General features: G+C 46.6%; 1 protein-coding gene and 1 non-coding gene across 2 annotated transcripts; both read right to left on the bottom strand.

The window, feature by feature from the left end:
* Positions 1 to 18,686: 18,686 nt before the first annotated feature.
* MBOAT7 (membrane bound O-acyltransferase domain containing 7) lies at positions 18,687 to 112,843 on the bottom strand. Its single transcript, XM_063942871.1, has 8 exons — positions 112,691 to 112,843; positions 107,947 to 108,032; positions 95,280 to 95,409; positions 92,570 to 92,696; positions 57,130 to 57,286; positions 24,926 to 25,286; positions 22,952 to 23,134; positions 18,687 to 22,747 (listed from the first exon to the last, which is right to left on the bottom strand). Exons 2-8 carry the CDS (start codon positions 108,020 to 108,022, stop codon positions 22,390 to 22,392), a joined length of 1,392 nt encoding a protein of 463 aa, XP_063798941.1. The 5' UTR covers positions 108,023 to 108,032; positions 112,691 to 112,843; the 3' UTR covers positions 18,687 to 22,389.
* LOC134967950 (U5 spliceosomal RNA) lies at positions 102,674 to 102,793 on the bottom strand. The gene has a single exon (XR_010189276.1). It is a non-coding gene; the product is annotated as a U5 spliceosomal RNA (small nuclear RNA).
* Positions 112,844 to 144,179: the final 31,336 nt, after the last annotated feature.

Consider the following 144,179-nt stretch of genomic DNA (forward strand, 5'->3'; position numbering starts at 1 on the left):
TATTATTATTTCACCGCTCTCAAACTCCAAACTTCATTATTATTTCATCGCTCTCAAGTTCGTTTATTATTTAACTGGTTCCAGCCAGTATCCACTCCGTGCTAACAACAGTCTGGTTCCAGCCAGTATCCACAGCAGCCGTTTTACCTTCAGCAGCCCAGCCTTTCCTGGAACATCAGCTGGTACGATCCTGGGTTCTCTCCATTGCTACAGTCAGGCCTGGTAAGGACTTTCCAACTAGAAGATTATAAGAACTGTCTCACACTACCAGTGCCTGTGGCCCTTGCCACCCTGTAGTACCCAGGAATTGTATTTATCCTCTGTTGACTTTTATGTTTCCTTTTACTGCTGCTGTGCTACCGAGTTTGTCATAATAAACATCATTGACTTTTATCCTGGTTGTCGTGGTCACGCCTTCGGGCAGTTATTCTACATGTTACTTACATGTCTAGGGGTCTGATACAACCTCCCAGGTTCCGTTACATCTCAGCCCCTACAACTGAGGCTGCCTCCCGTCAGCTCAGGCCCTCAGTTGTGACACTTACCTTCCGGTACCGGATTCCACCCCAGCACTCCTACAGCGTAGCGTAACAGACGCTTATCTAGTCAGCACCACTGTATCCCTCACCACCAATACGGATACGAAGGGATACTGCGTTCCCGCCCTTTGCTGACAGATAAAGTCTGTTCACCAGTGTGGATATGTGGAGGACGGACTTGGCCCCAATTGATAAAGCTGATTATTTACCGTAGAACACAAGCTATTTACTAATATCGTGAAGCCGTAATGGCCGCTGTCCCTCGTGCACGTGCTACGCACTTCGTACGCTATTTGCGTACAAAGACCTCGCACGGGGTACGCAAGTTACGTACACACGCTGCGCTGTGAGTACGGAATACACACAGCGAGTGTACACACAGATAATAACCTTTTAAACCTTACACAGAGTATGCTTATACTGTAAATCTTAGTGTTGAGATACTGCAATGATATAACACTGTTTAACCTTGGTCTGTAAGCTAGCTGTTTGAGCGATTGAGATGCTCAGCAACCCTTAATAACAAATGGTGAAACACACTCCTTGCTAAGGTTCCAACACCTTTACTAACAATATTTAGCTAAGTAAAAGGGAAAAAACAGTTAACAGTTCATACACTACAGGCTAACATTAATAACTAACAGAATAACTAAACAGATACATACACAATAGCGAACGATCGCAAACACAAATACATAGACTAAGAATGAATGGCTAACATTAAAACGGGTAACAAAGTGGCCACAGAGAAACATACCATACGGGGAACACTCGCTAGCGCAACCGGATCCAGTCCTCCAATTATCAGAGATAAATGTTGATGAGAGAAAGTACTGGCCGGTCTGGGGACAGTGACCCTTATATACACAACATACAGTGTACTACAAAGGGCCCTACAATCTTATTGTTCATTGGACACAGGAATGTCTCTCCGCATTATAACAAAAGGTCATAGGTTAGTTTGAACAGGTGGGCTGTGACTATATCAAACTGCTCAGGTGGGAGGGAATCTCAGAATTCCCGCCGCATGGATAATGAACCGCAAATATAGTAAATGTCCAGAAACTGCTAATAGGCATAACTATACGCAGGAGCGATTAATCTTTATCTAACCAGCACCGGATTGTTCCTAATAAAATGTTCTTTAGTTAGGTACCAAACACCACTGCTCAAACCCTGCCTGACCCTTCGTATCATGCAAAGAGGAATTCCCCTGTCCAGCGACCAGTTACATTGAACAAACTTACAGTTATTATTAAGGGGAACATTATCTATAAAACATACTATTTGGTTTTATTATTTAACAATTGAGTCGCCCGCTAGACGCACACAAACTCTACCGTAAATGCACATACCACGCGCTCGAGCGCATGGCCGAGGAGGCGCCATCACGCAGCTGCGAGTATCCGCACGCACGGGAGAGAATGTGCACGTGCAGCGGGCAAGCGCATGAGGTGAATATATGGCAACGTGTAGCATGATATTTTTCCGACTTTGACACTGTTTATACAATAGGAGTGAATACCCGGGCGATATAGGATAGCAAATCCAGTGCATACAAATTTGTATGAATATCAACCCTCTGTTTTATTTCTTAGTTGAGAAAAGGAAAATAACAACTTCTTAACACATATGGGCTGTTGATGGTAGAGTGTGTGAGACATACAAAAGATTTATTACAAATACTCAGACTATAGAGGACATTGGGATTTGGAAGTTTTCAGTAGCCATCAATTGTGGGCTTGATTTATCCATATATACACATAACAGTTTCACTTGTAAATTTAGTAGTATTCCAAATAATATCTATTGGTAGTGTTTGCATTCATCGAAGTGGAGATAATTTTAAATCTCATCACTTTTCTATCTTAGAGCACTTCATTCTTTTTCTATACGTAATTTTAACCATATATTTTGCTATGCTGACCGATTCACGGCCTCTTAATGTGATAATAAAAGTTATATTTTAATTTATCCTGTGTGCACCTTACTAGTACAACCCCATTCTCTTTTTTCTATATCATGTGTCGCTAATTGGTTGTCTTAGGTAGCACCCCCAAGCTTTATGTACATTAAACCTTAAAGTATGTATTGGGGTTATCATAAGTGATTTATTTCACTTTACTATTGCGTAATTTGAGAGTGCAGATCTTTTTCCCAGTTCTTGTTGTCGGAAGCCACCATCCTAGCCACATGCGAGTCTACTGGAGGAGGCGTTTCCCAATTTTCAGACAGCTCTGGCGCGAGGGGATAGCGAGCCAGCATCTTCTTCTGAGGCACAAACTTCTTTCCCGGGTTTCCCCAGGTTTCCAGACGTATATCCACTAGGTGGTCAGAGTGAGGTAAAACTTGTTTAACCACCTTCTGACGCTTGAACCTATCTGGTTTCTTAGGAGGGACGGACGGCTCGGGATCATCCGTAATCTGTAGAATCAACTTAATAGCCTCCAAAAGATCAGGAACATCCACATGTGAACTACCATCCCCCATCAGCAGTATCTGTGTCAGAATCTGTGGGGTCAGTGTAAGCGCCATCTTCATCAGACGAGGTGTCAGTGACAGCAGTGGATTGTGAGGAGGTAAGAGCTCGCTTAGAGGACCCCTTGGTCTTAGGCGAGCGAGGGTCAGACTTTTTAGTAGTCAGGGACTGGTTCAATTTCTTCAATTGAGCAGACAAGTTATCTGCCCACGGCGGGTTAGCTGCAGGGACCACATATGGTTGAACCGGCATAGGAGGTCCCATAGTGTCAGTTTAGTAACTAGCGTATTTAGAAGCGTAGAGAAAGTAGACCACGGTGGGTCATTATGGACCCCGTTGCCACAGTCCCACTGGGGGGGCAAGGAGCCCCCAGAACCAGAGCCCACAGCTGCTATAGTCTCCTCATAGGGATCTGTGGCTTCAGCAACACCGGCAGTGTGTTCAGCCCCAGAACCGTTACCCTTAGAAGCAGACATGATATAACTTGCAGTATGAGGTAACACAGTACAATTATCAGCAGCACTATACCTCTAAACCCAAACCCCTGCGCAGTGTAGTCAGCACAAGCAGAGATACAGGAGAGATATGGTGACTAAAATCACAGAGAAAAATACGTATTAGAGTATATCTTGTGAATATCCTATATTATTATGAAACCTGATGCACCAAGCCCCCTCAGGTTATAGAATATAGGGATAGCAAGTTGAGTGAGAGACACGAAATGTAAATCACCCAGCAAGCTAATGCATACACAGATAGTCACAGCTATACAATGCAGAGGTTATTACCAACAATAATACTGCACTGGACCAGCTTATATCTATATAGCACTGTAATCAATAGATATAACACTGCACAGTAAGAACTGGATGTATATCACAGGGTACTTGTACCAGAGAACCCTGACTAAATGCACTCTTTCTTAACTAACACTGTCTAATTGACATGTAGAATACTTAAGTATCATGTAAAGTCACAGCGCTGACAACCAGGCGGCTTGACAAAGGAGGATTTGCCAAAGCAGTCCCAGGAACAGTGTAGCTGAGAGAAATGGCGCCCAAACACTGACAGGGAGTGAGGGAGAGACAGATATGCAGCTCCAGGGCGGGAACATTTGCTGGAAATGGCGCCCTGGGGCTGGGGGAGGGGCTCCAGCTCTAAGCCTTATCCCCTCTGCTGGCAAAACCACCTGGTACTGCGGGCTACACACAAAAAGGTTTTAAGAGAAAACCTGACCTGCACCCATGCCCTGGTGATCTAGTGGGATCGTCTGTACTGCCACAGTGTCCACCGCTGCGCCGGATCGTGATACAGCACGGTTCCCGCGAGCCGGACCCACTCACCACCTCCCGAAGCGCGGCCACGCGATCCCGGAGAGCCCTTGTCGTGTGTGCCTGACCAGAAGAAAACCGGAGCCTCCTGCTGTAGTTACCCGGCAACCAGGGCGCGGGAGTGTACAGCGCCACTGGGAAGAGATGGAGCTGCAGCAGTGAATGTCTCCAGACATGTACACACTGCTGCAGCCCTTGAAGTCTTCACTTTTCTTCTAAAAAAGCTCTTCTTAGGGTTGCCCAGAGCAGCCCCTCTGTTATGTGCCTGCTATCTGCGGCACCAACTACAAAACTGAGCTCCTGTGCAGGGAGGCGGGATTATAGAGGAGGCGGCGCTATGCATCTTGGGAACAGTCAAAGCTTTTGAGCCTGTTGGTGCCTCGGATCAAGATCCTACTCTACACCCCTATGTCTATCCTTGTGGAGCCCAGCGTACTCCGCAGCAAAAAAAGAGCAGGAAGACCGCATACCTTTGAAGGGGCGGGGCTTCACTATGGGCAGAACCAACAGCTCACCAGCACCATTTTCCCTCTGCAGTGGACACAGACGCTGACTGACAGGGACGCGCAGCTCCTCCGAAGAGACTCCAAATTACGTCAGCAGTACTAGGGGGTCAAAGCAGGGGGGTGGGGAGCGATTATTAGTGTACTAAGTCCCCAATCTGGGTACTTAGTCTGCGACCCGGCTAAGCTTGGCATTAGCGGTAAGGGTGCTGTGTGCTGGCTCCATACTATCTCTGTGTCTCCCTGGAAGGGCTCTTTGTGGGTTAATTGTGCATTTAGGGGCAAATTCAATATGAATCGCAAGTAGCGATTCGAACTGAATTTTTGCTGAGGGGCTGCGGGCTCATGCACAGCAGGCCCTACTGCGCATGCGCCCGCAATTTCTGCAGAAGGCCGCAGAAATTACGATCGCCTCTGCCTGTCAATCAGGCAGAGGCAGTCACGGGGCGGGAATGCTCCATTTTCTGGGTGGAAACAGAGCGTTGCGGGGGCATGCCAACCCAAACGGTGGACTGCGCCGGCAGGAGTCATCCTTAATTTCTGCTAACAAGCAGAAATTGCGTGCTGTTAGCAATTTCTGCTTGAAGCAGGGAATGAGGCGCCGGTCAGCATACTGGGCGGTCTTGCCCAGCTCTGGGCGGGCCCCAGCATGCATGCTAATGTTAACCTTGTAAACAGCTGCTAGGGTGGCCCATAGACCCACTATAGCATGTGGGTGGATTACTAAGGCCATCGTCAAATGGTCGGGTAACTTGAGGGGTTAGATACCTTGCTGCAGGGGGAGATTATTTTACTCCTGCAACATATACAGGACTCTGTGAACTTTATGGTGCAAGCCATAAAAGAGATTGGTTTGCTTAATGCACGCACCACCACTATGGCAGTGTCAGCACACAGGGGCTTGTGGCTACGCCAGTGGACTGCTAATGCAGACTCCACGAAAGGCGTGAAAGGCCTACCCTTCACAGGAGAGGCCTTATTTGGAGATGAACTAGACAAATGGATCTCCAAAGCTACTGTGGGTAAGTACACATATCTTTCTTCTGCAGCTCCCCCAGCCAGGAAGGCCTACTCAGGACCTAATCTCCAGTCCTTTCGGACTGCTAAGTTTAAGGGCAAAGCAAGATGATTTTCTACAGCCACCAGAGGCGCTAGAGGTAAACCACGTAAACCAGCAACTGCCAGTTCGCAAGAACAGAGCTCAAGCTCTGCTTCCTCAAAGCCTTCAGCATGATGGTGGACAGCAATGCTTGGAAGACTGGTGGGTGGGAGCCCGACTAAAATTTTTCAGTCACATCTGGACAGGTTCGTGCCAGGATCCCTGGGTCATAGATCTTATTTCCCAGGGCTACAGACTGGAGTTTCAGGAGCTAGACCGTTGTGTTGTTAGTCGCACAGGTAGGTTTATATCAAAGAGAGATGGAGGGTGCTACCGCAAGCAACAGTATATATTCAAATAGAAAGAAGGACAGAAGATTTTTGCTTTATAGTGGTGCACAAATCTACAAGTAATAAAATATAACCTTTAATTCATAATATATTAAAAGAGATATTAGTGAAATATAAAATTAATAAAGAGAGTGAATTCAGACAAGAAAAGTGATAAAAATTAGGAACTTCTGCGCATCAGTAGTCCACTGATCTCATACACTGTTTACAATAAAGTATATACATGCAATTGTGTCTTGTCGCTTGTGTCAGTGCATGCGTTGTGTGGCTTATGTGATATTTCATCTAGTCCCTCTAGACTACGGATAATTTAGATGTCCTGATTAATTTCTGTGGTTAGTATCAATCTTATATCGGCCACTGATATTATTTATCAAACCCTCTCGGGATTATAATATGCGGCGAAACGGAACAGTATATCCAGTGGGGTCACTGTCTCCCCACAGTTATTGCACTAACCAACTTGCTGTATCCATGTTAGTGCATCAGTATGTCCTCCTCACACTTGGCAGTGTCTATTCTATGCCAGTGAATTAAATATCGTGGCGCAGATGATTTCTATTCTGTGTCAATCCCTTATGTCGATATAGTTTATACCTATACAATATTTCATGTCACTCCCTCTCAGAGTATCAGTGTATTGTTATCAATGCTTTCAAACACATGGGTGATAGATTAGTTGTTGAACCTTTATCTATTGCAGTATCTGAGTACCACGAGTTTATTTATTCTTTTTTTTATCAATTATTCATGCAGATGCATATATCTACCTCCAGTGGCGTAAGTTCGTCCCAGTCGCCCGGAGGCATGATACATTTTGGTGCCCCCCTACACATACACACACATACCATATGTAGCTATCCCGCACCCAGGGTGAACAGTAGAAGGGTGCTCAGGTACCTTTCCCAATAGTAATATAGATACACATAGAAAGTGGACGCATTCCAAGTCAGTCATTACAATAAAACAGACACCAGCATACCATTATAGTACACCTACAGTGCTCCCTCACCCACCAGGTCTCCATGGAGATGCTTTGGCGCAGCGGTGTGCCAATATAATTAGTGTTCACTGTAGTATTTTTTTTTTTAGGGCAGGGTGCTGATCACGGGGAGGGCACATTTTTCATTCGTGAGGGTAAATTTTTAAGTTAAATGGGCAAACTTAGGTACATACTATAATGCTTGGTGCTCCCATTCCTATGGGCAAAACATGGACAGTGCGCACCGAAGGTGCGCAGCAAAAATCTAGGGGCGTTGTTTCGTGGGGAAGGGGCGTGGCCACATAATAGTGTCAATTCACATTACACCACACGGTAGTGCCCCTAATACACATTGCACCAGTTAGAACCTCCTATACACACTGCGCCAGGTAGAGGCTAGAGCACGTTATACATATTGCGCCAGATAGAGCACATTATACACATTGCGCTAGATAGAGCACATTATACACATTGCGTCAGGTAGGGAGCACTGAGGCACATTGCACCAGGTAGAGAGCACTGAGGCACACTGCACCAGGTAGAGAGCACTGAGGCACACTGCACCAGGTAGAGAGCACTGAGGCACACTGCACCAGGTAGAGAGCACTGAGGCACACTGCACCAGGTAGAGAGCACTGAGGCACACTGCACCAGGTAGAGAGCACTGAGGCACACTGCACCAGGTAGAGAGCACTGAGGCACACTGCACCAGGTAGAGAGCACTGAGGCACACTGCACCAGGTAGGGAGCACTGAGGCACACTGCACCAGGTAGGGAGCACTGAGGCACACTGCACCAGGTAGGGAGCACTCAGGCACACTGCACCAGGTAGGGAGCACTCAGGCACACTGCACCAGGTAGGGAGCACTAATGGCACACTGCACCAGGTAGGGAGCACTAATGGCACACTGCACCAGGTAGGGAGCACTGAGGCACACTGCACCAGGTAGAGCACTGAGGCACACTGCACCAGGTAGAGAGCACTGAGGCACACTGCACCAGGTAGAAAGCACTGAGATTAATGTTTACAGCTGCAAAATACTTACAAGGTTAATTTAGCCCAGGGGGACTCTCATGTACGTACCGGGTCCGGCGGCGCACGGCTGGATCCGGCGACGTGGCGGGGTCCGGCAGGCAGCAAACGGCGGGGCGGCAGGGCGCACAAAAACGGGCAGGGCGGGATTCAGCTGTCTAAAAAAGGGGCAGACACCTAGCGTGAACACTAGATATATATTAAAAAAAAGACAAACGCCTCATTCACTTAAACACACGTCTCACTTAAACACACACGCCTCTCACTTACATACACCTCTCACTTACACACACCTCTCACACACGTGCCTCTCACTTACACACACCTCTCACATACACATGCCTCTCACTTACATACACATGCCTCTCACTTATAGGCCCTACACACATAGCGATTTCACTGCACGATATGAACGATCTTGTTCATTAATGAACGAGATATCGTTCATATCGTGCAGTGTGGAGTCCCCAGCGATGAACGATGCGCGACCCCGCGCTCGTTCATCGCTGGGGCCATGTCGGCTGTGCATGCCGGCCAATATGGACGAGATCGTCCATATTTGCCTGCAAGTCTACGGAGCCGGGTGACGGGGGGAGTGAAGAAACTTCACTCCCCCCGTCACTGCCCCCCCGCCGCTGGGTCGCTCGTCGGCCGTCGGGCACCTCGGCGGCGCATCGCCGAGTGTGTAGGGCCCCTTACATACACATGCCTCTCACACACACACACACATGCCTCTCACTTACATACACATGCCTCCCACTTACATACACATGCCTCTCACACACACACACACACGCCTCTCACTTACATACACATGCCTCTCACACACACACACACACGCCTCTCACTTACATACACATGCCTCCCACTTACATACACATACATGCCTCTCACACACATGCCACTCTCACACACACACACATGCCTCTTTTACTTGAATGTACAACTTTCCTTAAAAACACACACACCTCACTTAAAAACAAGCACACACAAAACACAGTACTTCCCCCCAAATACACCTCTCCCCCACCCCCCACACAGTGCCTACCTTTGGCTATCATCCAGAGCATGGAGGAGCAGAGAGTTCTGAGCTTCCCTCGGCTGGCTTACTAAGGGCCCGGGAGGAGCTGTGCTCTGGAGCTCCCCCTAGCTGCAGCCAGTGCCATCTCTCTCTACAGGAGGCAGCTTCCGTGTCATTGACACAGCTCCTCCATCTGCAATAGCAGCGCAGTCCTCAGGCTGCGGGAGACAGTGGAGGAGATGCGCCCCCTTGTGGCCAGGAGCCCGGCGGCAGCCGACTCCACTGCCTCCCACAGTTCCGCCCCTGTCTACCTCACAATTTCAGGAGCTCCCACCTCACAGATTCTTCAAATCAGGCTTACCAGTTTCGCAAGAGGCAAGTACTATATAACCTTACAGGAAGCCATTCAAAAACTGGTACAGACTCAGGTCATTGTTCCAGACCAATTCCACCTCATCTGCAAAAATAAGATTTTACTCACCGGTAAATCTATTTCTCGTAGTCCGTAGTGGATGCTGGGAACTCCGTAAGGACCATGGGGAATAGACAGGCTCCGCAGGAGACTGGGCACTCTAAAAGAAAGATTAGGTACTATCTGGTGTGCACTGGCTCCTCCCTCTATGCCCCTCCTCCAGACCTCAGTTAGGATACTGTGCCCGGAAGAGCTGACACAATAAGGAAGGATTTTGAATCCCGGGTAAGACTCATACCAGCCACACCAATCACACCGTATAACTCGTGATACTATACCCAGTTAACAGTATGAAATATAACTGAGCCTCTCAACAGATGGCTCAACAATAACCCTTTAGTTAGGCAATAACTATATACAAGTATTGCAGACAATCCGCACTTGGGATGGGCGCCCAGCATCCACTACGGACTACGAGAAATAGATTTACTGGTGAGTAAAATCTTATTTTCTCTAACGTCCTAGTGGATGCTGGGAACTCCGTAAGGACCATGGGGATTATACCAAAGCTCCCAAACGGGCGGGAGAGTGCGGATGACTCTGCAGCACCGAATGAGAGAACTCAAGGTCCTCCTCAGCCAGGGTATCAAATTTGTAGAATTTAGCAAACGTGTTTACCCCTGACCAAGTTGCAGCTCGGCAAAGTTGTAAAGCCGAGACCCCTCGGGCAGCCGCCCAAGATGAGCCCACTTTCCTCGTGGAATGGGCTGTTACTGATTTAGGATGCGGCAATCCAGCCGCAGAATGCTCCAGCTGAATTGTGCTACAAATTCAGCGAGCAATAGTCTGCTTAGAAGCAGGAGCACCTATTTTGTTGGGTGCCTACAGGATAAAAAACGAGTCAGTTTTCCTGACTCCAGCCGTCCTGGAAATATAAATTTTTAAGGCCCTGACTACGTCCAGTAACTTGGAATCTTCCAAGTCCCTAGTAGCCGCAGGCACTACAATAGGTTGGTTCAAGTGAAAAGCTGATACCACCTTAGGGAGAAACTGGGGACGAGTCCTCAATTCTGCCCTATCCATATGGAAAATCAGATAAGGGCTTTTACATGACAAAGCCGCCAATTCTGACACACGCCTGGCCGAAGCCAAGGCCAATAACATGACCACTTTCCACGTGAGATGTTTCAAATCCACAGTTTTAAGTGGCTCAAACCAATGTGATTTTAAGAAACTCAACACCACGTTGAGATCCCAAGGTGCCACAGAAGGCACAAAAAAGGGACTGAATATGTAGCACTCCCTTTACAAATGTCTGAACTCCAGGCAGTGAAGCCAGTTCTTTCTGGAAGAAAATCGACAGAGCCGAAATCTGGACCTTAATGGAACCCAATTTTAGGCCCATAGTCACTCCTGACTGTAGGAAGCGCAGAAAACGACCCAGCTGAAATTCCTCTGTTGGGGCCTTCCTGGCCTCACACCACGCAACATATTTTCGCCAAATACTGTGATAATGGTTTGCGGTTACTTCTTTCCTGGCTTTTATCAGCGTAGGAATGACTTCCTCCGGAATGCCCTTTTGCTTTAGGATCCGGAATTCAACCGCCATGCCGTCCAACGCAGCCGCAGTAAGTCTTGGAACAGACAGGGCCCCTGCTGTAGCAGATCCTGTCTGAGCGGTAGAGGCCATGGGTCCTCTGATATTATTTCTTGAAGTTCTGGGTACCAAGCTCTGCTTGGCCCATCCGGAACAACGAGTATCGTTCTTACTCCTCGTTTTCTTATTATTCTCAGTACCTTTGGTATGAGAGGCAGAGGAGGGAATACATAAACCGACTGGTACACCCACGGTGTCACTAGAGCGTCCACAGCTATTGCCTGAGGGTCCCTTGACCTGGCGCAATATCTAGTTTTTTTGTTTAGGCGGGACGCCATCATGTCCACCTGTGGCCTTTCCCAACGGTTTACCAACAGTTGGAAGACTTCTGGATGAAGTCCCCACTCTCCCGGGTGTCGGTCGTGTCTGCTGAGGAAGTCTGCTTCCCAGTTGTCCACTCCCGGAATGAACACTGCTGACAGTGCTAAGACGTGATTTTCCGCCCATCGGAGAATCCTTGTGGCTTCTGCCATCGCCATCCTGCTTCTTGTGCCGCCCTGTCGGTTTACATGGGCGACTGCCGTGATGTTGTCTGATTGGATCAGTACCGGCTGGTTTTGAAGCAGAGGCCTTGCCAGACTTAGGGCATTGTAAATGGCCCTCAGTTCCAGAATATTTATGTGTAGGGACGACTCCTGACTTGACCAAAGTCCTTGGAAATTTCTTCCCTGTGTGACTGCCCCCCAGCCTCGAAGGCTGGCATCCGTGGTTACCAGGACCCAGTCCTGTATGCCGAATCTGCGGCCCTCTTGAAGATGAGCACTCTGCAGCCACCACAGTAGAGATACCCTGGTCCTTGGAGACAGGGTTATCAGCCGATGCATCTGAAGATGCGATTCCGACCACTTGTCCAAGAGGTCCCACTGAAAGGTTCTTGCATGGAACCTGCCGAATGGAATTTTGCTTCGTAAGAAGCTACCATTTTTCCCAGGACTCGTGTGCAGTGATGCACCGATACCTGTTTTGGTTTCAGGAGGTCTCTGACTAGAGATGACAGCTCCTTGGCTTTCTCCTGCGGGAGAAACACTTTTTTTCTGTTCTGTGTCCAGAACCATCCCCAGGAACAGCAGGCGTGTGGTAGGAACCAGCTGTGACTTTGGAATGTATAGAATCCATCCGTGCTGTTGTAGCACTTCCCGAGATAGTGCTACTCCGACCAACAACTGCTTCATGGACCTCGCCTTTATAAGGAGATCGTCCAAGTACGGGATAATTAAAAACTCCCTTTTTTCGAAGGAGTATCATCATTTCTGCCTATACCTTGGTAAAGACCCTCGGTGCCGTGGACAGTCCAAACGGCAGTGTTTGGAATTGGTAATGGCAATCCTGTACCACAAATCTGAGGTACTCCTGGTGAGGATGGTAAATGGGGACATGTAGGTAAGCATCCTTGATGTCCAGGGTTACCATGTAATCCCCCTCCTCCAGGCTTGCAATAACCGCCCTGAGCGATTCCATCTTGAACTTGAATTTTTTTATGTATGTGTTCAAGGACTTCAAATTTAAAATGGGTCTCACTGAACCGTCCGGTTTCGGTACCACAAACAGTGTGGAATAGTAACCCCGTCCTTGTTGAAGTAGGGGCACCTTGACTATCACCTGCTGGGAATACAGCTTGTGAATTGCCTCTAGCACAGCCTCCCTGCCTGAGGGAGTTGTCGGCAAGGCAGATTTGAGGAAACGGCGGGGGGGAGACGCCTCGAATTCCAGCCTGTACCCCTGAGATACTACTTGAAGGATCCAGGGATCCACCTGTGAGCGAGCCCACTGATCGCTGAAATTTTTGAGGCGGCCCCCCACCGTACCTGGCTACGCCTGTGGAGCCCCCGCGTCATGCGGTGGACTCAGAGGAAGCGGGGGAAGAATTTTGATTCTGGGAACTGGCTGACTGGTGCAGCTTTTTCCCTCTTCCCTCGTCTCTGTGCAGAAAGGAAGCGCCTTTGACCCGCTTGCTTTTCTGAAGCCGAAAGGACTGTACCTGATAATACAGTGCTTTCTTAGGCTGTGAGGAAACCTGAGGTAAAAAATTTTCTTCCCAGCTGTTGCTGTGGATACGAGGTCCCAGAGACCATCCCCAAACAATTCCTCACCCTTATAAGGCTCTATGTGCCTTTTAAAGTCAGCATCACCTGTCCAGTGTCGGGTCTCTAATACCCTCCTGACAGAATGGCCATTGCATTAATTCTGGATGCCAGCCGGCAAAATATCCCTCTGTGCATCCCTCATATATAAGACGACAACTTATGTTCGCAAAATAGTATCCCTGTTCGACAGGGTTACAGACCACGCTGCAGCAGCACTATCTGCAGGTCTCAGTCTAGTACCTGAGTGTGTAAATACAGACTTCAGGATAGCCTCCTGCTTTTTATCAGCAGGTACCTTCAAAGTGTCCGTATCCTAAGACGGCAGTGCCACCTTTTTTGACAAACGTGTGAGCGCCTTATCCACCCTAGGGGATATCTCCCAGCGTAACTTGTCCTCTGGCGGGAAAAGGTACGCCATCAGTAACTTTTTAGAAATTACCAGTTTCTTATCGGGGGAACCCACGCTTTTTCACACTACATTCACTCATTTGATGGGGGAACAAAACACTGCCTGCTTTTTCTCCCCAAACATAAAACCCTTTTTTTTTTTTTGTGGTACTTGGGTAATGTCAGAAATGTGTAACACATTTTTTATTGCCGGGATCATGTAACGGATGTTCCTAGTGGATTGTGTATATGTCTCAACCTCTTCGACACTGGAGTCAGACTCCGTGTCGACATCTGTGTCTGCCATCTGAGGGAGCGGGCGTTTTTGAGCCCCTGATGGCCTTTGAGACGCCTGGGCAGGCGCGGGCTGAGAAGCCGGCTGTCCCATAGCTGTTACGTCATCCAGCCTTTTATGTAAGGAGTTGACACTGTCGGTTAATACCTTCCACCTATCCATCCACTCTGGTGTCGGCCCACAGGGGGCGACATCCCATTTATCGGCATCTGCTCCGCCTCCACATAAGCCTCATCAAACATGTCGACACAGCCGTACCGACACACCGCACACACACAGGGAATGCTCTGACTGAGGACAGGACCCCACACAGCCCTTTGGGGAGACAGAGAGAGAGTATGCCAGCACACACCAGAGCGCTATATAATGTAGGGATAAACACTATCACTGAGTGAATTTTCCCCAATAGCTGCTTGTATAAACAATATTGCGCCTAAATTTAGTGCCCCCCCTCTCTTTTTAACCCTTTGAGCCTGAAAACTACAGGGGAGAGCCTGGGGAGCTGTCTTCCAGCTACACTGTGAAGAGAAAATGGCGCCAGTGTGCCGAGGGAGATAGCTCCGCCCCTTTTTCGCGGACTTTTCTCCCGTTTTTTTATGGATTCTGTCAGGGGTAATTATCACATATATAGCCTCTGAGGCTATATATTGTGATTATTTTGCCAGCCAAGGTGTTTTTATTGCTGCTCAGGGCGCCCCCCCCCCCAGCGCCCTGCACCCTCAGTGACCGGAGTGTGAAGTGTGTATGAGGAGCAATGGCGCACAGCTGCAGTGCTGTGCGCTACCTTGGTGAAGACTGAAGTCTTCTGCCGCCGATTTTCCGGACCATCTTCATGCTTCTGGCTCTGTAAGGGGGACGGCGGCGCGGCTCCGGGAACGAACACCAAGGACGGGTCCTGCGGTCGATCCCTCTGGAGCTAATGGTGTCCAGTAGCCTAAGAAGCCCAAGCTAGCTGCAAGCAGGTAGGTTCGCTTCTTCTCCCCTTAGTCCCTCGTTGCAGTGAGCCTGTTGCCAGCAGGTCTCACTGTAAAATAAAAAACCTAACATATACTTTCTTTCTAGGAGCTCAGGAGAGCCCCTAGTGTGCATCCAGCTCGGCCGGGCACAGAAATCTAACTGAGGTCTGGAGGAGGGGCATAGAGGGAGGAGCCAGTACACACCAGATAGTACCTAATCTTTCTTTTAGAGTGCCCAGTCTCCTGCGGAGCCCGTCTATTCCCCATGGTCCTTACGGAGTTCCCAGCATCCACTAGGACGTCAGAGAAACAAGGGGTATTATTCCAACTTGATTGTAGAACCGAAACCGGACGGAGTGTACTTAGGAGTGTTCAAATTCAAGATGGAGTTTCTGAGAGCGGTGATCTCAGGTCTGGAGGAGGGGGGACTCTTAGTGTCTCTGGATATCAAGGATGCGTACCTTCACATTCCGATCTGGCCGCCTCATCAGGCTTATCTACAGTTTGCATTGCAGGACTGCCACTACCAGTTCCAGGCACTGCCATTTGGTCTCTCCACGGCACCGAGAGTATTCACAAAAGTGGTGACAGATGTTTCTACTCCGCAAACAGGGAGTGAACATAATTCCGTACCTGGACGATCTCTGATAAAGGCACCGTCCAGGGAGCGGTTGTTGGACAGCATTGGCCGCTCAACCAGGATCACGGGTGGATTCTGAATTTAACAAAATCTCACCTGGAACCAACGTAGAGGCTTCCTTTTCTAGTAATGATACTGGACACAGAGTCTCAGAGAGTGTTCCTTCCCTTGGAGAAGGCTATGGTAATCCAGTTGATGCCTCGGACTGTCCTGAAGCCGACTCGGATCTTGGTGCATCTGTGCATTCGTCTTCTGGGGAAAATGGTGGCCTCTTACGAGGCGCTTCAGTACAGAACGTTTCATGCTAGGCCCTTCCAGCTGGATCTGTTGGACAAATGGTCCGGATCGCATCTTCACATGCACCAAAGGATCTGTCTGTTGCCAAGAGCCAGAATCTCCCTTCTGTGGGGGCTACAGACTTCTCACCTCGTTGAGGGTCAGAGGTTCGGGATTCAGAATTGGATTCTGCTAACCACAGACGCAAGCCTCAAAGGTTGGGGAGCAGTCAACTAGGGGGTGCAGTTTCAAGGAAGATGATAAAGTCGGGAAGACGTCATTCCAATAAACATCTTGGAACTCAGGGCAATCTACAACGCCCTTCTGCAGGCCTCATCTCTACTTGGAATTAGGCCATTCAGATCCAGTCGGACAATGTTACGGCGGTAACGTACATAAATAGACAGGGCGGAACGAAAAGCAGAGCAGCAATGTCAGAGGTGTCAAGAATTCTCCTCTGGGCGGAAAAGCACACCGTGGTGTTGTCGGCGGTCTTCATTCTGCGAGTAGACAACTGGGAAGCAGACTTCCTCAGCAGACATGACCTACACCCGGGGGAGTGGGGCCTCCACCCAGAAGGTGTTCTGGTGGTTGACACGTCGGTGAGGATATCCACAGATCAACGTGATGGCTTCTTGACTCAACAAGAAGCTCAGGCGGTGTTGTTCCAGGTTGAGAGACCCACAAGCAGTAGCAGTAGACGCTCTGACAACTCCGTGGATCTACCAGCTGGTGTACGTGTTTCCTCCACGTCCTCTCATCCCAAAAATTCTAAAGAGAATAAAAAGGGAAAAGGTTCAAGCAATCCTCATTGCTCCGGACTGGCCTCGAAGGGCCTGGTATGTGGATCTTCGAGATGTTAATCGAAGATCCATGGCCTCTACCACTTCGCGAGGATCTTCTGCAACAGGGCCTGTTTGTCTATCAAGACTTACCGCGGCTATTTTTAACGGCATGGAAGTTGAACGGATGATTCTATCCAGGAGAGGGATTCCTGACAGGGTCATCCAGACTATGATCCAAGCCAGAAATTAGGTAACGTCACAACATTACCACCGTATATGGAAGAAGTATGTCTCTTGGTGTGAGAGCAAACAATTTTCTGCGGTGGAATTTCATCTGGGACGTCTCCTGCTTCTTCTGCAGTCGGGAGTGGATGCTTAGGTTCGATTAAAGTCCAGATTTCAGCCTTGTCTATTTACTTTCAGAAAAATTTGGCTTCTCTACCTGAAGCTGACGTTCTTGAAAGGTGTTCTGCACATCCAGCCTCCCTTTGTGCCTCCCACGGCACCTTGGGATCTCTATTTGGTGCTGCAGTTCCTCCAATCAGACTGGTTTGAACAGTTACAGGAGGTTGACGTAAAGTACCTTACGTGGAAGACCGTCACACTGTTTGCCTTGGCTTCAGCAAGACGTGTGTCGGAGCTAGAGGCGTTGTCTCACAAGAGTCCCTACTTAAGTTTCCATGAGGACAGAGCTGAACTCCTCAGCAATTTCTTCCTAAAGTGGTATCCGCGTTTCACATCAACCAACCTATTGTGGTTCCGGACTGTTACGGACACCTCTGCTACTTCAAAGTCTTTGGATGTTGTGTGGTCTTTGAAGGTGTACGTAAAAAGAACAGCTCGTCACAGGAAATCGGACTCGCTGTTCATTCTCTATGAACCCAATAAGACTGGGTGTCCTGCTTCAAAGCAGTCTATTGCACACTGGATCAGGCTTACTATCCAGCATGCTTATTTCATGGCAGGATTGCCGATTCCAAAATCTGTACAGGCCCAGTCTACTAGGTCGGTGGGTTCTTCTCGGGCGGCTGCCCGGGGTGTCTCGGCTTTACAGAACTCTGCCGAGCAGCTACTTGGTCAGGTTTGAACATGTTTGCAAAGTTTTACAAGTTCGATACTTTGACCTCTGAAGTCCTTCAGTTTGGTCAATCAGTTCTGCAGGAACCTCAGCACTCTCCCACTCAGTTTGGGAGCTTTGGTACTTCCCCATGGTACTAAATGGATTCCCAATATCCCCAAGGACGTAAGAGAAAATAGGATTTTAATTACCTACCGGTAAATCCTTTTCTCGTAGTCCGTAAGGGATACTGGGCGCCCGACTGGTGCTTTCTCATCTTCCTGCACTGTTACTTGGTTAAGTATTCTGGTTGGTTCAGCTGTTGCTGTTCCTGGTTTCAAGTTTGGTTAGCATCGCTTTCCTCTTGTTTTGTGTTTTGTGTGTGCTGGTTCGTAATCTCACCACTTTCCTTATCTATCCTTCTCTCAAAGTATGTCCGTCTCCTCGGGCACAGTTTCCTAGACTGAGTCTGGTAGGAGGGGCATAGAGGAAGGAGCCAGCAGACACTATCAAATTCTTAAAGTGCCTAAGGCTCCTAGTGGGCCCGTCTATACCCCATGGTACTAAATGGATTCTCAGTATCCCCTACGGACTACGAGAAAAGGATTTATTATTAGGTAATTAAAATCCTATTTTAAATACTGATCAGATCACATGTAATGTTAAATTAATACAGGAAGATGCAGATAATTTTGAAGGAACTTTAGTTTTGATGGTTAAACAATTAATTTTTTTTTACTTATTCCAATGAGAAGAAATTTTAACTTATATGATCAATGTTGCAAAAATAAACACCTGCATTTGTCAGATTTCAAAATACATTGTTTATTGATTTATTTTTTATATAAAAATGATAAATGTGCAAAACAAAAGATTGTAATGCCTTAAACCCTCAACAAATTCCAAGTATTATTTGAAATGTCACACCAAATTATCCAGAGTTCATCCTTCTCTTTTCTTCTGACCATCCCTGCACAGGATGAAGGTACAGAGGCACAAACCAAACCTATACAGATAAATCCACTGGCACACATCTCAACAAGCATTAAAGAAAAACGCAAAACGGTTCATTCATCAGGAAAATGCACGAACATTGGCGTGCAAAGAATACCCTTTGCTTGCATACACTTGTCTTTGGTGGGAGCTGTAAAAATGGGGGTAAATACTGTATGAGTACTGTAATTGCTTTGGATAAACACTCAAAAAATGTTTATAATTTTTTTTTTATATATACAGGTTGAGTATCCCTTATCCAAAATGCTTGGGACCAGAAGTATTTTGGATATCGGATTATTCCGTATTTTGGAATAATTGCATACCATAATTAGAGATCATGGCGATGGGACCTAAATCTAAGCACAGAATGCATTTATGTTTCATATATACCTTATACTCACCGCGTGAAGGTTATTTTAGCCAATATTTTTTATAGCTTTGTGCATTAAACAAAGTGTGTGTACATTCACACAATTAATTTATGTTTCATATACACCTTATACACACAGCCTGAAGGTCATTTAATACAATATTTGTAATAACGTTGTGTATTGAGCAAAGTTTGTTTACACTGAGCCATCAGAAAACAAAGGTTTCACTATTTCACGCTCACTCAAAAAATTCCGTATTTCGGAATATTTGGATATGGGATACTCAACCTGTATGTATGTATGTATGTATGTATGTATGTATGTATGTATGTATGTATGTATGTATGTATATATATATATATATATATATATACACACACACACATACATATATACATGTGTGTGTGTGTTGTGTACTGAATACACTGCACCAACTCCTTCTAAAGAGTAACTGGTACTGCTGCGATAGAAAATCTATTTTAAAATATCATATCTCGTACTCTTTCCTGTATTAGTACTTAGGTGTGGTCAGTGAACTGAGAATCCCCACTATTTGCTCTATTGAGCAGAATCAAGATATGTACGATCAACAGGGACCTCTGCTGGTCAGATGCAGTAATAATACCTGTGAGAAATGTAAGGCTAATGAATGGATTTGTTGGGTCGACCCTATATAGGTTGGCACTCATTAGATTGACAGGCACTAGGTCGACACCTGGAAAAGGTCGACATAGTCGGCAGGTCGACATGGAAAAAGGTTGACATGCTTTTTTTTTTACGTTTTCTTCGTAAAGTGACCAAGAACCCCAATTAGTGCACCGTGTCCCTGCGCATGGCTCGTCATGCTTCGGGCAAGGTGCCTCGCTCTGCTCGCCACAGGTTACTATTCCCATTCGTTTTACACATGGATCGTAAAGTATGAAAAAAACTCAGAAAAATGAAAAAAAAATTGTGAAAAACTCATGTCGACCTTTCCATGTGTCGACCTAGTGCGAGTTGACCAATATTGGTCGACCTAATGACTGTCGACCTAAGTAAGGTCAACCTAAGGACCGTATATCAAGGCTAAAACCCCTCTTTCAATTAAGCAAGGCAAGCGACGGCCTATGGGTAGCCAAACAAATTGGCTGATAATTGTTGGATGTAGCAAAGGTGGAGGGCCTGTGAATGTCCCCCTAATGATTGCAAGCTATGTAGTTAGAATGTTCTTCCTGTCCTTTCAACTGCAGCTTGCAAAATAAAGTCGCAAATGTGAAATACAACGGCACTCACAGTAACACCTGTGTCTCTCAGCCCTAACGTGGCAAGTTTTCAGCCTGTAATATGAATGGGAATGAAGACTGTACCTGAGAAATAATGTTCAGCAACATAAGCAAAACTTCCCAAAGTAATTGGCAACGTGACAATTGTCTGAGTACAAGTGACGTTATCTAAGAGCATACTGTAAAAAGCAGATGCTGTATAGAATATTAACCTGGTTAAAGTGCACTGGTCGCTTTTGCACAGTGAGGGCAGCCATCTTGTGTCAATCATTCATGACAATGCGGCTTATTTGTTCACTAGGAAATAATAACAATTTCCTCAGCAATGACACTAGCTCCTCGTGAAGGTATAGGCTGAATATTAGTTCATCACACTACATAGCTTCAGCCACAGTGTGTGGCGAAACAAACACTTTAAGAAATGCTGTAGCAAATACTTGTGTTACACAAAACTGAAAGCTGACTTTACATTGGCTACTGAGACAGTTGCATAAAAAGATGAGATTGGTCAATCATACATCACATGACTTTTCCGGCTAGTGGTTGCAGGGAAACCACAATTGGAAAAGGTTTTTAGAAAAATGCTTTTTTTGTTGGGAAAATGCCAATCCAATCTTTCATATTTAGTAAAATTAAGGGGTCTATTCATGAAGCAGTGAAAAGAGTGGAGAAGTGAGCCAGTGGAGATGTTACCCACGACAATCAGTTTTTAAGTAACATTTGTCGCATGCATTCTATACAATTATATGTAGCAGCTAATTGGTTTCCACTTCCCCACTCTTTTCACTGCTTCATAAATAGACCCCTAATTCAATTTTGAATATAAATCATTTCTTAATTACATAGATTACTAGGAAGTTTTGTTCTATTACACTTTAACACTCCCTTAAAATTCAAACATTATGGGTATAAAACATTTTCCTGATTTCAACAAGTTACAGTGCTAGAGATAAGGATTGGCATTTTAAAAATTGGTGCATTTTGGAACATGCAAATCAAAAAACAGCATCTGATTGACTCCAATCATTTTGTGAGCTCGCTGCACAGGAGAATGAAACCCATCCAATATTGTCGCTTGGGGACACATCCAATTGTGCTTGGAGCAGTCAGGTCCTAGCAATCAGTTTAAGGCAATGGAAAAGGTCGGTCTTGTGGAGGGAGCCCATATTTGGATTATGGAGGAGGCAGTGTAAAAAAGACACAACCTAGACTGCTATTGGCTATTGTGACAAAGGTGTTGATCAGTGACATATGGCTAGCAACAATTATGGTTTCAACGGACTCTACAGGATGTCATTTCGTGATCTACACTACCATGAAAAATTTATATCTCAGTCTGCAACTGTGCCGGTTACCAAACCTGCTGCCAAGTGACAAAGACAACGTTGTACGTACAGCCACTCAATGCTAGAAAGTAAATTGCTAAATACAAATAGATAAAAGAATATATGTGGTATTTGAGAAAGAGCATTTATGGCAACCTCACCTATCGATAGTGTATTACCAAAAATGTATGTAGCAGGCACGTACGCACTGGAAGATCACAAGTATACGCACATGATTATGGCTGAAACAGAAGTAAAAAGATAGGTCAGAAGCGAACGGACAACCTTTTGGTGGCAAGGGAGCGGTGTGGGTCATAAGGAGAGGAGAGGGAGTACACTTAGTTCAGTGGAAACAGAACTCCCTATTTCTACTACATAAAATTAAAGGTCTTTCACAGTCCAGCATTTGAAGCACAGAACATGTCCCATTCATAACATCCAGTTTAGCACAAGCACAGCAGCTCTATGGCTTGCCGATACATCCATGTAAACATCACACTGAACAGGGGTCTTGCATCTAGTTGCAGCCTATTCATCCCTTTTCAATTCCTATTTTTCTTCTTTGCTCTTCCTGGGTACCTGAGGAGTCATCACTGCCAGCACCCTGCCCAAGATGAGGAAGAACACAGCCAGCACGTGAATAGAGAAATAAATGGAGCGCCAATATCGTACAGTGTCGGAGAAGGTGAGCAGGACAAATCCCATACACATGTAGTCATAAGCTCTCATTTTCAGGAACCAGTGCACCCAATCAAACACCAGCTTGCCGGAATCTGAAAGCCGGCGCCTCAAGCCGGCATCCATCGCCCCTTCTGATGCCAGGCACATTGGGATGGTCAGGAAACTCAGATAATAACCAGGGTGGACTCCATGCCAGTAGGCACTGATCAGCATGGTCCAAGCACTCCTGAAAAAAGAGAGGGGGGGGGGGAGAAAAGAGAGAGAGAGAGAGAAAGAGAGAGAGAGAGAGAGAGAGAGAGAGAGAGAGAGAGAGAGAGAGAGAGAGAGAGAGAGGGGGGGGGGGGGTTAATCTCTTACCATTGCAAAATTGGCAAAGGTACGTGTCAGCATTCTTTGTACACAGGAGGACAATTCTGCACATTAATCTCACCCAAACACAAAGGACTTGATGGGGGAATTCTTGTAAATGTACTGCGCCAGCCACCACTGTACAGTCATGTTCCAGCAGCGCATCCCATCTTTCACCTTCACACAAAAATCTGCTCCGTAGCAGTCAATGTTCTTTATCGTCTCGTAGTCATACTCTATGTTCACTTTGGATCCGTCAGCACGTCTACAAAAGGTTAATAAAAGACAATATGTAACAAAAAAATCAATATCTTTGGGTCAGTGGTGCGAAAGTTAATTCATCACAATGGATACCTTTACATCATAAAATAATGATTTATCTTGTTGACTATGACAATGATTAAAAAAAACCTTTAACAGTTATTTATGTCGCTCCCCTTCTTAAATCCATTATGTCAGATAACCATTCCTGCTGAAAAATATTTGTCTAGGATGACTGTTGGGTCATTCTATTCTATTCCTCTTATGCTGCATACACACTGGCCGATATATTGCGGTTCTGTCCGTCAGTGTGTACGAGCGATATGTCTGTGAATGGCGTCGTTCACAAACATATTGCACCGGCCCTACAGCACAGCTGGTGGGTAGTATATCTAATGATAAATTGGCGCATCATGCTGTATGTACGGGCGGTCAGCCGACAGCCCGTACACATGCTGCAGACGTTGGCGGTGATTGACAGCACAACTGGGCGGGCGCATGTAAACACCTGCCCAGTTCCTAACATCAGTCCCGAGAGACCGGGAAGTGTGTATGCACAACACACTGCCCGGTCCATCCATAGATATATCTGCAGGTATCTACTAGTGTATACCCAGCATTACATAGAATATAGGGCATATACTGTATGAAAATAAGGCATATACTGTATGCATGTATAGAAGAAATAAAGCTAAAGATATGAAGGAACTCTCCTGTGACATAGAGAAAAATCTTCGTAACTACAGAAAAATAAAAACAACTGCAGCTCCATCAATAACATAACTCTTAACGGGATCCGGTCAAGATCCTGGCAGTCAAAATACTGACGCCGGAATCCAGACACTACTCGGAATGCCTGCGCCAGGATCCTGACATTGATCACTATCCCGGCGCCCGGATCCTGAATGAGGATTTGATGGGCCTGTGGAGAGGTCTGGCATTGGAGGGGGGAGGTTAGGTTTAGGCACCCCCGGGGATGGTTAGGTTTAGGTGGCGGGGGTAGGGGGCTTTGGGAGGGTTGGGTTTAGTTTGCAGGAATGGGTGGTTAGGGCTAAGCACCACCATGGAAGGATAGGCTGGGAGGGGGGGATTAGGGATAGTATACTCATCTACTAAGTGTCTGGATCCTGAGTGCCAGGATGCCGCTGTTGATATTGTGACTACCGACATCCCAAGCACGGGATCCCTATACCATCCCACTCTAACAATAAAGTATATAGCAATACTGGTCATTTATTACATTATTCTCCATTTTAAAATGGCCTTCATGCTGTTCTTTAAGAGAAATACACACTTGCATGGATAACTGTCATTTCTATTTGTTATTTGAGTATTAAATAATGCATTTTCTGTTTGAAACAACTGGTATTTTAGTGTTACTTATCAATGATAAAGGTTTAGTGACTCATTCATTTTTCTGGTCAGTACTGATTTTCTCAAGCATGAAAAGATGCAATGCAGAAAATGTAAGGCTTCATAGAGGAATGTGACTATGCTGCCTAATCGTGACCATGATGTGAGCACAGTGCTCTGCACCTCTTCCTAGCTGATAGAGTGTGGAAGGTGTGTGCAGGGAAGGCTCAATGATTTCATTATTTTGGATCTGTGGCTGCAAGTGACCGATCATTGGTAAAACCTGACTGTGCGGCTCAGTGTTGCTCATACAATGCAGCACTTGAGGTATGTAAAGGAACCATAGCTAATCTACAATGCACAGCATTTAAGCAATATACAGAAATAGGTATGATTTTCTTTTACTTCCATAATTTCTTTTAGATGAAGCAGTGAACTATACCTCTCCAGTGGAGCATATTCCACAGTTGGTCCCCCGCCAGAACGAGACTTGGCTGCAATGGGATAGGCACCAAAAGCCGCAGCAATACACCCACATTCCGCAAATATCCAGGCCACATAAAATCGCATGCGGAAAACAAAGAATATGGGAACCATATAGAATAGGCGATAGAGGAAGGTGCAATCATAGAACTCATCCATCTTCACATAATCCAGAGGGAAGTAATGTGAAACAATAAGGAACAGAACACCAAATACTGGAGCCGGCTTCAGCCGAATTACCATGGGCTTCCAGCTCGGGATGTCTTGAGAGTTAATTTGGTGTAGCCAGTCATGGTAAGTTTTATACCGATAGAAGGGACCTAGAAAATGAACAGACATTAATTTTTTTTCATCTCATTGAATAAATATTTTGCAATAAGATGGCATTTATAAAAATGAAAAAACAAACAAAAACAACCTGATTGTGCAGATGTGAGTGGCAAATGGCGCCAGGAATGTACAGATGTGTCCCCTTACATCCTTCCTGCAGTCATGCTAAACAGCCCTTCAAGTCGCGCCATGCCATGGCGGGACTCTGTAGAGCGTTGAGTGTCTTTTTTAGCGTCTTTTAACGCGACACTGCATCTTAGATGCAATGTAATATATAAGGGCGCACAAGCAGCCTCTGCTGATTAAAATGATATGCTGCATGCCTATATTCATTGTGTAATAGCGGCTCTGACTGCATCCGAAATTGAACATTACAGTGTTTTCCAGGAAAACTCTGTAGCATAGCATTTTGTATGCAAATACAGTCGCAGTCACACACAGAGTATAGGCATGCAGCATATTACCTATTCAACGAATAAACAAAACTTATCTATGAATTAGGAACATTATGTCCAAAGGATCTTAACATAGACTTTGAACTAAAACCCTTTCTAAAGAACTAAAGAATCCACAAGCACATTTATATATTTTTCTCTACCATCCTTTATGTGATAAATGAAGATCCACAGAAATCTATACACCTAAGTAATCATAAGAGTAGAAACTGCCAGACTCTAAATTGAATATGGTAAATGTTACCCTTAGAATAGAAGCAAATAAAGATTAGCCAGAGAAATGTCACTTTCCTGTTTGTGTCTTTGTTTGTTTTGTTGTATGTACAAATCGTTTTATTTATGATTATTATTTATTCAAAACACATAACCAAAAGGACACCATCCAGTCTATGAAGCCATCAAAATGGCAAGAAATAGTTAATAATAGAGACACAGGGGCAGAAACACACACGGAGCCCGTACGAGCTAAAAAGCAGCCCAAGTAAATCAATCGATTATCTGCAGCATCCTGATGAAGCCGCAAGGCGAAACGCGTAGATTGCAGAGAGTATCGATCGCCGCCAGCCAAGATCCTCATCAAGCGCCGGACACCCAGAACTAAGGGCTCCGGTAAGAAGGAGGAGGACACGGGGAGCAGCGTTACAAGTCTGCCGGCAGACAACTGCATACAGCGCTGCAGCCCAAAGGATTACAAGGACAAACCCGGAAAACCCCAGAGCCGCGATCATAACTACCGTACAGCGGGGAGAACTCCAAAAGGTGACAGGCAGGGAGCACACAGCCAATCAGGAGAGCGCCATGACGTGGCGCTCCCTGATTGGCTGGTGGGACCTTCAGTGACAGTAGTCACGGGGGGCCCCAGCAGTCGGAAAAATAGGATTTTAATACCTAACGGTAAATCCTTTTCTCTTTGTCCGTAGAGGATGCTGGGGACACTTCAAGAACCATGGGGTATAGACGGGATCCGCAGGAGACATGGGCACTTTAAGACTTTCAAATGGTGTGACCTGCCTCTTGCCTCTATGCCCCTCCTCCAGACTCTAGTTTAAGGAACTGTGCCCAGGAAGACGGACATTTAGAGGAAAGGATTTATTGTTAAACCATGGTGAGCATTTTACCAGCTCACACCTTAAGCATGCCGCAGAACGTGACATTCAACAGAACACAAGCCAACGGCATGAAGAATATGCAGCAATATGCTCACAAAAATCGTAACACAACCTGCGTGTAACCACAACCAATAACTGCAGATACAGTACGCACTGGGATGGGCGCCCAGCATCCTCTACGGACTAAGAGAAAAGGATTTACCGGTAGGTATTAAAATCCTATTTTCTCATACGTCCTAGAGGATGCTGGGGACACTTCAACAACCATGGGGTTATACCATGAGAGTGCGGATGACTCTGCAGTACCGAATGACCAAGGTATTAAAACTGCAAAACTTAGCCCAATTTTTTGCTAAATAGCTGCTCAGCAAAGATGCAATGCCGAAACTCTGCGGTCAACCGCCCCAAACGAGCCCACCTGTCTAGTAGAATGGGCCTTCACCTATTTCGGTAACGACAATCCTGCCGTGAGATGAGCATGCTGAACCGTACCACAGATTCAGCGCGCAACGGTCTGCTTGGAAGCAGGACACCCAATCTTGTTGGAAGCAAACAGGACAAACAGAGCCTGTGTTCCTAAACGGAGCCGTCCTGGTGACATAAATTTTCAAAACTCTGACCACATGCAGAGACTTCGATTCAACGGAGGCGACCGTAGCCACCGGCACCAAAAAAGGTTGGTACATGTGGAAAGAAGAAACCACCATTGGTAGAAAATGTTGACGAGTTTCCAACTCTGCGCTATCTTCAAGAAAGATCAAATAAGGTCTCTTGTGAGACCAGACCGCTAACTCAGACACTCGCCTTGCGTATGCCAAGGCCAACCTGACGACCACTTTACAAGTGAGGAATTTCACTCCGCCTTACGTAAAGGTTCAAACCAATGTGATTGAAGGAACTGCAACACCCCATTAAGATTCCCTGGTGCCACTGGGGCACAAAAAAAGAGGTTGGATGTGCAACACTCCCTTCACGACATTCTGAACTTCTGACAAGGAGTCCAATCGATTCTGAAAGAAAACCGATAAGACCGATTTTAATAGTTGAAAACTCTGCCGTAGGAGTCTTCTTGGATTCACACCAAGAAACCTATTTTCTCAAAACACGGTAGTAATGTTTAGACATTACCCCTTGTCTAGTCCGAATAAGTGTGGTAACTATTTCCGTGGAACTAGGATCTGGCGTTCAACCGCCATGTCGTCAAACGTAGCCGCGGTAAGTCCTAATACACGCATGGCCCCTGTCGCAACAGGTCCTCGCGCAAAGGAAAAAGGCCAGGGATCTCCAATGAGTAATTCCTGAGCTCTGGATACCAAGCTCTCCTTGGCCAGTCTGGGACCATGAGGCTTGGCCGAATTTTCTTTGTATGAACCCAGAACTTTTGGAACGAGAGAAAACGTAGGGAATACATATACCGACTGAAAACACCCACAGTGTCACCAGTGTATTCACTGTTCCTGTTTGAGGGTCCCTTGACCTGGAACTCTCAAGCTTCTTGTTGAGACGAGATGCCATCATTCCTACTCGAGGAAATCCCAACGACATGTCACCCCTTCGAAGACTACTTGAAGGAGGTCTCCCCACTCCTGGATGGAAACCGTCTGCTGAAGAGGTCTCCTTCTCAGTCGTCCACTCCTGGAACTGACATCGCTGACAAAGCGTTTGTATGTTTCTCCGTCCAGCGGAAAATCCTTGTGGCTTTTGCCATTGCTGTTCTGCTTTTCGTTTGTAGAAAATCGTTGTAAATGGCCCTTAATTCTAGACCGGTTATGTGGTGACAAGTTTCCAAACTTGACCAACTTCCTTGGAAATTTTCCCCCTGAGTGACCACCCCCCATCCTCAGAGGCTTGCATCCGTGGTCACCAGGATCCAGTCCTGGATCTCGAACCTGCGCCCCTCTAGGAGGTGGGAACTGCGCAGCCACCACAGGAGTGAGATTCCGGTCTTGGAAGACAGGATTATCCTCCAGCGTATATGTGTAGGTGGGAACCGGACCACTTGTCCAACAGGTCCCTCTGGAACACCTTGGCATGGAAACTGTCAAATCGAGTGGCCTCGTAGGCTGCCACCATCTTTTCGGCAACCGATGTATTGATGAAATGACACTCTTGCTGGACTCGGAATTTGTTTTACCAGACTTTGGATCTCCAGAGCCTTTTCCACTGGAAGAAACAAAAACTCTTTTTCTAGTATTATTCCCAAAACAGACAACCGCGTCGTTGGGACCAACAGTGATTCTGGCAAGTTCAGGAGCTAACCCTGTTGATGAAGAACTGACAGGGAGAGTGCAATGTTTTCCACCAACTGGTTCCTTGAACACGCCGTTATCAGGGGATCGTCCCAGTACGGGATAATCGTGACTCCGTAATAGCAACGGAGAACCATCATTACCACTATCACCCTTTGGAGCCATGGACAGACCAACGACAACGTCTGAAATTGGTAATGACACCCCTGAATTGCAAACTTCAGGCAAGCCTAAAGCGGAGGAAAATGTAATTAGGCCTTCTTTGTGTCTACTGAGACCATGAAAAAACTCCCTTTTTCCAGATTGGAGATCACTGCCCTGAGAGATTCCATCTTGGATTTGAATTTCTTTAAGTAGAAAATGAGGGATTTCAGATTTAGAATTGGCCTGACCGAGTCGTCTGGCTTCGGGACCACGGAGAGGCTTGAATAAAAACCTTCTCCCTGTAGTGACAGGGAAAACCAGGTCAATGACCAGATCCTGATACAACCTTTGTATTGTGTCGCATACTACCTCCCCGTCCGGAGGAGAATCGGTAATTTGAAAATTGGTGAGGGGAAACGTCTGGAAACTCCAGTATGCACCCTTGGGACACTATTCGTAAAACCCACGGGTCCAGGTCCATTCCAGGACTGACTGAAGAGTTTTTAGACGTGGTCCCACCGGAGTGGGCTCCCACAAGAGAGTCCCAACGTCATGCGGTGGATGTGACAGAACGAAGGATGATGTCTGCTCCTGTAATCTTGAAGAGGCTGCTAACCTCTTCCCTTTCCTCCACCTGCAAAGAAAAGGGGGATCTGTATCTATTATGCGGAAATGACTGCATCCAACAATGATGCGTCATCGTTCGTTGTGAGGGAACATATGGCAAGAAGGTAGACTTACCAGCGTCATCTGCAGAGATCAAACTAACGAGGCCGTCACCAAACCAGGCTTTACCTTCATAGAAAAGAAAACTCAATTTCTTCTCGGAGTCAGCACCAGCATTCCATTGGTGAATCCACAACGCCCTCCTAGCCGAGACCGCCATGGAATTGGCCTGCGAACCCAAGAGTCCTAAACCCCTTGTAGTCGCATGGCAGTATGCTGCAGTGTCTTAGATATGACCCAACTTAAGGAGTATCCCATCTCTCCCCAGGGTATCTATATCGGATGACAAGGTAACCGACCATTTCTGACTACTACTACTCCCCCATGCACATGCAATAGCAGGTATAATTAACATACGCGTGGACACAACTTGAATATAACGTAGCTTCCTGCATACGATCCTTTGTGACAGGGCCCCCTGCAGAACAGGGGGTAACACCCACTTTATCCTTTCCGCGGCGGGAAAAGAATAAACACTCGGAAATTTCTCGAGGATTTGAAACCATCTTGTCAGGGCTGACCCCGATTTTGTTCAACAGAGCGCTCAGCACCTGAGAAGGAGGACCTTTACCTCAGCATTCATTATAAATTTCTAGAAATATATATATATATATATATATATATATATATATATATATATCCAAACCCATACACACATATATCCATATACACACACATATATATATATATATATATATATATAAAGAAATAACTTTTTGTCAGGGACAGCAGGATCCCTAGTGACGTTAATACGTTCTTAATGTGTATGAAACATATACTGAATGCTGTATATTATTTTGTGGATCTAATCAGGAAACATTTCGGTCGACAGAAGAACAATATTCAAGTCGATAACCGGGAGTAGTAACTGGGCAAAATAACCATTTTTGCGACCCCAGGGGGTCTGAGGGAAATATATTCTATGAATATGACACCCTCCATAAATATTACTACGTCTGTGTCTGGGTCACAGCTTTACAATCTTACTATACATATATACATATAGGTATATTGGTGGTGCCGACAGGGTCACCCACACACTTCTGTGTCCCCATATAGTTTTCTCGTGAAAAACATATACCGCCATGTTGACACTTTTTTTTTATGTACCATGTATCATCATGAGTCGGCGGTGCCGACAGGGTCACTCCCACAACCGTTTGTAGCAGAGCACTCAGCCTCAGACATGCCGACACACGTGTAGGAAACTCCCACCGACATTACACTGGCTATAAGAGAAGGACTCCAGTAAACTCTGTCAGGGAACACAAAGGGAGTTTACCAGCTCACCACCCAGTGCTCAATCCCTTATATATTGTGCTTTATTATGAACTTATCTTGCACCAATCAACTGTGCCCCCCTTCGTTTTTCACCCTGTTATGTACAGTAGTGTTTTGGAAGGATCAGCGTCTCTGTGGAGAGAAAATGGCGCTGATGTGAGCTGTGAGGGCTAAGCCCCGCCCCCTCAATGGCGCACTTCAGCCCCGCTATTTCTTTAATATATTTATACTGGCAGGGGTTTGATATAGAGCCAAGGCACTCATATTAGTATTTGCCAGTCTTTATTTGAGGATTTATATGCTGCCCAGGGTGCCCCCCCCACCCCCCCGCACGCCCTGCACCCTACAGTGCCGCTGTGTGTGGGAGCATGGCGCGCAGCGCGGCCGCTGTGCGGTACCTCAAAAGCCGTCACTGAAGTCTTCTGATCTTCTTCTACTCACCTGTCTTCTGACTTCTGGCTCTGCAAGTGGGGTGACGGCGGGCTCTGGGAATGAACCCCTAGGCGTACCTAGTGTTCCAAACCCTCAGGAGCTAATGGTGTCCTGTAGCTAGAGAAACAGAGCCTTTAAACTCATCAGAAGTAGGTCTGACTTCTCTCCCTTAAGTCCCACGATGCAGGGAGACTGTTGCCAGCAGTTCTCCCTGAAAATAACAAACCTAACATAAGTCTTTTCCGAGAAACTCAGTAGAGCTCCTCCGTGTGCATCCAGTCTGCCTGAGCACAGATCTAAAACTGGAGTCTGGAGGAGGGGCATAGAGGGAGGAGCCAGGTCACACCATTTGAAAGTCTTAAAGTGCCCATGTCTCCTGCGGATCCCGTCTATACCCCATGGTTCTTGAAGTGTCCCCAGCATCCTCTAGGATGTATGAGAAAAGGGGTTTCATGTGTAAACATGGAACCCCTTTAGTGCGAGGGTTCGGGTTTTGTCGTTTTCTTTTGTTTTTTTTTAACCCCCTGGATGCTACATGGGCTGAAGAGGACCGAACTTCACCGGATAATAGGTGAGTATTTTGGGCATCTTTTCACAGGTCCACGGTGGATTCTACGGGACAAGGGGACCGAGGTGCTCCATTGGATTGGAGGCAAGTATGTGTGTGTAAGTGTGCATGTATGTAAAATAAAGCTTTACTTTCACGGGGTGTGTGTTGTGTTTTTTGGGGGGTATTTGTTTTGTAATAGAACTACAGGTACCAGTGGGCCCGTTCTTTCACCGCATGCTGGTACTTGTGGCTCTCCAAGTACCAACTTGCGGGGGAGGCTTGCTGGGACTTGTAGTTCTCCTACAAAAAACAATATTCTATTTTTTACACAAAGGCTATCAGCCTCCCATCCACCGCCCACGGATGTGTGGGGGAGGACTGGGGGACGACGACGACAGCCTCGGGCTTCACCCTTGGGTGGCTGGGGGGGGGGGGGCCTTGATTAATGGGTCCCCACTCCTCAGCCAGGGGTGACTAGTTGGGGGGGGGGGGGGTAATGCCATGGTCGTAGAGACCTATATAAAAGTGTCCCCTCGGCTGTGGCATTATCTCTCTGACTAGTGGAGCCCGGTGCTGGTTTGAAAAATACGGGGGACCCCTACATCTTTTTCCCCCCGTATTTTTTGAACCAGGACCGGACACAGAGCCCGGGGCTGGTTGTTTAAATATGGGGGTACCCTACGCAATTTTCCCCCTGTATTTTTACAACCAGGACCGGCTCAAAGAGGGCGAGGCAGGTTATGCTTAGGGGGGGGGGACCCCACGCAATTTTTTTTTTACATTTTTAACAGTTTAAACACCTCATCAAGTACACAATGAAGCCCTGCACGGATCTCACTGATCCGGCCAGGCTTCAATGTGTTATGTCCGGCAGTGTTTTACTAATCACTCCCGTAAAACACTGCCCGACAATACGATTCACATCGACATCGGAAAATCCGAACATAGACAACTCGGCAGCTTAGTAAATTACCGAAAATGGATTCAAAAAGTTGCAGTAAAAGACGACCGATAAAAATCGAGATTAAAATCCCTTCAAATTGGCACAAAACACGATTTTTAATAAATATACCCCCGGGAGCCCATATGCCCGCCTACCGCTGCAACCCTTTCAAACCTTTCAAAATTGAATATGACTTTCTTTTTCTTGCTGCCCACATAAACTTAGACCTTGATTATTTGGCCCAGTTGGGATTCTGAGTTTGACATGCCTGAGTTACAATAATAATATATCAAAACATTATGTAGGAAATAGTTTCCATTTAGAACTTTTCGGGACCTTAGCTACAAATGACAAAAAGGGTTTTTATTTTTTCTCCAATACTGATCTATGGCACCCAACTGTAATATGAATATGACTTACAACATTTGGCTGGTGCTGTGGTGGATAATAATGTAAAAGAATGACAGCTGCAGGGCAAATTAGATTGTACAGCACAAAGTTGTAACGTCATAAAACTTAAGATGGGTACACACTAGGCGATATGTCATCCAATCCAATCGTCTAGTGTGTACCCACTACTGTGTGTTCCCGCTGGTCGTTTGCCAGGTCATCCTGTTGGGCGCCGCACACCAGGCGGGACGACCCGGCAAACGACGGCCCGCACTGGAATGCGGGCCGTATGTTAACGATATATCACGTGATATTTCCTTCAGTGTGTATCCCGTTGGCTGGGTTCACACATCATCAAGTGTGTACCCAACTTTATTTCCACAAACTATGCAGCAGGGAACATGTGGGTGAAGTGGCCAATCTCACCACAAACTCACCAGCACAACAGTCATATTTTATGAATTTAATCAGGAGTCAATTATAGACTAGCTAATCCCTCTTTTAATTAAAATTACATATTTGTGTATAGAAGCAGCATTGCTGATTGGAGGAATGCAGCAATGAGCCAGTGGCTGCAATGACTTTATACACAGCGGCTGTGCGACAATATGCTAATGCCGCAGAAGGTGTCTTGTGTAAATAGATGCCCAGTGCCAGCTTCTCTGATTCTCTGCTGCGTATGAAGACGCAGCACCCGATCATCTGTGTGAACATCTCATTAGCAGTCTGGGAAAGTCAGCTGCCGGGGCCAACGAAGCTACGATCAAGGACACAGCCAATGACTTCAGCACTGTCAGAAAATGGGGACAATGCGCCCTGGTTTCTGGAATGCTCCCAGTCATCGCCCCAAATGCCAGCACCATGTCAATCATGCTAGCGGCTTTTTGGGGCACGAAGAGCAACATTACAGAAACAGATCTGCATACACGCAGTGCGGCTCCTACGCATATTTGCAAACATCGGAGATATACGTAAATATCAAATTCACATAAATCCTTGAATCAGGCTCATTGCTTCTTAGAACTATGGTATGCAGAGTCCACTACTGAAAATAGGATTTTGGTACTTACCAGGTAAATCCTTTTCTTTGAATCCATAGGGGGCACTGGAGTACTCTTGGGATATGGACGGCTTAGCAGAAACAAAGGCACTGAATATTTAAATTTAGAACTCTCCACCCCTCCATATCCCAGAGTACCTCAGTGTACGACCTCAGTGTTTTTTACTGAGCGAACAGGAACTATATAGAGAGGTTGACAATGGAGAATTCCTATAACATAACGGACAACAACAAAGTTGACACATAACGTTACTGTCAACTAAACAGTTGACACCATAACCGATAGACCCTTATAATTTGAACCAATCGGTGAAAATGTGTTACCATAAGCTCCTCTGAGCTTAATACAACCCAGGTAAAACTGCTCTGGGTGGGCGTCCAGTGCCCCCTATGGATTCAAAGAAAAGGATTTACCTGGTAAGTACCAAAATCCTATTTTCTTTTTCATCCACTAGGGGTCACTGGAGTACTCTTGGGACGTAGCAAAGCTTCCCTCGTGGGCGGGAGAGCTGTTTGACACCTGTAACAGTAGGCGGCCAAAGCTAGATGCTGATGCCGCAACCGTTTCATAACGCGTAAACGCGCACAAACGTGTGCACTGAAGACTATGTAGCCGCGTTGTAGATGCTCTACGACCAACTGGTCATGACATTCCCACAGAACCTGTGGAATGAGCTATTACTGACGTAGGCGACTGTAACTTAGCCTTAAAGTAAGCCTGACTTGTAGTCATTTTTATCCAACTGGATAATGTCTGCTGAGAAACTGGCTAACCCCAGTTGGCAGCATCATAGAGAACAAACAACGTATCCGTATTACGAACTGTAGACGTTCGGGACATATAGACGCGTAATGCGTGTACCACATTCAGAATTCTAGAATGTGCCGTTAACACAGGAACCACTATTGGTTTATTGATGTGAAAAATAAGAAATCGGAATTCGTCCGAAGTTCTGCTTTGTTATGAGAAAACCCAAATACGGTGGCTTGGAATACAAGGCACCCAAATGTGTAAACAAAACCCTTGCCGAAGCTAAGGCTAGAAGAAAAAACGTTTTCCAAGTGAGAAACTTAATCCCCATTTGTTGTAAGGGTTCAAAATATGAAAACTGTAAGAAATCTGAACCCAGCTTCAAGTCGCATGGCGCTGTAGGTGGGATAAATGGAGGCTGCACTTTGATGACACCTTGTAGAAAAGTGTGTACCGACGCAATAGAGTCAAAAGTCTTTGAAAATAAATTGACTACACAGATACCTGCACCCTTAGTGCAGATAAACGCAGTTCTCCATCCCACCCCGTCTGTAACATAACAGAATACGGGTAACTTGAAAGATGATGTCGGAAACTTCCGAGCTTCACACCCACCTATATAGGCACACCAAATTTTGCAATAATGAGCTGCCGTAAGCGGCTTCCTAGTTCGTAACATGGTTGGTATAACCAATACTGTAATGCCCTCGTAACATGGTTGGTATAACCAATATTGTAATGCCCTATATCTTTCCTTAAGAGGGCGTCTGAACCACCACCCCGTCAACCGCAGCCGCGGTACATAGGTAAATAGGGGTAAAAGAACGGTCCCTGTTGTAACAGGTTGGACGTATTATGAGCGGCAAAGATCGTGTGCGAGTATTCCTTGGAGATTCGAGAAGCAAGCTCTCCGAACCCCATGAGATATCACTAGTATGACTGTGACGTAACTGTCTTATGATCCGTTTTAGCAACGGAGAGAGCAGCGGAAAACGGTGGAGCCAGATACACGAGGCTGTATGACCACACGAATGTGAGAGCCTCCCCCGCCACTGCCCTTGTGATCTGTCGTTCTGTACACATACTGAGCGTTTGTAATTGTGGCGAGATGCCATCATGTACACCTGAGGGTAACCCCCCCTGTGGATCCACATGTGAAACACCTTTGGATTTAATGCCCAGTTTCCTGGATGAAAATCCCGACGGGTGAAATCATCTGTCTAACAGATGTCCACTCCCGGAATGAACCCCGTCGACAACATCACCTAATGGTGTTCTGGGCAATTGAGGATTCGAGCTACCTTCCGCATTGCCATGCGGCTTCTCGGTCCTCCCTGGTTGTTGTGTATGCAACTCCCGTTGCGTTGTCTGACTGCACTTGGACAGACTGAAAGCGAAGCATGTAGTGCATTGTAAATTGCACGGAGTTCCAGGACATTTATAGACAGCAATCTGTCGTGATCCGTTTTAGAACCCCTGTCGCTGACCTTTTTAACTACAACTCCTCAACCTCTGAGACTCTCGTCCAGAGTATATACACCCTCGGCCCCCTGTGGGAAACGCGAATGAAACCCGGGGAACTAAAGCGCTTTGAAAACACATCATTGTTCCTAATAGGCGAATACACCAATATACCGCTAGTGTGCGTGGCTTTTGCACTAATTGTACTAGATGGTATATTTGTTCTTCCTGGTGTAGTAGGTAAATTTCTTTGATTTACCGTATTTAATCATACCTAGGAATTGAAGTCGTTCAGACGGAATTAGATGCGATTGTTTTTGAACTTGACCTGCCACCGTGGTGTACGTTAGTAGCGCAAGTAAGAGGAACCTCTGTTGAGACAGAGTTCTTATGAGCAGATCGTCTAAGTATGGAACGATTGTCACCGCCAGGGCTCTGAGATGAGCTATCATCACCAACATCACTTTGGTGAATACACGAGGCGTTGATAAGAGGCCAAACGGTAGAACCTAAAAATGGTTAATGGTTGTGGCGTATTGCAACACGCAAGAACCTGTGATGCGGTGACCAAACGTGAATGGGTAAATACACATTGTGAAGATCAAGCGCAATCATGCAATCTTGTGGCTCCAAATATGCAAGTACTAACTGCCGTAAAACCATTTGCAACTGTAGTAAGTGACTTGCTGATTGAGACTGCGACGGAGCCCTCCGGCTTCGTTACCCCAAACAGAGGGGAATAAATAGCCCTGACTCTGTTGGTGTACCAGGTCTGGAAATAAAAACAGCTGAAACCAGCAGAGACTGAATGGCCACCTGGCAAAACGCCTAGCTTCGTCCGACAGAGGCAGTATGTTAAACTGTAAATAGCGGATACATCCATGAGTGGATGTTTGGAAACCCGGCAAATGTAACGTGTAAAGGCGCGCTTCCACAATTGGAAATTCTAGATGGCCTGAGAGGCCGTTAAGCCACTGGCTTGTTGACTTTAGCACCCTGGCGTTACCAGTCGTGACTGTTTTTGTACCACAGCCTTGAAAAGACTGAAGTCTAAAGGGATTAAACGTCGGCCAAAGTATTTTCGTTTTGATACCGGAGGCCTGAATATCAAATTTAGGACCAAACAACTTCTGGCCTTGTTTTGGTGAAACTAGCGACGATGAAAAGCGAGAATCGAGATAACAGGTGTCAGCAGAAGCTTTACAGAGATACTCTGCAGCTTTTTATTAACAGTGATCGTCATTGTTTCCATACATAGAGCGTCTAGTAACCCAAATGTATCCTTGTCACAGACGAATTCACCAATGACGGATTGTCCCATTTAGATGTGGAAACGGGTAAATAGGGTTAAATGTTAGTCAGATATTCTAAATAATAACTCATTGAAGATTTGTTGTTTATGAAAATCGACAGATTAGATGTTAAAGTCTACTTAGTCTCTGTAACAATTGAGACACTGACTTACTGGTTATTAGCAATGTATGGTTGTCAAAACCCCGCACTATCTGACTGCTGGTCTAATGTACCCTTCTCACTAGTAGGTATCGTTGTGAGAATTGACATATAATTGTCAGATTAAATTATAAGACCAGTTAAATTAACACCTTGGTACCCAAAGGGAAAATTGGACCTTTGGAAACACTGAGACTCCTTTGTTAGAGCTGGCGGAGTGACTTCCGAGACTCCGATGTTACCGCTCCTGTCGAGCGGAGTTATGCTTAACATAGGATCTAGGACTGACACGGCTTCCAGAGTGGAAACGTACAAACCAACATAATTTGTGGTAGATTTATGTACAGCCATTGTAGTAAACCTTATATGTAGTCTGTGTTGGAGGCTTACCCTACAGACAGACACCACAATAGCCAAAGTAACAGACACTTGCACTAATTAGTAAAATGTTTACTTAAGGTGCGTAATATATATATATATATATATAGCTATGGCTAAATACAGTTTACATGGGCCTATGTGAAACCTGAACCAAATTTCCCACTAACACCCCTGCGTCCTCCGGTGGCGTAGAGATGTAGTGTAGGAATGTTCTGGAATTACCACTGGAAGAAACATGATTAAAAATGGCCCCCATGCCATGCTTACATTGAAACTCATAGGAGAAGTTACAATACCTGCTGCCACTGAGAATCACAGTCTAGTATACACTGATATTCTAGTATACACTCACATGCAGGTTACAATACAATCACAGGCAGGTCATATTTAATATAAGCTCTGCCTGCAGTTATTATGTATTAATATCTTCTATAGATAATCTGTTATTATTAATAAATTCTATAGATAATATAGATATATATATAGACTCAACAGCCTATTACACTTGTAGCATTTGGCAGCTGCAGCCACGCAGTAATCTGCCAGATCCCCCACTCCCTCCCCCTTCCCTGTACTCCCTGTAGCACAGCGCTACAGCGCTCAGCGCTACAGTCTCAGCGGGGAGCCGGGAAGCTTATTGCAGGGAGGCGAAGGACCCAGAGCAGCAGTGATCGGCTGGCCGGAGCGCGGCGTCGCTAGGCAAGCTGCGCGGGTCTTTTTGTCCGAGACTCCGATCTTACTGAAAACACCGCTGACGGATCGAAGCTCTGTGCGGCGGGTCTCCCTGTGTGAGCACCGCTGGCGGTTGTGGCGGGCGGCGTGCGGGAGGAAGAATCGCCTGTTGGGGGACGGAGCGTGGAGCGTCTGAGCGGCAGACAGGGCACTGGCGTTACAGCGGTCGGCTTTACCCACGGACCCCACACAGCGGGACGGCAGCCTGCGCTGACCGTCCCGTTTCCCCAGCATACCTTTTGTAGAAAGGTCTGCCTTCATGCTGCGACGGGCTTCTATCTGAAAGCTCTGTCCAGCTTCTCAGATCATGGCTGCGACGGGGCTTCTATGTGTAAGCTCCGTCCAGCTGTTCAGGTGATGGCTGCGACGGGGCTTCTATTTGTAAGCTCCGTCCAGCTTGCAGTAGACAGTGGGCTGCCTGTGGCTGTGAGGGTGCTCTTTGTGAGGACCGACACGCCATGCGCTGCCTTGCAGCGGCACCATCCCGGACCCATGTTTTTATAGAAACTGGGAAGGGAAGTGTAAAAATTAAAAATGAAAAAGTAAAAATGAAAAATTAATAAAATCTTCCACAAAGTGTGGGAACTCCCACAAGCCGTTTGTTAGTGCTTTGAGCACGGAAAAAACACTGAGGTCGTACACTGAGGTACTCTGGGATATGGAGGGGTGGAGAGTTCTAAATTTAAATATTCAGTGCCTTTGTTTCTGCTAAGCCGTCCATATCCCAAGAGTACTCCAGTGACCCCTAGTGGATGAAAAAGAAATGTGGTCAGACTCCAAAAGTACTCAGTCCTCAAACATTAACAAGCTGCAGTGATCGTCGTATCAGCTGTTACAGTATCTGCAGCACCTTCACATATAAGATGGGAAATGGTAACCTACCTTATAATAGGATTTTAATTATCTACCGGTAAATCCTTTTCTCGTAGTCCGTAGAGGAAGCTGGGGTCCACATTAGTACCATGGGGTATAGACGGGTCCACCAGGAGCCATTAGCACTTTAAGAGTTTGAGAGTGTGGGCTGGCTCCTCCCTCTATGCCCCTCCTACAAGACTCAGTCTAGAAACTGTGCTCGAGGAGACGGACATCTTCGAGAGAATGATTATACACAGATTGTGGCGAGATTCATACCAGCTCACACATACAAGGCAAACTAAGCTAACTAGCTTGGAACTCAGCAACTGCTGAACATTACTTACCAAGTAACAATGCAGTACGTAACCAAAACAAAGAAGTACTGAACCAGATAACCACTGCAGGAAAACGAAGCGCTGGGCGGGCGCCCAGCATCCTCTACGGACTACGAGAAAAGGAATTACCAGTAGGTAATTAAAATCCTATTTTCTCTTACGTCCTAGAGGATGCTGGGGTCCACATTAGTACCATGGGGATGTACCAAAGCTCCCAGAACGGGAGGGAGAGCACGGAGGATCCTGCGGAACCAATTGACCAAACTTTAGGTCCTCAGAGGCCAAAGTATTGAACTTGTAGAACTTTGCAAACGTGTTTGACCCCGACCAAGTAGTTGCTCGGCAGAGTTGTAATGCCGAGACACACCGGGCAGCTGCCCAGGAAGAACCCACCTTACGAGTGGACACGGCAAGCCTGCCGTAGAATACGCATGCTGGATAGTGAACCTGATCCAACGAGAGATCGTCTGCTTAGAAGCAGGACACCCAATTTTCTTGGGATCATACAGGACAAACAGAGTCCAATTTTCTGGACGAGCAGTCCTCCTCACATAGATTTTTAGAGCCCTTACAACATCTAAGGACTTTGATGAAATTGAGGAGTCAGTCGCAACTGACACCACAATAGGTTGGTTGATATGAAATGCCGACACAACCTTCAGAAGAAACTGCTGACGTGTCCGAAGCTCAGCTCTATCTTCATGGAAGATCAAGTATGGGCTTTTACATGACAAAGCCCCCAACTCCGACACACGTCTGGCAGAAGCTAAGGCCAATGAAGTGACAGCCTTCCACGTGAGAAACTTGACCTCGACCTCCTGTAGAGGCTCAAACCAATCTGACTGGAGGAACTGCAACACCACGTTAAGATCCCAAGGTGCCGTAGGCAGTACAAAGGGAGGTTGCATGTGCAGAACTCCCTTCAAAAAAGTCTGAACCTCAGGGAGGGCAGCCAACTGTTTCTGGAAGAAAATGGATAGAGCCAAAATTTGGACCTTTATGGATCCTAACCTCAGGCCCATATCCACCCCTGCTTGCAGGAAAAGGAGAAAACGTCCCAGTTTAAACTCCACCGCAGGAAGCTTCTTGGACTCACACCAAGACACATATTTTTTCCAAATACGATGGTAATGTTTAGACGTTACCCCTTTCCTAGCCTGTATCAGGGTAGAAATAACCTTGTTCGGAATGCCCTTCCAAGCTTGTATCTGGCGTTCAATCTCCATGCCGCCAAATGTAACCGCGGTAAATCTTGATAGGCGAACGGCCCCTACTGCAGCAGGTCCTCCTGAAGGGGAAGAGGCCTCGGCTCTTCTAGCAGTAGATCCAGAAGATCCGTGTACCAAGCCCTTCTCGGCCAGTCCGGAGCAATGAGGATTGCCTGTACTCTTGTGCTCCTTAAGAGTTTGAGAACTCTTGGAATGAGTGGAAGTGGAGGAAACACGTACACCAACTGGAACACCCACGGAGTCACTAGGGTGTCCACTGTCAAAGTCGAAAAATATCATGATTCACATGCCTTGTACTAACCCCATGCACATGCCCGCTGCGCGTGCACACGCTCTGCCGTGCGTATGCATATTCGCACTTTGCGTAATGGAGCTTCTAAGGCCGTGCGCTTTGGCGCGTGGTATGCGCATTTACGGTAGAGTTTGTGAGCGTGTAGTGGGCGACTCGATCATAGCATATTTAACCCATATAGTGTGTTTTATAGTTAATATTCCCCTAGACAACGTCAGCAAGTATGTTTAGTTTAAACGGTTCTTGGACAGAGAGATTCCTCTTTACATGATAGGAAGGGTCAGAGAAAGGTTGAAAGGTGGTGTCTAGTATCCAGCTGTAGGGTATTTTAAGGGTAACATTTCGGTGTTAGTTAGGAAAAGATCGCTCGCTCCTGCGTATAGTTATGTACAAAAGTAGTTTATGGACATTAATTGTATTTTGCTGTTTATTACACATGCGGGGGGAATCCAGAGGATACCACCCACTACAGCAGTTGGGGAAAGACACAGCCCACCTGTTCAAATCTACCTATGACCTTTGTTATAATGCAGAGACACATTCCTGTGTCCAATGAACAATGAGATTGTAGGAACCATTGTATTGTGAATGTATGCTGTGTATATAAAGACCAGCATTGCCTGGCCAGTCACTCACTCTCTCAAAAGGCTTTCTCTTTGAATGCTGAGGGCTGGAATCCAGGACGCGCTTGCGAATCATCCCCAAGTATGTATATTTCTCTGTAGCCATTTTGTTCGCCATTGCTCATGTTATTCTCTGTTATTGTGTTAGATTTTGATGTTAGTTTGTAGTGTATGATATGTATTGTTTAACCTTTTATTAGAATCTATCCACAGTGGCCTTAGAACCATGTGGTTTTCAAATACAAATCAGTGCTGTGTTGTCACTTTCCTGCCAGGGCTTTTAAAGTGGTTTAACCTGTTTAAGCATTGTTAAGGTGTATGCACTGCTGATACTTTGTATCACCAGCGCTACTTAAAGTTTAAAGGTATAGTGCTTTGCTGCTAAGGTATAAAGTATAAGCATATCCTTACACTGTTTCATTACTTAAGGTTTACTGTATATCATTCTGTGAGCGTCTGTGCCGCTCGTGTCTCGCGCCCACGGCCTAGCGTCTTCTACGCTAAGTGCGTACCCTTACGGTACTCAGTGCGCCAAAAGCGTACTCAGTCCGTAGTAGTTTATAGCTTATGTTTTAAGGTAATAATTGACATTATCAATTGGGGGCAATCGTCCGGGCCTCCTCATATCCGCAACCTAGCAGGACAAGGCAGACTTTATCCATCAGCAAAGGGCGGGAAGGTAGTATCCCCTGTTAGACGTTTGGTGGTCTGGGATACAGTAGTGCTGATTAGATAAGCGTCTGCTCCGCTTGGTTTGTAGGGATGCTGGTGGGATCCGGATCCGAAAGGTAAGAACGTTAAGCTATTGTCTTTTAAATCTGTTTTTTTTTTTTTTTTTCTGTTTGGTGCAAATTGCACACGCAACACATGTAACACACGCACACACCTGTACTCTGCATATCTGACCATATTGTTGCAAAACAAGGTTCAAATGAGTCATATTGTGTTTGATTCAGATTGGATTGCTTATCTGTTTAAGTAGGTTTAAAAGTATATTTAAAAGTTGCTGCAAAAGCCTTGATATAGTGTTGGGGTTTTTTTAAACTCAGGCCTAAAATTACTTCAGGGGCTTGCATGGTGATTTTTTTTGTGACAAAGGAAGCCGCATGGTCTGTCCTCCATTTTGTGTAACCCTCATGGATGTGGAAGGGGGAGGAGCAGCGGCCATTTTTGGAAGGTCAATTTTTTTCTAAATAGCTGATTTTCAGTCTGCTCAGGAATAATCAGCCGTCCTTGGTCAAAAAGAAATCACCATTTATGAGTTACCAATGCATTTATTTAACCCATGCCATAGTCAATTACAAATAGATTCAGATGGGGTTTAATAAAAGTTAATAGTAAGATGAATATTTGATATAAGAACGACACACAGATATAAAACAAAGTTGTTTTTTTCTTCTTTACCTCCACGATTCTGTTAAACTCTGCTTGTTGTAAGATAAGCCATTGAAATGCAAATTAACCTGTGCAACAGTTTTTTTTCCTGGTAGTGAAAGGCCACATTCCCAGACAGTCAAAGGCACATTCATATGCAAATTAGAGGAGTGAATGGGTCTCGGGAGACCAGTGAATAGTACATACATATAATATTATAATTATGTGTGTGTGTTTATATCAATGTATGTTCTGCAAGATAGCTATCCAATATGAATCATACTATTGGAAGCATTGATTACTAGATTAATTTAGAATTGTATTTTGTGTATTCTGCATATCTATTCGCTTGTTGCCATTAGCATTGATTATTAGATACATTTTGACCCGTGCTGAAAAATTTGTTGCTATTTAGTTAAAAGTAAAACTAATACTTAAGGGAGTAATTGTAAAACACGCACGCAGCCTGACCCAGTTATAAAGGTTTATACAGGAGAAACTGTGTGGTGCTTGGTAAACGATTATAGTTAAATATCGTTTACATTTTATAGAAGCGTGTTATTTGTATTGCTGCGGACGTATCCGGCCTGTGTACACGTGTCTCGGGCAACGTGCGAGACTGCGTATGCAACGCAAAGGCCTACACACATGGCGTATATTACGTAACGTGCGTACAGATACGCCCACAAAATACAAATCACACAATAGCATTGTTTTAGTTTAGGCGATACGGCAGCCACGCGATAATAGCACAAATTGATTAGTATCCAATATTTAGTTTAAATACCTTACTTTACTGTAGTACCTCTGGGGAGAGCTATCAGTTTACGGGAAATTATTTTTCTGATCAGAAAACTATAGAATGATAGTGTGGGCTGAAAAAGGTATGAGTGTATTGAACTCCGCTTGGTGGTCTTGGTGAAACTTGGTGAAGCACGGTCTAGGTAAAAACGTGCGAGCACGGTTTTGGTGAACACGTGCAACGGAGTGTGATAAAAGTTTTCGTGGTGTTACGCTCCGGCTGTTGTGGAGCACAGTAGGGAGACTCCAATGATCCTACCATTTATAGGCAACAAGTGTCTATAAGTGGTACGATTGGACCGCACGGTTGTAGGTGTAAACCCGTGACCAACGTGATATGAGGTTGCATATTCATGCGTAAATTGCCCTCATACATGTTGTAGGGAGCACATGCAAGCGTGATTTGTGTAAAATAAAGATAGGGAATTTTCGCTGGTCTCTCAGGAAAATCCCTAGAGGTAGGGCCTGCAACGACTACGTGTGTCTGCTAAAAGAGGCGGATCCGTGATACTCGGAGCAGAAGAAGCTGGTGGAAGAGCTTGGAGAACTTCCACCGTAGACTTCTGTGTTTGGTGCATTTTAGGAAGTTTTTCTGTGTTAAAATGGAAGCCAAATGGAAGCCAATGGAAGCCAAATGCACAACACAGGGACGTTTGGCAGTCAGGATTCAGACTGAAGAGATGTGCAGACCCCGGGGGTCTGCTCGGTTAGTAATGTGGGGGAAGTATGGTCCCCACACTGAGACCTTTTGTGATAAATGGACACGAATGACTGTGGGGGATAAAGCACCATTTCCTGGGATAGGTAGTTTTGACTCAGAGGTATTGCATAATCTAAGGCTTAGGATCTGTCTCATAAAGTCCCAAAAACAGAGGATCAGACACACAAACTGTTTACATTTATGGCAACTGGAGAAACAATGGCTACAGAGAATGGCATACTGGGATATGATAATAGTGCACTTAATAAATGTATTAATGACAATAAGAGTAAACGTAATAAATGTGTTAATGACGATAGGAGTAAAACTGATAAATGTACAAATTCTAACCCGTGCAAGTTGCACCCCATGTTAAAACTTCCCTCAGGATTACAAGCAAGAAAGTGAGCCCAGCACGATGTCGGCACTTTCTCCAGCAGCCACCATACGAGACACCCAGGTGGGCACGGCCCAATCGGTAAAGGCAGTAGTTAAGCCCCCTAACGGAGGGTCAGGTGAGGTCGTGTCCACAGGTAAGTACGGTATTGTATATTATGCACAGACAATTGCACCTCACATTGTAGAGTCAACACAAGATGATGTAGTTGAACTTAATCCTGTCAGGGTGATTGCAGTCCCAAATGGACAGACTGACGCTCTGGGAGTCACTCCCGTCAGGAACATTGCAATGCATTGCCCCTGGTCCCGGACAGAATTAAGGACAATTATGTCTGAATTTCCTGATCCCAGGAAAGATCTAGCCGCATGCCAAAGGTTTATTAAAGAACTAGGAAACACCGCCGAACCCCATAATAAAGTTTGGTGGACATTGCTGAGGGTATGTCTACCCTCCAATATTGACCCTGCGAAATTCATCACCGATTGTAAGTTAGACGCAGAAGTACCTCTTACTGAGGAATACAATCAGGACAATGTAAAACGGATCAACCTGCAATTAGGAGTATATTTCCCAACTGTTATCAAGTGGAACAAAATTTTCTCCATTAGACAAAAAGAAGGTGAAACTGCTTCTGATTATTTCCATCGAGCATTAGAGGAAATGGCTAGATACACTGGGATCGCGGACATTGAGGAAAGTGTACATCATAGAGAGGTAGCGGTGTCCGTATTAATGGAAGGTTTAAAAGAAGTGTTGAGAACAAGGGTACAGACCACTCAACCTAACTGGAGAGGTATCTCGGTGGCTGCATTAAGGGAGTCCGCTATCGAGCATGACCGTAATATTCGAAGAACCAGGGAAGCACAGGGAGAGCGGTTGATGGTGATGAGCATCCAAGCACTAGAAGAGGAATCAAATCGACCAAAACCCCAGGCCCCTGGCACATGGAGGAAGCCAAGGGTTTGTTATCTGTGTAAAAGGGAAGGGCATTATGCCAGCAACTGTAACAGCACACAAAAAGTCAGACCTCCTAGACAAGAACACGAGCAAAGTTATGACACACTGTATGACACACGTAATTGTAATCAGGGATCATATAGGAAAAATTTGGGGCCACACCTGTAGTCTGCAGCCAGTGAAGTTAATTGTTAGCCTTGATAGTAAGCCTGAGGTTACAGTCGATGTAATTGGTAGGTCATTCCTTGTAGACACAAGGGCAGCCAGGTAGACTCTGTGATTATCTTTAAATGTTTCCTTTTCATCTCTGACGTTCACCAGCAGAACTACAGCTCAAACGTCACATGTCTACTTGGTCTTCTCAGAGGTCTACCCAACCCCAGTATATCTTACCAGCATCATTGTGCCTGGCCACGCACAGAGGGTGGAGAGTGGAAATACTGGTGGGGGAGACTGTGCAGAGATACCGATGGACATGTTGGTGTGACAGCCTGATGGTGAACGGAAATCTGACTGTTTTTTTTTTTTCTATTGTTCTCTCTCTTTTTGTTCTTTCATGTTTTACGGATGGTATGTCACACAACAGTTAGACAAATGGTAATGCAAGATTTATGCTCCTTACAGAAAGATCGCTGATTCGGAAAGAATATCGTATCACTGGAGTGTTCGTTTTGGGAAGACTGAGAGACAGCACTGTTGAGACGACATCTGAGCAAGAAGAACAACAAGACTATAGGACAATTATCGTAACAATTTTCTTTCCCTTCAATTATTTTCGGTACCCCCATTACAACTCTTTCTTTTTCCTCCTGTAAGATGGACTTGCCCCAAGAGACTGCATTCCGTGTTTTCCTGTTGACCCTGTTGTTGACCCGAGCAGTCTGTTTCGGTGAGAGTACCAGAGAGGTCGAGAAAGGATCTGGAATGGGTTCTGATGACCAGGATGGATTCGTAGAATTCCAAGAGCAACACAATCACAGAGTAAAGGCGAGTATCAGAAAACGATCTGGTAGCCATGACACTAACAGACATTGTGAAGGATTGTTAGCTGAAGAGAGTTGTATCTGTAGGAATTGTGACAACATAGTTGAGGACGGGTGCATCCAGAGAGGTCAGTCCAGCATTACTATCAATATGGACCGTCATCCATTGAGTGACTATCACTCATTAGTGGGTAAGGTTTTAAACCAAACGGAATGCTGGGTGTGCTCACAAGTACCTCAAGGTCATAGAAAGTCATGACTAGTGCCATACGCTTTAACTATAGATGAGGTACTTGAATTAAGGGATGGGAGACCGGTGGACAAGAAATGTAATATTTCTAAGCCTCCTAGTTTGAAGCTCCACCAATATCATGTGGATAGGTCCTTACCATGTTTTAACATTTCCAATCCCCGATAGCCGGGAAATTGGGAAGTGACATGGAACAACCAAACCATGACATTCTCACACAGAGCCGATAGAATGCCCGTAGACTCAGAGCTTATACGCCAAATAGCCAGCGGTGGGAGATATTTTCAATATAGGTACACTCTAGGAAGTAGGACCATGCGAGTTGGAGAAGTATCACCAGGATACTGTGCGCATATCATACAACCTGATACGTGTACTAGACAAATGAGAGACTTAGGGATAGGATTTTTCACCTGGAAAGTTTGTAAGATGGTGATGTCATTTTCTGTCCCATATGTCCTCCCCGATGATGCATATTTCATATGTGGGAGGAAGGCGTATAAGTGGCTTGCCCCAAACTCAGAGGGATTGTGTTACATTGGAAGAGTGTTGCCAGAAGTAATGACCATTACCCATGAAAAGATGAAAGACGTTCACCGCAATGCTCAAGCTCCTTACACTCACACCCATTACGAACACATTGTAAAGAGACACCTTATAGATAGGACAGAGCATGCAGCCGCTGATTTGATCCACGAATCCACCGGGATTCAACTCCTACTCGCGCTCGATATTACCCGTACCGCCAGGGGAGTTATAAATTTTAGGTATATAACTGCGCTAGCGAACCTGATAGACAATATCACCAAGATGTATGATGACACCTTTAGGTATTGTCAAAGTCAGAAAAATATCACGCTGCACACTGCCATATATGCACCTCATGCGTGTGCCCGCTGCACGTGCATGAGCCCTCCCGTGCGTGCGTATATTCGCGGTCGCGTGCACTCGCAGACGCGCGGTATGCGCATTTACGGTAGAGTTTGTGTACGACTAGCGGGCGACTCAATCGTAACATATTTTATTCATATAATGTATTTTGTAGATTATGGTCCCTTTGATAGAATCTGAAAGTTTAGTTAATGTAGTATGTTCAGAGACAAAGAGATCCCTCTTTGTTTGATACGAAGGGTCAGACAGGGGTTACACAGTGGTGTTTAGTATCCATCGGAAGAGAATATAATTAGCAATATTCCGGTGTTGGTTTGAAGCGGATTAATCGCTCGTGCGTATAGTTATGGACATAAGAAGTTTATGGACATTTACTATATTTGCACTTTATTACCCATGCGGCGGGAAACCCAGTTTCCCTCCCACCTGAGCAGTTTGAAATAGTCACAGCCCACCTGTATGAACCAACCTATGACCTTTTGTTATAATGCAGAGACGAATTCCTGTGTCCAATGAACAATAAGAATGTAGGGACCATTGTACTGTACTGTGTGTAAGTGTATAAAAGGACAAGCCGATCTGGGCCAGCTCTCTACTCTCTTCAACGGTTCTCATTGCTGATAATCGGGAGCTGGATATCCAGAAAGGCGCATGCGATTGTTTCCCCTTGTGCGTAAGTTTCTCTGCAACCATATTTTACCTCATGTTTATTGTAAGCCACTCTCTCTCTCTCTCTCTCTCCTTTCCCTTAGATGTAATTGTGCCACAATTGTATATTTCTGTCTAGATAACCTGTTAGAATTATATGTTAGTGTGTAGTGTATGACTTGTTAACTGTTTCTCTTTTTAAAATAACTTAAGACTCTAGTTAGTAAAGGCGTTGGAAACCTTAGCACGGTATTGTGTGTTCATTATATTGCAAAGGGTAATAAGAGCGTCTCGATCGCTCAAACAGCTTTAGTGTTATTAAGGTTAAGCAGCGTTATATCGCTACAGTGTTTCTGAACAAAGGTTTACAGCATAAGAGTGTCATTACTGTGTGGTACATTCAAGGTTTACTGATTGGTATATTGTGAGCGTCGGCGCCGCTCGTGATCTCCTCGTGGTCTCGAGCGTCCGCTACGCTGGGAGCGTAACATTACGGTGATCAACCGCCTATAGTGTGCCCGATATAAACATCGTATTCTCGCGAGTGTTTGTGTCGCTCGAGCGGCTCGCTCCCGATACAGCGTCCGCTACGCTAAGGGCGTACCCTTACGGTATCTCATACGCCAATTGCGTATCTAGTCTCTTACCTATATAGTGAAGGTTATAAGGTAATCAATATCAGCATTATCAGTATACTGGGAGAGAATTGCAAGCTTACAAAAGGGAACTGATCCAGCACAGGATGGTTCTAAATTACATCACAGCGGTGACAGGCGGGTATTGTGTCACCCTAGCAACTCAGTATGGTGTAAAGTGCTGCACGTATATCACAGACAGCACTGACGACCCAACCGAGGTCATAGATCAAAAGATGGACGATATCTTGCAATTGAAGTGGGAGTTCCGAAGGAGGCACAACCTTACCCTTACTTCTGTGAGTGATGAACTGACCGGCTGGGTTTCATGGTTGAACCCACGTAATTGGTTCTCATGTTTAGGAGAATGGGCTCAAAATTTTATTGTTACTGTAGGGAAATTTCTCTTATGTATCCTAGGAGTTGTCATAATGATTGGTTTGATATTCAGATGTGTTCGGATTTTAATGCATTGCAAGCGCAGTACCAAATTGATGAGTTTGAGGAGCGAAGGCATTGTAACAACAACTGGTTTAATTTATGACCCATCAATCGAGACAATGTTGTGATAAGACGTGATTCCACGGTCCGTTTCTTTCACCCGTTTCTCCTTTGTTTTTCTCCGAAGTAAAAAGACACCCACTCGGAAGAAGAATTTGATGACCCTTTATACAGACCATTGATGAACTTCTTCACAAACATTTGATGAACTTTTAGAGACTTTAACTTTCTATGGACACTTGAAAAACTTTGCTTGCCACTTACAGCAAAGATACAGCAATCCGGACAAGACATCAACAAGACTTCAACAGACGCCCAAGGACAATCACATACATAATCATATGAATGCATTTATAACGCATGTTTCTTATCTTCATCTCTACGATCTTCAGGTAGTGACACACATAGTCGACAGGTTATATAGGCACATATATTAGCACTCACATATTTTCCCCCTTCATGTATCATCAACTAATGTGCACCCCATTTGTTGGAACTAAAAGCCGAAAAGTGCTCGGTAGAGTTTGTTAGCCCACTTACAGACCCTTAATACGGGATAAGAAGGATTCAATGTATACTTCGCAATACCTCGAAGCTTATTTTAGAACATGTACGGCACGATGATACATGACCCCTCAGACATGAATTTCATTCATACATGCTTTTACTATCCCACTAGGTCATACATTTCCCACCTTCTCCTCTCCCCCCTACTCCCAATCATAATAAGATAGTTCATGGTATTATATATTTTTCTGCTTAAATTGTTTAGATAGTGGCAGTTATTGGTGACTGCCAAAGGGTGGACTGTCAAAGTCGAAAAAGATCATGATTCACATGCCTTGTACTAACCCCATGCACATGCCCGCTGCGCGTGCACACGCTCTGCCGTGCGTAAGCATATTCGCACTTTGCGTAATGGAGCTTCTACGGCCGTGCACTTTGGCGCGTGGTATGCGCATTTACGGTAGAGTTTGTGAGCGTGTAGCGGGCGACTCGATCATAGCATATTAAGCATATTTAACCCATATAGTGTGTTTTATAGTTAATATTCCCCTAGACAACGTCAGCAAGTATGTTTAGTTTAAACGGTTCTTGGAAAGAGAGATTCCTCTTTACATGATAGGAAGGGTCAGATAAAGGTTGAAAGGTGTCGTCTAGTATCCAGCTGTAGGGTATTTTAAGGGTAACATTTCGGTGTTAGTTAGGAAAAGATCGCTCGCTCCTGCGTATAGTTATGTACAAAAGTAGTTTATGGACATTAATTGTATTTTGCTGTTTATTACACATGCGGGGGGAATCCAGAGGATACCACCCACTACAGCAGTTGGGGAAAGACACAGCCCACCTGTTCAAATCTACCTATGACCTTTGTTATAATGCAGAGACACATTCCTGTGTCCAATGAACAATGAGATTGTAGGAACCATTGTATTGTGAATGTATGCTGTGTATATAAAGACCAGCATTGCCTGGCCAGTCACTCACTCTCTCAAAAGGCTTTCTCTTTGAATGCTGAGGGCTGGAATCCAGGACGCGCTTGTAAATCATCCCCAAGTATGTATATTTCTCTGTAGCCATTTTGTTCGCCATTGCTCATGTTATTCTCTGTTATTGTGTTAGATTTTGATGTTAGTTTGTAGTGTATGATATGTATTGTTTAACCTTTTATTAGAATCTATCCACAGTGGCCTTAGAACCATGTGGTTTTCAAATACAAATCAGTGCTGTGTTGTCACTTTCCTGCCAGGGCTTTTAAAGTGGTTTAACCTGTTTAAGCATTGTTAAGGTGTATAAGCATTGTTAAGGTGTATGCACTGCTGATACTTTGTATCACCAGCGCTACTTAAAGTTTAAAGGTATAGTGCTTTGCTGCTAAGGTTTAAAGTATAAGCATATCCTTACACTGTTTCATTACTTAAGGTTTACTGTATATCATTCTGTGAGCGTCCACGGCCTAGCGTCTGCTACGCTAAGTGCGTACCCTTGCGGTACTCAGTGCGCCAATAGCGTACTCAGTCCGTAGTAGTATATAGCTTATGTTTTAAGGTAATATTTGACATTATCACCACCGCCACTGCTTGCGGGTCCCTCGACCTGGAACAATACCGCAGAAGCTTCTTGTTGAAACAAAAGGCCATCATGTCGATTTGGGGTACGCCCCAACAGTCTGTTACCTCCTTGAACACTTCCTGATGGAGTCCCCACTCCCCTGGATGGAGATCGTGTCTGCTGAGGAAGTCCACTTCCCAGTTGTCTACTCCCGGAATGAAGATTGCTGACAGTGCCAACGTGTGTTTTTCTGCCCATAGGATGATTCTTGTTACCTCTGACATTGCAGCTCTGCTCTTCGTTCCGCCTTGTCGGTTTATGTAAGCCACTGTTGTTACATTGTCCGACTGCACTTGAATGGCCCGATTTCTCGGAAGATGGGCCACTTGGAGAAGACCGTTGTAGACGGCTCTCAGTTCCAGAATGTTTATCGGCAGGCCGGCTTCCAGACTTGACCACCTTCCTTGGAAGGTTTCCCCTTGAGCGATTGCGCCCCACCCCCGGAGACTTGCATCCGTGGTTAGAAGGATCCAGTCCTGAATCCCGAACCTGCGGCCCTCCAGAAGGTGAGGTAATTGCAGCCACTAGAGGAGTGAAATCCTGGCCTTTGGCAACAGATGTATTCTCTGGTGCATGTGTAGATGGGATCCCGACCACTTGTCCAGGAGATCCAGTTGGAAGGACCGAGCATGAAACCTACCATACTGTAGTGCCTCGTAAGAGGCCACCATCTTCCCCAGAAGGCGAATGCAGTGATGAACTGACACCGGGCTGGGCTTCAGAACATCCCGCACCATTGATTGCATCACCAACGCTTTTTCCTCTGGAAGAAACACCCTCTGTACCTCCATGTCGAGGATCATTCCCAGAAAAGGCTACCTCCTGGTTGGTTCCAAGTGTGATTTTGGAAGATACAGGATCCAACCATGTTCCCTGAGAAGCTGGGTCGTGAGAGCTATGGACCGTAACAGCTTCTCCTTGCACGATGCCTTTATCAGCAGATCGTCTAGATATGGAATTATGTTCCCCCCCTGTGGAGGAGAACCATGATTTCCGCCATCACCTTGGTGAATACCCTCAGTGCTGTGGAGAGGCCGAATGGCAGGGCCTGGAACTGAAAATAACAGTCCAACAGAACAAATCGGAGATAAGCTTGATGCGGCAGCCAAAATCGGAATGTGGAGGTACGCATCTTTGATATTTAGGGATACCAGGAATTCCCCCTCCTCCAGACCTGATATCACTGCCCTTAGAGACTCCATTTTGAACTTGAACTCCCTCAGAAAGGGGTTTAGTGATTTTAAGTTCAGAATGGGCCTGACCGAACCATCCGGTTTCGGTACCACGAAAAGGTTTGGGCCCTCATTCCGAGTTGTTCGCTCGTTCTTTTTCATCGCATCGCAGCGATTTTCCGCAAACTGCGTATGCGCACTGTTCGCACTGCGACTGCGCCAAGTAAATTTGCTAAGAAGTTTGGTATTTTACTCACGGCATTACGAGGTTTTTTCTTCGTTCTGGTGATCGTTGTGTGATTGACAGGAAGTGGGTGTTCCTGGGCGGAAACTGGCCGTTTTATGGGTGTGTGTGAAAAAACGCTGCCGTTTCTGGGAAAAACGCGGGAGTGGCTGGAGAAACGGGGGAGTTTCTGGGCGAACGCTGGGTGTGTTTGTGACGTCAAACCAGGAACGAAACTGACTGAACTGATCGCAGTGGCAGAGTAAGTCTCGAGCTACTCAGAAACTGCTTAGAAATTTCTATTCGCAATTTTGAGAATCTTTTGTTCGCAATTTTGCTAAGCTAGGATTCACTCCCAGTAGGCGGCGGCTTAGCGTGTGCAATGCTGCTAAAAGCAGCTTGCGCGCGAACAACTCGGAATGAGGGCCTTGAATAGTAACCTCTGTTTTGCAAATGGGGAGGAACTGGTACGATAACCTGTGCCTCCACCAGCTTCTGGATGGCTCCCTGTAGGGTAGCCCTGTCTGCCGGCAAAGCTGGCAAGCCTGATTTGAAGAACCGGTGAGGAGGGAGATCTTGAAATTCCAGCCGGTACCCCTGGGACACAATATCTAGTACCAGTATCTAGTAACTTACCTGCTGTAGCCGTGGAGATCCATGCATCCAACGCTTCCCCAAAGAGAGCCTGACCTGTGTAAGGTAGGGTCTCCACACCTCTCCTGGATTCCGCATCGGCAGACCCCTGGTGCAGCCAAAGTCCCCGACGAGTGGAGACAGACATGGAAGAAATTCCTGCAGCCATTGAACCCAGGTCCTTCATGGATTCTACCATAAATCCTGCAGAATTCTAAATGTTACGTAAAAACTATTCTATGTCACTTTTATCCATAGTATCCAAACCCTCAAGTAACGTGCCTGACCACTTTACTATAGCTTTGGAAATCCGTGCACAGGCAATAGTAGGCCGTAGTATCGCCCCTGAAGCCGTGTATATGGATTTGAGCGTAGTATCAATTTTGCGATCAGCCGGCTCTTTTAAGGCAGTAGATCCTGGAACAGGTAAAACCACCTTTTTAGAGAGTCTGGATACAGACGCGTCCACTATGGGCGGGTTTTCCCATTTTTTCCTATCCTCCTCAGGGAAGGGAAAAGCAACCAGAACCCTTCTAGGTATCTGGAATTTTTTCTCCGGGTTTCCCATGCTTTCTCAAATATAGCATTTAATTCTTTGGACGCAGGGAAGGTTAGTGAGGCTTTCTTATTGTCAGTGAAGTAAGCCTCCTCAACCTGCTCAGGTGCTGTATCTGCAATATTAACACATCCCTTATAGCCGCTATCATCTACTGCATCCCTTTAGCAAGAGATGCAGCCCCCCTGAGCACATCCCCATCACCGTCTGTCATGTCAGAGTCGGTATCCGTGTAATCCTGCATAATCTGGGCAAGAGCATGTTTATGGGAACCTCGAGAGGGGGTCCCCGAGGTAACAGAACCGGACCAAACTGCCATAGAGTTTTGTACAACCTGAGTTGCAGAATCATTTTGTGCAACCCTAGTTGAAATCTGAGAAATCATGGATTTGCTAGAGGATAACCTTCAGGGTCCCTTGCTGGTATCTGTGCTAAAACAGTGCAATCCTGATTACATGGAATGGGATCATCCTGAGAGGACATATCCTCTGCAGCATATGACACAGAGTCCCCGGACATAGCTTAATGGAGACCACAGACACTCCACACACACACAGGGGAGGACAGACAGAGTTTCACCCTCCTGAATGGCAAGAGAGACACAGAGATTGGAGCCAACCCACACACAGCGCTTTCCAGGTATAGGGAGACCCTAAACCAGCACTGACTGTGCACCTTAATAGGTTACACAGCCTCCCCTTTCCCCTTCTACAACCTCCTGGTACCGTAAGAGATCGCTGGAGTTGCTCTGGAGGGACTGCACATCACTGACAGCGTTTCTGCAGGCAGGAAAATGGCGCTGAACGCTGCTGGGTCCGCTCTGAGAAGCTCCACCCCCTTTATGGCGAAGTCTTCCCACTCTTCACAAGATTATACTGGCCTGAGGATTTATGCTGGCAGAGATCCCGGGACCCTGACAGGCTTGAGAGGTCAGTGTAGGGTGTAGGCGCTGGCTCAGGGCGCCCCTCACAGCACCGCTGAGCCCTGGAGCGCAGTTAGTACTGCGCTCCATACCCTGTTGCCACCATCTACACACCGGCTTCCCGCTTGCTATGGGGCCGGTGACTAACTCGCCACAGATCTTCTGGCTCTGTAAGGGGGTGGCGGCATGCTGCCGGGGTGAGCGATCCCCTGTGGCGGGGAACGATCGATCCCCTGTGGAGCTCAGTGTCCTGTCAGCGGAGACAGTGGCTCAGACCCCGCAGGGCGGACACTGCTCCCCCCCCTTAGTCCCACGAAGCAGGGAGGCTGTTGCCAGCAGCCTCCCTGTAAAATAAAATACTCTAAAATAAACTTTACTAAAGAAGCTCTGGAGATCTCCCCTAGCTGTGACCGGCTCCTCCGGGCACATTTTCTAAACTGAGTCTGGTAGGAGGGGCATAGAGGGAGGAGCCAGCCCACACTCTCAAACTTTTAAAGTGCCAATGGCTCCTGGTGGACCAGTCTATACCCCGGTACTAATGAGGACCCCAGCATCCTCTAGGACGTAAGAGAAATAAATTTTATGCTGAACATTCTACATTTATGCAATAAAAAAAGATACATACCGGTCATAAGCCCAATATAGCAATAACTATACATGAAAACTTCAATCAGACTTGGGATCTTGGTAATTGTACCAACGGTCGAGTGATTTGAAAATGATGCCACATCCTGTTTTTTGGCTCTGCTAAATTCTTGCACCTCATTTGCGAAGCTCACCAGCTAGAATACACAGACAGTGAATTATTTAAACCATTATTCCAAGATAACATAAAAAAAATAATTTCTAAGTCCCTATATGTCAAAAAATTAAACTTACCTCCCAGTATAGAAGCTCACCCAAAATTAAAAAAATACTGAGCTCTGGTCCTTGTGGTCCATTTTCAGTTGAATATAAGCCACAGTAAGCTATATGCCCAACCTCTGTGCTCCAAACACCAACACGCAGAACAGACACATGCCCCACCTCTGTGCTCCAAACACCAACACGCAGAACAGACACATACCCAACCTCTGTGCCCCAAACACCAACACGCAGAACAGACACATGCCCAACCTCTGTGCTCCAAACACCAACACGCAGATCAGACACATGCCCCACCTCTGTGCTCCAAACACCAACACGCAGAACAGACACATGCCCCACCTCTGTGCTCCAAACACCAACATGCAGAACAGACACATGCCCCACCTCTGTGCTCCAAACACCAACATGCAGAACAGACACATGCCCCACCTCTGTGCTCCAAACACCAACATGCAGAACAGACACATGCCCCACCTCTGTGCTCCAAACACCAACATGCAGAACAGACACATGCCCCACCTCTGTGCTCCAAACACCAACATGCAGAACAGACACATGCCCCACCTCTGTGCTCCAAACACCAACATGCAGAACAGACACATGCCCCACCTCTGTGCTCCAAACACCAACATGCAGAACAGACACATGCCCCACCTCTGTGCTCCAAACACCAACATGCAGAACAGACACATGCCCCACCTCTGTGCTCCAAACACCAATACGCAAAACAGACACATGCCTCACCTCTGTGCTCCAAACACCAACATGCAGAACAGACACATGCCCAACCTCTGTGCTCCAAACACCAATACGCAAAACAGACACATGCCCCACCTCTGTGCTCCAAACACCAACATGCAGAACAGACACATGCCCCACCTCTGTGCTCCAAACACCAACACGCCGAACAGACACATGCCCAACCTCTGTGCTCCAAACACCAGCACGCAGAACAGACACATACCCCACCTCTGTGCTCCAAACACCAACACGCAGACTAGACACATGCCCAACCTCTGTGCCCCAAACACCAACATGCAGAACAGACACATGCCCCACCTCTGTGCTCCAAACACCAACATGCAGAACAGACACATTCCCCACCTCTGTGCTCCAAACACCAACACGCAGATCAGACACATGCCCCACCTCTGTGAGCTCCCCAACTCTCTGAGGTACTGACAATCAATCAGTGTCCTGCTACTGCAACCTCATTTGAAGATCCCAATGCTTCCTTTTATCTGTATATTTGCCAAAATTGTAGCACAATATTAAAAATACAACTTTGAATAAGTCAAGGGGAACCTGTGCCAGACTTTGGCATGGAAGTACATACATACACCGACTCTGAATTCACCAGAGTAGGGTAGCGCTGCAGTTAGAATCAGATATTACTTACATTTACTGATGACTGAAAAAAGCCATGGTAGATCTCAAAGAAGGGGGGAAGTGCAGAGACCAGGTTATTCTTTGGCTTGTTTGGGAAATCAGAGAACATAGTGGAGCTTTGTGTGCTGCTTTATGAGCAGTGGTGCAAGTAGAAAAAATGTCTTCCGGGTACTGTGTGCGCGCGCCGAAGCCGCGCGCGCAAAAAAAATGGGTGTGGTCAAATGCCACATGGGGCGTGGCCAATGAAAATGGGGGCGTGATACACATACGGGGGAGGGGCAGATACACGTATGACCCCAATAGTGCCAGATACACGTTGCCCCACAGTGCCAGATATACATTGCCCCACAGTGCCAGATCCACATTGACTAACAGTGCCAGATACACATTGCCCCACAGTGCCAGATACAGAAATGCCCCCAGAGTGCCAGATATACATTGCCTCGCAGTGTCAGATACACGTTGCCCCACAGTGCCAGATATACATTGCCCCACAGTGCCAGATACACATTGCCCCACAGTGCCAGATACACATTGCCCCACAGTGCCAGATACACAAATGCTCCCACTGTGTCAGATATACATTGCCCCCCGTGCCAGATACAGAAATGCCCCTACAGTGCCAGATATGCCCCCAGTGCCAGATATCCCCCAGTACCAGGTATACATGCCCCCCCAGTGCCAGATATCCCCCAGTGCCAGGTATATATGCCCCCCTGTGCCAGATATCCCCCAGTGCCAGGTATATATGCCCCCCAGTGCCAGATATCCCCCAGTGCCAGGTATATATGCCCCCCCAGTGCCAGATAGAAATGCCCCCCCAGTGCCAGATATCCCCCAGTGCCAGGTATAACATGCCCCCCCTCCCCCCCCTTCCCTGCTCACCGCTGCCGCTGGCCGCTGCCGTCCTGTGTGAGGGAAGGAGAGCGCAGCCTGTGCCTCTCCTTCCCCTCAGTCTCCGGCGGGTGTCTCACAGTTTAATTCAGCGCCAATCCGTGAGCCAATCAGAGCTCGCACCGCGAGCTCTGATTGGCTCACGGATCGGAGCTGAATTAAACTATGACACCCGCTGGAGACTGAGGGGAAGGAGAGGCAAAGGCTGCGCTCTCCTTCCCTGACATCAGCGGCGGTGCGAGGAGCGGCGGCCCGTCGGTGTGGGTACGGCGTACCCACGGCTAAATTCTTACGGGTACGCCGTACCCACCCGTACCCGCCCACTTGCACCACTGTTTATGAGGAGCACAGGCACCACATTAAGTGAAGATATGTTCAATGTAATATGCCTGTTATTGGGGTCTGTATGCCTCACTTACGGTACTTTGCGAAAGTCCTGTTGTGTGATGAAATGTATCAGTGATCCCTTCCTACAGACCATGTGGCCACAATGCACCATTCCAGGCACAGCCACATCTACGTACAGCAGCATTACAGCCCAGAGAGGTATCCACATACATCTAGCCTTCCTGCACGCTAAACAGCCCTTATAGTCACGCCATGTCTGGGTGTGACTCAGGTCACCAAGCATATTTTTTAATGTGACTTTTTCCCATTAACATGCATTATTTGCAAAACAGTGCAAATAGGACGCAAAAGCAGCTTTTGCTAGAAAACACTGCAGCGTAGCATTTTGTATGTAGATACAGGCGTGAAATTGCTCACATTACTTATTTAAGTATTGTGCAGGTTCACTGGATGGGCCCTGCTCACTACAAACATAGTTGCCTACCCTCCCTCATTCTGCAGGAGACTCCCTGAAATAGCAGCAATCTCCCTCACTCCCTGAAAAGTCCAGCAATCTCCCTGATTGCACCTTACCCCCATTATGCATCTATTACATACTTGGGGGGAAAAGAAATCAGAGCTACATACATTCAAATGGGATCATTAGTACCATTTTCTTGCACTGGATATAAGGCACAATGATCCCTATGGCCACTTACAGCATACGGAAGCTCTTGTAAAAAACAATACACGAACAAATCCTGCATAATCTCAGTGTCTTTTCTTCAACAAATAGATCTTACTGACTTTGGGGCTCTTTTACATTTGGATGTAAGTCATTTTCATGACACGCCTCTCCGATGTAGCAGTATGCGTCCGCGCTGATAGGTGTTACTTTCACAATCTCCCTAAAATGCTTTTTCAAAGGTAGGCAAGTATGCTACAACATCAGCAAAACATTGCTGGCATGCAGACAGAACTCTGTAACTTTAAAAAAACATGGCCACTATGGCAGCGGTACTGCGAGAGAGAATTCAGCTGCCTGCACAAGCACGCCCACAACAACGCCTCTATTTGCTTTTATTTCTGGTAAGCACCCAGTCTCTCCACCCATAGTCAAAAGAAAAAGGTTCTACCACCTAAACGCGCTACCCAACACAGATTACAGTATTGCGTGTATGGTGAATATGTCCAAACAATGGATGACAAATGTCCCAAATGTCCCAAATAATGGAAGAATGTGTGAAATCTTGAAGAAGGGGTATTCGGGGAGAAAGAGTTCCTGGAAGCAGAGAACAATTCCACGGGGTACACACCGTACTCACGTCGACAAAGAAGCGTCTGTATTCGTAAAGGTTTCTTTTCCCATCAAAAGTCCGTGAGGTGGATGTCCATGAAGAGGGGGAGATCTTCCAGGGCTGGTATGTGATTTCCTCAGACACACAAATGACAAAGAGACTAATAATATAGTATGTCTCAAACAAAAACTTGAAAAGTTGATAAAGGGAGCTGGGGATATTCTGAACAGTAGAGGCAAATTTCGGCGTACCAAACTTACGGTAATACGTAAGCAAATCCTCATATAAAGGTATCTTTGGTGAGTAGGGAAATGGGTATTTATTTTTCTTTTAGGTACACACCGTACTCACGTGGAATCAAGATGTTAGAAGCTCATTTCCCTACTCACCAAAGATACCTTTATATGAGGATTTGCTTACGTATTACCGTAAGTTTGGTACGCCGAAATTTGCCTCTACTGTTCAGAATATCCCCAGCTCCCTTTATCATCTTTTCAAGTTTTTGTTTGAGACATACTATATTATTAGTCTCTTTGTCATTTGTGTCTCTGAGGAAATCACATACCAGCCCTGGAAGATCTCCCCCTCTTCATGGACATCCACCTCACGGACTTTTGATGGGAAAAGAAACCTTTACGAATACAGACACTTCTTTGTCGACGTGAGTACGGTGTGTACCCCGTGGAATTGTTCTCTGCTTTCAGGAACTCTTTCTCCCCGAATACCCTTTCTTCAAGATTTCACACATTCTTTCATTATTTGGGACATTTGTCATCCATTGTTTGGACATATTCACCATACACGCAATACTGTAATCTGTGTTGGGTAGCGCGTTTAGGTGGTAGAACCTTTTTCTTTTGATCATTTACCCCCTTGGAGGTTGTGTGACATCTCCCTCTACACACCCTTCGCTGCCACTCAGAGGGCGCGGTAGGATTTTCTCCATTTTTTGTATCCATAAGTCTCCACCCATAGTGCCTAGCATTGGTCTTCTCATGTACTTGTGATTAAGTACACAACTGAGTGCACATTCGCAAACACACTTTGCATGTGCGCAGTAAAGAGTTTCTGAGGTGATTCGTGCAGTAACACATTGACAAATTTTCACGGTATTTCGTAGCTGATAACTGTAAATTTGACCGCGAAGGTCCATTTGATATTTAAACACCCGGCCAATCATATTAAGGACTTGGCGCTCACCTAGGTACAGAGATATTTATGTGTAAAAAAAAAAATATATATATTTTTTTTTTCATTGATTGGTTCTTTATACATACCAAGTGATACATACCGTATGAACCCACCTGCACATTAATTTTTAACTGATGGGTTCATGTCAACCCAAAGATCTTAATCTTAAATATTTTGTTTATACTTTTGAGCTGTAAAATGTATCTTTTAAATAATATATTCAGTTTTGACATTTCCAAATTGTTCAGTGCCAGTTTTTGTCTGTGTAAGTATCTGTGGGGGGGGGGGGATTCATTTGTTTTTTTCCACCGGCAGCCAGCAGATGGCGCCCAACAGTGCTAATCAATCGTAGCTCCCTTCGGGTGTGCTCGGCTGCCGGCTGCTGTCCGGGGGTGGAAAGCTGAAATTCGCGAAGTGACCTGTTTGAGAGCTCAAATGGAACTTTGCGTCGTGTCGATTAGTTTGGTTGGGTTTAGCCGCTTTACACGGGTAAACCCAACCTTTCTGTGTGCGATCAGCATGAAAAAAACCCACAAACATTTAAATTGCACCCCCCACTATCTCCCGTCACTTTAGATAGGAGTTCGGGCACGCAAAACAATTTAATCCCCCCCTATATGTCGACTGCAAGTACATATGTCCCATGGTCAGCTTTACTAACACATTTACTTTGCAGGGGGAGGTGGATTACCCCTAATGAGAAACCAAATACCAGGATGTAATGAGGTCAGAGTTCGCCGGCCGTGCGGGGTGTCGGCAGAACAGACATTTTTTTTTTTTTACAGGGGCAATCATATACAAGGCTAAACCATGCTTTGTACATGATTGCCCCTTTAAAAAAAAGTCCCGAGTTCGGCCAGCATCTCGCATGGCCTCCGAACATGGTCTTCATTACATCCTGGCCCAAGCCGCAGTTCATAGTTATGATTAGTAAGCAAAGATGATGGGTTCATGCTAAACCAGGTTTAGAGGGCGCTTATTTAACAAAAAAAGTCAACACTATTATACTTCCAACATATGTTTTACAATGTTTGTAGTACCGGAGTGTGCTGACAGTAAACACAGCCAAAGGCTGTATAGCTGGAATGCTGCAGTCAGATGTGTCCCACAGCACATTTTATGTGACCCTGCGCTACCCAAGATCTTCCTTGATACTTGCGGGTCATTTTTGGAGCATGATCCAGCTGTTCATAGAGCATATATTAAATCTGCTAAACCTCTGTGCCAAGGGATCAGAGCCTAATTCAGGCCCTAGTTCAGACTGGATCGCTGCAGCGACAGCAGTCTGAACCCTTGCTGGAGTGTGCAGGCACACCCCGGGAGCCCAGTGACATGCTAACAGCATCTCAGGGCTGCCATCAGCTCTGCCTGATTGACAGGCAGAGGTGGTCGCGTGGCGGGAGAGGGTGTGCCAACGGCGTTAGAATGCCGTTGGTAGGGCACAGTCCAGACAACGCAGGTGTATCCAGACCGTTGCGGGGGCGGGCCGCGGCAGCTGCGTGATGTCACATGCAGCTGCTGCGACCCGGTGAAGCGGCGGGTAGCCGAATGCCAGCGCACAGGGGCTGCGCTGGCAGGGAGCTACTCTACGTGTGCAAAAGCATCGCCTCCGTGCAAAACATTTGCACCCATGCAGGGGAGGGGGCAGAGCCAGACATGCGGGAAGGACTAGCCCTGTGCTGGGCGTCCCCCTGAATGTCTGAGAAACTGATCATAGATATGCTAAATTTAGCACATTTCTGACATTTATGATCAGATCTGAATTACCCCCTCTGTCTTAAGGACTTCACTAGCAATAATGATTGGTGATCATGCAGCACGTGACTGCAGGCACTATCATGTACACCTGCTGATCACCTGCAGACGATTGCCTCCATTAAACTGGCTATGGGGGTAATTCCAAGTTGATCGCAGCAGGAAATTTTTTAGCAGTTGGGCAAAACCATGTGCACTGCAGGGGAGGCAGATATAACATTTGCAGAGAGAGTTAGATTTGGGTGGGTTATTTCGTTTCTGTGCAGGGTAAATACTGGCTTCTTTATTTCTACACTGCAATTCAGATTGCAGATTGAACTCACCACACCCAAATCTATCTCTCTCTGCACATGTTATATCTGCCTCCCCTGCAGTGCACATGGTTTTGCCCAACTGCTAACAAAGATCCTGCTGCGATCAACTCAGAATTACCCCCTATGTGTATAAGGGTGTGTACACACGGTGAGATTTTTTCTTCCGATTCTGACTATATAGTCAAAATCGGAAGAAAAGTTAGTGCAGATCGCAAGGTGACAGTTATCTTGCGATCCTGATTCGATGCCGATGCGCGGTCGGCATCGAAAGAAAAGATAGACTGTGCAGGTAAGTAAATTTTGACTATCTCTATAGAAGAGATAGTCAAAATTGACACTTAGCCCAAATCGCACATAGCCAGTATCGCAAGCACACTCATTATGTGCTTGCGATACTGACTATGTGACAGCCCGGCCCCTGTCGCATAGTGAGAATCGGGCATGGCCCAAATCTCACCATGTGTACACACCCTTAGACTGTCAGAGGACAACTACAGTGCTCTGCAATTGTGGCTAAATACTGCAAGATATCAACAGGGGACCAACAGTTACTGAACCACAGCCAGTTTGTATAGCATCTTGTAATCAAACACTTGCACTAAGTGGATGAAAACTGCCACAAAGGCAACAAGAATGGTCTTTAAATGAATTGCAGTGTAAAGCATAGGCAAACGCAAGGGGGGTTTCCAGTTGCTTGTAAACCCCCCTCCTCTTGGCAAGTGGCTCAAATTATGGCAACAATAGCAGTGGTATATAATATGATTATTAGAGCTAATGCCACATCATGCAGTTTAAGGGACAGAGCAGAGCTGCTATATATGCCCAGTGGTAGCAGCTTTTTCTACCAAGTTTGCTGTATGTGTGGATCGGAGTCTTCAATCGGTGCACTGGACCAGAGAGTAGCTACCAAGAAGAAGAGACAGGAGCCTTACCATGAGGTGGGAGAATGTGTGCTTAGAAAGTGCAGCACTGGTTCTATTATGTTTGTGTATCTCTTTATTATGGTATGTTTAACCTTTTCCTGGCCACTTATTTATATTTTTTAAATATGTCTGATTAAGCCTCTACTACAGGCCATTTATAGTGTAAATATCTATATCTATACAGCATCCAGTGTATAAAAAGACCAATGTTTACATTAATGTCCATGGTCATTACTTGGGTTACTGAGTTCTCCTACCACTCCCCCAGACTCCCGCACTTGCTCCAATGCTGCGTTTTCCACTGGTAAGTGGCCTATCCATCATAGGGGTAAGTGAAAATGGGTGTTTTACTAGAGATAGGTCCCCTCTGAAAAACATGGAAATGCCCAGCAGAGACACAGACTGGCTAGTGTAAAGTTATTTCCTTACAAATGCTGAACAGTAACACTGGGTATTTGAGCATTGCTCAGCTGCCCTAGCAACCTTTTAATAATAAATAGCAGCAATAGAAGACTTTCTGTCACAGACATCGGAAATCTCTTGTATTGCTGCTTTTGTTAAATAGATCCCAAGTGTCTACGGTTCTCATTCTGCAAACACTGTTAGTATACAAAAAGCAGACTATTGTGATCTATCTATACAGACAGACATGGCACTTAGAACAAGTGCAGCATTAACACAGGTAGGTGCCACCACGATGTCATCACCAGCATTCCTGTACTACCACGATGTCATCACCAGCATTCCTGTGCCACCGTGGTGTCATCACCAGCATTTCTTCACAAGTATTAATAGGGACCAATTGCTCTAATCTCTAGTTACCTTGTCTGACAGGAGAGACTTTGACCTGGCTCCCTTCCCAATAGAGTCTTGTTACATGTTAATGTAGATCTCCTTTCTAGCTAGTTAAATGCACAATAGAGATTTGTAATGTGAAAGCAGCTAAAGTACGGTGATAAAATGGTTCATCTGGGAGCAGTGAAAATAATCTCCTTGAATAGTTAGCGCATGAGACATTACACAGTATGGGGTATATGCAATTGCGGTCGAATTCCGGCTGGAATTCGACCGTTTCGGATTCGACAGTCGAATCCCGGCCGCCGGGACCCGAATTCGACATATTCAATAAAAAACGGATTCTACAGTCCCGCTGTCGAAAAACGGACCAATTGACGATAGTGTGCGTCCTGGATTCGACTTCATGGACGGCACAGAAGTATTCAAAAAACCCTGAAAAAAATTGTGTGGGTTCCCCCCTCCTAAACATAAACCAGCCTCGGGCCCTTTGAGCCGGTCCTGGTTGTAAAAATACAGGGGGGAAAATGACAGGGGATCCCCCGTATTTTAACAACCAGCACCGGGCTCTGCGTCCGGTCCTGGTGCCAAAAATATGGGGGACAAAACACGTAGGGGTCCCCCGTATTTTTAACACCAGCACCGGGCTCCACTAGCTAGAGAGATAATGCCACAGCCGGGGGACACTTTTATACCGGTCCCTGCGGCCGTGGCATTAAATCCCCAACTGGTCACCCCTGGCTGGGGTACCCTGGAGGAGTGGGGACCCCTAAATCAAGGTGTCCCCCCCCCCCCCCCCCCCCCTCCAGCCACCCAAGGGCCAGGGGTGAAGCCCGAGGCTGTCCCCCCCATCCAAGGGCGGCGGATGGGCGGCTGATAGCCAAGTCTCAAAAAAAGAATATTGTTTTTTGTAGCAGAACTACAAGTCCCAGCAAGCCTCCCCCGCAAGCTGGTACTTGGAGAACCAGAAGTACCAGCATGCGGGGGGATAACGGGCCCGCTGGTACCTGTAGTTCTACTACAAAAAAAATACCCAAATAAAAACAGTACACACACACCGTGACAGTATAACTTTATTACATACATGCATCCTGACATACACACATACTTACCTATGATGACACGTGGCTCTGTCCCCTTGTCCACGTAGAATCCACGGGGTACCTGTAAATAAAATTATACTCACAACAATCCAGTGTAGATCGATCCTTTTCAGAGTTTGTAATCCACGTACTTGGCAAAATAAAAAAACGGAAACCACGGACCACGCACTGAAAGGGGTCCCATGTTTACACATGGGACCCCTTTCCCCGACTGCCGGGACCCCCTGTGACTGCTGTCAAAGAGGGTCCCTTCAGCCAATCAGGGAGCGCCACGTCGTGGCACTCTCCTAATTGGCTGTGCGCGTCTGAGCTGTCAGGCGGCGCACTCAAGATACAATGGAGCGCATAGGCGCTTCTTTATATTCAATGGTGGGAACTTTGCGGTCAGCGGTTGAGGTTACTCGCGGTCAACCGCTGACCGCAAAGTTCCCACCATTGAATATAATGGAGTGCATATGCGCTCCATTGTATCTCGAGTGCGCCGCCTGACAGCTCAGACGCGCACAGCCAATCAGGAGAGTGCCACGACGTGGCGCTCCCTAATTGGCTGAAGGGACCGGGTTCTGGCAGTCGGGGAAAGGGGTCCCATGTGTAAACATGGGACCCCTTTCAGTGCGTGGATCATGTTTTGCGTTTTTTTATTTTGCCAAGTACGTGGATTACAAACTCTAAAGAGGACCGATCTACACTGGAGTGTTGTGAGTATAATTTTATTTACAGGTACCCCGTGGATTCTACGTGGACAAGGGGACCGAGCCTCGTGTCAACATAGGTAAGTATGTGTGTATGTCGGTGTGCATGTATGTAATAAAGTTATACTGTCACGGGGGGGGGGGTGTACTGTTTTTAATTGGGTATTTTTTTTGTAGTAGAACTACAGGTACCAGTGGGACCGTTTCCCCCCCACATGCTGGTACTTGTGGTTCTCCAAGTACCAACTTGCGGGGGAGGCTTGCTGGGACTTGTAGTTCTGCTACAAAAATCAATATTCTTTTTTTTGAGACTTGGCTCCCATCCGCAGCCCTTGGATGGGGGAGACAGCCTTGGGCTTCACCCCTGGCCCTTGGGTGGCTGGAGGGGGGGGACCCCTTGATTTAAGGGGTCCCCACTCCTCCAGGGTATCCCGGCTAGGGGTGACTAGTTGGGGATTTAATGCCACGGCCGCAGGGACCGGTATAAAAGTGACCCCCGGCTGTGGCATTATCTCTCTAGCTAGTGGAGCCCGGTGCTGGTGTTAAAAATACGGGGGACCCCTACGTCTTTTGTCCCCCGTATTTTTGGCACCAGGACCAGGTGCAGAGCTCGGTGCTGGTTGTTAAAATATGAGGGAACCCCTGTCAATTTTTTCCCTGTATTTTTACAACCAGGACCGGCTCAAAGAGCCAGAGGCTGGTTATGCTTAGGAGGGGGGACCCCACACAATTTTTTTCAGGGTTTTTTGAACACTTTTGTGCTGTCCATGAAGTCGAATCCAGGACGCACAACTACCGTCAATTGGTCTGTTTTTCAACAGCGGGACTGTCGAATCTGTTTTTTATTGAATATGTTGAATGTGGGTCCCGGCGTCCGGGATTCGACTGTCGAATTGTGTCGGATCCAAAAACGGTCAAATTCCAGCCGGAATTCGACCGCAATTGCATATACCTCTAAAATTGCCTTTGCATGGTACTGTATATAGGGCCGGATTCTGGTTTGGAGGCAAAAACAAAAAAGCAAGTAACTTTGTATCTGGAACAAACCATGTTGCAATGCATGGTGAGCAAATACATTCATATTGTTTCTGTGCAGCGTAAACACAGGCTGCTATTACATGTAGTCCACAAATGTTAGGGGGTATTCCACACCAAATCAACATGGCTGTTTCAGATTGTGATGAAATTTGGCATAGTAAATGTTGCCATGGGTGTAAACCCCCCCCCCCAAAAAAAAAAAAAATATATATATCTTAGGCTGATATGTTCAACGGTTTTGAAGTTGTATGCCTTTAAAGCTGCAATTTTTTCCACAAAAAAATCCTATTAATGGTTTGCTTTGGTCTTTAAATTGCACTTGCAGGTCACCTAACTGAACTAGAGAGTTAGACAAGGTCTCATTTTAAACCGCTTTTTATGAGCTTTCATATGACATATAAACACAGTAGTACGTTTCCATAAAAATAAAAAAATTCTAACATTTTTTTAGATTGTCTCAAAAAGTTAATATACAATTTTTTATGAAAAAATCTCAAAAACTCTGTTATTATAACGATGTGAGCAGTATAACCATATGTTATGCTTAGTGAATCTAGATTTCCCCCCCCCCCCCCTTCTATTTGTGTTCCCTTCCCTATCTTTTTTTCTGTACCCCCTTAAAAGGTTGTTTTCAATAAGAAATTATTGATGTTAAAAAAAAAATAATCTCAAAAACTGTCCATGCTGTTAATAAATCCTTAAAGTTTAATATTGGGATCACGTGCTATAAGAGCTTTCTTTTTTTTGTTCATAAATTGTGCGGCAGACCCGTCGGAGAAGTAGAAAATCTTTTTTGGTGACTTTTCACATTTATTCTACAAGAAGTTTGAGTTTCCTCTGGAAACATTAGACTGTCACTGTGTTGTGTTCCAGACAGTCTGAAATAACAGCATAGATGGTCAGTTTTTGTTTTTCCCATGTAATACACCACAAATGGGAGAATAGTACAGTAGCTTGAGGACTGGTCCAATGATAGCCAGGTGACTGTAGCATCTTCTTGTGAGTACAGTGATGCTCCCAGTCTACTGTATCTCTCTCACCCAGCACCCATTCTCCAAGATGCTATTCATTCCTGCACCCAGCACCCATTCTCCAGGATGCTGTTCATTCCTGCTCCCAGCACCCATTCTCCAAGATGCTGTTCATTCCTGCTCCCAGCACCCATTCTCCAAGATGCTGTTCATTCCTGCTCCCAGCACCCATTCTCCAAGATGCTGTTCATTCCTGCTCCCAGCACCCATTCTCCAAGATGCTGTTCATTCCTGCTCCCAGCACCCATTCTCCAAGATGCTGTTCATTCCTGCTCCCAGCACCCATTCTCCCAGTCTGATACTCATCTGTAATTAAACACTCCGTTTTTTCAAATGTGGCACACATGGTCCAGGGACAGGTTAGGTTTGGGTGGGCCTAACTAAGTGACCAATGGGCTTTCTTCACTATTTAAGCCCACCCAAACCTATCCTGTCCCTGGACCACTTGTAGTGGTCCATGAAAATGCAAAAGGTGGGCCTATTTAACACAACTGAAGTATCTTTCCACTTAAGTTTGTGCGGTGTACATAAGTGGGAGCAGGCGCTGTCTGTAGAATATAAATATTGTTTGTTGATTTTTAAATACAATTTTCATGAATCACCCAAAAATGAAAGCTCTTATAGCATGTGTTCCATTTTGATTCCAAAATAAAACACTGGGGATTTATTACCAACAGCATGAAAATTTTTTGAGATTTTTTTACAAAAATTGATAAAATATTGGCTTTTTGAGAAAATCTACATTTTGTTTTTGACATTTTTTATGGAAACATACTGCGGTGTTATAATATATCATATGAAAGCCTATAGAAAAAAAGAAAAGGAAAAAAAAAAAAAAAAAAAAAAAGAGGTTTAAAGTGAGACGTTGCCCAACTCTCTAGCTCAATTAGGTGAGCTGCAAGCGCTATTTACACAAATGTTAATAGCTAATTTTTTTAAAAAATTGTCATTTTACAAAGGCATATAACTTCAAAGCCATTGAACATAGCCTAAGAATTGGGGGTTTTCTTTACACCCATGGCAGCATTTATTATACCACATTTCATTACAATCGGAAACATGTGTTTATTTGGTGTGGAATAACCCTTAGACAGCTTTATTTTTACACTGCAATTTAGATTTCAGTTTGGACACACTCCACCCAAATCTACATCTCTCTGCACATTTTACATCTGCTCCACCTGCAGTGCAACATATTTTTTTTCCAGAGTCACAGTTACTTCTTTTTTTTTTTTACTTTACTTCCAAATAAGAATCAGGCTCTACTGTATGTAGCATGCAATTGCCATTTCTGCAGCGGGGTACATTGGTTTCCACAGGGAAACATCGGGGGTGTAGAGATGGATCTTGATCCAGGCACCAACAGGCTAAAGCTTTAGACTGTCCCAGGATGCATTTGGGGCCTCCTCTATAACCCCGCCTCCAGGCACTGTGAGCTCAGTTTCAAGTTGGTGCCCTGCAGAGCAGGTCACTTAACAGGGGGGATGCGCTGGGCAGCCCTGAAAAAGCTTTTATTAGAAGACTTCAAGGGCCGCAGCACTTACATGTCAGGGTGACATTCTGTGCTGCGGCTCCGACACCTCCCCAGTGGTGTCGCATACTCCCGCTGGCTCAGTTCCCGGTTACTTGCAGCAGGGATGCTCCGGCATTGTGCACACAGTCGCAGCGCTCTCCTGGTTCGCGTGGCTGCTACGAAGGGAGGAGGTAAGAAAGCACTTAAAGCCGCATAGCAATGATGGAAGTGTCAAAAATCCTTTGTTGGGCGGAACGCCATCTGCCAGCAATATCGGCAGTGTTCATTCCGGGAGTCCTCAACTGGAAAGCGGATTTCCTCAGTCATCAGGACGTGCACGCCGGAGAGTGGAGTCTTCATCAGGAAGTCTTTCAACTCCTAGTGGACAAGTGGGGCCTACCAGATGTAGACCTGATGGTGTCTTGACACAATCACAAAATTCCGGTCTTCGGATCGAGAACCAGGGATCCTCTAGCAGCGTTCGTGGACGCACTAGCATTTCCATGGAACTTTCGTCTGCCCTACGTGTTCCCTCCAGTGTCACTCCTAACCGGGATACTACGGAAGTTCAAACATGATGGAGGAATACTACTTCTAGTCGCTCCAGCCTGGCCCAGATGGCATTCGTTCTCAGACCTGCAGGGTAGTGATGAGCGGGTTCGGATCCTTCCGAACCCGCCCGAACTTCACCTTTTTTTGCACGGGTCCGAGCAACTCTGATCCTCCCGCCTTGCTCGGTTAACCCGAGCGCGCCCGAACGTCATCATCCCGCGGTCGGATTTTCGCGAGATTCGTATTCTATATAAGGAGCCGCGCGTCGCCGCCATTTGTCACTCGTGCATTGGAGATGATCGTGAGAGGACGTGGCTGACGTCCTCTCAGTTTCTATGTTCAGTGGGCTGCAAATATCTGTGCTCAGTGTGCTGCAAATATCTGTGCTCAGTGTGCTGCAAATATCTGTGCTCAGTGTGCTGCAAGTGCAAATATCTACGTTCTCTGCCTGAAAAACGCTCCATATCTGTGCTCAGTGTGCTGCAAATATCTGTGCTCAGTGTGCTAATTGCTTTATTGTGGGGACTGGGGACCAGCAGTATTATATAGTAGGAGGACAGTGCAGAGTTTTGCTGACCAGTGACCACCAGTATTATACGTTCTCTGCCTGAAAAACGCTCCATATCTGTGCTGCATTGTAGTATATAGTAGGAGGACAGTGCAGAATTTTGCTGACCACCAGTATAACTATATATATAGCAGTACGGTACAGTAGTCCACTGCTCTACCTCTGTGTCGTCAAGTATACTATCCATCCAAACCTGTGGTGCATTTCAGTTTTGCACAGTTTGCTGACCACCAGTATATAATATATAGCAGTACGGTACAGTAGTCCACTGCTCTACCTCTGTGTCGTCAAGTATACTATCCCATCCATACCTGTGGTGCATTTCAGTTTTGCACAGTTTGCTGACCACCAGTATATAATATATAGCAGTACGGTACAGTAGGCCACTGCTCTACCTACCTCTCTGTCGTCAAGTATACTATCCATCCATACCTGTGGTGCATTTCAGTTTTTGTGCGCAGTATATATAGTAGTAGGCCATTGCTATTGATAAATATATTACTGGCATATAATTCCACACATTAAAAAATGGAGAACAAAAATGTGGAGGGTAAAATAGGGAAAGATCAAGATCCACTTCCACCTCATGCTGAAGCTGCTGCCACTAGTCATGGCCGAGACGATGAAATGCCATCAACGTCGTCTGCCAAGGCCAATGCCCAATGTCATAGTAGAGAGCATGTAAAATCCAAAAAACAAAAGTTCAGTAAAATGACCCAAAAATCAAAATTAAAATCGTTTGAGGAGAAGCGTAAACTTGACAATATGTCATTTACGACACGGAGTGGCAAGGAACGGCTGAGGCCCTGTCCTATGTTCATGGCTAGTGGTTCAGCTTCACATGAGGATGGAAGCACTCATCCTCCTGCTAGAAAACTTAAAAGAGTTAAGATGGCAAAAGCACAGCAAAGAACCGTACGTTCTTCTAAATCACAAATCCCCAAGGAGAGTCCAATTGTGTCGGTTGCGATGCCTGACCTTCCCAACACTGGACGGGAAGAGGTGGCGCCTTCCACCATTTGCACGCCCCCTGCAAGTGCTGGAAGAAGCCCTCGCAGTCCAGTTCCTGATAGTCAAATTGAAGATGTCACTGTTGAAGTACACCAGGATGAGGATATGGGTGTTGCTGGCGCTGGGGAGGAAATTGACAAGGACGATTCTGATGGTGAGGTGGTTTGTTTAAGTCAGGCACCCGGGGAGACACCTGTTGTCCGTGGGATGAATATGGCCATTGACATGCCTGGTCAAAATACAAAAAAAAAATCACCTCTTCGGTGTGGAATTATTTCAACAGAAATGCGGACAACTGGTGTCAAGCCGTGTGTTGCCTTTGTCAAGCTGTAATAAGTAGGGGTAAGGACGTTAACCACCTAGGAACATCCTCCCTTATACGTCACCTGGAGCGCATTCATCAGAAGTCATTGACAAGTTCAAAAACTTTGGGTGACAGCGGAAGCAGTCCACTGCCAACTAAATCCCTTCCTCTTGTTACCAAGCTCCTGCAAACCACACTACCAACTCACTCAGTGTCAATTTCCTCCTTAGACAGGAAAGCCAATATTCCTGCAGGCCATGTCACTGTCAAGTCTGACGAGTCCTCTCCTGCCTGGCATTCCTCCGATACATCCTTGAGTGTAACGCCTACTGCTGCTGGCGCTGCTGTTGTTGCTGCTGGGAGTCGATCGTCATCCCAGAGGGGAAGTCGGAAGACCACTTGTACTACTTCCAGTAAGCAATTGACTGTCCAACAGTCCTTTGCGAGGAAGATGAAATATCACAGCAGTCATCCTGCTGCAAAGCGGATAACTCAGGCCTTGGCAGCCTGGGTGGTGAGAAACGTGTTTCCGGTATCCACCGTTAATTCACAGGGAACTAGAGATTTGATTGAGGTACTGTGTCCCCGGTACCAAATACCATCTAGGTTCCATTTCTCTAGGCAGGCGATACCTAAAATGTACACAGACGTCAGAAAAAGAGTCACCAGTGTCCTAAAAAATGCAGTTGTACCCAATGTCCACTTAACCACGGACATGTGGACAAGTGGACCAGGGCAGACTCAGGACTATATGACTGTGACAGCCCACTAGGTAGATGTATTGCCTCCCGCAGCAAGAACAGCAGCGGCGGCACCAGTAGCAGCATCTCGCAAACGCCAACTCGTTCCTAGGCAGGCTACGCTTTGTATCACCGCTTTCCATAAGAGGCACACAGCTGACAACCTCTTACTGAAACTGAGGAACATCATCGCAGAATGGCTTACCCCAATTGGACTCTCCTGGGGATTTGTGACATCGGACAACGCCAACAATATTGTGCGTGCATTACATCTGGGCAAATTCCAGCACGTCCCATGTTTTGCACATACATTGAATTTGGTGTGCAGAATTATTTAAAAAACGACAGGGGCGTGCAAGAGATGCTGTCGGTGGCCCGAAGAATTGCGGGCCACTTTCGGCATTCAGCCACCGCATGCCGAAGACTGGAGCACCAGCAAACCCTCCTGAACCTGCCCTGCCATCATCTGAAGCAAGAGGTGGTAACGAGGTGGAATTCAACCCTCTATATGCTTCAGAGGATGGAGGAGCAGCAAAAAGGCCATTCAAGCCTATACAGCTACCTACGATATAGGTAAAGGAGGGGGAATGCACCTGACTCAAGCGCAGTGGAGAATGATTTCAATGTTGTGCAAGGTTCTGCAACCCTTTGAACTTGCCACACATGAAGTCAGTTCAGACACTGCCAGCCTGAGTCAGGTCATTCCCCTCATCAGGCTTTTGCAGAAGAAGCTGGAGAGATTGAAGGAGGAGCTAAAACAGAGCGATTCCGCTAGGCATGTGGGACTTGTGGATGGAGCCCTTAATTCGCTTAACCAGGATTCACGGGTGGTCAATCTGTTGAAATCAGAGCACTACATTTTGGCCACCGTGCTCGATCCTAGATTTAAAACCTACGTTGTATCTCTCTTTCCGGCAGACACAAGTCTGCAGAGGTTCAAAGACCTGCTGGTGAGAAAATTGTCAAGTCAAGCGGAACGTGACCCGTCAACAGCTCCTCCTTCACATTCTCCCGCAACTGGGGCTGCAAGGAAAAGGCTAAGAATTCCGAGCCCACCCACTGGCGGTGATGCAGGGCAGTCTGGAGCGAGTGCTGACATCTGGTCCAGACTGAAGGACCTGCCAACGATTACTGACATGTCGTCTACTGTCACTGCATCTGATTCTGTCACCATTGAAAGAATGGTGGAGGATTATATGAGTGACCGCATCCAAGTAGGCACGTCAGACAGTCCGTACGTATACTGGCAGGAAAAAATAAGAATTTACTTACCGATAATTCTATTTCTCGGAGTCCGTAGTGGATGCTGGGGTTCCTGAAAGGACCATGGGGAATAGCGGCTCCGCAGGAGACAGGGCACAAAAAGTAAAGCTTTACGATCAGGTGGTGTGTACTGGCTCCTCCCCCTATGACCCTCCTCCAAGCCTCAGTTAGGTACTGTGCCCGGACGAGCGTACACAATAAGGAAGGATTTATGAATCCCGGGTAAGACTCATACCAGCCACACCAATCACACCGTACAACCTGTGATCTAAACCCAGTTAACAGTATGATAACAGCGGAGCCTCTGAAAAGATGGCTCACAACAATAATAACCCGATTTTTGTAACTATGTACAAGTAATGCAGATAATCCGCACTTGGGATGGGCGCCCAGCATCCACTACGGACTCCGAGAAATAAAATTATCGGTAAGTAAATTCTTATTTTCTCTATCGTCCTAGTGGATGCTGGGGTTCCTGAAAGGACCATGGGGATTATACCAAAGCTCCCAAACGGGCGGGAGAGTGCGGATGACTCTGCAGCACCGAATGAGAGAACTCCAGGTCCTCCTTAGCCAGGGTATCAAATTTGTAGAATTTTACAAACGTGTTCTCCCCCGACCACGTAGCCGCTCGGCAGAGTTGTAATGCCGAGACCCCTCGGGCAGCCGCCCAAGAAGAACCCACCTTCCTTGTGGAGTGGGCTTTTACCGATTTTGGCTGTGGCAGGCCTGCCACAGAATGTGCAAGCTGAATCGTACTACAAATCCAGCGAGCAATAGTCTGCTTAGACGCAGGAGCGCCCAACTTGTTGAGAGCATATAGTATAAACAGCGAGTCAGATTTCCTGACTCCAGCTGTCCTTGAAATGTATATTTTTAAAGCTCTGACAACGTCCAACAACTTGGAGTCCTCCAAGTCGCTTGTAGCCGCAGGCACTACAATAGGTTGGTTCAGATGAAATGCTGACACCACCTTAGGGAGAAAATGCGGACGAGTCCGCAGTTCTGCCCTGTCCGAATGGAAAATCAGATATGGGCTTTTGTAAGATAAAGCTGCCAGTTCTGACACTCTCCTGGCCGAAGCCAGGGCTAGTAGCATGGTCACTTTCCATGTGAGATATTTCAAATCCACAGTTTTTAGTGGTTCAAACCAATGAGATTTGAGAAAGTCCAAAACAACATTGAGATCCCACGGTGCCACTGGAGGCACCACAGGGGGCTGTATATGCAGCACTCCCTTAACAAAAGTCTGGACTTCAGGAACTGAAGCCAATTCTTTTTGGAAGAAAATCGACAGGGCCGAAATTTGAACCTTAATAGATCCCAATTTGAGACCCATAGACAATCCTGATTGCAGGAAATGTAGGAATCGACCCAGTTGAAACTCCTCCGTCGGAGCACTCCGATCCTCGCACCACGCAACATATTTTCGCCAAATGCGGTGATAATGTTGCGCGGTTACTTCCTTCCTTGCTTTAATCAAAGTAGGAATGACTTCTTCCGGCATGCCTTTTTCCTTTAGGATCCGGCGTTCAACCGCCATGCCGTCAAACGCAGCAGCGGTAAGTCTTGAAACAGACAGGGACCCTGCTGAAGCAAGTCCCTTCTCAGAGGTAGAGGCCACGGATCTTCCGTGATCATCTCTTGAAGTTCCGGGTACCAAGTCCTTCTTGGCCAATCCGGAACCACTAGTATCGTTCTTACGCCTCTTTGCCGTATAATTCTCAATACTTTTGGTATGAGAGGCAGAGGAGGAAACACATACACCGACTGGTACACCCAAGGCGTTACCAGCGCGTCCACAGCTATTGCCTGCGGATCTCTTGACCTGGCGCAATACCTGTCCAGTTTTTTGTTGAGGCGAGACGCCATCATGTCCACCATTGGTCTTTCCCAACGGGTTACCAGCATGTGGAAAACTTCTGGATGAAGTCCCCACTCTCCCGGGTGAAGGTCGTGTCTGCTGAGGAAGTCTGCTTCCCAGTTGTCCACTCCCGGGATGAACACTGCTGACAGTGCTATCACATGATTCTCTGCCCAGCGAAGAATCCTTGCAGCTTCTGCCATTGCACTCCTGCTTCTTGTGCCGCCCTGTCTGTTCACATGGGCGACTGCCGTGATGTTGTCCGACTGGATCAACACCGGTTTTCCTTGAAGCAGAGGTTCTGCCTGGCTTAGAGCATTGTAGATTGCTCTTAGTTCCAGAATGTTTATGTGAAGAGACGTTTCCAGGCTCGACCACACGCCCTGGAAGTTTCTTCCTTGTGTGACTGCTCCCCAGCCTCTCAGGCTGGCGTCCGTGGTCACCAGGATCCAATCCTGTATGCCGAATCTGCGGCCCTCCAATAGATGAGCACTCTGCAACCACCACAGAAGAGATACCCTTGTCCTTGGAGACAGGGTTATCCGCTGGTGCATCTGAAGATGCGACCCTGACCATTTGTCCAACAGATCCCTCTGGAAAATTCTTGCGTGGAATCTGCCGAATGGAATTGCTTCGTAAGAAGCCACCATTTTTCCCAGGACTCTTGTGCATTGATGTACAGACACCTTTCCTGGTTTTAGGAGGTTCCTGACAAGCTCGGATAACTCCTTGGCTTTTTCCTCCGGGAGAAAAACCTTTTTCTGAACCGTGTCCAGAATCATCCCTAGGAACAGCAGACGTGTTGTCGGAATTAACTGGGATTTTGGAATATTCAGAATCCACCCGTGCTGTTTTAGCACTTCTTGAGACAGTGCTAATCCCATCTCTAGCTGTTCTCTGGACCTTGCCCTTATTAGGAGATCGTCCAAGTATGGGATAATTAATACGCCTTTTCTTCGAAGAAGAATCATCATCTCGGCCATTACCTTGGTAAAGACCCGAGGTGCCGTGGACAATCCGAACGGCAGCGTCTGAAACTGATAGTGACAGTTCTGTACGACGAACCTGAGGTACCCCTGGTGTGAGGGGTAAATTGGAACGTGGAGATACGCATCCTTGATGTCCAAGGATACCATAAAGTCCCCTTCTTCCAGGTTCGCTATCACTGCTCTGAGTGACTCCATCTTGAACTTGAACTTCTTTATGTACAGGTTCAAGGATTTCAGATTTAGAATAGGTCTTACCGAGCCATCCGGCTTCGGTACCACAAATAGAGTGGAATAATACCCCTTTCCTTGTTGTAAAAGGGGTACCTTGACTATCACCTGCTGAGAGTACAGCTTGTGAATGGCTTCCAAGACCGTCACCCTGTCGGAGGGGGACGTTGGTAAAGCAGACTTCAGGAAACGGCGAGGTGGATCCGTCTCTAGTTCCAACCTGTACCCCTGAGATATTATCTGCAGGATCCAGGGATCTACCTGCGAGTGAGCCCACTGCGCGCTGAAATTCTTGAGACGACCCCCCACCGCCCCCGAGTCCGCTTGAGAAGCCCCAGCGTCATGCTGAGGCTTTTGTAGAAGCGGGGGAGGGCTTCTGTTCCTGGGAAGGAGCTGCCTGTTGCTGTCTCTTCCCCCTTCCTCTGCCTCGTGGCAGATATGAATATCCCTTTGCTCTCTTGTTTTTAAAGGAACGAAAGGGCTGCGGTTGAAAAGTCGGTGTCTTTTTCTGTTGGGGAGTGACTTGAGGTAAAAAGGTGGATTTCCCGGCTGTAGCCGTGGCCACCAAATCCGATAGACCGACACCAAATAACTCCTCCCCTTTATACGGCAAAACTTCCATATGCCGTTTTGAGTCCGCATCGCCTGACCACTGTCGCGTCCATAAACTTCTTCTGGCCGAGATGGACATAGCACTTACCCGTGATGCCAGTGTGCAGATATCCCTCTGTGCATCACGCATATAAAGAAATGCATCCTTTATTTGCTCTAAAGACAGTAAAACATTGTCCCTATCCAGGGTATCAATATTTTCAATCAGGGACTCTGACCAAGCTACCCCAGCACTGCACATCCAGGCTGTCGCTATAGCTGGTCGTAGTATAACACCTGTATGTGTGTATATACTTTTTTGGATATTTTCCATCCTCCTATCTGCTGGATCTTTAAGTGCGGCCGTCTCAGGAGAGGGTAACGCCACTTGTTTTGATAAGCGTGTGAGCGCCTTGTCCACCCTAGGAGGTGTTTCCCAGCGCGCCCTAACCTCTGGCGGGAAAGGGTATAAAGCCAATAACTTCTTTGAAATTAGCATTTTTTTTTTTTATCGGGGGCAACCCACGCTTCATCACACACCTCATTTAATTCATCTGATTCAGGAAAAACTATAGGTAGTTTTTTCACACCCCACATGATACCCTGTTTAGTGGTACCTGTAGTATCAGCAATATGTAACGCCTCCTTCATTGCCAAAATCATATAACGTGTGGCCCTACTAGAAAATACGGTTGATTCGTCACCGTCGCCACTGGAATCAGTGCCTGTGTCTGGGTCTGTGTCGACCGGCTGAGGCAAAGGGCGTTTTACAGCCCCTGACGGTGTTTGAGGCGCCTGGACAGGCACTAATTGATTGTCCGGCCGTCTCATGTCGTCAAACGACTGCTTTAGCGTGTTGACACTATCCCGTAATTCCATAAATAAAGGCATCCATTCTGGTGTCGACCCCCTAGGAGGTGACATCCCCATATTTGGCAATTGCTCCGCCTCCACACCAATATCGTCCTCATACATGTCGACACACACGTACCGACACACAGCAGACACACAGGGAATGCTCTTAACGAAGACAGGACCCCACTAGCCCTTTGGGGAGACAGAGGGAGAGTTTGCCAGCACACACCAAAAGCGCTATATATGACAGGGATAGCCTTATAATAAGTGCTCCCTGTATAGCTGCTTTAATAATATAGTTTTGCCACAATTTTGCCCCCCCTCTCTTGTTTTACCCTGTTTCTGTAGTGCAGTTCAGGGGAGAGCCTGGGAGCCTTCCTGACCAGCGGAGCTGTGTGAGGAAAATGGCGCTGTGTGCTGAGGAGATAGGCCCCGCCCCTTTTTCGGCGGGCTCGTCTCCCGCTCTTTAGTGGATTCTGGCAGGGGTTAAATATCTCCATATAGCCCCCGAAGGCTATATGTGAGGTATTTTTAGCCAAAAAAGGTTTTCATTTGCCTCCCAGGGCGCCCCCCTCCCAGCGCCCTGCACCCTCAGTGACTGCCGTGTGAAGTGTGCTGAGAGGAAAATGGCGCACAGCTGCAGTGCTGTGCGCTACCTTAAGAAGACTGAGGAGTCTTCTGCCGCCGATTCTGGACCTCTTCTCGTTTCAGCATCTGCAAGGGGGCCGGCGGCGAGGCTCCGGTGACCATCCAGGCTGTACCTGTGATCGTCCCTCTGGAGCTAATGTCCAGTAGCCAAGAAGCCAATCCATCCTGCACGCAGGTGAGTTCACTTCTTCTCCCCTAAGTCCCTCGTTGCAGTGATCCTGTTGCCAGCAGGACTCACTGTAAAATAAAAAACCTAAGCTAAACTTTTCTAAGCAGCTCTTTAGGAGAGCCACCTAGATTGCACCCTTCTCGGCCGGGCACAAAAATCTAACTGAGGCTTGGAGGAGGGTCATAGGGGGAGGAGCCAGTACACACCACCTGATCGTAAAGCTTTACTTTTTGTGCCCTGTCTCCTGCGGAGCCGCTATTCCCCATGGTCCTTTCAGGAACCCCAGCATCCACTAGGACGATAGAGAAAGAGGCAATTTGGAGGCCCTTGCACAAACTGGCTTTATTTTACCTAAGTTGCCCCCCCTCCAGTGTGTACTCCGAAAGAGTGTTTAGTGCAGCCGCTCACCTTGTCAGCAATCGGCTTACGAGGTTACTTCGAGAAAATGTGGAGAAGATGATGTTCATCAAAATGAATTAGAATCAATTCCTCCGTGGAGACATTCACCAGCAATTGCCTCCAGAAAGTACACAGGGACCTGAGATGGTGGATTCCAGTGGGGACGAATTAATAATCTGTGAGGAGGGGGATGTACACAGTGAAAGGGGTGAGGAATCGGACGATGAGGAGGAGGTGGACATCTTGCCTCTGTAGAGCCAGTTTGTGCAAGGAGAGATTGATTGCTTCTTTTTTGGTGGGGGCCCAAACCAACCAGTCATTTCAGTCACAGTTGTGTGGCAGACCCTGTCGCTGAAATGATGGGTTTGTTAAAGTGTGCATGTTCTGTTTATACAACATAAGGGTGGGTGGGAAGGCCCAAGGACAATTCCATCTTGCACCTCTTTTTTCTTTCATTTTTCTTTGCATCATGTGCTGCTTGGGGACTATTTTTTTGAAGTGCCATCCTGTCTGACACTGCAGTGCCACTCCTAGATGGGCCAGGTGTTTGTGTCGGCCACTTGGGTCGCTTAGCTTAGTCATCCAGCGACCTCGGTGCAAATTTTAGGACTAAAAATAATATTGTGAGGTGTTCAGAATAGACTGGAAATGAGTGTAAATTATGGTTATTGAGGTTAATAATACTATTGGGATCAAAATGACCCCCAAATTCTATGATTTAAGCTGTTTGAGGGTTTTTTGTAAAAAAACACCCGAATCCAAAACACACCCGAATCCGACAAAAATGTTTCATGGAGGTTTTGCCAAAACGCGTCCGAATCCAAAACACGGCCGCGGAACCGAATACAAAACCCGAAAAATTTCCGGCGTACATCACTACTGCAGGGTCTATCGATAGAGCGTCCTCTTCTACTTCCTCAATGCCCAGACCTCCTCGTTCAGGGCCCATGTGTCTATCCAGACCTGGCCAGACTGGCTTTGACGACGTGGCTCCTGAAGCTTCACTCCTGAGGGACAAAGGATTCTCTGAGGCGGTTATCCAAACTATGCTGAAGGCCCGCAAACCGGCATCTGGGCAGATTTATTATAGGGCCTGGAATTCTTACTTCACCTGGTGTGCTGTTAAGAATTACGATGCATACAAATTCAGTACTTCCAGACTTTTGGCTTTTCTGCAACAAGGCCTGGATTTAGGCCTTCGTCTGGCCTCGCTCAAGGTTCATATCTCGGCCTTGTCTGTGTGGTTTCAGAGAAAAATTGCGTCTATTCCTGACGTTCATACTTTCACTCAGGGTGTTTTACGAATTCAGCCTTCATATGTCCCTCCTGTGGCTCCATGGGACTTGTCTGTTGTCCTGAATGCCCTGCAATAGTCTCCATTTAAACCTCTTGAGACGGTGGACCTTAAATGGCTCACGATCAAGGTCCTTTTCCTACTGGCTATTGCCTCTGCTAGGAGGGTGTCAGACCTAGGCGCTCTGTCCTGTCGTCCACCCTTTCTGATATTTCACCGTGACCGGGCAGTTCTTAGAACTCGCCCTGGTTATTTGCCTAAGGTGGTGTCATCTTTTCACCTTAACCAAGAGATTGTGGTCTTGGCCTTTATCTCTTCTGACTTGTCCTCCAAACAGCAGTCTTTGGATGTGGTAAGTGCTCTCCGTGTTTATGTGGAGAGGACTGCCTCTATCAGGAGGTCAGATACCCTTTTTGTACTTTTTGGTTTTCACAAACATGGATGGCCTGCGAATAAGCAAACCTTGGCCAGATGGATTACAATGGTGATTGCACAAGCATATGCGCAGGCTGGACTCCCAGCTCCTGCTGTTATCAAGGCCCATTCTACTCGGTCTGTTGGACCTTCTTGGGCAGTCCGCCGAGGTGCGTCCGCTGAACAATTGTGCAAGGCAGCTACGTGGTCCTCAGTGAACACGTTCATTAGGTTCTATGCCTTTGATACTTCCGCCTCCCAGGATGCTTCCTTTGGACGCCGGGTTCTCATACCCACTACGGTGCGTCCCCTCCCATGAGGAACTGCTTTAGGACATCCCCGATGTTTCCCTGTGGAAACTAATGTACCCTGCTGCAGAAAAGGAGATTTATGGTAGACTTACCATGGTTAAATCTCTTTCTGCAAGGTACATTGGTTCCACAGGGCGCCAGCCCTGATGCACCTACCGTATTTTCCGGACCATAGGACGCGCCTGACCATAAGACGCACCTAGTTTTTAGAGTAGGAAAACTGGGAAAAAAAGAGCCAGCATACACACACAGATACACACACACACACACACACACACACACACACACACACATCAGAGCCAGCATACACATAGACACACACACACACACACACACTCATATTGTAGACAGTACCTGTGGTTCCCCGCGTCTAGGCTCTCAGCTAACGCTGCCCGCGGTGCACTCCTGAGGAGGGAGGAGGTGTGGGGGAGCGGGGGGAGTCACATGATGCAGGCTCTGAGATGCGGCGCGCTCTGCTGATGACGGCGCAGCAGCAGCATCCAGGACCCGCCGGTTCCTCGCGTCCAGGCTCTCGGCTAACGCTGCCTGCAGGGAAACTCCTGAGGAGAGAGGAGGTGTGGGGGAACGGGGGGAGTCACATGATGCCGGCTCTGCTGTTGGGCTCTGAGATGCGGCGCGCTCTGATGACGTTGCAGCAGCAGCAGCATCCAGGACCCGCCGCTACCCGCAAACTTCATCTGCATTGGCTCTTATTCGCTCCATAAGACGCACATACTTTTCCCCCCACATTTTTGGGGAGAAAAAGTGCGTCTTATGGTCCGAAAAATACGGTAGCTTCTATGGGTTTGTATGGCATTAGCCGCTAGTCCAGGGGTGGGCAATTATTTCAGCTGAAGGGCCACTTAACACTTTCCAATGAGTATTCGAGGGCCGCCATAGGCATGTGCCAAAAATATAGGGGTGTGGCTTCATGGGGAAGGGGCGTGGCCACAAAACAATACAGATTCATATTAGGCTGCACAACAGCCTCTATTATTCAAATTACTCTGCACAGTAGGTAGAGGTCCCTTTTACACATTACGGCAGGTAGAGCCCCCTTTTACACATTACGGCAGACAGAGCCCCCTTTTACACATTACGGCAGACAGAGCCCCCTTTTACACATTACGGCAGGTAGAGTCCCTCCTTTTACATATTACGGCAGACAGAGCCCCCTTTTACACACAACTTTGAGAGGAGGGGTGTAATCGGGCGTTACAGACATGGCTCTCTGTCAGCTTTGGTGGGGGTGGACTTTAAGTTGTGGCAGGGAGGAGTGGGGGCGGGTGTGGGGCATTACAGCCCACAGGTCACTATAAGCTTTTGGGGTGGGTTGGATTTTAAGATGCTGCGCTGGCAGTGAGAGGGGGAGTGGGCTCGGGCATAACGGCTCAACCTCACAGTAAACTCCTGCGGCTGCGGGGGGATCGGGCGTTACAGCCTGTGGGTCACATACTCAAGATCAGGAGGACAGCTTTAAATTGCAGCAGCGACATGGAGATGGGAAGGGGGGTCGGGCATTACAGCCCGCGGCTCACCATTAACTTCGGCGGCAGCAGGGGGATCGGGCAGTATTGCCCGCGGCTTACACTCCATCAGGGGTAGGGGGTGGTCACTGGTCAGGCTGCACTGTAAACTGCGCGCCTGTTGTTGGGACGCTCAGTGTAACCTGAGGGGGTGGTGTCTGGGCTCTGGCGGCAGAGTGGGTGGGATCGGGCATTCTCTATCCCCCCCCCCTCCCCTGAACTTATATGGCAGTCTCTATGCCGCCCACCCCCCTCCCCTGGACCCATATAGCAGCTTTTAAACAACAGACTCCCTCCCTCCATGGACATAGGTTGCTGTTTACTCCCCCTACTCGGCACCCCAGCCCCCCTCAACAGGCAGCGCCAGCTATGAATTTACCAACCTTCGAGTTTTTTTTTTTTTTTTAAGGACAGATCAGCTCCCGCTGCCCGCTGGAGAGCTCAGCTCCTGCTGCACGCTGCCCGCATGAGAGATCCGCTGTCCACTGTACAGATCCACACTCTTCTTGATGTGGATCCGCCCCCCGCACCGCCCAGCGCCTGAGACGTCGGAAAGGAAATCCCGGTCAGCAGCCCCTGTGACGTGACCGGGATTTCCTCAGCGGCGCCGCGTCTCTCGGAGCTGCTGTAGCGCAATGAGAAGCGGCTCAGCCAGTCGGGCCGCTTGTCATTGCGCACTGGTGGGGGACAGCGGGCCAGGCAGGATCGGTTCGCGGGCCGCATCCGGCCCGCGGGCCGCATGTTGCCCACCCCTACGCTAGTCCCTTCTCCGGTCGTGAAAATGTGGATCTATGTGACTAACATCTACCTTCTTTTACCTGCTCCTGCATTGGACTGGTTAACGAAACTGAGCTCACAGTGCCTGGAGGCGGGGTTATAGAGGAGGCCCCAAATGCATCCTGGGAGAGTCTAAAGCTTTAGCCTGTTGGTGCCTGGATCAAGATCCAGCTCTACATCCCGATGTTTCCCTGTGGAACCAATGTACCTCGCAGAAAGAGATTTAACTATGGTAAGTCTACCATAAATCTCCTTTTTAATGTTTGGGGTAAATTTAAGAAAGTGGACTAGCTCTGTGGTCATATGCAACCATCTTTGAATAAAGCTCCCTGATGATGTCACACCACCTTCACTCCCTAACTTAAGTGCTAGGAATCCATGGTCTTTGGGAGAATTTCAAAAGTCAATGGTGGCTGTGAAAAGACTCCTCGAACAGTCAGACAAATTTCTCCTCAATGCAAGTAGAGGATGACTGAAAAAATAAGATTTTACTTACCGATAAATCTATTTCTCGTAGTCCGTAGTGGATGCTGGGACTCCGTCAGGACCATGGGGATTAGCGGCTCCGCAGGAGACAGGGCACAAAAATAAAAGCTTTAGGACTAGGTGGTGTGCACTGGCTCCTCCCCCTATGACCCTCCTCCAAGCCTCAGTTAGGATACTGTGCCCGGACGAGCGTACACAATAAGGAAGGATTTTGAATCCCGGGTAAGACTCATACCAGCCACACCAATCACACCGTACAACCTGTGATCTGAACCCAGTTAACAGTATGACAAACGTAGGAGCCTCTGAACAGACGGCTCACAACAATAACAACCCGATTTTTTTGTAACAATAACTATGTACAAGTATTGCAGACAATCCGCACTTGGGATGGGCGCCCAGCATCCACTACGGACTACGAGAAATAGATTTATCGGTAAGTAAAATCTTATTTTCTCTGACGTCCTAGTGGATGCTGGGACTCCGTCAGGACCATGGGGATTATACCAAAGCTCCCAAACGGGCGGATGAGTGCAGCACCGAATGAGAGAACTCCAGGTCCTCTTTAGCCAATTTGTAGAATTTTACAAACGTGTTCTCCCCCGACCACGTAGCTGCTCGGCAGAGTTGTAATGCCGAGACCCCTCGGGCAGCTGCCCAAGATGAGCCCACCTTCCTTGTGGAATAGGCCTTGATAGATTTAGGCTGTGGCAGGCCTGCCACAGAATGTGCAAGTTGAATTGTGCTACAAATCCAACGAGCAATCGTCTGCTTAGAAGCAGGAGCACCCAGCTTGTTGGGTGCATACAGTATAAACAGCGAGTCAGATTTTCTGACTCCAGCCGTCCTTGAAATATATATTTTCAATGCCCTGACAACGTCCAGCAACTTGGAATCCTCCAAATCGCTAGTAGCCGCAGGCACCACAATAGGCTGGTTCAGGTGAAACGCTGAAACCACCTTAGGCAGAAACTGAGGACGCGTCCGCAGTTCTGCCCTGTCCGAATGGAAAATCAGATATGGGCTTTTATACGATAAAGCCGCCAATTCTGACACTCTCCTGGCTGAAGCCAGGGCCAGTAGCATGGTTACTTTCCATGTAAGATATTTCAAATCCACCGATTTGAGTGGCTCAAACCAATGGGATTTGAGAAAATCCAAAACTACATTAAGATCCCACGGAGCCACTGGGGGCACAACCGGGGGCTGTATATGTAGTACTCCTTTTACAAAAGTCTGGACTTCAGGAACTGAAGCCAATTCTTTCTGGAAGAAAATCGACAGGGCCGAAATTTGAACCTTAATGGACCCTAATTTGAGGCCCATAGACAATCCTGTTTGCAGGAAATGTAGGAATCGACCCAGTTGAAATTCCTCCGTCGGGGCCTTCCTGGCCTCACACCACGCAACATATTTTCTCCAAATGCGGTGATAATGTTGTGCAGTCACCTCCTTCCTGGCTTTTACCAGGGTAGGGATGACCTCTTCCGGAATGCCTTTTTCCCTTAGAATTCGGCGTTCAACCGCCATGCCGTCAAACGCAGCCGCGGTAAGTCTTGGAATAGACACGGTCCCTGCTGAAGCAGGTCCCGTCTTAGAGGTAGAGGCCACGGATCTTCCGTGAGCATCTCCTGAAGTTCCGGGTACCAAGTTCTTCTTGGCCAATCCGGAGCCACGAGTATCGTTCTTACTCCCCTGTGCCGTATAATTCTCAGTACTTTTGGTATGAGAGGCAGAGGAGGAAACACATACACTGACTGGAACACCCACGGTGTTACCAGAGCGTCCACAGCTATTGCCTGAGGGTCTCTTGACCTGGCGCAATACCTGTCCAGTTTTTTGTTGAGGCGGGACGCCATCATATCCACCTTTGGTTTTTCCCAACGGTTCACAATCATGTGGAAGACTTCTGGATGAAGTCCCCACTCTCCCGGGTGTAGATCGTGTCTGCTGAGGAAGTCCGCTTCCCAGTTGTCCACTCCCGGAATGAACACTGCTGACAGTGCTATCACATGATCTTCCGCCCAGCGAAGAATCCTTGCAGCTTCTGCCATTGCCCTCCTGCTTCTTGTGCCGCCCTGTCCGTTTACGTGGGCGACTGCCGTGATGTTGTCCGACTGGATCAACACCGGCTGACCCTGAAGCAGGGGTTTTGCCAGGCTTAGAGCATTGTAAATCGCTCTTAGCTCCAGTATATTTATGTGAAGAGACATCTCCAGGCTTGACCACACTCCCTGGAAGTTTCTTCCCTGTGTGACCGCTCCCCAGCCTCTCAGACTGGCATCCGTGGTCACCAGGACCCAGTCCTGTATGCCGAATCTGCGGCCCTCTAACAGATGAGCACTCTGCAACCACCACAGAAGAGACACCCTACCCTTGTCCGTGGAGACAAAGTTATCCGCTGATGCATCTGCAGATGCGATCCGGACCATTTGTCCAGCAGATCCCACTGAAAAGTTCGTGCGTGGAATCTGCCGAATGGAATCGCTTCGTAAGAAGCCACCATTTTTCCCAGGACTCTTGTGCATTGATGCACAGACACTTTTCCTGGTTTTAGGAGGTTCCTGACAAGTTCGGATAACTCCCTGGCTTTCTCCTCCGGAAGAAACACCTTTTTCTGAACCGTGTCCAGAATCATTCCCAGGAACAGCAGACGTGTCGTCGGGGTCAATTGAGATTTTGGAAAATTCAGAATCCACCCGTGCTGTTGCAGCACTACTTGGGTTAGTGCTACTACGTCCCCCAGCTGTTCTCTGGACCTTGCCCTTATCAGGAGATCGTCCAAGTAAGGGATAATTAATACGCCTTTTCTTCGCAGAAGAAACATCATTTCGGCCATTACCTTGGTAAAGACCCGAGGTGCCGTGGACAATCCAAACGGCAGCGTCTGAAACTGATAATGACAGTTTTGCACCACGAACCTGAGGTACCCTTGATGTGAAGGGCAAATTGGGACATGCAGGTAAGCATCCTTGATGTCCAGGGACACCATAAAGTCCCCTTCTTCCAGATTCGCTATCACTGCTCTGAGTGACTCCATCTTGAACTTGAATTTTTGTATGTACAGGTTCAAAGATTTCAGATTTAGAATAGGTCTTACCGAGCCGTCCGGCTTCGGTACCACAAATAGTGTGGAATAATACCCCTTTCCCTGTTGTAGGAGGGGTACCTTGACTATCACCTGCTGAGAATACAGCTTGTGAATGGCTTCCAATACCGTCGCCCTGTCTGAGGGAGACGTTGGCAGAGCAGACTTTAGGAACCGGCGAGGGGGAGACTTCTCGAATTCCAACCTGTAACCCTGAGATACTACCTGCAGGATCCAGGGGTCCACCTGTGAGTGAGCCCACTGTGCGCTGAAATTCTTGAGTCGACCCCCCACCGCCCCTGAGTCCGCTTGTAAAGCCCCAACGTCATGCTGAGGGCTTTGCAGAAGCCGGGGAGGGCTTCTGCTCCTGGGAGGGAGCTGCTTGGTGCACTCTCTTACCCTTTCCTTTGCCTCGGGGCAGATATGACTGTCCTTTTGCCCGCTTGTTCTTATAGGAACGAAAGGACTGCGGCTGAAAAGACGGTGTCTTTTTCTGTTGGGAGGGGACCTGAGGTAAAAAGGTGGATTTCCCGGCTGTTGCCGTGGCCACCAAATCCGATAGACCGACCCCAAATAATTCCTCCCCTTTATACGGCAATACTTCCATATGCCGTTTGGAATCCGCATCACCTGACCACTGTCGCGTCCATAAACTTCTTCTGGCAGATATGGACATCGCACTTACTCTCGATGCCAGAGTGCAAATATCCCTCTGAGCATCTCGCATATAAAGAAAAGCATCCTTTAATTGCTCTATAGTCAATAAAATACTGTCCCTATCCAGGGTATCAATATTTTCAGTCAGGGAATCCGACCAAACCACCCCAGCACTGCACATCCATGCTGAGGCGATGGCTGGTCGCAGTATAACACCAGTATGAGTGTATATACTTTTCAGGGTAGTTTCCAGCCTCCTATCAGCTGGATCCTTGAGGGCGGCCGTTTCAGGAGACGGTAACGCCACTTGTTTTGACAAGCGTGTGAGTGCCTTATCCACCCTAGGGGGTGTTTCCCAGCGCGCCCTAACCTCTGGCGGGAAAGGATATAATGCCAATAACTTCTTTGAAATTAGCAGTTTTCTATCGGGGTTAACCCACGCTTCATCACACACTTCATTCAATTCCTCTGATTCAGGAAAAACTACAGGTAGTTTTTTCAGACCCCACATAATACCCCTTTTTGTGGTACTTGCAGTATCAGAGATATGCAAAGCCTCCTTCATTGGCGTGATCATATAACGTGTGGCCCTACTGGAAAATACGTTTGTTTCTTCACCGTCGACACTAGATTCGGTGTCCGTGTCTGGGTCTGTGTCGACCGACTGAGGTAAAGGGCGTTTTACAGCCCCTGACGGTGTCTGAGACGCCTGGACAGGTACTAACTGGTTTGCCGGCCGTCTCATGTCGTCAACTGATTTTTGTAACGTGCTGACATTATCACGTAATTCCATAAACAAAGCCATCCATTCCGGTGTCGACTCCCTAGGGGGTGACATCACCATTACCGGCAATTGCTCCGCCTCCACACCAACATCGTCCTCATACATGTCGACACACACGTACCGACACACAGCAGACACACAGGGAATGCTCTTATCGAAGACAGGACCCCACTAGCCCTTTGGGGAGACAGAGGGAGAGTTTGCCAGCACACACCCAAGCGCTATAAATATATAGGAACAACCCTACAGAAGTGTTGTTTCCTTTATAGCAGCTTAATATATCAATATCGCCAAAAAAGTGCCCCCCCTCTCTGTTTTTTTACCCTGTTTCTGTAGTGCAGTGCAGGGGAGAGTCCTGGGAGCCTTCCTCGCAGCGGAGCTGTGCAGGAAAATGGCGCTGTGTGCTGAGGAGATAGGCCCCGCCCCCTATTTCGGCGGGCTCTTCTCCCGGTGTTTGTGAGACCTGGCAGGGGTTAAATACATCCATATAGCCCCAGGGGCTATATGTGATGTATTTTTAGCCAGAACAAGGTATTATCATTGCTGCCCAGGCGCCCCCCCCCAGCGCCCTGCACCCTCAGTGACCGCTGGTGTGAAGTGTGCTGACAACAATGGCGCACAGCTGCAGTGCTGTGCGCTACCTCATGAAGACTGAAAAGTCTTCTGCCGCCGGTTTCTGGACCTCTTCACTTTTCGGCATCTGCAAGTGGGTCGGCGGCGCGGCTCCGGGACCGGACTCCATGGCTGGGCCTGTGTTCGATCCCTCTGGAGCTAATGGTGTCCAGTAGCCTAAGAAGCCAATCCATCCTGCACGCAGGTGAGTTCACTTCTTCTCCCCTAAGTCCCTCGTTGCAGTGAGCCTGTTGCCAGCAGGACTCACTGAAAATAAAAAACCTAATAACTTTTTCTAAGCAGCTCTTTAGGAGAGCCACCTAGATTGCACCCTGCTCGGACGGGCACAAAAACCTAACTGAGGCTTGGAGGAGGGTCATAGGGGGAGGAGCCAGTGCACACCACCTAGTCCTAAAGCTTTTATTTTTGTGCCCTGTCTCCTGCGGAGCCGCTAATCCCCATGGTCCTGACGGAGTCCCAGCATCCACTAGGACGTCAGAGAAATTAACAATGCTTTCCTGCTGCAATACACGGTGATGGCCGCAGCCCAGATATTGTGGTGGCACATTGCCAAGGATTTCATAATGCTGCATGAGTTGGACCTTCACACAACATTTTTTGCAGACCTATCACATAAATGGCAGCTTTTGTCTTATGCCTCAAAGAACCTAACACTTTGGTGGTGTAAACCATCTCCCATTTATTTGCATTGGACATAACAATTCACCTACACCCAACAGCCTGTATATAGCACGTCTGCATGTGTGAGAGGTGCATGAATCAGTGATTCATGATCTGAACTCACCTTCAGAGTTAAAATCAACTGTATTGCATTCGTGAACGGGGTGGGTGCAGGAAGGTCAAAATAAGTCACTGTGCGGAAGAAGAGCAGGTAGATGAAGGTCCAACCCAGTACCAAGAAGTGGCAGGCTCTGAAAGCAATTGAGAAAGGCACAGATGGAGAAATACATGATTGAGACTTCAGACTGAGTTGTGCAAACACTTCCTTTACACATCCAAATAAACGGCAGCATTAACTAGAAACAATACAAGGCATCAATAAACGTTATTTACACTAACAGGCATGCACATTACAGAGGGTTACTGGAAACAGGTTTTAGGACATAAGCTGAAATTTGCACATAGGGCCTGATGCAGCATTTAACACAAATCGGTCGTAATAGCGGCCGCACTGGGGGCCTGATTCAGGTTTGTAAGCAAATCAAAAAAGCACACAACTGGACAAAACCATCTTGCACTGCAGCTGGGACAGATGTAACATGTGCAGAGAGAGTTAGATTTGGGTGGGGTGTGTTCAAACTAAATTGCAGAGTAAAAATAAAGCAGCCAGTATTTACCCCGCACAGAAACAATATAACCCACCCAAATCTGAGGGTGTAGTATGGTATACTGGCGGCCGGGCTCCCGGCGACCAGCCTACCGGCGCCGGGTGACTGACCGCCGGCATGCTGACAGTGTGGCGAGCGCAAATGAGCCCCTTGCAGGCACGCTGTGCTCGCCACACTGCGGGCACGGTGGCGCGCGCTATTTTATTCTCCCTCCAGGGGGGTCGTGGACCCCACGAGGGAGAAAGAGTATCGGTATGTCTGCTGTCGGGATTCCGGCGCCGGTATACTGTGCGCCAGGATCCCGACAGTTGGCATACTGAAGACCATCCCAAATCTGACTCTCTCTGCACGTTACATCTGCTCCACCTGCAGTGCACATGGTTTTCACCAGTTGTGTGTTTTTTTTTTTGTTTTGTTTACAAACCTGAACCAGGCTCTGGGTGTGCAGAACTAAAGGCATACATTTGGGAGTATGCAGAGTTCTATGCATGTTTGTGGTGTACCTGCTCCCTTTCTGTACACTTAGCTTAAAAGTAGTCATTGTTACTATCAGGGCACAATAGACACAGGTGTATTTACAAGCCTGCCAATTAGTTGACAAGCTGTTTCTTAACTATATCCATCTCATTAGCACATGTGTGTAGAGATGCTATCTAGGGGTCAAGGCATTAGAAAATAAAGCTGACAACTAGCAATGACATTCAATCATTTGTTGGAGTTTCATGCACATAAGGCACACAATATGACCCAATTGCTGGATGTGACTTTTGGACACACCAGCTGAATCATACATGCTGGGGCGTAAGTTTATCTCAGTTACCCGGGGGCAAGTTACAGTTTGGTGTCCCCCCCTCAACACACATGTCTTACAGAATTATATAGATAGCTCTCTTAGCAAGTCTACTGGGACCAGAGCCCACAGTGAATTGATAGGGCTCCAGCTACGCTGTGTGACAATGGCCTGTGGGTCAGGGTCAGACTCAGGAGATTCAGCTGTCTGCAACATGCAGAATCTCAGTATTCACCGATGAGTCCCATCTCACAGTCCAGCAGCAGTGGCGGGTGCACCGTTGCTTGCTGCAGCACAGACTGAGTGGTACCAGGCCGGAGCTCTACAGGCCTGCTCCCTATTGCAGGTGTTAGCAGGGCTCCTAAGACAGAGCCAATTAACTCTGCAGCAGCAGCAGCAGCGGGTGCACTGAAGAGCTTCTTTGGAAGAGCAGTGGTCACACTTGAAGCCACCTGTGAACTACACAAGTGCTGCTGTACATGCAGGTGCCCCTTCAGGGCTTGGAGCCTGGAGGCAAAGATTGTATGATCAAGCAAATGGTGCCCATACACTTGTAAGATGCCCAGCGACGTGACATCGCGGGGCATTGCACCGGCAGTTCAGATGCGATGAAATCGCAACTGAACTCTCAAAGTGATTACCATGCGATCCGATCCTGCGATAGACCGCATGGTAATCACGTGATGGGCACATCACCGCCAAGTGGGAGCGGCCTCTGGCCGCTCCCGGCGGGTGCCCATTGCACATCGCAGTGCGATATATTGCATGTGTTTTTAAAAATTAAGTGCAGCACATACTATCATGAGACGCGATACATGGTACCTTAATGTGCATACAATCCTTCGATTTCTCTCACAGATGCGGTCGAAACCGAAGGATTGTATGCCATATTTCACAAGTGTATGGGCTACAAAAGGCCTCATGCATGATCAACATCTGAATGATTATGATCAGATGTTGATGAGATAAGGCATCTTCTTGGACCCATACAAACAGCAATTGTGGACAGTGGTGTCACAAGAGGGGTGACACCAAAGTGATGGCTCCTACTCAGTGATAGGAGCCGGGTGCTGCACTATAACATTACAGTTCAGCAACCCGGCTCCTGTCGCTGTACCAGGAGCACTACCCATCCTGCAATGTCATGCTCCGTCCCAAGAAGCCACACACCCATTTGTGTCCACCACACCGGGTGTCAAGGGGCTTAGTGACATCTCCGATTGTCGATCAATTACATCTGAATCTGCCTAAATGGCCAACTGAATCCAGTACTCAATACAAAAATGCGAACTCCCCAAATCAATGAAACAATTATCCAGGCAAGATATCACAAACAAAGATAATTTTATCACTGTGCATTCTGGAAGTATTTGTACCTGGGTGACATTTTTACAATGATCCATGTACAGAGGATGGTAATAGTGGAATGGAGGGTGTGGATGTTACAAGTCACCAGAGTAAGCAACAGTCCCACAGTTGACCCTCCCCACTGTTTCACACGTGGACCTAGAAACACAAAGGAATGCATGGTGTTACCTCCTTAACAATAATAATCCATAAACACATGTTCAAGTCATAGAGCAGGTTTGCTAAATCATTGCTGCAGATCCTCCTGGAAAGCCATTTCTATTACCACTGTTTAAGCCTTGGGGAGCCTGATGTAAAGGGCGGGGGTTGTGTATATTAGATTGTGCATACACCCTCACTTCCAGGTAGAGAGCATTTTTCCCTCCTGGAATGGGTCACGTTAGGAGGTATGGATTGTGGATATTAAATTTAATCCAATGGTGTGTATTAGGTTTAAACTAATAGTTTAATAATGCCTGGGTACTGTTTATAGCGCCACCTAATTGAGAGACAACTATATTCTTAAGTTTTCCTGTAGTGGAACAAAGACAACTTAAACAACCTTAAAATACACATAGAAAAATAAAAATAAGATTTTACTTACCGGTAAATCTATTTCTCGTAGTCCGTTGTGGATGCTGGGGACTCCGTGAGGACCATGGGGAATAGACGGGCTCCGCAGGAGACAGGGCACTTTAAGAAAGAATTTGGATACTGGTGTGCTCTGGCTCCTCCCTCTATGTCCCTCCTCCAGACCTCAGTTAGAGAAACTGTGCCCGGAAGAGCTGACAGTACAAGTAAAGGATTTTGGAATCCAGGGCAAAACTCATACCAGTCACACCAATCACACCGTATAACTTGTGATAAACTTACCCAGTTAACAGTATGAACAACAACGGAGCATCAGATCAACCCTGATGCAACCACAACATAACCCTTATTTAAGCAATAACTATATACAAGTATTGCAGAAGAAGTCCGCACTTGTGACGGGCGTCCAGCATCCACTACGGACTACGAGAAATAGATTTACCGGTAAGTAAAATCTTATTTTCTCTAACGTCCTAGTGGATGCTGGGGACTCCGTAAGGACCATGGGGATTATACCAAAGCTCCCAAAGGGGCGGGAGAGTGCGGATGACTCTGCAGCACCGAATGAGCAAACACAAGGTCCTCCTCAGCCAGGGTATCAAACTTGTAAAACTTTGCAAAAGTGTTCGAACCTGACCAAGTAGCTGCTCGGCAAAGCTGTAATGCCGAGACCCCTCGGGCAGCCGCCCAAGAAGAGCCCACCTTCCTTGTGGAGTGGGCTTTTACGGATTTTGGAAGCGGCAATCCAGCCGCAGAATGAGCCTGCTGAATCGTGTTACAGATCCAGCGAGCAATAGTTTGCTTTGAAGCAGGAGCACCCAGCTTGTTGGATGCATACAGGATAAATAGCGACTCAGTTTTCCTGACTCTAGCCGTTCTGGCTACATAAACCTTCAAAGCCCTGACCACATCTAGTAACTCGGAATCATCCAAGCCACGAGTAGCCACAGGCACCACAATAGGTTGGTTCATATGAAAAAATGACACCACTTGGCAGAAATTGTGGACGAGTCCGCAATTCTGCCCTGTCCATATGGAAAACCAGATAGGGGCTTTTATGTGACAAAGCCGCTAATTCTGACACACGCCTAGCTGAAGCCAAGGCTAATAAAATTTCTCACGTGGAAGGTGGTCATGCTAACTCCACGGTTTTGAGTGGCTCAAACCAGTGTAACTTCAGGAAACTCAACACCACGTTAAGATCCCAAGGTGCCACTGGAGGAACAAAAGGGGGCTGAATATGCAGCACTCCCTTTACAAACGTCTGAGCTTCAGGAAGAGAAGCCAGTTCTTTTTGAAAGAAAATGGATAGGGCCGAAATCTGGACCTTAATGGAACCCAATTTCAGGCCCAAAGTCACTCCCGACTGTAGGAAGTGAAGGAAACGGCCCAGCTGGAATTCCTCCGTAGGGGCATTCCTGGCTTCACACCAAGCAACATATTTTCGCCATATACGGTGATAATGTTTAGCCATCACGTCCTTCCTAGCCTTTATCAGCGTAGGAATAACCTCATCTGGAATGCCTTTTTCTGTTAGGATCCGGCGTTCAACCGCCATGCTGTCCAACGCAGCCGCGGTAAGTCTTGGAACAGATAGGGCCCCTGTTGCAACAGGTCCTGTCTTAGAGGCAGAGGCCATGGGTCCTCTGTGAGCATTTCTTGCAGATCTGGATACCAAGTCCTTCTTGGCCAATCCGGAACAATGAGTATTGTTCTCACCCCTCTTTTTCTTATGATTCTCAGCACCTTGGGTATGAGAGGAAGAGGATGAAATACATAAACCGACTGGAACACCCACGGTGTCATTAGTGCGTCAACAGCTATCGCCTGAGGGTCTCTTGACCTGGCGCAATACCTCTGTAGCTTTTTGTTGAGGCGGGATGCCATCATGTCCACCTGTGGCAGTTCCCACCGACTTGCAATCTGCGTGAAGACTTCTTGATGAAGTCCCCACTCTCCCGGGTGGAGGTCGTGCCTGCTGAGGAAGTCTGCTTCCCAGTTGTCCACTCCCGGAATGAACACTGCTGACAGTGCTCTTACGTGATTCTCCGCCCACCGAAGAATTCTGGTGGCTTCCGCCATCGCCACCCTGCTCCTTGTGCCGCCTTGGCGGTTTACATGAGCCACTGCGGTGATGTTGTCTGACTGAATCAGCACCGATTGGTCGCGAAGCAGGGTCTCCGCTTGACTTAGGGCGTTGTATATGGCCCTTAGTTCCAGGATATTGATGTGAAGGCAAGTCTCCTGACTTGACCACAGACCTTGGAAATTTCTTCCCTGTGTGACTGCCCCCCACCCTCGGAGGCTTGCATCCGTGGTCACCAGGACCCAGTCCTGAATGCCGAATCTGTGGCCCTCGAGAAGGTGAGCACTCTGCAGCCACCACAGGAGAGACACCCTGGCCCTGGGGGAGAGGGTGATCAGCCGATGCATCTGTAGATGTGATTCGGACCACTTGTCCAACAGATCCCATTGAAAGGTCCTCGCATGGAACCTGCCAAAGGGAATGGCCTCGTATGATGCCACCATCTTTCCCAGGACTCGCGTGCAGTGATGCACCGACACCTGTTTTGGTTTTAATAGGTCTCTGACCAGTGTCATGAGCTCCTGAGCCTTCTCCATCGGGAGATAAACCCTCTTCTGGTCTGTGTCCAGAATCATGCCCAGGAAGGGCAGACGAGTCGTAGGAATCAACTGCGACTTTGGAATATTTAGAATCCAGCCGTGCTGTTGTAACACTTCCCGAGAGCGTGCTACGCTGATCAGCAACTGCTCTCTGGACCTCGCCTTTATGAGGAGATCGTCCAAGTATGGGATAATTGTGACCCCTTGCTTTCGCAGGAGCACCATCATTTCCGCCATTACCTTGGTAAATATTCTCGGTGCCGTGGAGAGACCAAACGGCAACGTCTGGAATTGGTAATGACAATCCTGTACCACAAATCTGAGGTACTCCTGATGAGGTGGATAATAGGATTTTGGTACTTACCAGGTAAATCCTTTTCTTTGAATCCATAGGGGGCACTGGAGTACTCTTGGGATATGGATGGGCGCAGCCGAACAAAGGCACTGAATATTTAAATTTAGGACTCTCCACCCCTCCATATCCCCGAGTACCTCAGTGTACGACCTCAGTGTTTTTTACTGAGCGAACAGGAACTATATAGAGAGGTTGACAATGGAGAATTCCTATAACATAACGGACAACAACAAAGTTGACCCATAACTTTACTGTCAACTAAACAGTTGACACCATAACCGACAGAACTTTATAATTTGAACCAATCGGTGAAAATGTGTTACCATAAGCTCCTCTGAGCTTAATACCAACTAGGTAAAACGTGTTACCCTAAGCTCCTTTGAGCTTAAAACAACCCAGGTAAAACTGCTCTGGGTGGGCGTCCAGTGCCCCCTATGGATTCAAAGAAAAGGATTTACCTGGTAAGTACCAAAATCCTATTTTCTTTTTCATCCACTAGGGGTCACTGGAGTACTCTTGGGACGTACCAAAGCTTCCCTCGTGGGCGGGAGAGCTGTTTGATACTTGTAACAGTAGGCAGCCAAAGCTAGATGCTGATGCCGCCACCATTCATAACGTGTAAACGTGCACAAACGTGGTGCACTGAAGGCTATGTAGCCGCGTCGTAGACGCTCCACGACCCGCTGGGTCTGACATTCCCACAGAACCTGTGGGATGAGCTATTACTGACGTAGGCGATTGTAACTTAGCCTTAAAGTAAGCCTGACTTGTAGTCATTATTATCCAACTGGCTAATGTCTGCTGAGAAACTGGCTAACTCCAGTTGGCAGCATCATCGAGAACAAACAACGTATCCGTATCACGTACTGTAGACGTTCGGGACATATATAAACGCGTAATGCGTGTACCACATTCAGAATTCTAGAATGTGCTGTCCACACAGGAACCACTATTGGTATATTGATGTGAAGAATACGAAAGCGGAATTCGTCCGAAGATCTGCTTTGTCATGAGAAAACTCAAATACGGTGGCTTGGAATACAAGGCACCCAAATATGAAAACAAAACCCTTGCCGAAGCCAAGGCTAGAAGAAAAATGTTTTCCAAAGTGATAAACTTAATCCCCATTTGTTGTAAGGGTTCAAAATATGAAAACTGTAAGAAATCTGAACCCAACCTCAAGTCACCTGGCGCTGTAGGTGGGATAAATGGAGTCTGAACTTTGATGACACCTTGTAGAAGGTGTGTACAGACGCAATAGAGTCAAACGTCTTTGAAATAAGTTTACCACACAGATACCTGCACCCTCAGTGCAGATAAACGCAGTTTTCCATCCCACCCCGTTTAACAGAATACGGGTAACTTGAATGATGATGTCGGAAACTTCCGAGCTTTACCACCTATGTAAGCACACGAAATTTTGTAATAATGAGCTGCCTTAAGCGGCTTACTAGCTCGTAACATGGTTGGTATAACCAATACTGTAATGCCCTATTTCTTAAGAGGGAGGTCTGAACCCTCACCCCGTCAACCGCAGCTGCGGTACATAGGTAATAGGTACATAGGTAACTATGGGTAACAGAACGTTCCCTGTTGTAACAGGTTGGACGTATTATGAGCGGGCCAAGATCGTGTGCAAGTATTCCTTGGAGATTCGAGAAGCAAGCTCTCCGAAACCCATGAGATATCACTAGTATGACTGTGACAACTGTCTTATGATCCGTTTTGGCAACGGAGAGAGCAGCGGAAAAATGGTGGAGCCAGATACACGATGCTGAATGACCACATGAATGTGAGAGACTCCACCGCCACTGCCCTTGTTACACATACTGAGCTTTTGTAATTGTGGCGAGATGCCATCATGTATACATGAGGGTAACCCCCTTCTGTGGACTCACATATGAAACACCTGTGGATTTAATGTCCAGTTTTCAGGATCTAAATCCTGACGGGTGAGATCATCTGTGTAACAGATGTCCACTCACGGAATGAACCTCGTTGACATTTCCACATAATGGTGTTCTGAGCAATTGAGGATTCGAGTTACCTGCCGCATTGTCATGCGGCTTTTTGGTTCTCCCTGGTTGTTGTGTATGCAACTGCCGTTGCGTTGTCTGACTGCCCCTGGTCAGACTGAAAGCGAAGCATGTAGTGCATTGTAAAATGCACGGAGTTCCAGGACATTTATCGACAGCAATCTGTCGTAATCCGTTTTAGAACCTTTGTCGCTGATCTTTTTTAACTACAACTCCTGAACCTCTGCGACTCTCGTCCAGAGTATATACACCCTCGCCCCTCTGTGGGAAACGCGAGTGAAGGGCGTTGAACTAAATCGCTTTGAAACACATCATTATTCTTAACAGGTGAATACACCAATGTACCGCTAGTGTGCGTGTTTTGCACTAATTACTAGATGTACATTTGTTCTTACTGGTGTAGTAGGTAAATGTCTTTGATTTACCGTATTTATAATCTTACCTAGGAATTGACATCGTTTTAACGGAATTAGATGCGATTGTTTTTGAACTTGATCTGCCACCGCAGTATACATTAGTAGCGCAAGTTAGAGGAACTTTGTTGAGACAGAGTTCTTATGAGCAGATCATCTAAGATAAAGAAACTCTGTTGAGACAGAGTTCTTATGTGAGATGAGCTATCATCACCAACATCACTTTGGTAAATACCCGAGGCGATAAGAAACGGTAGACCTGAAATGGTTAATGGTTGTGGCGATTTGCAAACGCTAGAACCTGTGATGAACAACCCGGAATGGGTAAATACGCATTGTGAAGATCAAGTGCAATTATGCCATTTTGTGGCTCCAATAAGCAAATACTAACATGAGAAAATCCATTTTCCCACTGCAGTAAATGACTTGCTGATTGAGATTGCGACGGAGCTGTCTGGTTTTTTCAAACAGAGAGGAATAAGTAACCCTGACTCTGTTGGTGTACTACTGCCTGGATTATAAAGACAGCTGAAAACCAGCAGAGACTAAATGGCAACCTGCCAAACCGTTCGACAGAGGCAGTCTTGTCTTTTAATCTGTAAATAGCTGAGACATCCATGAGTTGAAGTCTGGAAACTCCGCAAATGTAACATGTAAAGACGCGCTTCCACAATTGGAAAAGAGGTAATCAAACCACTGGCTTGCTGACTGTAGCGTCCTGTCGTTACAAGGCGTGACTGTTTTGTACCACCGTTTTGAAAAAAAAAAACTGAAGTCTAAAGGGATTAAACGCCGGTACAAGTATTTGCGTTTTGATACTGGATGCGGTAATGGCTGAATATCAAATTTAGGAGCAAACAAGCTCTGGCCTTGTCGCGCTTAAACTAGCGACGATGAAAGTAACCGGCGTTAGCAGAAGCTTTACAGATATACTCTGCAGCTTCTTTTAACAGTGATCGTCATTGTTTCATACATAGAGTCTAGTGACCCAAATGTATCCTGGGTTTTTATAATGTTTGACAGAGACGCATTTACCAATGGCGGATCGCGTCATTTTGGAAACGATTATGTATGGTTGTCAAAAACCCCGCACTATCTGAGTGTTGGACTAATGTACCCTTCTCACTCGTTCGGTGTGAGATTTGACATAGAATCGTGCATTAAATTATAAGACCAGTCAAATAAACACTCTGGTACCCAAAGGGAAATTGGCCCTTTGGAAAGACTGTCTTTTGTTAGAGCTGGCGGAGTAACTTCCGAGACTCCGATGTTACCGCTCCTTTAATTTGAATTGCCAATGTTTAAAATTATTTTTAGTCTGCGCTAGAGCCTTACTCGCTATGTAGACAGACACCACAATAGGCAACAGACAGACACTTGCACGACCTATTGAAGTTATTATGTGTCATATATATATCTTATTGCTGAACAGCATATTGATATGAAACTCATGGTTGTTTCTCTCTACGGAAATCTTTAGTAAAAGCGAAAGATTTCTTCGATGTGAAGAGAAACCAGAGTATTCTTTATGTGAAAAGCAGTTCACATGGGCATGTGAAACCCGAACCAAATTCCCACTAACACCCCTGCGCCTCTGGTGGCTTAGAGATGTAGGGCAGGAATGTTCCAGAATTATGTCGAAATACAGTTTACATGGCTAACTTATGTGAAACCTGAACCAAAATTCCCACTAACACCCCTGCGCCTCCTTGTGGAGTAGAGGTGTATGGCCGGAATGTTCTGGAATTATAAACTGGAAGAAACAGTAATGATTAAAATGGCCCCCATGCCACGCTTACACTGAAAATCACAGGACAGGTTACAATACCTGCTGCAGTGTTAATATAGGCTTAATAGCCTATTATACAGTGATAATCACAGGTCTAGTATACAGTAAAATACATGCAGTTTACAATACATGCCTTTAGTTAGCCTTCCAGTTAATATAAACACTGCCTGCAGTGAATTTTGTATTAACATTATATGGCAGCCTTAACAGAAAAACCAGGAAACATGGTTAAAAATGGCTGCCATGCTTACAGTTAGAAACATAGTTTAGGTTATGACACTGATAGCCTATAACTAACTGTCTGTTTAAAAAGCTGAACAGCCTATGACTTCTTACCCCATGCAGCCTTGCTATATGGTGCTGCTGCTATGGGCATTTACTCCCCCTCACCCCCCCTGCAGCTGCGCTGCTTGTGAGGTAGCTTCTCCCCCATGTTACCTGCAGCGGACGGGAGCGGGTGCAGGGAGCCTAGCGGAAGCAGGGGAGCGCTGTGTATAGCGCCGGGGAGCTGCGTCCGGAAGAGCGGGCGGCGCCTCTCCTACAGCAGTGGCCGGGTAATCAGCGGCGGGCTGCGGTGGCCGGGTAATCAGCGCTGGAAGAGCGGCCGGCGTCTCTGAGTGACGTGCGGCCGCTCCGAGCTGTTTCCCCTAGATAGCGACAGCGTAGAGTGGCTGGCTCGGGCGGCCTCGCACAGCGGTGGCTGGATAATCAGCGGCGGCACCTGTAAGCAGCGGCGGGAGTATGTATCAGCGGCGGCCATCGGTAAAGGAGCACTTTCCCCACACAGCAGGGCGGCAGCGTGAGCTGACCGCCCTGACACCCCACCATACCTTGCTCGTCGTGCCGCATGTAGTGAGGGCTATGACAGGGCTTCTTCCTGTAAGCTCCGTCCAGCTTGTTCCTGGCTGTGACGGGGCTTTCTTCCTGGCTGTGACGGGGCTTCTTTCTGTAAGCTCCGTCCAGCTTGTTCCTGGCTGTGACGGGGCTTTTTCTGTAAGCTCCGTCCAGCTCTTTGCAGGAGACAGTGGGCTGCCTGTGGCTGTGAGGGTGCTCTTTGTGAGGACCGACACGCCATGCGCTGCCTTGCAGCGGCACCATCCCGGACCCATGTTTTTCTAGAAACTGGGAAGGGAAGTGTAAAAATAAAAAGTAAAAATGAAAAATTTAATAAAATCTTCCACCAAATGTGGGAATCTTCCCACAAGCCGATGTTAGTGCTGTGAGCACCGAAAAAACACTGAGGTCGTACACTGAGGTACTCGGGGATATGGAGGGGTGGAGAGTCCTAAATTTAAATATTCAGTGCCTTTGTTCGGCTGCGCCCGTCCATATCCCAAGAGTACTCCAGTGACCCCTAGTGGATGAAAAAGAAAAATGGGGACATGAAGGTAAGCATCCTTTATGTCCAGAGACGCCATAAAATCCCCCCCTTCCAGGCTTGCGATGACCGCTCTGAGCGATTCCATCTTGAACTTGAACCTTTTCAGGTATATGTTCAGGGATTTTAAATTCAATATGGGTTTGACTGAACCGTCCGGTTTCGGTACCACAAACATGGTCGAATAATAACCCTTTCCTTGTTGAAGGAGGGGAACCTTGATCAGCACCTGCTGAAGATACAATTTGTGAATTGCAGCTAACACTATTTCCCTCTCTAAGGGGGAAGCTGGCAGGGCCGATTTGAGGTATCGGTGAGGGGGCATCTCTTCGAATTCCAGCTTGTAACCCTGAGACACAATCTCTAGTGCCCAGGGATCCACCTGGGAGTGAACCCACTTGTGGCTGAAATTTCGGAGACGCGCCCCCACCGGGCCTAGCTCCGCCTGTGGAGCCCCAGCGTCATGCGGTGGATTTAGTGGAAGCCGGGGAGGACTTCTGTTCCTGGGAACTAGCTGTGTTGTGCAGCTTCTTTCCTCTGCCCCTGCCTCTGGCAAGAAAGGACGCACCTCGGACTTTCTTGCCTTTTTGTGATCGAAAGGACTGCATTTGGTAATACGGTGCTTTCTTAGGTTGTGAGGGAACATATGGCAAAAAATTTGACTTTCCAGCAGTAGCTGTGGTGACCAGGTCCGAGAGACCCTCCCCAAACAACTCCTCACCCTTGTAAGGTAAACCCTCCATGTGCCTTTTTGAGTCGGCATCGCCTGTCCATTGCCGAGTCCACAGGACCCTTCTGGCAGAAATCGACATTGCATTTATTCTAGAGCCCAGAAGGCTAATGTCTCTTTGAGCATCTCTCATATATAGGACAGCGTCTTTTATATGCCCCAGGGTCATTAATAAAGTATCCTTGTCCAAGGCATCAAGTTCCTCAGATAAGGTATCCGTCCATGCTGCTACAGCACTACACACCCAGGCCGACGCAATTGCCGGCCTTAGTAAAGTACCTGAATGTATATAATTGGACTTCAGGGTACCCTCTTGCTTTCTATCCGCAGCATCTTTTAGCGTGGCCGTATCCTGTGACGGCAGGGCTACCCTCTTGGATAAGCGTGTGAGAGCTTTGTCTACCCTAGGGGAGGATTCCAGCGTAACCTGTCCGTTGGCGGGAAAGGATACGCCATAAGCATCAGTTTGGAAATCTACAGTTTTTTATCTGGAGATTCCCAAGCCTTTTCACATAACTCATTTAGCTCATGTGAAGGGGGAAAGGTCACCACCTGCCTTTTTTCCCCATACATATGAACCCTCTTGTCAGGGACTGGGGTTTCCTCTGTGATGTGCAACACATCCTTTATTGCTATAATCATATAACGGATGGCTTTAGCCAATTTAGGCTGTAACTTTGCATCATCGCCATCGACACTGGAGTCAGAATCCGTGTCGATATCTGTGTCAACAATTTGGGATAGTGGGCGCTTCTGAGACCCAGACGGCCTCTGCGACATAGGATCAGGCATGGGCTGAGACCTCGACTGTCCTAAGGTTTCAGCTTTATCCAACCTTTTATGCAAGGAATTAACATTATCATTTAAAACCTTCCACATATCCATCCAATCAGGTATCGGCGCCGTCGGCGGCGACCCCACATTAATTTGCTCCCGCTCTGCTTCCACATAGCCTTCCTCTCAAACATGTCGACACAAGCGTACCGACACACCACACACACACACCGGGGATGCTCTTTTTGAAGACAGTTCCCCCACAAGGCCTTTTGTATGCCAGCACACACCCCAGCGCTATATGTCCCAGGAATCACACAGTAACTTAGTGTTAACCCAGTAGCTGCTGTATATAATGTTTTTGCGCCTAATTTATGTGCCCCCCCTCTCTTTTACCCTCTTCTACCGTGAATCTGCAGGGGAGAGCCTAGGGAGCTTCCTCTCAGCGGAGCTGTGGAGAGAAAATGGCGCTGGTGAGTGCTGAGGAAGAAGCCCCGCCCCCTCAGCGGCGTGCTTCTGTCCCGCGTTTCTGTGTAAAATTATGGCGGGGGCTCATGCATATATACAGTTCCCAACTGTATATATGCCCACTTTTGCAAGAGGTCTCTAATTGCTGCTCAGGGCGCCCCCCCCCCCCCCCCCTGCGCCCTGCACCCTACAGTGACCGGAGTATGTGGGTTTAATGTGGGAGCAATGGCGCACAGCTGCAGTGCTGCGCGCTACCTCAGTTTGAAGACTGGAGTCTTCTGCCGCCGATTTTGAAGTCTTCTTGCTTCTTTCACCCGGCTTCTGTCTTCCGGCTCTGCGAGGGGGACGGCGACGTGGCTCCGGGATTGGACGACAAAGGGTGAGATCCTGTGTACGATCCCTCTGGAGCTAATGGTGTCCAGTAGCCTAAGAAGCAGGACCTATCTTCAGTGAGTAGGGCTGCTTCTCTCCCCTCAGTCCCACGCTGCAGAGAGTCTGTTGCCAGCAGATCTCTCTGAAAATAAAAAAACCTAACAAAATACTTTCTTATAGCAAGCTCAGGAGAGCTCACTAAGTAGCACCCAGCTCGTCCGGGCACAGATTCAAACTGAGGTCTGGAGGAGGGACATAGAGGGAGGAGCCAGAGCACACCAGTATCCAAATTCTTTCTTAAAGTGCCCTGTCTCCTGCGGAGCCCGTCTATTCCCCATGGTCCTTACGGAGTCCCCAGCATCCACTAGGACGTTAGAGAAATCTATAATTTATCTTGTCACATGTTGCAGTTTCTATACGACTTAAGCTCTGAAACAGGATTTAGGAGTAGTCTCGGTGTGTCTCTCTCTAGATCTGAATGCTCTCATTAGAGACCAGGTTACACAGGACCTAGATATCCAGGCAGGGAGGAGAAGAAGTTGGGATCCCTGGGTCACTTACAGCTCTCTCCTCTGCTATGTAAGCTCCATCGGTATCTCATAAAACCTGATAATCCTGTGTCTCTGCCTGCACTGCATACTGTCCTTCTCGCTTTCTGGCTGCCTGGTTCTGCTGCTGCACAAGAGAGAGAGCTAGTGATGTCAGTGTGCTCTGGCCGAGGGGCCGGGGCACAGTATACCTTGCGCTCCTGCCTTAATATGGCTATGCCTGGACAGTCTTCTATATAGTAGGATACCCGATCAATTTACATTTTTATATTACTCTGCATATGTATTTGTAATGGAATGTGTCATCTTTTAATAGATTTTAAAATAAGATTTTGTGCAAGTAGGTATGCTTGTCAGGGGGTAATTTGGCACATCAGAATAATTTATGTGAACAATTTGAATGCTTTATATTCAAAACCTTTTAGTAACTGTACAAAAAAAGAGATTTATTTGATATGAGGCAGTGTCTAACAGAACACGGTAGGCATGCAAATCCAAACACCGTCTATCCTTGATCTAAACTGTGACCAATCATAGCGCCAATCCTGAAAATTAATGTTACAAGTCCAGTGTTTATTGGCCATGTATGTTTGTGCTACTAAAAGAATCAAACTTACTTGCATTCTTGAAGAAAAAACCAACCGGTACAGAACACAGCAATATAGCCAGATAGGTTAGTTCATCAGGGGACATGGTCACTCTCCTGACAATGGAATACATAAAAGAGATTGGTGAGAGAATAACCTTAGAATTGTGGAGTTACCAAGCTGAAACTTAGGGTGTGTACACACGGTGAGATATTTTCTTTCGATTTTGACTATATAGTCAAAATCGCAAGAAAAGTTAGTGCAGATCGCAAGGTAAAAGTCACCTTGCGATTCCGATTCAATCCCGATGCGCGGTCCCGCCAGGTCGGGATCGCAAGAAAAGATAGACTGTGCAGGCAAGTCAATCCTTGCTAGATCGGTGTACTATCTAGTTCATCTCACATGTCAATGACATCTCACATAAGCCAAAATCTCACATAAGCCAAAATCGTAAGCACACATAGTCCATATCTCAAGAAAAGTTAGTCAAAATCTGTGCTATCTGGGCTCCAGGAAGTTCAAGGGAAATCGCAAGTAAAAATCGGGCATAGCAAGGATCTCACCGTGTGTACACACCCTAACATCGTCAAGCTGTATACAGTGGCCCAGGGCCTTGCATGTCACCTGACTATCATAGAAGCATATAGTGGATTTGCAATGCATCATGTTCAATAACTGCTCTGGACTGTCATATACAGTTGTTTATACTTGGGCATGATATAGTATATAACCTGTGTGGCCTCTGTAACAAACTGAGAGCAAGCATAAACTGGAATTTTGTAAATTAGGAGTACTGTTCCTGTTGGCCAACCAATGGATTAACTCTCTAATCAGGCATTCCCAACCACGGTCCTCAAGGCACACCAACAGTGCAGGTTTTAGTGATATCCAGGCTTCAGCACAGATGGTTAAATCAAAATAACTGAGGTACTAATTAAGTCACCTGTGTTCAAGCCTGGATATCACTAATACCAGGACTGTTATAGGCCCTACACACTGGCCAAACCGCCGCCGAGCTGCTCGACGGCGGTTACGGCCGACAGGCGACCCGGCGGCAGGGGGCAGTGACGGGGGGAGTGAAGTTTCTTCACTCCCCCCGTCACACGGCTCCATAGAACTGCAGGCAAATATGGACGAGATCGTCCATATTGGCCTGCATGCACAGCCGACGGGACACCAGTGATGAACGAGCGCGGGGCCGCGCATCGTTCATCGCTGGTGACTACACACTGCACGATATGAACGTTATCTCGTTCATTAATGAACAAGATCGTTCATATCGTGCAGTTATGTCGGCCAGTGTGTAGGGCCCATTTGTGTGCCTTGAGGACCGTGGTTGGGAAACACTACTCTAGTCATTAATGCCACAACTTAACAGGAAGAGACTGTGCAACTTAAAATGCCTTGTCAATGACTGGTTAAATGAATAGTTTACAAGAGTATTCTTAATCCCATTGTACATGAGTCTGCTTGCATCTACAGGGAGTTAAGTGGTAGGGTAAGCATAATAGTGCTGTGCAATACTGATCATTAGCAACGGGTATGGGTCGACTCAACTTAGGTTGACATGAGCATTAGGTTGACATGGGCATTAGGTCAACATGTACTAGGTCGACAGGTGAAAAGTTTGACATGAGTTTTTGGACTTTTGTGTCGTTTTCTTTGTAAAGTGATGGGGAACCCCAAATAGCGCACCTTGTCCGCTCGCCATGCCTCGGTCAAGGTACCTCGCTCCACTACCGCTGTGCTCGACACAGGTTACTGTTCCCAATTGTGGTCTACGTGGATCGTAAAGTATGAAAAAGTCCAAAAAGTGGGGGGGGGAATGCTTAAAACTCATGTTGACCTTTTGACCTAGTAATGTCGACCTAATGCCCATGTCGACCTAATGACTGTCGCCCTAGGTTGTGTCGACCTAACGACCGTATCCCTTAGCAACAATGTGTGCACTTCACTGGAGAACTTTGTGATCCCTAGAGCAGACGATGGGCACAATACATTCAGGTACATGAACAGAGCACCATGGGGGCATAGCAAAGTGGCATGAGTCCAAGTTTCAGAATTTGGAAGTTAAACGTCAAGCAAGCATGCCAGTCAAAGAATCAGGATTGTAATACAACATTTATTTTCCATATCTGGGTTTCATTCATCAAAATTAGGGTGACATTAAAATAAACACTGTGCAAAATATTGCTGGTTTTAGAAGCGTTCCATAATTAATGGCCTAGGCTTGTTCTATGCCAGTTCCAACATAGTGTTGGGCAACTCCTCCCAGAAAACAAACCTACATCTAATATTGAAGGATTACACATGAGAGGTCATGAATGGCAGTATTTTATGTCCAGAAATCTAACATGTCCTACACCAAAGATCAGTTTATTTAGAGCAGCATTAAAGTGAATGGGGATTGCTGTAACATTGCCACACCAGAGCTTTGCTGATGCACTTTAATAAAGGACTGCACAGTGAAATCCATCTGGTTTGGCAAGGATTAGAAAACAGGGGTGTAGTATGGTATACCGGCGGTCGGGCTCCCGGCGGCCAGCATAGCGGCGCCGGCATACCGACGCTGCAGGCACGGTGGTGCGCTACGCGCGCCACGCTATCTATTCTCCCTCCAGGGGGGTCGTGGACCCCCAAGAGGGAGAAAAGCTGCCGGTATGCCAGCGGTCGGAATTCCGGCACTGGTATGCTGGTCATCGGGAGCCCGGCCACCAGCAAACTGAAGACCACCCAGAAAACAGCTATGAGCCAGAAATCATTGTTCTTTGAATGAATGGGAGACGCATACCCTTCTCACACTGCACAAATAACCCGGTATCGACCCGGTATATTGCCAGGTCGACGCAGGTCACTGTCCCAAATTCCCGGGTCACCTGACCCAATAACTCAACCCGGTAAAAAAGAAGGGTTATTCCCAGGCTATTACCGGGTCAGGTGCAGTGTGAACGGGTTTCCTGGGTCGTTGCAACCAGGTGCCCGTTCACAGCATGGAGAGAGGCGGCGCAGAGATTCTCTCATCTCCCAGCGCCACCTCTGCACCTGCCCCTGATGACACTGTGGTCTCTGCCCCTGATGGCAACCCGACCCGGCATAGGGAGAACTGGAAAGCCAGTTCTCACGGTCAACGCCAGGTCGCACCCAGGAAGGACACGTTTTCAATTCCCGGATGCGACCCGGCATTAGCGTTCTGAAAGCGGTATCACATACAAAAAGGGCCATTACATTGCAACTAGCAGTTTAAAACATACAAAAAACAAATACTGTACACTGGAGAAAAGACCTGAACAAACTATTATGAGCACTGCAGTACCACCATGTCAAGGGAGGACAGGTAAGTGACAATTTCTTATTTACTATGTTTCACCCAAAACTTTTGGGTGGAATTAACATTTAACCACTTCAGTCTAAAGGACGAATGAGAACTATCCAACACACACCTCTAAACGGCTAAGGAAGACTTGCAGCCTAAAAAGTGCCTCAGTACATGGGTGGACAAAAGCCTCAGTGGCACAGGATTGGAATTATAGTGCAATATATGCATTTCATCCCATGTCCCTGATATATCGGTTGAAATGGCAACTCAACTTCAAATGCCAGGAACAGTAGCAGCGAGATAAGAAGAGCATAGGTGCCGCAAAAGATGGCGCCGGAGCTCCTTAAGGGGGAGGGTTCGCCAGGTGGCCCACGGGCCGGCAGTATGGCGAAAGGGGGGGGGGGGGAGGTATGTCCATCCCTCCTTTCACACACCGATCAGCAGACCAGCCAGTAAAGGCAGTGGGGGCGGAGCATCTGGGAGGACCATAAAGGGAAAGAGCAGAGGGGAGGCAGCCTTTGTCCTGGAGAGTGCAGCGCTGAAAGTAAGGGCTTCGGTGCTCAGGTATGTCTGAGAACCTCGTGTGGCGGGAGAAAGCGGTGTGCAAGGCATGGTGAAGGGGGGAGCCAGCTGAGGTATGCAGATTCACCCTCGGTGAATGGACACACGCCCGGCTCCAGCCGTGGACGGTTGGGCCCGTGGGCTGCATGTCAGGCGAGCGTGATATGCACCGCAGGGGCTGGTTCCCAAGGGGGGCATTGCCGCGGTGCCTACTGGGTAGGCAGGGCACGCCCCAGGAAAAATGGAATGAGTGGATAACACATTCCGCCTTGCCCACCACTTTCCTGTCCATGCCCTGCAACCTTGTAAGGTGGTATATTAATAAAACTGTGGCCAGTGATTTTACCCAAAGTTCTGCCTACGTGTCCAAGTTATTTTAGATTAGGGTTCCGGCGCTCAGGGATGCCGGTAGGTCGGCCTCTCCCCCTTATTACTGGAGACCTTCATCAGGCCTCCACCACCCACTGATAACACCACAGCGATTTACAGACCACACCCACTGCTCACTTCTCATTGACTTTCCTTTATATTAGGCCAATATAATTAGCAATAAGATAAACAACCAACACACTGAGGTCAGCATGCACTTTGTATAGGACTACACAATATATCATCTATTAAAAGAGATGTTAGTATAAGGTTAAAAATGATTCTTATAAAACAAAGCTAAAACTAGTAAATGGGTTCAAATATTTAATGAATATTTAAAAGATGGCTGTTAGGAAAACACCTACATTCATACTCTAGCTATTACAGCTTGCTGTGACATGCAGCGCTCATTTGTGTTTCACTATACATGCAGAAGTGCTGCACTATACAAATGCAACAAATGTATGAAGTGCCACTGATTGCTAATGTTGAGGAGTCAATGGGAAGAGCTGTCAGTATTCCCCTTACCTTAGGATCAGTGCTTAGATAACACAGCTGCAGCAGACTGACTGTGGTACACTGAACCATTCATCAGCAATACAATGTAACAAGGAAATGTTCAGACTGTCCCCTCTGTCCCTGCGATGCGAGTCTCTTCCTAGTGACCTCATCCGCCCCACCCCTAACACTCAGCAATGATTGGAAGATACTTTACAGTCCTGCCTGCTGATTGGATACACGCCTGTCACTCTGCCTGTATGGGAAGGGGGGATTCGAGGAATAAGTTGTGCGTATAATATGCTGCACTTCTTAACCATTTCAGGGTTCTCATCGCGTCTACTAGGAACAATATCACAAGGCTGAAGTTAGCTTCTTATTCGACCAGCTTCTTAATCACTTCTTATTCGGCTCCAGCTTCTTATTCAGAAAATATTACATTAAAATAAATTAAATAAGGATAGATCACTAAGTTAACATTGCATAAACTTCAAATAGTGTCCCTTATACCAATTTACATTACATTTTGCATTAAACAAAAATGATTTGGGCATGAAAATGGTGGTAAAGCGGACACAGACACCAGATTTCTTCATTTTGAATAAGAAGCTGTAGTTGTGCAAGGGTTAAACAGCGTTGGTCAAAAGATTTGATACTTGAAACTCACACAGGGTATTCACTTACATATCGCTCACTTGCACAACCCTTGCACAACTACAGCTTTTTATTCAAAATGAAGAAATCTGGTGTCTGTGCCCGCTTTACCACCATTTTCATGCCCAAATGCTTGTTGGTCTAGGCAAATTGCAGGTGGGTGATATGTAAGTGACCACCCTGTGATCATACTTGCCTACCTGACCCTCTCCATGAGGGAGAAAAAGCTCTGTTCCTGGACTTTCCTGGTAATGTATGATTGCAATCACCTGTGGTGAAACGCCTTTCTTATCAATTAACTAGCTCACCACAGGTGATGGCAATCATACATTACCAGGAAAGTCCAGGAACAGAACATTTTCTCCCTCATGGAGAGGGTCAGGTAGGCAAGTATACCCTGTGTGAGTTTCAAGTGTCAAATCTTTTGACCAACGCTGTTTAACCCTTGCACAACTACAGCTTCTTATAAAAAATGAAGACATCTGGTGTCTGTGCCCGCTTTACCACCATTTTCATGCCCAAATCATTTTTGTTTAATGCAAAATGTAATGTAAATTGGTGTAAGGGACACTATTTGAAGTTTATGCAATGTTAACTTAGTGATCTATCCTTATTTTATTTTAATATAATATTTTCTTAATAAGAAGCTGGAGCCGAATAAGAAGTGAATAAGAAGCTGGCCGAATAAGAAGCTAACTTCAGCCTCGTAACAATATCGGGGTTCTATTCTTGCTTTGCTACTTTATTCTAGTTTCAGATTTATGTCTGTACTGTGTGTAAATAGCTATAAATTATACTTTCGTGTTGTAGTTGGGGGAAAAATGTGCACAAGGAAAATATATGCTGTCATTTAGCAAATTTTGGAGGATAGCATTAGATGTCCATATGTCCAGCAGTATAGTACCCATGCTTGCTGTACTGGTAGATCAGAGACATACAAGAATGTAAAGGTTGTACAAACAGAGAAAACAGAAATAAAATAAATTATACATGTAATTTGTGTTTGAGATTTATGCTGGGTACACACCAAGCGATCCGTCTTACGATATATCGGTCCAACGCAGATCGCACAGTGTTTACGCCCGATCGCACGGTTGTTTATCGCATCATCCAATCAGCTAAATGCAGCATGGAATGATACATCGCGCAGACATCCACTGCATTGTGCAGAGTTTATGGACGGCATAAGCACGTGCAGAAGCCAAAACGGGGGTGCTGCTCTGGACTTCCCCCTATGCCGGGTAACGGACTACCTCCTACACCCCTTTCTTTGTGACATAAGACTGCGCTCCTGGGCTGCCAAGTAAGTAGTCTATGTCCTGGACGGAGGGGGGTAAAGTAGATCATAATGCGGCAAGGGGGGGGGGGGGAGGGGTTGGGGAGTCCGGAGCAGCAACCCCCCTGTTGGCATCTGCGCATGCCTATGACGGATCGTGTGATGTAACGTGCCATCGCTGGTTACACACATTGGCCCTCATTCCGAGTTGTTCGCTCACTAGCAGCTTTTAGCAGCCGTGCAAACACTAAGCCGCCGCACTCTGAGAGTGTATTTTAGCTTAGCAGAAGTGCGAACGAAAGGCTCGCTGCGCTGCTACATAAAAAGATTGTGCAGTTTCTGAGCAGCTCCATACCTACTCAGCGCTTGCAATCACTTCAGACTATTTAGTTTCTGTTTTGACATCACGAACACGCCCTGCGTTCGGCCAGCCACGCCTGTGTTTCCCCATCCACGCCTGCGATTGTATCTGTGTTTTTCCACACACTCCCAGAAAATGGTCAGTTACCTCCCAGAAACGCCCACTTCATGTCAATCACTCTGCCGCCAGCAGTGCGACTGAAAAGCTTCGCTAGACCTTGTGTAAAACTACTTCGGCTCTTGTGAAAGTACGTCGCGCATGCTCAGAAGTGCCGCTTTTTTGCCTAAACGCTGCGAACGAAAACAGCTATTGAACAACTAGGAATGACCACCATTGTTTAATGTGTACCCAGCATTAGGGGCTAATTTATCAAGGAGTTTTATCATACGCAATGAGTTATAAAACTCATTGGGGGAGATTCAACTGTTTGAAAAGTCGGTTGGATGTCTGTTTTTTCCTGTTTATTATATAGGAAAAAATAGACACCCAATTGACTTTTCAAACATTTGAATCTCCCCCATTGCGTATGATGAATGGCGCTCCAGCCAATCAGCTCCCAACTATCATTTTTCAGACACATGGCAGGAGCTGAACACATGGCAGTTAGCAGCTGATTGGCTGGAGCACCATTTATCATATGCAACGAGTTTTAAAACGTTGTGTATGATAAAACTCGTTGATATATCAGGGCCTAGTTCAGACCTGATCGCAACAGTAAACTTTTTCGGTAATGGGCAAAACCATGTGCAGTGCCGGTGGGGCAGATATAACGTGCAGTGAGAGTTAGAGGGCCTAATTCAGATCTGATCGCTGCTGTGCGTTTTCGCACAGCGGGCGATCAGATCTGAACTGCGCGTGCACCGCAATGCACTGGCGCGTCAGACGGCTACAACGGGCTTCGCCGGTCAGCGACTGGATGGTGCGAAGGATCCATTCGTACGGGCGTTCGCAAGGTGATTGACAGGAAGAGGCCGTTTGTGGGTGGCAACTGACCATTTTCAGGGAGTGTCCATAAAAACGCACACGGGCTCAAGCATTTTCAGGGAGGGTGTCTGACGTCAGCTCTGGCCCCAATCAGCAGGATTCAATCGCGGTATTAAGGCCCAGGCTGCACAGAGACTGCACAAACTGATTTTTGTGCAGCTCTGCAACACATGCAAACGCTCACTTGCACAACGATTTTACCCTCCCCCAGTAAGCGGCAACTATCTGATCGCAGGGCAGCAAAAAACGTAGCCCAGCGATCAGATCTGAATTAGGCCCTGATTTGGTTGGGGTATGTTCAAACTGAAATCTAAATTGCAGTGTAGAAATACAGCAGCCAGTATTTACCCTGCACAGAGACAAAATAACCACAAACCAAATCTAACTCTCTCTGCACATGTTATATCTGCCCCACCTGCAGTGCACATGGTTTTGCCCATTAGAGAAAGATTTTGCTTTTGCGATCAGGTCCGAATTAGGCCCTCAGCCCCTTAGCCTGAACGCTATTGGATGGGACAGTGCCAGAAAAATGAGACTGTCCTGCCAAAATCGGGACAACACAAAGAGCCAGATCCATAGGGTCTCAAAGCGGGACTAGGGTGTGACTGTGCCACACGTGGTGTGATTAGGCCCTGCTGGCTGTTTGTAGAAAAATGTACATTTTAATGACCCATACCAACTCAGGCGCGGTGGTAGATGAAAAACCAAAAGAGGTTTATTGAACAGAATGGGTTGTAAACAGGTAATTCAATTCCACTCAACAATTCCCACCACAAACTCCTGACAGAACATTACCTTCTTAGCCTAGGAGCAGGGAATCTGCCCCTTCTCTGAGTAGCTCTACTTAAATCCCAGAAGCTTAATATTGCAGGGGTGTGTTTTACTTTCGTCTTTGTCTTAGGATCTTAAGGCATTGGTATACAAGACACATATTCTTATCAAGGTGATCACATCAGCCAGAGAGCCACCCTGTCTAGCCAACTTACTGTTGGACAATAGGTATAAACAAAAGGGAAAATGGTACCTTAAATGACTCAGCCTTTGAATGTCCACTGTGGTGTAAGTAAACAATAGGAAAGTATGGCTAACATGAATACATAACCTAGAGTGTAACAGATAACATAACACAATTGCATATATTCAGGGCCGGCGACAGGGGGGGTCAAAGGGTACACCTGTACTGGGCCCCAAGGGTCAGAGGGGCCCCAATTTTATACCACTTTGTGTCCGGCAGGTATGTGAGCAGGGAATCATCATAAAGTTATTGGGGAGAGACAGACCGTGGTGTGTGTGGGGGTCCGGGGGAGGAAGGAGAGATATACATATTTATATATCTGTATACTGTAGATAAAAATATGTTTATTTAATAACAGTTGTTTATATAGCGCAGTAAATTCCATTCCTCTTAGGGGGCCCCAAAGATATCACTGTACCGGGCCCCAAGATGTCTGTTGCCGGCCCTGCATATATTACAATATTAGGGCTGATTCAAACAGGGCATAAGGGTGAGCAGGGACATGCAATGGAGAATGAACAAACAGACAAACTGAATGTATAGGGATATGGGAATAAAAAGTACATATTTTACGTGGGAAATGAGGCATAACTATATTAATTGTCACAGACCTCTCATTTCCTCACAGGCGTATTGACACCTTGGGTGTGAGGGGGAACGTGTTGAGCACTGTAGCAGCTTCTGTGCAGCAATTCTACATTGTGCTGGCATCACCACCTTCCATGAAACATTTTCAAAAGTTGGTTCATGCACAAAAGATTGAAAAGGCTTTGGCACACCTGCACCATCTTTCTGAATATATCACACAATAGATACTACTGTCAACAGATAAACAGGGGGACTGGCTGCAAGCACACAGAAGGGTCTGTCCTAGATGCAATGTGTGGGGGCCGTGTGCACCGCACCCAGGACCCATTAGAATTATGCCACTGCTCATACTGTTTGACAGCATGACAATCGACAAAATCATGACTATCCATTTATACTGCATCCCCCCCCCCCCCACCCCAATCTTGCTTAGACTTTTTTTTTTGTGTTAATTGTATCTATCTGGAACGCATGTGTCTACTTCTGGTTTTGGAATGGAACACATGATATGCTTCCGGTTCTGATTTTCTGGTTTACAATAAGATTCCATTAATCTGGTGGCCAGTGCAATGTTTAAACCCATGCCTGTGTCCACAGTGGTCTGGAGGTATTTACTTCATATGAGATAAGTGACTGACCTCTAACCTGTGTCAAAGTCAGAAAAATATCATGCTACACGTTGCCATATCTTCACCTCATGCGCGTGCCTGCTGCACGTGCACATTCTCTCCCGTGCGTGCGGATATACGCAGCCGCGTGATGGCGCCTCGGCCATGCGCTCGAGCGCGTGGTATGTGCATTTACGGTAGAGTTTGTGTGCGTCTAGCGGGCGACTCAATCGTTTAATAATAGAACCAAATAGCATGTTTTATAGATAATGTTCCCCTTAATAATGACTGTAAGTTTGGTTAATGTAAATGGTCGCTGGACAGAGGAATTCCTCTTTGTATGATACGAAGGGTCAGACAGGGTTTGAACAGCTGTGTCTGGTACCTAACTAAAGAACATTTTAATAGCAATAATCCGGTGCTGGTTGGGTAAAGATTAAATCGCTCCTGCGTATAGTTATGGCCATTAGTAGATTCTGGACATTTCATATATTTGCAGTTCATTATCCATGCGACGGGAATCCGGCGATTCCCTCCCACCTGAGCAGTTTGTAATAGTCACAGCCCACCTGTTCAAACTAACCTATGACCTTTTGTTATGATGCGAGGAGACATTCCTGTGTCCAATGAACAATGAGATTATAGGTCCCTTTGTAGTATACTGTACTCAGTGTATATAAGATCAGCCAGCCTGGGCAGCTCGCTCTCACTCCACAAACGGTTTTCATATTGACTAACTCGGAGCTGGTACCAGGCTGCGCAGCGATCATTCCCAGTGTGTGTAAGTAATTCTCTGCAAACCAACTTATTCTCTGTGTGTATTGGCCATTCCCTTTCTCTCTGTTATAGTATAAGACTTGTAACGTTATTGTATATTTCTGTCTAGATAATCTGTTAGAATTATATGTTAGTCTGTAGTGTATGACTTGTGAACTGTTTACCTTTTTCGATATAACTTAAAAGCTTGTTAGTAAAGGTGTTGGATCCTTAGCATGGTATCGTGTGTTCATTACATTGCAGTGGGTAATAGGAGCGTCTCGATCGCTCAAACAGCTTTAGTGTTAATCAGGTTAAGCAGCGTTATATCGCTACAGTGTTTCAGTACAAGGTTTACAGTATAAGAGTATCCTTTCTGTGTGTTACATTCAAGGTTTACTGATTGTCATCTTGTGAGCGTCTGCGCCGCTCGTGATCTCCTCGTGGTCTCGAGCGTCCGCTACGCTGGTAGCATAGCATTACGGTAGTTGCTCGCCTATAGCGTGCTCGACACCACGCATTAAGCTGTGAGCGAGCGTGCCGCATGTGCGTCTCGATCACGGCCGAGCGTATGCTACGCTAAGTGCGTACCCTTACGGTACCCCATACGCCAATTGCGTATTAAGTCTCTTACCCATTAATGTGAAGGTTTTAAGTTAATCAAATCAGCATTATCAATTGGCGGCTCGTCCGTCCTCCACATATCCGCACTAGCGAAAACAAACGTTATCTGTCAGCAAGGGCGGGAAGGCAGTATCCCTTCGTATCGGGATACAGTAGTGCTGGCTAGATAAGCGTCTGTTTCGCTACGTTGAAGGAGTGCTGGTGGAATCCGGAACCGGAGGTAAGAACAATACGCTAGTGTCTTTTAAAACTGTTTATTTCTGTTTTGCGTACACACGCACGCACGCACACACCTGTATTTCTTTTCACTTGTGTATTTTCACATATCACTTTCCTGGTTGCCATTTCACAATTGATAACGTGCTGAGAAAGATTTGTTGCTATTGGTAGTTAAAGAGTAAAAATAATACGTTAAGAAGTAATTTGTAATACACGCGCACGGCTTGCCTAAAATACAAGGAAGTTTGGTGTGGTGTTCAGTAGATGATTACACTTAAAGATCATCTACATTGATATAAACGTGTTAAATTGTATTTCTGTGGATATACCTGGCTGGCATACACGTGTCTCTAACAAAGGGCGGGACTAGGGTACGCGACGCAAGGGCCGACGCACGGAGCGTATACTACGCAACGGAGCGTCTGGGTACGCCCACATAATACAAATCACACGATAGTATTGTTTTAATTAGGCGATAAGGAGGCAACGCGAAAATAGCGCAAATCGATCTCAGTGTCCAAAATTTTAAGCTAATAGATCCTTCTCTAGTTGTAACTCCTCTGGATTAGACTGCGATACTGAATGAAAGGGATTTCTACGCAGAAACGAAAGTAAAGAGTACATGAGGTGAAAGAGTGTGTATACATATATATAAGTTTCTAATTTTTGGGGTTTGAACCAAGGAAATCATCGAGTTCTCGTGAAGGTACATACGTGTAAGTGACTGCATGGTGGCTTGGGAGGCATCCCTGGTTAAACATTTAAAAAAGAGCATTAGAGTATAGCAGACCAGGAGGTCTACTGTAGCACAGACCAGGAGGTCCAGACAGACCAGGAGGTCCAGGTACAGCAGACTAAGAAGTCCGCTATAGATAAAAAGTAAAGGAGCACAACACCAGGAAGGGTTGGTGCGGTACCCATCTAGGCCATTAAGCTCAGGCTGAAGGAATTCGCAGCCACAATTTTCGATTCCACTGGTCGCTCCGCACATAAGATTAGTTGCTTATGTGCAGAACGATTGTACCGCACGTAATTGTGTGCATTAGTTAGTAATTTGACCCAGTACCATTTGCGTACGCTAGAGGGGTCATAAACGCTATTTGTACATTCTAACGTGATTTGTGTAATTTTTTTTATTTTAAGGGAAGTTCGCTAGTCACTTGGGAACTATCCAACAACCAATAGTTACTGGAAAGGGTTAAGTGCTCTTCGGATCGCACCCACATGTTCCAGTAAATAGAGGTTCAGGTCGCAGGGGCCCTAGGTCGAGTACGCCAGCGCTAGAGCAGTGTGTGGGCGTATTGGTCGACGTGGGCGAGTGAGTGGAGTACTCGGTAAACTGCCACCGCCGGCCTACCCCGGACATCTTGGTTTTTGTAAGGGTTCGCTGAAGACCCTGATTTGAAGGTCAGAGGTAGTGAAAGCAACACCTACAAAGATGGGGGCCAGTTGTTCAGGTAGGGGGCAATCAACCTCGGTTCGGGTTGGTTTAGTAAACCGTCCAATAGGGTCGGCAAGGTCTACAGATCAGGAGGTCCGAGATGGATCACACAATGAATGGGAAAGAATGACTGTGCAAGATGGGGAAAAGTTCCCACTGGTAGGCAGTTTTAGTCCCGAGGTGTTACAGAATCTAAGGAGAAGGATATGTCTCATTAAATCTGCAAAGAGACGGATCAAATATTATGATTGTTTACAATTATGGCAACAGGAAGGTGAAATACAAGGAGGATTAGCTCATACAACTGACTCTCACTGTGGTAACAAAAATATGGCAGCGAGAGAGAAGGTGGTTACAGAGAATGGCACACTGGTGTTTGATAAACAGGCACTTAGCAACTGTATTATAGATGATAAGAACAATTGTAATAAATGTAACAAGAATAATTGTAATACTGTTAAATGTACAACTATTAACCCATGCAAGTTGCACCCCATGTTAAACTTCCCTCAGGATTACCAGCAAGAAAGTGAACCTAGCACGATGTCGGCATCTTTTCCAGCAGCCATCACACAAGACGTCCAGGTGGACACGACCAATTCGGTAAAGGCAATAATCAAACCCCCTAACGGAGGGTCAGGTGAGGTCGTGTCAACAGGTAAGTACGGTATTGTATGTTACTCACAGACAAATGCATCTTACACCAAAGAGTTAACACAAAATAGCATAATGGAACAAAATCCTGTCAGGGTGAACACAATCCCCAATGAAAGGACTAATAATCACAAGGTCACTCCCATCAGAGACATTGCTATGCAATGTCCCTGGTCCAGGATGGAATTGATGACAATTATGTCTGAATTCCCTGATCCCAGGAGAAATCTAGTCGCATGTCAGAAGTACATTAGAGAGTTAGGTAATTCCGCAGAACCCACCAACAAAGGTTGGCGGGCAGTGCTGAGGGCATGTCTGCCCTCCAATGTTGACTCTGCGAAATTTATTACTGATTGTGAATTAGACACCGAAATACCTCAAACGGAGGAACACAATCAGGAATGTATTAAGCAGATCAACCGTCAGTTAGCAGTATATTTCCCATCCGATGTGGAATGGGAAGAAATCTTCTCCATAAGACAAAGAGAGGGGGAAATCACTCCTAATTACTTTCATCGGGCACTGCAGGAAATGGCTAGATACACTGGTATAGAAGATATTAAATCAAATGTACACTACAGGAAAGTAGCAGTTTATGTGTTAATAAATGGTTTAAAGGAAGTATTAAGAACGAGTATACAAGCCTCTCTACCTAACTGGAGAGATATCTCAGTGGCCGATTTGAAAGAGTCCGTTATTAATCATGACTGGAACATTAAAAGCAAGCCACAAACCCCTGTGAATAGGTCAAAAGTAAGAAGGTGTTACAACTGCTTAAGGGAAGGTCATGTTGCACGAGATTGTAGGTCTAAAAAAAAAAAAAACACACACACAAGATATATACACCCCCTAGACAACGACATGACCATAATAGTCAAAGAACCAGGGAAACACAGGAAGAGCGGTTGATGGTGATGAGCATCCAAGCATTAGAGGAGGCATCAAATCAACCAAAACCCCAGGCCATTGGCACATGGAGGAAACCAAAGATTTGTTATCTTTGTAAAAGAGAAGGGCATTATGCCAGCAACTGCAACAGCCCACATAAAGTCAGACCCCCTAGACAAGAACACGAGCAGAGTTACGACACTCGGAAGTATAATCAGGTATCACACATGTCAAATTTTGGTCCACACATATAATCTATGATTAGGAAAGTTGATCATTAACCTTGATAAAGCCTGAGGTAACAGTTAATAAAGTGGGAGGTCATTCCTTGAAGACACAGGAATGACCGGGTAAAAATTGTAATGTATCTGTAAAATGTTTCTTTTTCCCCATCTCTGACGTTCACCACAACAGCTCCAACATCACCTGACTACCTGACCTTTTCAGAAGTCTACCAAACCCCAGTATGACCTACCAGCATCGATGTATCCTGGCCAGATACAAAGGGTGGAGTATGGAAATACTGGTTGGAGAGACTATGCAAAGATACCATTGGACATGTAGATGTGACAGCCTGATGGTGAACGGAAGATCTGACAATGTTTCGTTGTTTATTGTTGGTTTATGTAACATATATATATGAATTGTTCTCTCTCTCTCTTTTGTTTTTTTTTCTTCTTTCTCATGTTCTCATACTTTACAGATGGTATGTCACACATCAGTTAGACAAATGGTAATGCAAGATTTTTGCTCCTTACAGAGAGATCACTGATTTGGAAGGAATATTGTATCACCGGAGTGTTCGTTTGGAAGACTGAGAGACAGCACCTTTGAGATGACAACAGAACAAGAAGAACAACAAGACTAGAGAACTAATTATCGTAACAAGTTTCTCTCCCCCTCAAACTATTTTTTTGTACCCCCATTACAAATTTCTCTTTCTCCTCCTGTAAGATGGACTCGCCTCAAGAGACTGTGATCCGGATTTTCCTGTTGATCATGATGTTGACCAGAGCAGTCTGTTTCGGTGAGAGTACCAGTGAGGTCGAGAAAGGATCCAGAATGGGGTTCTGATGACTGAGACGGAGGCATAAATTTCCAATAGCAACACAATCACCAAGCAAAGGCGAGTACCAGAAAACGATCTAGCAGCCATGTTATTTGTAGACATTGTGAAGGATGGGTGCATAAAGAAATGTCAGTCCAGTTTTAATGTCCACATGGACCGGCATCCATTGAGTGACTATCACTCCTTAGTGGGTAAAGTGTTAAATCAGACAGACTGTTGGGTATGCTCTCAAGTACCCAAGGCCATAGTAAATCAGGACTAGTACCATTCCCTTTAACTGTAGGAGAGGTACTTGAGCTAAGTGGTGGGAGGCCGGTGGACAAGAGGTTTAATATCTCTAGTCCTCCTAGTTTGAAGCTCCACCAATATCATGTGGATAGGTCTTTAGTAATCTTTAACATTTCCAATCCCCGAAAGCCGGGAAATTGGGAAGTGTCATGGAGTAATCAAACCATGACATTCTCACATAGAGCCGACAGACTGCCCATAGACACAGAACTTATACGCCAGATAGCCGACCATAGGAAATTCTTTCGGTATAGGTACACCTTAGGAAGTAGGATCATGCGAGTTGGAGAAGTATCACCAGGATACTGTGCACAGATCGTACAAACTGATACGTGTACTAAACAGATGGAAGAATTAGGGTTAGGAGATTTCATATGGAAAATTTGTAATATGGTTATGTCACATCCAGTCCCATATGTTCTCCCCGATGATGCATATTTCATATGCGGGAGAAAGGCGTATGAGTGGCTTGCCCCAAACTCAGAAGGGTTGTGTTTTATTGGAAAGGTACCGCCTGAAGTAATGACTGTATCGCATAACAACAACTAATTTGATGTATGACCCAACGATAGAGACAATGTTGTGATGAAAATGTGATTCCACGGTCCGTTTCTTTCACCCGTTTCTCCTTTGTTTTTCTCCAAGGTACAAAGACTCGCTTGGAAGAAGGATTTGAAGACCACATTTATACAAAGATTTTTTTTTATGGACTATGTTGCCGGCCCCCAATATCCCTAGTGACTTTAATGAAAACGCTAGCCCAGAACTTTAGTGATTTAAAATTTTATGGACATTGAAACGGCTTTGCTCGCATTATAGCAAAAGCCCAAAGAGACTACAGTCAACATGTACATCGAGACAAGACACAAGACAAGACCTCAATCAACAAATGTATATTAAACTCACATAGTTTATGACTGCATTTACCATAATTGCTTCTTATCTTCATTTCTACAACCTTCAGGTAATGACACACATAGTCGATAGGGAATATAGGCACAGATATCAGCACTCACATATCCCCCCATTCATGTATCATCAACTAAAATGTGCTCCCCCATTTTGTTACAACAAAAAGCCGAAAAGAGCTCGGTAAAGTTTGACAGCCCATCCACAGGCCCGTAATACGGGATAAGAAGGAATTCAAATGTATACTTCGCAATACCTCGAAGCTTGATTTAAAACACGTACGGCACGATGATACATGACCCCTCAAACATGGACTCATACACACATGCTTCTACTATCTCACTAGGTCATACCTTTTTCCCACCTTCCTCTCTTCTCCCTTACCCAATCATAGAAATGTATTTATACATGACATATATTTTTCTCTTTTTGAACTGTTTTAGGAAGTGGCAGTTATTGATGACTGCTAAAGGGTGGACTGTCAAAGTCAGAAAAATATCATGCTACACGTTGCCATATCTTCACCTCATGCGCGTGCCTGCTACACGTGCACTTTCTCTCCCGTGCGTGCGGATATACGCAGCCGCGTGATGGCGCCTCGGCCATGCGCTCGAGCGCGTGGTATGTGCATTTACGGTAGAGTTTGTGTGCGTCTAGCGGGCGACTCAATCATTTAATAATAGAACCAAATAGCATGTTTTATAGATAATGTTCCCCTTAATAATGACTGCAAGTTTGGTTAATGTAAATGGTCGCTGGGCAGAGGAATTCCTCTTTGTATGGTACGAAGGGTCAGACAGGGTTTGAACAGCTGTGTCTGGTACCTAACTAAAGAACATTTTAATAGCAATAATCCGGTGCTGGTTGGGTAAAGATTAAATCGCTCCTGCGTATAGTTATGGCCATTAGTAGATTCTGGACATTTCATATATTTGCAGTTCATTATCCATGCGGCGGGAATCCGGCGATTCCCTCCCACCTGAGCAGTTTGTAATAGTCACAGCCCACCTGTTCAAACTAACCTATGACCTTTTGTTATGATGCGAGGAGACATTCCTGTGTCCAATGAACAATGAGATTATAGGTCCCTTTGTAGTATACTGTACTCAGTGTATATAAGATCAGCCAGCCTGGGCAGCTCGCTCTCACTCCACAAACGGTTTTCATATTGACTAACTCGGAGCTGGTACCAGGCTGCGCAGCGATCATTCCCAGTGTGTGTAAGTAATTCTCTGCAAACCAACTTATTCTCTGTGTGTATTGGCCATTCCCTTTCTCTCTGTTATAGTATAAGACTTGTAACGTTATTGTATATTTCTGTCTAGATAATCTGTTAGAATTATATGTTAGTCTGTAGTGTATGACTTGTGAACTGTTTACCTTTTTCGATATAACTTAAAAGCTTGTTAGTAAAGGTGTTGGATCCTTAGCACGGTATCGTGTGTTCATTACATTGCAGTGGGTAATAGGAGCGTCTCGATCGCTCAAACAGCTTTAGTGTTAATCAGGTTAAGCAGCGTTATATCGCTACAGTGTTTCAGTACAAGGTTTACAGTATAAGAGTATCCTTTCTGTGTGTTACATTCAAGGTTTACTGATTGTCATCTTGTGAGCGTCTGCGCCGCTCGTGATCTCCTCGTGGTCTCGAGCGTCCGCTACGCTGGTAGCGTAGCATTACGGTAGTCGCTCGCCTATAGCGTGCTCGACACCACGCATTAAGCTGTGAGCGAGCGTGCCGCATGTGCGTCTCGATCACGGCCGAGCGTATGCTACGCTAAGTGCGTACCCTTACGGTACCCCATACGCCAATTGCGTATTAAGTCTCTTACCCATTAATGTGAAGGTTTTAAGGTAATCAAATCAGCATTATCACCTGAGAGTTGCGCTAGTGTTCATTTTGTATTGCTGTATTTGTATTATAGGTGGACTTATACATTTTACCTGCGTTTATTATTGAAGCACAGGTTTTCCTACATTTTTTGGCCCAGTGTATAGACTGGCACCTTGCTCATCCTGCTCAAGTGCCCCTACTTACACCAATACCACATATTGTTTTTGGTAGTGGTAGGACCGGACTGCTCATTTGGACATTTATGGCAAATGCCAGAAGGTCCAATGGTCTGACGGGCTGCTCTAGACACACAGTGAGACGGGCTGGCTGAGCAGTGCAGCCTCCCGATGCACTGCTTGGCTGCCCGGCATATACACATAATATGTAATACAGTGATAATATGTAATACACTGCATCTGCATCATACATATAGAGATGAGCGCCTGAAATTTTTCGGGTTTTGTGTTTTGGTTTTGGGTTCGGTTCCGCGGCCGTGTTTTGGGTTCGAACGCGTTTTGGCAAAACCTCACCGAATTTTTTTTGTCGGATTCGGGTGTGTTTTGGATTCGGGTGTTTTTTTCAAAAAACACTAAAAAACAGCTTAAATCATAGAATTTGGGGGTCATTTTGATCCCAAAGTATTACTAACCTCAAAAACCATAATTTACACTCATTTTCAGTCTATTCTGAATACCTCACACCTCACAATATTATTTTTAGTCCTAAAATTTGCACCGAGGTCGCTGTGTGAGTAAGATAAGCGACCCTAGTGGCCGACACAAACACCGGGCCCATCTAGGAGTGGCACTGCAGTGTCACGCAGGATGTCCCTTCCAAAAAACCCTCCCCAAACAGCACATGACGCAAAGAAAAAAAGAGGCGCAATGAGGTAGCTGTGTGAGTAAGATTAGCGACCCTAGTGGCCGACACAAACACCGGGCCCATTTAGGAGTGGCACTGCAGTGTCACGCAGGATGTCCCTTCCAAAAAACCCTCCCCAATCAGCACATGATGCAAAGAAAAAGAAAAGAAAAAAGAGGTGCAAGATGGAATTGTCCTTGGGCCCTCCCACCCACCCTTATGTTGTATAAACAAAACAGGACATGCACACTTTAACCAACCCATCATTTCAGTGACAGGGTCTGCCACACGACTGTGACTGATATGACGGGTTGGTTTGGACCCCCCCCAAAAAAGAAGCAATTAATCTCTCCTTGCACAAACTGGCTCTACAGAGGCAAGATGTCCACCTCATCATCACCCTCCGATATATCACCGTGTACATCCCCCTCCTCACAGATTATCAATTCGTCCCCACTGGAATCCACCATCTCAGCTCCCTGTGTACTTTGTGGAGGCAATTGCTGCTGGTCAATGTCTCCGCGGAGGAATTGATTATAATTCATTTTAATGAACATCATCTTCTCCACATTTTCTGGATGTAACCTCGTACGCCGATTGCTGACAAGGTGAGCGGCGGCACTAAACACTCTTTCGGAGTACACACTTGTGGGAGGGCAACTTAGGTAGAATAAAGCCAGTTTGTGCAAGGGCCTCCAAATTGCCTCTTTTTCCTGCCAGTATAAGTACGGACTGTGTGACGTGCCTACTTGGATGCGGTCACTCATATAATCCTCCACCATTCTATCAATGTTGAGAGAATCATATGCAGTGACAGTAGACGACATGTCCGTAATCGTTGTCAGGTCCTTCAGTCCGGACCAGATGTCAGCATCAGCAGTCGCTCCAGACTGCCCTGCATCACCGCCAGCGGGTGGGCTCGGAATTCTGAGCCTTTTCCTCGCACCCCCAGTTGCGGGAGAATGTGAAGGAGGAGATGTTGACAGGTCGCGTTCCGCTTGACTTGACAATTTTGTCACCAGCAGGTCTTTCAACCCCAGCAGACTTGTGTCTGCCGGAAAGAGAGATCCAAGGTAGGCTTTAAATCTAGGATCGAGCACGGTGGCCAAAATGTAGTGCTCTGATTTCAACAGATTGACCACCCGTGAATCCTTGTTAAGCGAATTAAGGGCTCCATCCACAAGTCCCACATGCCTAGCGGAATCGCTCCGTGTTAGCTCCTCCTTCAATGTCTCCAGCTTCTTCTGCAAAAGCCTGATGAGGGGAATGACCTGACTCAGGCTGGCAGTGTCTGAACTGACTTCACGTGTGGCAAGTTCAAAGGGCATCAGAACCTTGCACAACGTTGAAATCATTCTCCACTGCGCTTGAGACAGGTGCATTCCACCTACTATATCGTGCTCAATTGTATAGGCTTGAATGGCCTTTTGCTGCTCCTCCAACCTCTGAAGCATATAGAGGGTTGAATTCCACCTCGTTACCACTTCTTGCTTCAGATGATGGCAGGGCAGGTTCAGTAGTTTTTGGTGGTGCTCCAGTCTTCTGTACGTGGTGCCTGTACGCCGAAAGTGTCCCGCAATTCTTCTGGCCACCGACAGCATCTCTTGCACGCCCCTGTCGTTTTTTAAAAAATTCTGCACCACCAAATTCAAGGTATGTGCAAAACATGGGACGTGCTGGAATTTGCCCATATTTAATGCACACACAATATTGCTGGCGTTGTCCGATGCCACAAATCCACAGGAGAGTCCAATTGGGGTAAGCCATTCCGCGATGATCTTCCTCAGTTGCCGTAAGAGGTTTTCAGCTGTGTGCGTATTCTGGAAAGCGGTGATACAAAGCGTAGCCTGCCTAGGAAAGAGTTGGCGTTTGCGAGATGCTGCTACTGGTGCCGCCGCTGCTGTTCTTGCGGCGGGAGTCCATACATCTACCCAGTGGGCTGTCACAGTCATATAGTCCTGACCCTGCCCTGCTCCACTTGTCCACATGTCCGTGGTTAAGTGGACATTGGGTACAGCTGCATTTTTTAGGACACTGGTGACTCTTTTTCTGAGGTCTGTGTACATTTTCGGTATCGCCTGCCTAGAGAAATGGAACCTAGATGGTATTTGGTACCGGGGACACAGTACCTCCAACAAGTCTCTAGTTGGCTCTGCAGTAATGATGGATACCGGAACCACGTTTCTCACCACCCAGGATGCCAAGGCCTCAGTTATCCGCTTTGCAGTAGGATGACTGCTGTGATATTTCATCTTCCTCGCAAAGGACTGTTGGACAGTCAATTGCTTGGTGGAAGTAGTAAAAGTGGTCTTACGACTTCCCCTCTGGGATGACCATCGACTCCCAGCAGCAACAACAGCAGCGCCAGCAGCAGTAGGCGTTACACGCAAGGATGCATCGGAGGAATCCCAGGCAGGAGAGGAATCGTCAGAATTGCCAGTGACATGGCCTGCAGGACTATTGGCATTCCTGGGGAAGGAGGAAATTGACACTGAGGGAGTTGGTGGGGTGGTTTGCGTGAGCTTGGTTACAAGAGGAAGGGATTTACTGGTCAGTGGACTGCTTCCGCTGTCACCCAAAGTTTTTGAACTTGTCACTGACTTATTATGAATGCGCTGCAGGTGACGTATAAGGGAGGATGTTCCGAGGTGGTTAACGTCCTTACCCCTACTTATTACAGCTTGACAAAGGGAACACACGGCTTGACACCTGTTGTCCGCATTTCTGGTGAAATACCTCCACACCGAAGAGCTGATTTTTTTGGTATTTTCACCTGGCATGTCAACGGCCATATTCCTCCCACGGACAACAGGTGTCTCCCCGGGTGCCTGACTTAAACAAACCACCTCACCATCAGAATCCTCCTGGTCAATTTCCTCCCCAGCGCCAGCAACACCCATATCCTCCTCATCCTGGTGTACTTCAACACTGACATCTTCAATCTGACTATCAGGAACTGGACTGCGGGTGCTCCTTCCAGCACTTGCAGGGGGCGTGCAAATGGTGGAAGGCGCATGCTCTTCACGTCCAGTGTTGGGAAGGTCAGGCATCGCAACCGACACAATTGGACTCTCCTTGTGGATTTGGGATTTCGAAGAATGCACAGTTCTTTGCTGTGCTGCTTTTGCCAGCTTGAGTCTTTTCATTTTTCTAGCGAGAGGCTGAGTGCTTCCATCCTCATGTGAAGCTGAACCACTAGCCATGAACATAGGCCAGGGCCTCAGCCGTTCCTTGCCACTCCGTGTCGTAAATGGCATATTGGCAAGTTTACGCTTCTCCTCCGACAATTTTATTTTAGGTTTTGGAGTCCTTTTTTTTCTGATATTTGGTGTTTTGGATTTGACATGCTCTGTACTATGACATTGGGCATCGGCCTTGGCAGACGACGTTGCTGGCATTTCATCGTCTCGGCCATGACTAGTGGCAGCAGCTTCAGCACGAGGTGGAAGTGGATCTTGATCTTTCCCTAATTTTGGAACCTCAACATTTTTGTTCTCCATATTTTAATAGGCACAACTAAAAGGCACCTCAGGTAAACAATGGAGATGGATACTAGTATACAATTATGGACTGCCTGCCGAGTGCAGACACAGAGGTAGCCACAGCCGTGAACTACCGTACTGTACTGTGTCTGCTGCTAATATAGACTGGTTGATAAAGAGATGTCTATGTAACTATGTATGTATAAAGAAGAAAGAAAAAAAAACCACGGTTAGGTGGTATACAATTATGGACGGACTGCCTGCCGAGTGCAGACACAGAGGTAGCCACAGCCGTGAACTACCGTACTGTACTGTGTCTGCTGCTAATAATATAGACTGGTTGATAAAGAGATGTCGTAGTAGTATGTATGTATAAAGAAGAAAGAAAAAAAAACCACGGTTAGGTGGTATACAATTATGGACGGACTGCCTGCCGAGTGCAGACACAGAGGTAGCCACAGCCATGAACTACCGTACTGTACTGTGTCTGCTGCTAATATAGACTGGTTGATAAAGAGATGTCTATGTAACTATGTATGTATAAAGAAGAAAGAAAAAAAAACCACGGTTAGGTGGTATACAATTATGGACGGACTGCCTGCCGAGTGCAGACACAGAGGTAGCCACAGCCGTGAACTACCGTACTGTACTGTGTCTGCTGCTAATATAGACTGGTTGATAAAGAGATGTCTATGTAACTATGTATGTATAAAGAAGAAAGAAAAAAAAAACCACGGTTAGGTGGTATACAATTATGGACGGACTGCCTGCCGAGTGCAGACACAGAGGTAGCCACAGCCGTGAACTACCGTACTGTACTGTGTCTGCTGCTAATAATATAGACTGGTTGATAAAGAGATGTCGTAGTAGTATGTATGTATAAAGAAGAAAGAAAAAAAAAACACGGTTAGGTGGTATACAATTATGGACGGACTGCCTGCCGAGTGCAGACACAGAGGTAGCCACAGCCGTGAACTACCGTACTGTACTGTGTCTGCTGCTAATATAGACTGGTTGATAAAGAGATGTCTATGTAACTATGTATGTATAAAGAAGAAAGAAAAAAAAACCACGGTTAGGTGGTATACAATTATGGACGGACTGCCTGCCGAGTGCAGACACAGAGGTAGCCACAGCCGTGAACTACCGTACTGTACTGTGTCTGCTGCTAATATAGACTGGTTGATAAAGAGATGTCTATGTAACTATGTATGTATAAAGAAGAAAGAAAAAAAAACCACGGTTAGGTGGTATACAATTATGGACGGACTGCCTGCCGAGTGCAGACACAGAGGTAGCCACAGCCGTGAACTACCGTACTGTACTGTGTCTGCTGCTAATATAGACTGGTTGATAAAGAGATGTCTATGTAACTATGTATGTATAAAGAAGAAAGAAAAAAAAACCACGGTTAGGTGGTATACAATTATGGACGGACTGCCTGCCGAGTGCAGACACAGAGGTAGCCACAGCCGTGAACTACCGTACTGTACTGTGTCTGCTGCTAATATAGACTGGTTGATAAAGAGATGTCTATGTAACTATGTATGTATAAAGAAGAAAGAAAAAAAAACCACGGTTAGGTGGTATACAATTATGGACGGACTGCCTGCCGAGTGCAGACACAGAGGAAGCCACAGCCGTGAACTACCGTACTGTGTCTGCTGCGACTGGATGATAAATGATATAAAAAATATATATATATCACTACTGCAGCCGGACAGGTATATATTATATATTATATAATGACGGACCTGCTGGACACTGTCTGTCAGCAGAATGAGTTTTATTTTTATAGAATAAAAAAAACAACAACACACAAGTGAAGTCACACGACGAGTGTTTAACTTTTTCAGGCAATCACAATATAAGTATACTACTAACTATACTGGTGGTCAGTGTGGTCAGGTCACTGGTCAGTCACACTGGCAGTGGCACTCCTGCAGCAAAAGTGTGCACTGTTTAATTTTAATATAATATTATGTACTCCTGGCTCCTGCTATAACCTATAACTGGCACTGCAGTGCTCCCCAGTCTCCCCCACAATTATAAGCTGTGTGAGCTGAGCAGTCAGACAGATATATAATATATATAGATGATGCAGCACACTGGGCTGAGCCTGAGCAGTGCACACAGATATGGTATGTGACTGAGTCACTGTGTGTATCGCTTTTTTCAGGCAGAGAACGGATATATTAAATAAACTGCACTGTCTGGTGGTCACTCACTATATAATATTATGTACTCCTGGCTCCTGCTATAACCTATAACTGGCACTGCAGTGCTCCCCAGTCTCCCCCACAATTATAAGCTGTGTGAGCTGAGCAGTCAGACAGATATATAATATATATAGATGATGCAGCACACTGGGCTGAGCCTGAGCAGTGCACACAGATATGGTATGTGACTGAGTCACTGTGTGTATCGCTTTTTTCAGGCAGAGAACGGATATATTAAATAAACTGCACTGTCTGGTGGTCACTCACTAGTAAACTCTCTGCACTCTCTACACTTCTACAGTACTCCTCCTAGTCCTAAGCTCCAGTAAATCTCTCTCTCTTATAATCTAAATGGAGAGGACGCCAGCCACGTCCTCTCACTATCAATCTCAATGCACGTGTGAAAATGGCGGCGACGCGCGGCTCCTTATATAGAATCCGAGTCTCGCGATAGAATCCGAGCCTCGCGAGAATCCGACAGCGTCATGATGACGTTCGGGCGCGCTCGGGTTAACCGAGCAAGGCGGGAGGATCCGAGTCTGCTCGGACCCGTGAAAAAAACCATGAAGTTCGGGCGGGTTCGGATTCAGAGAAACCGAACCCGCTCATCTCTACATACATACATACATATACACATACATATACACACATACATACATACATACACACATACATACATATACATGCCAAATACCCATGCTTCGCTACAGAATGTCAAGTATAATCACAAAGAGATGAAAAGTGCTGGTATTTGATACTGATTTTAAAATAGGCTCACTTGTGGTAGGATGTTGTTGAGAACTGGTAGCATCAAAGTGCCCCGTTAAGAGGAGGTCAGTCCAGAGGTGCGAACCTGTTGGAAGAGATTACTGTCTGAACACCAAAGAAACACTTGAGGAGCTTTTGTCTATTTGAATGTTGTAGCGCTTGTGAACTACTCCACAGTGTTGTATTATATGTGAATTGAGGAGTGGTGATCTTAGGGAGGCAGTACAAAGCAGCTATACCACTCTTGTTCTATTTTAGAATATAGGCATGCTGCATATCATTTCATATCATACACAGGAGCTACTTTTGTGTCCTATTCGCAGCGCTTCGTTTTAGAAGCAAATCGATGGTATGATTCACTCACAAAAAAAAAACCCCTGACAATTTCTAAATGGTTTTTGGGAAAAAAGTTAAGTGGTTAATAGATGAAAAGGTTAATGGTTTTAATGGGATTAATTAAGGTGAAAGGACTCTTGATTAGATTGAAGGTTAATGAACATGAATTAAATTAATTGATGAGAAACAGATGGATTAATAATTGGGATGAGGGAGTTAATAATTATAAAGGGTTTAAATAAGAATTTACTCACCGGTAATTCTATTTCTCGTAGTCCGTAGTGTATGCTGGGGACTCCGTAAGGACCATGGGGAATAGACGGGCTCCGCAGGAGACTGGGCACACTATAAGAAAGATTTGGTACTACCTGGTGTGCACTGGCTCCTCCCTCTATGCCCCTCCTCCAGACCTCAGTTAGGATACTGTGCCCGGAAGAGCTGACACAATAAGGAAGGATTTTGAATCCCGGGTAAGACTCATACCAGCCACACCAATCACACCGTATAACTCGTGATATTAAACCCAGTTAACAGTATGAAATATAACTGAGCCTCTCAACAGATGGCTCAACAATAACCCTTTAGTTAGGCAATAACTATATACAAGTATTGCAGACAATCCGCACTTGGGATGGGCGCCCAGCATCCACTACGGACTACGAGAAATAGAATTACCGGTTAGTAAATTCTTATTTTCTCTGACGTCCTAGTGGATGCTGGGGACTCCGTAAGGACCATGGGGATTATACCAAAGCTCCCAAACGGGCGGGAGAGTGCGGATGACTCTGCAGCACCGAATGAGAGACCTCAAGGTCCTCCTCAGCCAGGGTATCAAATTTGTAGGATTTAGCAAACGTGTTTGCCCCTGACCAAGTTGCAGCTCGGCAAAGTTGTAAAGCCGAGACCCCTCGGGCAGCCGCCCAAGATGAGCCCACCTTCCTCGTGGAATGGGCTTTCACTGATTTAGGATGCGGCAATCCAGCCGCAGAATGCGCCAGCTGAATTGTGCTACAAATCCAGCGAGCAATAGTCTGCTTAGAAGCAGGAGCACCTATTTTGTTGGGTGCATACAGGATAAAAAGCGAGTCAGTTTTCCTGACTCCAGCCGTCCTGGAAACATAAATTTTCAAGGCCCTGACTACGTCCAGTAACTTGGAATCCTCCAAGTCCCTAGTAGCCGCAGGCACCACAATAGGTTGGTTCAAGTGATAAGCTGATACCACCTTAGGGAGAAACTGGGGACGAGTCCTCAATTCTGCCCTATCCATATGGAAAATCAGATAAGGGCTTTTACATGACAAAGCCGCCAATTCTGACACACGCCTGGCCGAAGCCAAGGCCAATAACATGACCACTTTCCACGTGAGATATTTCAGATCCACGGTTTTAAGTGGTTCAAACCAATGTGATTTTAGGAAACTCAACACCACATTGAGATCCCAAGGTGCCACAGGAGGCACAAAAGGGGGCTGAATATGAAGCACTCCCTTTACAAAAGTCTGAACTTCAGGCAGTGAAGCCAGTTCTTTCTGGAAGAAAATCGACAGAGCCGAAATCTGGACCTTAATGGAACCCAATTTTAGGCCCATAGTCACTCCTGACTGTAGGAAGTGCAGAAAACGACCCAGCTGAAATTCCTCTGTAGGGGCCTTCCTGGCCTCACACCACGCAACATATTTTCGCCAAATGCGGTGATAATGGTTCGCGGTTACTTCTTTCCTGGCTTTTATCAGCGTAGGAATGACTTCCTCCGGAATGCCCTTTTCCTTTAGGATCCGGAATTCAACCGCCATGCCGTCAAACACAGCCGCGGTAAGTCTTGGAACAGACAGGGCCCCTGCTGTAGCAGATCCTGTCTGAGCGGTAGAGGCCATGGGTCCTCTGATAACATTTCTTGAAGTTCCGGGTACCAAGCTCTTCTTGGCCAATCCGGAACCACGAGTATCGTTCTTACTCCTCGCCTTCTTATTATTCTCAGTACCTTTGGTATGAGAGGCAGAGGAGGGAACACATAAACCGACTGGTACACCCACGGTGTCACTAGAGCGTCCACAGCTATCGCCTGAGGGTCCCTTGACCTGGCGCAATATCTCTTTAGCTTTTTGTTGAGGCGGGACGCCATCATGTCCACCTGTGGCCTTTCCCAACGGTTTACTAACAGTAGGAAGACTTCTGGATGAAGTCCCCACTCTCCCGGGTGTAGGTCGTGTCTGCTGAGGAAGTCTGCTTCCCAGTTGTCCACTCCCGGAATGAACACTGCTGACAGTGCTAGTACGTGATTTTCCGCCCATCTGAGAATCCTTGTGGCTTCTGCCATCGCCACCCTGCTTCTTGTGCCGCCCTGTCGGTTTACATGGGCGACTGCCATGATGTTGTCTGATTGGATCAGAACCGGCTGGTTTTGAAGCAGGGGCCTTGCCTGACTTAGGGCATTGTAAATGGCCCTCAGTTCCAGAATGTTTATGTGTAGGGATGACTCCTGACTTGACCAAAGTCCCTGGAAATTTCTTCCCTGTGTGACTGCTCCCCAGCCCCGAAGGCTGGCATCCGTGGTCACCAGGACCCAGTCCTGTATGCCGAATCTGCGGCCCTCTAGAAGATGAGCACTCTGCAGCCACCACAGTAGAGACACCCTGGTCCTTGGAGACAGGGTTATCAGTTGATGCATCTGAAGATGCGATTCCGACCACTTGTCCAAGAGGTCCCACTGGAAGGTCCTTGCATGGAACCTGCCGAATGGAATTGCTTCGTATGAAGCCACCATTTTTCCCAGGACTCGTGTGCAGTGATGCACCGATACCCGTTTTGGTTTTAGGAGGTCTCTGACTAGAGATGACAGCTCCTTGGCTTTCTCCTGTGGGAGAAACACTTTTTTCTGTTCTGTGTCCAGAATCATCCCCAGGAACAGTAAGCGTGTGGAAGGAACCAGTTGTGACTTTGGAATGTTTAGAATCCAGCCATGCTGTTGTAGCACTTCCCAAGATAGTGCTACTCCGACCAGTAACTGCTCCCTGGTCCTCGCCTTTATTATAAGATCGTCCAAGTACGGGATAATTAAAACTCCCTTTTTTCGAAGGAGTATCATCATTTCTGCCATTACCTTGGTAAACACCCTCGGTGCCGTGGACAGTCCAAACGGTAGTGTCTGGAATTGGTAATGGCAATCCTGTACCACAAATCTGAGGTACTCCTGGTGAGGAAGGTAAATTGGGACATGCAGGTAAGCATCCTTGATGTCCAGGGATACCATGTAATCCCCCTCGTCCAGGCTTGCAATAACCGCCCTGAGCGATTCCATCTTGAACTTGAATCTTTTTATGTATGTGTTCAAGGATTTCAAATTTAAAATGGGTCTCACCGAACCGTCCGGTTTCGGTACCACAAACAGTGTGGAATAGTAACCCCGTCCTTGTTGAAGTAGGGGTACTTTGACTATCACCTGCTGGAAATACAGCTTGTGAATTGCCTCTAGTACAGCCTCCCTGCCCGAGGGAGTTGTCGGTAAGGCCGATTTGAGGAAACGGCGGGAGAGAGGCGCCTCAAATTCCAGCTTGTACCCCTGAGATACTACTTGAAGGATCCAGGGATCCACCCGTGAGCGAACTTACTGATCGCTGAAATTTTTGAGGCGGCCCCCCACCGTACCTGGCTCCGCCTGTGGAGCCCCACCGTCATGCGGCGGATTTGGAAGAAGCGGGGGAGGACTTTTGTTCCTGGGAACCTGCTGCGTGGTGCAGCTTTTTTCCCCTTCCTCTGCCTCTAGACAGAAAGGACCCGCCTTTTCCCCGCCTGTTTTTCTGGGGTCGAAAGGACTGTACCTGATAATACGGTGCTTTCTTAGGCTGTGAGGGGACATGGGGCAAAAATGCTGACTTCCCAGCTGTTGCTGTGGAAACAAGGTCTGAGAGACCATCCCCGAATAACTCCTCACCCTTATTAGGCAAAACTTCCATGTGCCTTTTAGAATCTGCATCCCCTGTCCACTGCCGAGTCCATAAGCCTCTCCTAGCAGAAATGGACAATGCACTTATTCTAGATGCCAGCCGGCAGATCTCCCTCTGTGCATCTCTCATGTACAAGACTGAGTCTTTTATATGCTCTACGGTTAGCAATATAGTGTCCCTGTCCAGGGTGTCAATATTTTCTGACAGGGAATCTGACCAAGCAGCAGCAGCACTGCACATCCACGCTGAAGCAATAGCTGGTCTCAGTATAACACCAGTGTGTATATATATAGACTTTAGGATAGCCTCCTGCTTTCTATCAGCAGGTTCCTTTAGGGCGGCCGTATCCGGAGACGGTAGTGCCACCTTTTTAGACAAACGTGTGAGCGCTTTATCCACCCTAGGGGGAGTTTCCCAACGTGACCTATCCTCTGGCGAGAAAGGGAACGCCATTAGTAATTTTTTTGAAATCACCAATTTCTTATCAGGAAAAGCCCACGCTTCTTCACACACTTCATTTAATTCTTCAGATGGGGGAAAAACTATTGGCAGTTTTTTCTCCCCAAACATAATACCCTTTTTTGAGGTACCTGGGTTTATATCAGAAATGTGTAAAACCTCTTTTATTGCCTCAATCATGCAACGAATGGCCCTAGTGGACATTAAATTTGACTCATCGTCGTCGACACTGGTATCAGTATCCGTGTCGACATCTGTGTCTGCCATCTGAGGTAGTGGGCGTTTTAGAGCCCCTGATGGCCTTTGAATTGCCTGGGCAGGCACGAGCTGAGAAGCCGGCTGTCCCGCATTTGGCATGTCGTCAAATTTTTTATGTAAGGAGTCGACACTTGCACGTAATTCCTTCCATAAGTCCATCCACTCAGGTGTCTGCCCCGCAGGGGGTGACATCACATTTTATAGGCATCTGCTCCGCCTCCACATAAGTCTCCTCATCAAACATGTCGACACAGCCGTACCGACACACCGCACACACACACAGGGAATGCTCTTAAAGGAGACAGGACCCCACAAAAGCCCTTTGGGGAGACAGAGAGAGAGTATGCCAGCACACACCAGAGCGCTATATAATGCAGGGACTAACTGAATTATGTCCCCTATAGCTGCTATAATAATTACTGCGCCTCAAATTTGTGCCCCCCCCCCTCTCTTTTTTACCCTTTTCTGTAGTGTAGACTGCAGGGGAGAGTCAGGGAGCTTCCTTCCAGCGGAACTGTGAGGGAGAAATGGCGCCAGTCTGCTGAGGGAGATGGCTCCGCCCCTTTTTCGGCTGACTTTTCTCCCGCATTTTTCTGTATTCTGGCAGGGGTAATTACCACATATATAGCCTCTGGGGCTATATATTGTGGTTATTTTGCCAGCCAAGGTGATTTTATTGCTGCTCAGGGCGCCCCCCCCCCCAGCGCCCTGCACCCTCAGTGACCGGAGTGTGAAGTGTGTATGAGGAGCAATGGCACACAGCTGCAGTGCTGTGCGCTACCTTGGTGAAGACTGAAGTCTTCTGCCGCCGATTTTCCGGACCATCTTCTTGCTTCTGGCTCTGTAAGGGGGACGGCGGCGCGGCTCCGGGAACGAACACCAAGGACGGGTCCTGCGGTCGATCCCTCTGGAGCTAATGGTGTCCAGTAGCCTAAGAAGCCCAAGCTAGCTGCAAGCAGGTAGGTTCGCTTCTTCTCCCCTTAGTCCCTCGTTGCAGTGAGCCTGTTGCCAGCAGGTCTCACTGTAAAATAAAAAACCTAACATATACTTTCTTTCTAGGAGCTCAGGAGAGCCCCTAGTGTGCATCCAGCTCGGCCGGGCACAGAAATCTAACTGAGGTCTGGAGGAGGGGCATAGAGGGAGGAGCCAGTGCACACCAGGTAGTACCAAATCTTTCTTATAGTGTGCCCAGTCTCCTGCGGAGCCCGTCTATTCCCCATGGTCCTTACGGAGTCCCCAGCATCCACTAGGACGTCAGAGAAATTAAGTTTACTGTGATTGTTACGATGATGTTGAACAAGCTAATGATGGTCGAGGATAGTTTCATAATGATGAGGAGATGATGGATGATTGAGATAATGATGTACTGTATGGCAGTTACAAAATAATTTCTTTATATAGGGCCTAATTCTGACCTGATCGCTAGACTGCATTTTCGTACAGCGGGCAATCAGGTCTACACTGAACCGCAATGTGCAGGCACGTTGCACGAGTACAAAGTGGATCGCCGCTCAGCGATGCATTTGCAAGGAGATTGTCAGGAAGAAGGCATTTGTTGGTGTCAACTGACCGTTTTCTGGGAGTGTTTGGAAAAACGCAGGCGTTTCCATGCGTTTGCAGAGCGGGTGTCTGACGTCAATTCCAGTCCCAGACATGCTGAAGTGATCGCAGCGGCTGAGTAAGTCCTGGCAACTCAGAAACTGCACAAAATCTGTTTGTACAGTTCTGCTACACATGCGATCGCACACTTGCACAGCTAAAATACACTTCCCTATGGGCGGCGACTATGCGAACGCAGGACTGCAAAAAAACCCTAGCCCCTTAGTCCTGCAAAATGTCTGTCCCTGTTCTTCAAAAATAGATCACATTTTAGCTTTTTTGGTTATTAGAACTTGCTGCATACTTTGGTTATTATTTGTTATTGGGACTTTGTTTTTACTGTCCTTGTTGTTTACTGTGTGATCTACTCAATAAAGTATGTTTCTAAAAAAAAAAAACTATGTCTATCTCTGAACCCAGAGAGATGCCCTTAACTCGTTGATATGTCCTATTGTTATAAAACCTAGGAGGTCTAGGGTGTGGTTCATTAGGTCCACATGAGTTAGGTCGACATACATTTGGTTGACCACATTTGGTTGACATGCATTTGGTCGACATGGAAAAAGATCAACATGAGGTTTTTTTTTTAACCTTTTTTGGTGTCGTTTTCTTCTAAAAGTGACGGGGAACCCCAATTAGTGCACCGTGACCCCTCATATGGCTCGCTTCGCCGGGCAGGTTACCGTTCTCAATTGTAGTCCACGTGGATCGTGGAAGTGTGAAAAAGGTCAAAAAATTGGACAAATTGTGAAAAACTCATGTCGACCTTTTCCATGTCGACCTAATGACCATGTCGACCAAACATGGTTGACCCAATGTATGTCAATCTAACTCATGTCGACCTAATGACCGCCATCCAGTGGTCTACAGAACCCCCACCTGACAGACCATTATCTGAGCCACGCACCCTTGTGTCATATTGCTGTGATTCAGGGATGCTGTTTTGGCTCTGCCCCATCCCATACACCCGTGAATCACAAGCAGTGGAGCCTAGTAATGCAATTTACCTGGTGGCTGGCTGGCTGGCTGGCTGGCTGGCTGTCTTATATAATGTACAGGCCATAGGTCTTTTAACTTCATTTCTGCTTAACACTTGTTATATGCTTATCCTGGACTGCTAGTAACAGATCATCAACATACACAACAACAACGAACAACTTATGCGGTCTTGGTGAAGCACAACCTCCAGGCACCAAAAACTTCAGAGGGTGCCTTGTTCCTTACCCACAGAGCAGCTGCCTTGTAGCCTGGGTAAAGAGAAAGATATAGCACCTGGCGCCAATTAGATATTAATTGCTATCTGCCTGCAGTTTTTAAATGACTACTTAGCCCTCTAAACCCACCAACTACTGGCAAGCAGTACTTCTATTATATAATAATTTTATTATAGCACTTAAAGTCATAAATATATACACACACACACACACCCTCCCCCAAACCCCCCTTCCCCCCCAAAACCAGGCATTATTATTCCTATATCCAGTATAATACTACTTTGGACACTACCTAAGAACCTCTTACCCAAGAGGAAACTTTTCTCTCTTTGCATGTATCAATATTATTTTTCTATGCCGCACAGCTATTTTTTCTAAAAAAATTAAATACATATATACTCTGTATGAATACAAGCTGAAAGATCTTTTATTTAGGGCTGGATTAAGGGAGGGTTGAAAGGGGGAGTAGTCCCGGGGCCCCCAAACATTTGGGGCCACCACACCCAGGAGCATAGTAGTCTCCCGGCGGCTCAGCTGTTCATTAACAGCACCGCCGAGCTGTTCCTTGCACACCATTTTATAGTCTCACGGGATTTCAATGCAGCATCTCACGAGACTATGAAATGCTGTGCAAGGATCACCTCCTCGGCAGCGCTGTTAATGAACAGCTGAGCCGCTGGGAGAGGGGAGACTACTACTCTCCTGGGTGTGGGGGCACTGACTCGCGCATCCGCTGCTTCGCCGTTCGCTGAACAGGTTGCGTGCGCGCATGTCTCTGTGTACATCTGTGTGTGTAAGGGGGGGCTCAGGGGTCTCTGTCATCTACTGTAGTGGGGGCCCCGACAACTTCATTGCCCGGGGCCCCCACCAGGCTTAATCTGGCCCTGCATACAATATAGAATATTTCCTTTGTTACACAGGATTTTTAACAAGATTATGATTCAGATCTGTTTGCTGCTGTGAGTTTTCGCACAGCCGGCGATCAGTGATAGACTGCGCATGCACTGCAATGTGTACGCACGTCGGCAAACAACAGGCATCACCGGTCAGCGACAGGCTGGTGCGAAAAGTTCGATCGCACGGGCATTCGCAAGGTGATTGACAGGAAGAGGCCGTTTGTTGGTGGTAACTGACAGTTTACTGGGAGTGTCAAGGAAAATACAGGCGTATTGGAAAAATCATTCAATGGTGAGTGAGGTGTGAACGGATTAGCAGCTGTCCACTGACTGAGGGATTTTTAGTAGCTTGGCGTACACATGCGATCGCACACTTGAACGGCGAATATACACTCCCCTTGGGCACCGACTATCTGAATGCAGCACAACAAATTTAGCTGCCCAGCGATCAGTTTGAATCACCCCCATAGTAAAAGCCCTTTTAGCTCACCTTTATATAATACATTTTTGCTATAGAATTCAGAGTAAATTTATAATTATTAGTGCAGCAACAGCTGTGTTAATTGAAGCACAGTTCATGCAGGAATGCAGTTAAGTTGCTGGCAGTCGGGATCTCGGCAGTCAGGATACCGACACTAGAATCCCGACTGCTGACAATATCGGCAACCGGAATGTCGGCTTACAGGGGCTATTCCCACTCGTGGGTGTCCATCACACCCATAGCATGGGAATAGAACCTGTGGCAGCCAGCCCAGAAGGGGACTTTTTGCGCTCACCCCACTGCCGGCATACTGACGGTCAGGATGCCATTGTCGATATACTGATGGCCGGCATCCCGGCTCTTGGTAAATCATACTGATCCCTTCATGCAGATTGTGGAAGCACTTTCAACTCACATTTTTATAGAGTGGATTTTTGCTGTATATCAGAATAAACCTTTGATTATTAGAGCAGCAGCAGGTGCATAGGTGTGCGCAGGGGGGGTGCCTGGTGCGCACAGGAACCCCCTAATGTCTAAAACTTAACTTTTATTCTGTTCCATTAAAATATCGACCTATATGGTCCAAAATTTATTTGAAAATATCTAGTTAATTATTCAAAATAGAAATAGAAAGAAAGGTGAAATATAGAATAAGTGAGAGTAAGCAGAATAGAACTGCTCCACCAGTGCTTTCACATGAAAATATAAGTGATCATCTTGGTGATATCCACAGTGCCCCTTCAAAGTACTAGCCAGGTCTATCCTATCAGCTTCCGAGGTAGAAGATCGGGCTACTCTCAGGATAGTACGACCTTGAATAGTAAAGATGACGTATGA

Source organism: Pseudophryne corroboree, chromosome 10 (genome assembly GCF_028390025.1).
Source record: "Pseudophryne corroboree isolate aPseCor3 chromosome 10, aPseCor3.hap2, whole genome shotgun sequence".
NCBI classification, from domain to species: domain Eukaryota; kingdom Metazoa; phylum Chordata; class Amphibia; order Anura; family Myobatrachidae; genus Pseudophryne; species Pseudophryne corroboree.

What these genes read in the sequence shown, in the direction of transcription:
- MBOAT7 (XM_063942871.1), bottom strand. Translation starts at nt 108,022, where the DNA reads ATGTCCCCTGATGAACTAACCTATCTGGCTATATTGCTGTGTTCTGTA. An exon ending in CTATATTGGGCTTATGACCG is followed by an intron (nt 25,287 to 57,129) that starts GTATGTATCTTT and finishes TTCATTTTCTAG; the next exon opens with GTCCCTTCTATCGGTATAAA. An exon ending in GAATATGCTCCACTGGAGAG is followed by an intron (nt 23,135 to 24,925) that starts GTATAGTTCACT and finishes AACCTTTTGTAG; the next exon opens with ACGTGCTGACGGATCCAAAG.